We start from the raw sequence: 110,136 nt of genomic DNA on the forward strand, positions 1-110,136 counted from the left end.
TGATGGAGACTTAAAGGTTCTACTGACTCTTGTGTTCCTGAAATACTGATTTTTTTTTGAAAGGGTTTACTTTCTGAGCTAAAGTAAGATGAAATTCAACTTTACACATTTGTTTGTGGACAGAGGCAAAATGCCACTTTCCTACTGATTCAAACAGAACTGAACTGTGAAGTGTTTGCTGAGGTGTGAACTCTGACAAAGAAAACCTTGTTTAGATACTCACAGCACCAGATCGAAGCTTGCAGGTTGGTTCCTATTCATCCCCGCAGCTTTAAAAGTTCCTCGTTTATCATGGGCGGCAGGCTGGACTTTTTTTAAAAAAAAAAAGTTTTAAATCTGCTACATTCTGCTTCTCGCTCTTATCTTCTTGCCTCACTGGTGTCTCACTGACATATATTTTATACTTTTATTTGGTCTTAATCAAATGCTCACTGATTGCTGATGGAGGGCTACATTATTTCCTTCTTTCCTGCATACATTTATCATCCAAGCACTTTCACTTGTTGACAATTCAACCTATTAGCTGCTAACAGCTGTTTGATATTGAAATGACACATTAATGTTGTGTGTGCTCATGCAAGCGAGTTACTCTATGGCTACATTAGTGGCTCCGCGGTGCTTTGAACTAAATAATAGCATGAACCATTAACCATCTCCCAGTGATATTGGTGAAATAATACATGGATTATGTGGTGACCATGCACCAATCGGCGATAACATTAAAACCATTCATTTTGTCATATTACCCATGACGCTCTCATGTCCTTCAGCACTTCTGACCCCTTTCGGAATAGCCTGACATTGGTAGCTGATCCTCTGAGCTGGATGTGACCTCTGTAGATAGGTCTGGTAGTTCTGAGGCAAAGTCAACAACTTGGTCTCTTTTTCTTCTATTGGCTGATTTCTTTAGGGGGGTCATCACAGCAGATCCTCTGCCTTCATCCTATCACCCTATCCGTAGCATCTTCCTTCACTACATCCATGAACCACTGAAGTTTTCAAACTGTTTTTATGTAGTTTTCCCTTCCATGGGTGGTCACATCCATATGAGTGCCAGGATCCAAGGTTTCCCCACAGAACAGGTTATCGAATGACCTGTCAGTTTTAATGTTTTGCTGAAAGGTGCACATTTTCAACAGGTATATTTAAATACCTGATCTTACTTAACACTAAACATTGTTAGTTTTTGTTATGCTTTTTTAGGAAAAATTAAATATTCCTAAAATATGTTGCTCAACTTTGGCTATGTGTAAACTTTAGGACAAGCACGTAGGTGGCTAAGAGCTGTGGAGACATTTTTCCAAACAGCAGAGTTATCATGGTGGGCTGAGATGAAACGTGAAGCAGTCATCAAAGTCAGCAGGAAGGGGGTGGCTTGCCTGTCTAAAATTTCCAGTCACTCTATCCGTGCAGTATTTTCCAAAGTATTTTGGTCTAGTCTCAACAAAGTGGTATCTCGTTAAACACTGTGTTGTAGCCTACTAGCAAAACAAAAGTGGCCTAATAAAATATTTAAACGGCTCTCCATTTCTGTGCATGCCGCATGGTGTTCATTTATCCTCTGTGCTTCTGGAAGGAGTGGAGAAATCTGCCGACATTACCTGTGAAATGATCCACCAAGCAGTTTTCTGCCTTAATGATGAAATATTAAGTAAACAACGCATGTAGCTGTGTGCAGGAAGTCATATACTCATCCTAGAAGGCGATGAGCGTGTCGATCTATTAGAAAACACTGCACAGCCCTGGCTTTATTCCCCCTAAACTGAACAAATATTGGTATTTTAAGACTTAAAAATATTTTTTATACCTGCATTCATTGCTTTAAAAGGTTCAAACACTGTTGGTTTTTGTAAGCTTTGAGTCCAGCCATTCAGCTGGCACAGTCAACACCTCTTTTCATTTCAAACTGGAATTAATTAGAATTAATCTGTTTTTAATTAAGTTATTAGCATTTCTTACGGGTGAGATGTGTAGGCACCTGACATTAAAGAACCCATTTTTCTTGTTTTTTCAATTTTTATCTAACACTCTTGGGAAATTGCTCAGCTTGTTTCATACATCATATAAAATGTGATTCATCATCACATTAAATCTAAATTAAAACCTATGTTTTTGCTAATATTTTATCCTTCTTGGAACAAATAGGCACACGAGTCTCAAAATAGCTCTTGGCTGGAGCAAAGAGGAAATTTAATTACACTTGAAAGAGGGAACCCTATTGTTTCCATAAGAAGTTAAGCTTAAATATTTAGTTGGCTCCCCCCCCCCGCAGCAGCACAATACGGCACAACCACCGAGCGCTCCTTTTTGTATCGAAACATTATTTCCATGTGCTTGAAGTCTTTTTAAATGAACTCTGTTGTGTAATCTCACTGGCTGCAGATCTCTGGCTTTTTGGAATACCTCATCTGTGTACTCCAACGATAACTGCTCCAGCATTCCTCTTTTTCTTCTCTGTCACCTTTTATGTGGAAGCTATTCAGTGGAGCAGTAATTCAGCTTATGACCTGATTATTATTGAATTTATAGGTTCTTCCAATTCACGCCAGGATCAGATAGAGAAAATAATGATTAATCTAAAAGCAAAGAATGAGTCAAGGAAATGATTAACTCGCTGTGCGCTGGTCCAGCCTGGTGGGAGACGGGTCAACAAGCATGCAAGCAGAGAGAATGGGTGGGGAAGAGGCACTGTAGCTCGAAACTGCATTTAACTAATACTTGACCTTCGCCTCTTTTCACTTTTGAGCAGCTATTGGACTGAAGTCGAGCCTCGTGAGAGATTCTCTCTGATAAACATCCAAACCAGCAGAAACCTCTCAAACCCTCATGTTTGTTATATAAGAAAGAGGAGACCGGGACGGTTGTATTACTAATTAAAAATATCGACCATCGCTTCTAAAAACAAAGAGGTTTATCCACCAGAATTATTAACCTCCAGTACATTTGCTCGAAAACTTCACATATCAAATCACCTCTTCCTTTTTTCAGTGTCTTCTTCATCATATCTTTCAGCTTTCATTATTGGCTGTGGACAGTATTGGCTCTTTTTCAGGAAGTCACTGTTCTCATCGATTTTGCACAGTTTTCCTGTTGCGATGCTTGCCTCAAATAAAGCAAATAGCCCATCACAGCATTGCTCCTTAACAGCATATCCTGCTCTCTATAGAAAAAGGGAAGGATTAAGGGGAAAGGAAGATTTTTTTTTTTTTTGGAATCTCTTCATACATTTTTAAGGGAACAGGATTACCATATGCGAGGAGTCATCGTGCTTTTTAAAAGACCCTGGAATTGTAGGACATGAAGTGAGATGAAGCACAGCAGGAGAATTTAGGACTAATGCCTGAGAGGCTGTCAGACATGATTAGCTGAGGAGGTAGGGTGCCTGGAAGAGAGCTGATAACAAGACCCCAATGTTACCTGGGGCTGTTGAGGTGTTTAGTATATGATGCTTATGTCCTAAGTCTAGTCTTTAAGGATTTGTTATCTGGACCATGTGTGCCCCATCATTGTTAATGAATCTTGTTAGCCTTGTTTCCTCTTGTTTAGTAAAGAAATCGAGCTGTCTTGGCTACAAACCCTGACTTTCCAGGATTACAGGATATATGTTTTGTTTTTATCTTTTTATCTTCAGTGAAAACAGAAAACTGTTTCTCTTCCCGTTGCTATTCCAATTGCTTTGTTGACGTGAACCCTACATTTCAAATCAGTGAGAGAAAACAAGATAGGTTTTAAAGCCACGTGCCTTTATCCACATTCATCAAACACCTTGTTCCAGTCAATCCCATATGGAAAAGAGTTGGCAGGAGGCAAAAAAAATTGAGTTTTGTGATACTGGAACCTGATTGGTTTGCTGCACATTGGGGGTGTAAGAAGAGTGTTGTTTGTTTGACAGGTTTGAGTGTGGGTGAAGACAAAGCACATATGCCTCCCCCATACCAGCCCCTTTTCTTAGAGCCCATATTCTCTTGTTCATTGCTCAAATTGCACACAGAACATGCTTGCATTCCTGTGTCTGCAGGCTAAAAATGGCACGCACTGAAAAATGGACAGGATAAAAGAGAAAAATCTCTATTTCAACCCATTGTGGCTTTCCATCAGCGTCTTCTCCCTCATTATGCGCCCATATCTTCAGTCCTCTCACACCAATCTGCTCACTCCAACACCTACCATCTTCTTCCATTTACCTGTAACAGCCAGCCCTGTCACTGCTCAGTGTCAAATGTGACTGTTTCCCTTGAGTAACCAATATCCGGCTGAACCGTGGAACTGTGTGTGCAATAATCAGGCGAGCAAAAATGCCACAGAAATAAATCTGATCTGCTGAGATGTTTTCCACGACTGCGATTACTAGTTAACGCAAACACCCTGCTGTGTTTAAGCGAACATTTTTTGCTATTAATGGAAGACGATATCTGTCTCATGTCCCCTCCGAGTCTGTTTTCAGTGTTTAACTGGAGTTTACGCGAGCAGTCACAAATCAGAAATGTGATGCTTGGCATTTTTCATGGAAAGATAAGCCACAGCCTTTAAAACAAAGGGGGGGGGGGAAGAAGAAATATGCACCAAAAGTGACACATCCAGTTAATTTCGTCTTGCCGTGGTGTCACAATAAAATGTACAGAAACCTGTGTTTCTGCTGCTGTTTGTCAGAGAAATCTGTGTGGGCTACGTTGCCACGTGAAGCCGCTCTGATTAATGTGTGCTACTTCACTTCTGGCAGCTACATCAGGCAAATCCTCAGAGATACTTCCTCCAACACTAATTCAGCACCTCTGTTCAAAGCTCGCAGCGTGTTTTATTAGCACCTGGATGAGTATTGTTGAAGCTGTTACAAAGGCAGAAGATAAAAACAAATAAACCTGCCTTTTTCCTTGTAAGCTGTGAAAATAGCATGAGGAAATAGGAGGTTGCAAAATTGTACATATGTATACATATATATATATATGTATATATATATAGCTTGTAAAGTATGAGTAAAGTATGAGCAGAGAAGTGTTATTACCAAAATGAAAGTGTTCATAGTTCTGCAGAAGCATGCCATCAGTGAGTATGCAGTGTGTTTTTTTGGATTGGGGTGTTTACTTTATTTCCCAGCCTAGGAGAAAAGCTGTGAATCACAACATAAATATGGGGGAAAACTTTGAGGCAAAGGAAGCAACTCGCTTTCTCTCTGATTTCTTTCTTATCATAGACTCTATACAGTACAGCCTATTTATGTTTCTTAGTGTTGATTTTTTTCAGCGACTGGAAAAAAAACATTTATCTAGCATATTCTTTGGGCAGGCTAATCAATGTGAGCCTTTCTTTGAGATGGAAGGTTCTCTGATCAAATAGTTGTGCAAACTGTTTATTCAGACGAGAGTAATAGTTTATCTTCATAAATGCTTTCTCTCACTGCTAGTGCATACTTTATTCTGGAGCATATATTCCTTTTTACTCTGTTTTCTCTATTTGAGTATCTATTTTAGCGATGAGGCAGTTCAGCATAATTTCAGTAAACAGCATGAAAGTGAAGGGCTGCATAGTTAGTTTATAGTGTTTCCTGTTGCTCTGTGACTCTGAAAAACTGTAATATTAAAATGGCAACAGCTCTGACGTGCGTTTAGCTGACACTTTACCCCTTACTGTGAAAGATTTAATGTCTGTAATTACTTTAATTTTATTTCTATACATAATAGGCCTTTTGGGAGATTATTGATTGGTCCGACTTTTATCTAAGATATTACCATTCACCGTGTTCCCGGTGACTCTAGCTGTGTCTTTTCTTTGCATACATCGACAGAGGTGTCTACACCAGGGGCTGGTAACTTTTACTACTGAAAGAGCTACTTTTGAGTATTTTTTTTTCCCTCCATCCCCAAGATCTTTATGGAGCTTCAAAATATATTTGAGCCTTATAATGAAGTTGAAGCAGTCTATTAAGCATGTGTTTGTGTACTCGCCATGGTAGGTCAAGGAGCTTGAACTTTAGAAGTTTCTTTGATGGGAGGTGGAAATGTCTTCAAAAAACTGAAATCCAGCAGCTTCCTTTTCAAGCTCCTTAGTCTTATAAGCACATTTAGTCTTACAGAATTACTTATAGGTGACACTTATAATCTTTAATCACACATGACTACTCTGCAGTGGGTTTTATATGATTTTTTTGTACTTTAACTACGTTAATGCCACATTTCTCTTTTTTTCAAAGTCACAGGGAGCCACTGGTCATCTACTAGACTTAACTTTCCTAAGTTAAAGACTAACTTAGGAAGAAAACACAAACAAATGAAGTAAAACTACTTTCAAGTCTTTTTATGTTTTTACTTACCGCGAATAACAGATCAGCACACTCATTAAACCATTCTTTATTTTGCTTTTAAAATTTGGGGCTGTAGATCACTCTGGCGGGCTTTTGCTACTCTGTGTATTACGGTAGAAGAATGTGGCTGTGCGCACTGGTGTGAGCGGCGGTTATTACGGTAGCGCGGTTGATGATTGTTTGCTGCTCCGGGGTCCGTGAAAGCACCGAGCGCTGCGATGAACCTCCACAAAGCCTGCTCTGCTCTCCCGCTGTAACCGCAGCTAACGTCTCCTTCTCAGGCAAACTTTGGATACCGCTCCGCTCCCAGCTGTAAGTTACACACTCGTCCTCGTGTTTTGAGCACATTTTCCGTTTTTCCTCTTCCCTTTTAACGAACTACAGTTTTACTTTAAGATGCTTCACGCTTTGTTTTCGTCTCGGAGAGTTAATTGTTAACTGCGAGATAAAACAGAAGTCATTACGCGCTGCATGACTCGGAAAGCCTTTTTGTTTTCTTCCTGAAAAAGGTTTTTTAATTTTTCTTCCCACCGCGGTAGCTTTTATCCCTCCTGTTGTATGAGTAGTTTATTTCAGTTTTCTTAAAAGCTTTAATAGTATGTTACCACAGCCGGGGGGCAATGAAGTTGAAAGTGGTGAACAGCTCTGTCAAACCCCACCTCAGTAAGTTTAACGCTATTCCTAGCGTAGCGTTGTAGCTATAGGGATAAAAGGCTGTGTTAGTATTTAATTTTTAGCTATACATTAGCTTCATAACTATCTGTGTGAACGTCTGAGCTGCTGCACCCCACCCAGTACATGTTTGGGAGCAGCTAATAATTGTTTGGTTATTCGGCTTTAAAGCATTTTACTGTCGTTATTCAACACGACACAGTCTATATTGTATTTTCTTTCTTTTTTGGCTTGGTTTTAAATAACAATCTTCCAAGTTTAAGGATTTCGTTATACATTTATTATTATTTTTAAACAAGTTAAGGCATTGGCTCAATGACAGAGGTGGAAACTCATTTTAATCAGAGTGGTTGGGCATTGAAAGCCATAACAAACTAATATCTTCTTATACTGACAGATTATAATGACATCTTAATGTGTTTTCTTGAGAAATGCCTCAGAAGCAGCTGTGTTTATTATAAAGAGAAGAGAGGACACATGCATGCATACCTCAGTGTGCTGCAGTGTTTGTAATATAAAAATGAAAGGAATTTCTGCAAGTGTACACTGTCCACATTTATGCTTTCTCTTGAAATTGTAATTAAGATGAATTAAGATGAAGCATGGCTACTGATTTGATGTGTGTTTAAAGAACTGCCCCTCATTGTAGGAAATTAAAAATCCCTCAGTGTGTGGGAGCCTGCTTAACGCCTGCAGGTCACATTAGTGATTGGTGTGTCAAGACTTGTCCCAAGCGGAGTTCAGCAATCCCTCAGTAGACGCTGAATAAACAGTCATGCTGTGAGTGTTTAGTTGTCTGAGGGGAAAGTCTCGCTTCTTTTTCTCCTGAGAGTTGCTGATTGAAATGTAAACTAAAAGTGCGTTTTCCACTTTCTGCCTGGTAGATGGTGAAGAGTTGTCTGTGGGTTTTTTTTTTTTTTTTTTTCCCCCTCCTTCCTTCCCCTACCTCAGAGTGATACCACTACTCGGTACATGCGTGCTCATTGACACGCCCTTGTTTGCAAGGCAACAAGCGATTGAACACCTAACTCATGATGCTGGTGTGAGTCAGACAAAAAGCAGCATGACGAAAGTGCCTCAGAAGCGTTTGCAAAAAATCTAATATTTCAAAATGTCACACGAGGAGACAAATGAGGGCTTTTCCTCTCAGCTTGAAGCCTTTAAAATTGCATCGCTGGATTGCTGTTCTCATGAATGAAGCTTTTTTTCCCCCTATCCCTTTTTCCATGCATTTGAGTCGCACTGTTTTCCCCCTAATCATCTTGCACTTGGACATCTCATCCAGGCTCTCTGTGTGAGCAGTGGTTTCTTATTGGTCAAGGAAATGGTAAACTGCGCTTCGATCATTATTCTTCGTGCTCATGGCGACAAAGTTCCCAGCTTTGTGAAATATGAAAAAAACAAAACAAAAAACCTGATGTTGAGTGGGCAGCACTGGATGCCTTTTGGTGATACTGTGGCTGTACTGATGTAGACATGTTTTCCAGCTGAGGTACTTGCTCAGAATTAGCCAATCTTTTAAGCTAAGTGAGGATAATCTAACCATCAGGTATTTTTACTGTTAACATAGTAGCACTCTGAATGAAGTAGTGGCTCCAGTAAAGAGGTCAGATGTGGCTCGATGTTGACCTTTTGGGCAATTTGCCTTTCCTGTGAACGCTTCTGCCTGCAGGATACCGTCACCTTAGCTAACCCTCAAAGACTCTTTCAGCTTTTGTTGCAAGCCCTTCTCACTAATGGCTCTCATGTAGAACAATATCACGGTTCACTGTGTCACACAGAAGTGGCACACACTGTCATGCAACTGTGCTTAATATCTGTCTGACCAATGAAATCCTGAGAGGGGTGCCTGCAGTGCAGAACTGCAGGTTTTGAGTGTGTCCCCGTGCACTCCACCAGGCTGGATAGGGAGTTGGGCTGGTCTCAGTGGAGTTGGGCTGCGAGGCCAACATCACCCTGTGAGAGTTCAGCAGAAGCATATGTAGATGTGTTTATGTGTCTCTGAGTAGTCTTATATCAAAGTGCACTGAGACAAGCAGTAGCACAGAGTACAGCTTTGGGCAGTCCCACAGGCACATAAACATTCTTGTTTTGCTGCATGATGGGTAAGGAAAGCAGATGGTAACATTTTTTTGTATTAACCTCTCAGTAATTTTAAAAACATTTCAGTTCACAACACTGTGCACCAGCACGGACCCAAACTAGCTATTCCATTTTTAACACAGAGAACATTTGTTTCTATTGCATTATCCTTTACAAATCAAAATGTAGCACACGTTGTTGCTGTAGGGGAAAAAAATCAGAGTTTTGCCTCAAGCCTTGTTTTTAAATGTTATGTAAATGGTTAGAGTAAGAATTTTGTTCAAACCACATCCCTGAATGAGGGCATCTTCTACTGCGCTCCTTTCATAATCGTCTCTTTAGATGTAGGCTATCCTCAGAATAGCAACAAATATGATTTACTTGAGCGAAACTGTGGTAAGCTATATTTAGTTTAATCTTTTTCTACTGACTTCTGGTCTGTCTCCAGGGCTTACTGTGCACCAGCAATATTGTCATGCCAGTGAAGATGGCTTTCTTCCTGGTGTCTTTGCTTTTAATTTCCTTCTGTCTGCTGTGACTCTGGGTTAGCTATAAGCTTTAATAAGGACCTTTCAGCAGATGAGTCCCGGTTTATTCCTAGTGGACAAGATTAGAGAAGCTAAGACTCCATGTTGCTTTTCAGATTTTGTCGTTTTATGGAGGTTGTAGACTTATTGATCTAGGAAAGGCAGAAAGTGGCTCTGTGGTTGAATGTTGGCAAAAGACTTTGGACAATTTTAGTGAATATTTGGCAAGTCCTTTCATTTCGAGAATTCCAGACAAACTCTACAAAATCTCATCCTGGGTCCATTTCCATGATGAGCACTGTAATTCCTTCTGCAATATTACTGTTATCTTTTGTCAGACTCACTTGCATCCTTATGCTCAAGGTGTGACCACAGCCAATAGTATTTATAATCAGGAAGTAGAGTAAAGCTTCCGACATACAGGCTACTTTTTTTTTTGTTTGTTTGTTTTTTCCCTCAAACGGCGATGCCATTCATTATCAGTTTAATTGTCGACAACTCCTGTCTCATTTTTGCTGCTAACCAGCTCTCCTCTGCCATTTGATTATCCTGTTATCCCTACCGAGTGGCTCACTGGACAGTTTGGGTCAAACACCTCCAGTATCCTTCAGGTGTTTTAAGAGAGGATCTCATCTATTATCTTGGACTGCAGCTGGTGATGGTAGTCCTTGTTCTGCTCGGAGCTCCACAGGGAGCTAGAAGGCCACTCTAATCAGAACTGGCAGCAGGTGGAGAGCTGGTTTGTGTGCTGCTATGCCAAGCTTAGCAAGGCTGCTGAGCAGAACAAAGACCGCCATCGGCAGCTGCAGTCAAAGACGGTGGAGATTGAATTCATCAGCAAGATTAGAGGCTTACAGAAGAGACACTTGATTATATTGCTCTGTTGTTGTTTTTTTAAGCTTTAAACTGTATTAAGCCTGTTTGATTACAGCAAAAAGCATAAACACAACTATTTTGGTCAGTCATCTTGATTATTCATGAACTTAAAAGTTTTGCACTTACTGAAGATTAAAACTTTACTATTTATGGGGGATTTCCTTATACTTTAAATATAATTCGTATGTGGAAAAAACCTCAGGAAAAAAACAAACATATGTGGGCTCCAGGGGACACAGGGTTGTCTGACTGGGACTTCTGACTCTAAAGCCCCTTCGCCCCAACCAGTGGTGCCTGTCGGTCCACAGCCTCCACTGCGGGATCCCTAGGGTACAAATATGGTTATAAAGGGCCCCCTGCAGCAGCAGACTGACTTGCATAGCAGCGCAGGGGTGAGCGACAGAGTACAGAAAGCAGACCATGTGAGAGACCCTGAGCGATCTGGGGACAACGGTTAATAATGGAAACCTTGTGAGTTTTACTTCCTTTAGAAATAGCTTGTTGACTGAGATTTCTCTTTTAGTCATCTTGGTTGAAGCTGTGATAAGCAGTGAGCGAGTGTACATGTGCAAGCATGCACAGCTGTAATAGAACAGTATGCACACATGGGTGTGCATATGCTCATAGAATAAATAACCAATAGAATCTAAATCTGTGTTAAGCACTACAGCTGGTTTGTTGCACTCCTGTACAATAGCACAGGAGTGAAAGAAGTCAGCAGTGAAATGAAATAGAAATGGGTATGTCTGGTAAAAGACCTGCTGTCTTCCAAAATAAGAAATAATTCATGCTGTGCTGGTTAGCTGCTCACAGAGCTATGCTGTGGAGTCGGGTTAATTGAGTCTGTATGTATTCGTGCTCTCAGTGGAACATTGTGATTGTTTTGGCTGCTTGTATGTGCTCCTGCATTGAGAGATTTCCCCCCCCCCCATGGTTTCACCTTTCCCCTTTGCCATTTGAACAAAGTCTCCATTCATTTATCCTCAGGAGCACACAGACATTACGACTGACGTTTTCAACACCCTCGTATGTCTGGTTAGCTGACTTCCTGGCACCCTTTTACTGGGAGGATTCAAACCTACAGTGTGATGAGAGAAAACAAAGGATCTCCTCTGCTAAATGTTGAGAATTGAGGCAGCAGCTTCACCTCCCTGTGGGTTCACAGTGTCACATCCATGCCACCCCTGTGGAGGTTCAATAAGCCCTATGGTATAGTTTGGTTTCTTTATTCACTCACAGATTCTACTTAAGCATAAGGTCCTCATCAGAAGTTCACCACTGAACATTTGGATTCTGCTAAACTCACAACTGTTACTCTTTTACTGCATTATGCATTACGTTCAAGTTCCAGGTCTTTTCACTGAAGCAGGTCTTCTAACAAAGTCACTAGATTTCTATTCCAATAGCAAACTTGGATGATTAATTTAAGTATTGTTGAGCAACATTTAAGATAAAGTTTTCATTAATCAATTGATTCTTTTCTTGTTTACTTGATTTTTCTGGACAATAGCCAAAAAGTAAAACATGTCTTTACACCTTTTTTCAAAGTTGTTATATACAACTAATTAAGCAGTTGTTAATTAAAAGGGACAAAGTAAGCCTAAAAAGTAAGCCTAAAAGGCTGGAATTATTGCTTATAAAAAATGTTTATCATCCAGTTTTCCTAAGCTGCCTATTACATTTAGACAAACACATCTGGTAGCGACTGTGTTTGTCAGCAGAAAAGATGTCCCTGGTCCAAGTTGGCCAACCTCTGTTCAGCAGTGAGTGACTTTTCCTGCTGTGATGGTTCAGATAAGGATGGGAGTCTCATTTCCTATGACGCGATTCACAAACTTTGAGTTTGCAAGTTGGTGTAATCACACAGATTCTTTCAAACGCAAATTGTGTGTTTATATAACTGGCCAGACTATGCACCAGTGCTCTCTTGACCAGTCTAAGTACATTTATTAGTTACTTGATTATTAATTCTGCCTTAAACTTTAAAGCGTGTAATGAGCTAGCATATCATATTTAGATTATTGTTATTTTTTATTAATTACATCAGAGCAGAAGCATAAAGACAAGGATCAAGTGAGCGTTGACCACTTTGTTTTTCAACTGTATAATGGACACGCAGCTCATATCACACTGATCACAGCAGATCACTATATAAATTGGTTAAAGACGAAGGCTCATCTTCTTCTTCTTTAGCCATTTGTGCCTGTGGGATTCGACGCCATCAACAAGAGGCCTCCAGAATCTTCTGTCTTGTGCCTTTGCCTCTAGCTGGCTCCATTTTCTTGGTGTCTGCCAAAGGTGTCTTTACCACGTGCTTCTTGGCTGGCCGGCCCCGCTCATGGCTTGGGGGTGTTCCATGTCAGGGCATGCATGGCTAGTTTTAGTACCATGTTCCTAATTCATCCTTACCACCTTGTTCCAGTTTCTTTTTCTACCGGCACTTGTTGTGTCTTGCTCCTCAGATTGACATTGCTGATTTGGTCTGGCCAATGGCTCTATGGAGAATTCTTCTCAGACGACTGCTGATAAAATGTCTACGTGGCATGCTGAGGGTAGTCTTTGTCATAATGCATATAAATGCTCAGGCTTGTCACCCTGCTTGTTGATGTCATTCCCCTATTTTGTCTAAAACGAGCAAATAACTCCATTCTGTTAGGGTCTGAGTGTGACAGTTCAGACAATGACTGTGCTGTGATTTTGGCTGTATTTACTTGTAAATTGCTTGTGATTGCTCAGAGAGAAAGTTAGAAGACCTTTCATTTCTTTTCCCTCTGAATCCTCATCCAATAAACACAGTAGAGGAAGAAGGAGAGCAAGACACCATTGCAAAGCGGTAGGACACCAGAGATTTACATTTAAACCATCTCAGAGTTGGTCTGTGATGGTCAATCTAATATGTGTTATATTTCTATACAAGAAAACTATCCAAAACTGAATATCGGAATATTCAAAACAGCTGGGTACAGCCCAAAGAACCACACGTGCAGTTTTCTTTTCACTTGTTCTCAAATATTTTTGAGTTCATGTTGATTTTCATTTAGATATCATCCATTGTTTTGATAGCAGCCATTAAAACCCTGATGTGTGCACAAAGTTGCATAAAATCACCCAATTCAAAGTGCTTACTTTGAATAGCATTTCATAAGTTTGTTTAGAGGTGAAATCACCAGGAATAATTCTTCTGTATGTTAAAGTAAAAAGTAGAAACACAGTTGAAAATGAGAATCCAAATTGAGTGAGGAGATACAGCTCTACAGGTTGGTTATTGGTTGATTACATTACAAATTATGTAATCAGTGCAGCGTGACATGATGTGACGGGGAAGAGTCTTTTTTTTTGGTGATTGTATGGGCCATCACATATTTCTTTTGTATTGCCAAAATGTACATTCATCATTATTTAATTCCTTTCACTATTTGACCTGCTGTGATTAAATCTAAAGGGTATCATAAACATTTCTTAATCATGTTGTCCAGCTATAATGGTGTTACACTTCTATCTGCACTACACCCGACGCGGTTTGCTGACATTGGTGAGGCAAAATGACAAGACTCTTCTTTCTATTGAAAGGTTTAATTTTCTTCTAAATGGTTTAAGGCAGTGCAGTCACAACTAGACTTTTGCCAGGGGAATAATTGAAGTAAGGACTAGGAGATAAATGCAACCTTCTTAATGATTAGATGTCTACCTGATTGTGCTTGGACATCAACCATCTTATGCAAGCATTGATTTGCCACTGGCTAAGGTTGATTCCCTCATTTGTTTCTGTGTAAACTCAGCTGAGCCCACATGGTCTTTGTGGTGCTCAGTAAAAACCTGATTAGCGAGCTGCTCAGATGTGCTTACATTTATTAGGAAGTGGCTTTGGTGTGTACAAAGATTACAATGTAGCGATAGGAATGGGGACAAAAAACTCTGGAAAACTGTATAAATGGCTTACTATACAGAAATTAGATCAGAAGTTTTATGTGTAGGAATTTACTGACATAGAGAAGAAAGTTAAAATGTAACATTTTAGGCCTAACGGAATACAGACTGAAATATTAGGACGGTTGCTAGGTAGCCTACTAATGTTACTACAAGTTATAACGTTGCATTACATTAGCTTAAGCATTTATAATACATTAGCATTATATAAATTCTCATGGAGCGTAATTGATATCACACTGAAAAGAAAGGAATAACAACAGAAAGTACTTTTATGTTCTACTTACTGCCTTCTTTATCAGTGAATCGGAGTGGCAGTTGCACTACTTGCTATCTCTGTGTGTAGTATTTCCTCTGGTTGTGGTTGTCCATCTTCAGCATGTAAAGAAACAAACAGTTCTCTGGGAAAGTGGACCTTAAGTTACAGTGTGGGCTATGGCAAGGGGTGTAGAGCCACTTGTTGCTTCCACATGTGCTAAACATTTGGCTGCATAGTTTTGCCATTAAGTGCCAACATCATATACCTGAGGATAGACGGTGACAGCGTTCTTCATTGCCCATTGGTTTTACTGTTTATATCCCCCCCCCCAACCTGAAAGTAAAAATCAATTTAATTAGCTGTTGATCTACACAGATTACTGCTACTGGTGAAGTTTATTGAACACGATTTAAGTAAGTGGCTGTGCTTTTTCTGGCACTTTAATAAGGCTTAAAAGTATCTGAGGTAAAAGGGTGATATCCACACATCAAAGGCCTCACACACACACTGAGTTTGGGGACATTCTGAAGACTTAGAGCAAAGCTTCAGTCAGATGAAACCAGTAGCCTTTGAGAAAAAAGTTAATTCCTGTTAGTGCCATTTGTAAAATGGGCAGTGTATAGTCGTTTTGACTGTAGGCCACTTTAGATTTCTCAAAATTATAATCTCTGGTCTGTCATCTCATAATGATGTCCAATTTATTGCAGTCTGCTAACAAAGTTTATTTATATAGTTGTCTGTGCAATTAAGAAGTTTGAGTAATATTCGCCTTATCACTGCATTTGTAAAGACTGGTTTGTATTTTCTGCATAGAATTGAGAGGAAAGTTAAAGGCCGTTTGTAAAATGCATTGTTCCAAGTATTGATTTTCTGCCACAGAGAACCTTTATCATTTGCACTCAGTCTGCTGTGTGGGAGCAAGACAGGCAAACCAATCGCAGAGTCTGAATATTAACAAGAATGGTGTGTGAGTCTGTTGGCATGGACTGCTTACGTGTATTGCTCTATCATTGGAAGGTGACTTTCTTACTGATAGTGGAAATTGATTCAAGTGTTTCTGACAATGAGTCAGAGCTTGGTTATGTAGAACCATTCAGAATTTGATGAAATGTTTAAATTATTATTATTGTTGTTGTTATTAATGCGGTGAGGTGTGGTTGGTGGCTCGGCTGCAGGGGAGGGGAGGAGCAACGGTCAGGGGAGGCTGGTCATCACAGCTGGAAAACATTACTAATCATGCCTTCCCTGTTTTAGTAGCCGCCAGGGCCGGAGAGGAGCTGTGAGCAGGAACAGTAAGAGAAAGGAGCTGAAAAGCTGCTTGTGAAAGCACAAGAGTACTGAAAAGCACACTGTAAGTAAAGAAAGAAACATCTGTGTAATAGTGAAATTTGGGTTCGGAAAAATTTTCATTATCAGCGTGAAAACAGGCATTTCTGTCAGGTTTATCAAGCAGGTTTATTTAAAACTAATTTATTCATATAGCGTGTATAAAAACAACAGTAATATACATTAGCCATACTCGTGGGACAAGCAGTTTCAGCAGTGAGGAATTTAAGCAAACGTATATAAAATTATCACATAATGAACAGAATTTAGTCTATTTACTTCATCAAAATTGTGCTAAGGGTCATATGTGTTGCTTTATGGGCACTTTTTCCCCCTTTTTCAGAAGAATCACTCCTCCTCTTAGAATAATGGTCAGATTTGAGTGAAAGTTGCACACAGTGATTACCTCAGGGGATTCATCCAAATTGCGTTAATTCAAGGTCATGCTTGTTACTTAATGGGAAGGAACTTGTGACATGTGTTGGATTGTGAGGTGGATGAACCACTGCATCACTGACATTCTGGTTGTTTATATCGGTGTATTTTAATAATCAGGGTGTAGGCCTCTTTCTGTGCTCATTAAAACCTGTTTTAATGAGCATTGTTACGGTCACTGGCCTTACTGTAGATTAAACAGCAGTGTATTTAAAATTAACCTTAAAGATTTTTATCAGCAACATTAATCTTTATAAAACTGCCATGGATCACTTTTCTGCAGGACGTACTTTTACTTTTGACATTTTAGGTTTGCTAATAATACACAGTGGTTTATAGTGTGAAATGATTACTTTTGATGATCACTGTAGAAGTAATAATCATAGCAGTTCTTCAGACTAAAGAAGGCTGCAGAAGATTGTCAGCATACATAAAAGAATAAGACAGGCAGCTCAAAATAATGAAATGGTTTGTTACAGCCGTGACCATTGTTGTCCACATGCGCTTAACTTGATTTAGTTAAGCGCATGTGGGCATGCTGTATAGTCCCTCATCTGTGACAATAGTGCCAGTCACTCTGCTTTCTGGTTGCACTTGCTGAGATTGGCAAGGATCCCAGTCCATCCCACCAATTAGTGGACCTACCTGGTTGATGTGCCCTTTAAGCCCAGTATATGACGTTAGAACCAGGATTAACAAAAGATGTGAACGTGAGAAAGGGAGCAGTGTGTGACGCTGCTCTCCCATATGGAACAAAATGGTAGTCAGCTTTTCAGTTTCAGGGTTGTTTCTCTGTGTTCTGAACCCTTATGTCTCTAAAGACTGCAGACCATTTCACTTGTTTTGTTTGACATTTTCTTCATTGCTTGTTTAGTGTGAGCCCCAGAACATGGCGATTGTCATGCTGCCAGTTAATAATGGTAACGTCAACATCTTGTGCTTAAAAAGACTGCTTCCCAGTTTGTGGCACAACAAGGAAGTTGTGCTTGGTTTCACTCACCTATACATACTTGAATGTGTTGCAGGGTAGTACTTAGAGATGGAACAAAATATTGATATGGCAATATATTTGACTTCCTCTTTCAGTATGACTGTCTATAAACTGAATAGATATTTCGCAGCCACTTGGCTTAGAGCTGCCTCTTTATGGCACCCTGCGTCACTCATGCATGTCAGGTAAATGAGGCTAAACTAGGTATCCACTAGGTATCTGGAAAGGTATCCACCTTGTTGTTGTGAAGAAGAAACTCTTATCAAACTGTTATCAAAATGGAATAACAATGATGCACGAATGTAATGCACATACAATGCAGTGCTTGTTGCCTTTTCTAGGCCTATGTTTCTTTAGTCACTTTACAGATATCGTGAGGTATCACTGATAATTGCCTTGCAGTGTATTAAGTGTGACAGAATCACTATCATCATAACAAAATTATCATGGGAACCTTAATAGCTTGGTAAATCCTGATTTAGCTTTATAGCCGATAAAAGTGGACACATTTCTGTGGAAACCAGCATATGTGTGTTTACAGCCATTACTACAACTACTGCTTTCGCTCAGGACGCTAAATGAGACCACAGAACACACATAAATGCACACCTTTGATGTGCTAAGATACATATTAATAGATGTTGAAATAACACCAACGTGTTGGGTACTTAAAGAATTTCTATTTTTATCTTTATTGAGCCATTAATTCCATGTGGACACGGTTTTAGTGACGCAAGTTGAAGCCTCAAATGAGTACACTTCGTCATCTGGCAGTGCTGCTTAGCAACCAGGTAACGCTTCAGAAAGCAAGACGTGCTGAGAAAGCAAGGATCAAGTCGAAGTCTTGAAATAGTAGTACTGTGCCAGCTGAGGGATCTGTCCTCAGAACAATTGATTAACTGTAAAATACTTTAAAACTAAGACTTTTGACATAGTTTATTTATCAGTGGTCAGTACAAAAGGTAATCGTAAGGTTTTAAATGTTTAGAAGTTTTAATCGGCTTAAACTCTTCGTCTATAGAAATCAACCTCTTAGTTTACTCTGCGTCTGATTGGTTAGTATTTGCTCGTTGTTTGTTGAACTTGAGGATGACGGAGAAAAGGAGAATACCAAAATGTGATAGAGATTTTTGTGCATTGTACTTTAAACCTTGAATATTCATTTTGTTAACATTTACCAGCCAGTGTGGCACATTTACATACCAAATGAAAATTCTACCTACATTTGCCATTTACCAGGTGTTGATTTTGGACCTTGTTCTCATTTAGACAAAGTAAATGTTCTCAACCCTGTGGTTTTTCCTGTGAGGGCGGTAACATCTGCTTCACTTTTAGAAACTGCAGATTATCATACTCCATTTTTGGCTTCTCTGCACAAAAGCAACATCAAAGAAACACAGAAAAATGTCAACAGGAAAGCAGGAATTTTTTTTTTAAGATTACATTTTTAGACAGCCTCTGTGGGTTTTCCTTAGGTTTCCTAAATATGCTGTGCAAGTATAATATTGGAGTATCAATGTAGATCATACATTGTTCCAAATCAAACTACTAAAATATCCACTGTGTCCCCTGGACTTTTGTGGTTTGTTTTCTTTAGTTTCTTTCTCTCAGTGGTGGAGAATAAAATGAAAGAACTTCCAGTTTACTTACTGCTTATATGTTTCACTGGTAACACAAAGTTTCATTAAAGGAGTTCAAGTATCCCAGGATCTTTTTCTCAAGTGATGCAAGATGGAGCTAGAGATTGGCCATCTGATTGGTGCTTCCTTTAACTCTGTGGAGACGAGAGAACTGAGCCAGAAGGCGATGTTTCTGCTTAACCAGTCAACCTACTCTCCACCACTTACCACTTGGAGGTCATGACCTCTGAGTAGTGGCTAAAAGAAGGGGCTGAAATATGCAGTTGTGCCATAGGGACACCAATGTAGGACACAGCATTGAATGCAGCCAGCTGAGCTGGTTCAGGTATTTGACCCTTTGGCAGTTTCCTGCCACACCCAGCTCACAGGAGACCCAGTGGATGACCCAGAACTCACTGTAGAGATTAGATATCTTGTCTGGCCTGGGAGTGTTTTAAAATCCTCCAGGAGGAACTATAACATGTTGTTTGGGGGAAAAGGAAGTCTTTAATACCCTATGTAGCCTGCTCCCTCCCCAAGCTGTCTGCAAACAAATGAAAAAAAGTAAAGGGTACAGGATTGTAGTAAGTAAAGTGTTATCATTATGGATGAAGTGATTTAACTCTTACTTTAATGCTTTAATGCTGAATCATTTGGAGTTTCCCATGAAATAGTCCAAATTCTCCCGTAATGTGGCAGTAGTCTCTTGGGGAAAATTGGGCATGCAGAGTTTTAGCCACTAATAACCATTTGTTGTGCGTCATTAAAGCTTGCCTCATTAGATCATTTAATTATGGTTGGCTAACAGTTACCCTGGACAACAAGCATTTGACATCTGGTATTTCAAGCTACCTGTGGCTCCGCTACACCACCAGGGCCTTCAGTTCTCCTGAGTAAAGTCTCCAGACTTCAGAGTTGCCTGTTTATTTGGTACGCCTGTTTAAAACTAATGTAGTACAGTCCAAAAATCATAGTGTCAGTGTAATAATATGCTGCTGCTGCACAGATGAGCAAATTAAACAGCAAAAATAATAATTATGTGTAAGTAGTAATAATTACTGGTTGGTGTCTTACAGCAGAGATGGCGTCATAGAGCATTGTGTTATTTTTGTCGTGTGTACATTTAAAGGCGGGAGCTCATTCATTTCATCCTTTCTCCATGTGTGCTGAACCCCCCCACTGATCTCCGATGGTTTTGTTACTGGGAGGAGATCATTCATCTCCCAGGTGTGTGTGTACGCCAAGTGTTGGCACTCTATTCTGCAGCTTCTGCGATAGCTTCACAGTTAGCCTGCTGTGTAAAGAATAATTCCAGAGATAGAAAGCCCAACAATGCCGGCAGCCCTCTGTGGCTTCATATTAGAAGAGTCTCTCCCTCTCAATTCCATCCCCCACATTGCCCCAGTGTAATAGATGGTAAAAATAAGCCACCTACCTTACTTGCACACCACTGTGTTGCACATGATTTGATAAATAACAAAGCTTTGTCACTTGTACTTCTGTCCCTCACTGTTCTTTTTTTTGTGGCATGCAACTAGCAAAGTGGGCTGATTAGATGAAAATATCTGGCAGAAATAATTTTGAAAAAAGAGGGGGTGTGTAATATTCAACTGTGATACATTCATATGTTATGCATCTATCTATTTATGCATATGGATGTTGCAAAAGCAAACTACAGCAACTCTGTGCATGAATGTAAACACAGATTCATGTGCGTCATAAGACAGAGAGAAAAGGAAGAATAGCTTCATGGCATTGTTCATGGTAGTGTTACTTTGGTTAACTGTGTTTACCTGTGTCCCTGTCTAAGGGGGGGGGGTAAATAGAATACATAATATGATAAATGTATCTATTTTACTCATAATGCATATGTTACAGATTGATGAGTCTGCTTGGCTCTGAGTGATGTGAATCCTCCGTGATGTCTGCATTTATTGGTCATACATGGAGAGAGAACATTATAGTACACAAGCTATGCATGAACCCTTTAGGTGGACTTCAATCAAACTTCAAAGAAGTATGGACTGAAGGTGTCTCTAAGTATAAGCTCCACTTCATGCTAAGGCTGTAGGCGCTGAGCTGCTTCATCAACCTTAAGTGTAGAATAGTGCATTCTCAGTTGGATTTTATTTGTTAAAAAAGTTTTTAACTATGGAACATTGCAACTTGTTTGAGTAAAAGAGGTAGAGGTTACTCTAAGTCACTACAGAAAATATTAACTGAGCAATGTGTTATTCTAATTAGAGAATCAAATTAGAGAAGAAGTTTAAAAATTAACAGTGCACGCTGACGGTAATGGTTCTTAGAAAATCATGGTGAAAGTTGCAGGTTAGTCTGAATTATAAAAAAAAAACACAAATTGCACTCAGTGCATCTCCTATCTTTTGAGAACAGGCATTAATTTGGTACTGGTTCCAGACTGTTCAGTACTGGAGTATAAATAAGGGCCTTGACAAATGGTGCTGCAATTAGAATTAATGCAAAGTAAATTTATTCTAACATAGCTGATGTTCTTCTCCCAGTAATGAAGCTGCTGGTGTTGAGAGATCACATTTGACATTGCTTTGTGTTTACAGCCTGTGCTCTCAAGTCAGGGCTGATGAGGCAGAATGTTCAAAATTGATTGCTAAATTTAATAAATAATATGCATATCTGCCTTATACATGGGCATGAGCCAGAGGTGGGGAGAGTAGCAGCAAGACCAATTGAATCAAACAGCAAATGTATCAACAGATGTTATTGGTTTAAATCAGGTATTCATTAACGTTATTTAAGTGTAAAACATATTTTTATAGGGGATTTTCTTTAACTTTAAAGATGATCTGAATGAAATGCAAATACATACATTTGGGGGTTTAAAAAAATTAGGCTTTGGCTAAGGGGTGTTTCTTAACATATAACCAACCTATCAAGGCCAAATTCAGTCCCTGCCTTCACTGCGGGATATCCACGGATGCAGATGGGAGCGAAGAGAGCCTCGGGCACCATCAGACCTGTTTACTTCAGGAGACCTGAACAGTAGCCACATAAGAGACAAAGATCACAACCGACTGTTTCGTGCCACCAAAAATGGACTGAGAGATTGAATGCTCCAGAGACAAAGGCAGCTACAGGGAACTCTTAATGAACTTGCTAAAGGTTCATTGTTAAAATGTTTAGTTTTATTTCCTTAAGATGGATCTTCTTGACCAGAGGCTTTTTTTTTTATGACCGGGGGGGTTATATTAGCTCAAACTGAAAACAGAGAGAGAGTTTGAACAATAATTCTTTTTGTCCCAAATATTTTGGTTTCATAACCACTGGAAGCCAAAATTTATTGATGCACTCTTTGATATCTTGATATCTATTAATATGTGAGACCAGGTTTTACAACAGATTTATACAGTTTAAAAAAAGATTTTGTGGTAACATCTTACAGTAACAATGATGGCTGGGACAATAAGCTTCCCTTATGTAATTGGGATGGAGTAGGTCATCCTACAAAAGAATATACTCCCCCTCCGCTAGGTTATGTAATAACTGAATATTGGACAGGGAAACTCCAAATCCCAGAAATCATTAGGGCAAGTTCATTCCACGGTAACTGTCCTCAGATGATCTGACAGTAATCATCTGTTTGAGTCAGCACAATAATCCATTGATAGTAACCGAGGAGCTTTTCTGTTCTCAGACCAACTGTGTACAGATCTTGTCTGTGCTGTAAAGAGTAAAGTATCCAGGGCTTGTGTTGGTGGTCTGTTTTGACTCAAGACAGGAATTTGTGGCCTTCTCGATTGTCCTTTGTGTATCACCAGCTATCAGTTTTGTTGCTTCCTTGCCCATCTTCTTCTCTCTGCCCTTTTGCCACACAACTGAATCTCATTTGCAATTTCATCTACATCAGAGCCAGCATCGGTCAATAAAGGGAAGAATTACTTTGAAGAAGTCTGAGTTTTAATGTACTTGGATGTTGAAAATTTTCTTCATACCTTTGTCATTATAGATTCTGGTTACTGGTTTGTGTGTTTGGGGGGTTTTGGGGAGTAGTCCCTCAAAGGTTTCTGGTTTAACTCAACTGTGCGAACACATTGTAGGGAAAAGAGGAGAAAGGCCCGTGTGTGTGTGTGTGTGTGTGTGTGTCAGGTGTGCAGTGGCTCCACTCCCGTGAGTTTGACGTCATTGTTTAGCAGTGCTTAACTGTCAGGAAAACATGCCAGCACGGATTCAAGGAATTGGGCAATTTGGTGGCGGCTCTTAACTGGAACTGGTCCTTATTTTCCAACCCTTACCACTGGATATTATAGACATAGATAGTTGGGATCCACGCCCTCCACTTATCAACCTAAGAGTTTATTTAGCTCTTTTAAGGTCAAATTCAAGTAAATTTGTGAGGCCATTGGAAAAGTACAGATACAATTTCATGTTCATGTCTCTGTAGTTAACTTGACCATGATTGACATGAAATGTTAGTTTGACCCCTCCTCTCTACCATAATACAAAAATATTAATTTTGACATGATATAAAAGTGTCATATCACATTATTAGTGCTATGGCAATAAAATCCCAGCATGCCCATCAGTGAGGCAAGCCCAGACATGTCTGATAATAAGCCTGTTTGTAGTATTAAAAATTGGAGAAAATTGATTAATACTTATCGGGTAGTGTCATCAGTGATGATAGCTCATTGGAGGGGGGGGTAGAAAATTCCCTTATTTTCTTTGAACTTATAAATGCTTTTGGTTGCAAGCCTCAATGAAACGGTGAGTCTGTAGTTTTTTTCCTCAGTATCAACAGAAATATTGTAATCGCAAATTTTCTTGAAATATCTTGATATAAATTTGAGGCTATATCACTTAGCTCTACCACTGATGATGGACTCATTAGTGTGCTGTAATTAATTGTAGTCAGGTATAGTTTTATTGAGCAGTTAAAAATGCTAATTGAGCTAGCTATAAAACTGAGTACAATACAATACAAACTTTATTTATAGAGCACATTTAAAAACCAGCGGTATACCAAAGTGCTTAACATAAAAGACAAAAAAGTAACATGAGTATTTATAAGGCCTCAGCAAAGTATCAAATATACTCACAGGTCATTGCCACTAATACACAGGGGTAGTATAAAATGCATATCAAGTAAAAAGATAGTAAAAGCACAAGCCATAAAAAATATGTATAAAGAAAAATGGAGTAAGCCTAAAAGTCAGGTACGAGCATTAACAAGCAGGAAAAGTGAGATTAAACAAATAGGTTTTTAACCGTGATTTAAAGATTGGATAGAATCGGACGCCCGGATCGCAATCGGAAGGTTATTCCACAACTCTGGTGCAGCCAGGGCAAACGCCCGATCACCTCTAGACTTCAGCCGAGATCTAGGCTGCACCAAGAGTAACTGAGTAGATGATCTTAATGCTCTGGCAGGAACATACGATTTAAGGAGTTCGCTAAGGTAGCTCGGTGCTGTGTTGTTGGTAATTTTAAACGTAAGCAGCAGTATTTTAAATTGGATGCGGTATTTAATGGGTAGCCAATGCAGGTCAGCTAGAACAGGGGTGATACAGGCAAAGTTTGCAGAGTGACAGCTAACAGGAAGCTACCATCCTAAGAAAATGGATACAGGTAAGAGTATTTATAATGTATAAATAGTAGTAGTAGTACTAGTAAATCCAAGTAGATCCATTTGAGTTCTGAATGTGTCAGGATTGTGTTGATTTATCAACAAAATTAAATGGACTGTTTTTAAAGCAGTTAAAACTCAGAATTACTGAGTTTTTCACCACTTTTTTTTTTTTTTTTTAATCACAGAAAGCCAGCTTAGTACTTAAAAGTCAGCGTATTATATTCCTTAGTGCTTTTTCCCCCCCAAATAAATCTTTACAAGGGAGAAATTGACTAAATAGCTTCTCTGATAGAGATCGCTAAAATGGGAGCAGATCAGAAAACAGTAAGGCTTTTATCTGCTTTATATGAATAGTTGGAACCAAACTGCAGGCGTATACTGAACCCTGGATTAATGTACTCTGAAGGCAGTTTGCAGTTCAGCTATGGGTTATGTCAAAACACAAAAACCAATAGAGCTAGTCTCCCTGGAATAAACCTTGAATATCCAACTCGTAGTCAAACCACAAGTAGATCTGTCCACAGATCTTGTGAATGTTTCTGGGAATTTGCTGGAGTGAATTATCTCATTACCATTAAATAACTATCTGAGAGTGTTTGGGAAATACTGAACACTTAAAGAGGACAGACTGGACTGCCTAGACTGGACTAGTCTGCATGAAGGAAAACATTTTGCCCTTTGTCTTCCCCAGAAATTGGATGTGGTCACACATAATCAGAGATACCATGATGCGGTAATGCAGTTACAAATTGTTGTCAGAATAATTTTCCACTTACTGTGTCCTTCAACAAGCAAATCAGCACAATTTTAATGTGTCTTTTTAGTCAGTAAGAGGTGATAATGCATGTTAATAGTAAGACATGAAATGATGTCATTTTGATGTAAACTATTTGAGCAATGAGTGGGCAAGATGAAGAGTGAGGCTCTGTGAGGTTATAATGCTCATTGTAAAATATAAAAAATGTAAGAAGAAAGGAGCCACTATACTCTGACAGAAATGAGGGTCAGATAGTGGAATAGCTTTGAATCCCTCAGGGCCATCTGTGTGATGTACACAAGTGAGAAGAGAGAGGCTTTCTTTGATTCCTGACATAGTCTATCTCTTCTTATGCAAGTAATATAAATGGATTCTGAATCTGTCTGAAAATATGAGTTAGTCCCATATTCAAGCATATTGTGTGTTGCCTGTGGCTTTTAAGTCGTCCTTTTGAGTCTTTTTTGCAAGGAAGTAGAATAAACAAAACTAGGACTCTGGATCAGTTTCCAAAGTTTAAAAACATTAACGTCTGAACAAATGTCAGTGAATGACAAGTCAGTAGGGCATACCTGATACCTGAATTTGTATAAAGTTTTGTAATGGTGCCGATTACATGACAACTTTGACCTGCCGATGCTACCAGGGAAAGTCAGTGCCGTTATTTTCAGTGTGAGAACCGACTGATAAAATGGTCAGTGCTATAGTAAAAGGTCTAGTGAGCGAGCGGGAGTTATGTCTTCTGCTTCCTAATGTCACTCCTAGCCTAAACTGGAGGATTTCCACCTGTTACAAAGTATGTAAAACAAACTATGCCTTGTTCTGGATCTAATTCTCCATAAATGGTCTGGAGTTCATTTGCAAAAATGTCTCAGAAAAAATTAACACGCTCCAGGTTTGAATATCTCTGACAAATTATCTGCCAGTTCATTCAGGAGTCATCATAATATTTCACTAACAAAAGAAAAATAGCACAATAAAGTTGTGACTGTGACATTATTAGTCTGGAAAAAAATTCTGAATACCTGTTATTCATCTTCTGGTAACTAATAGCAGCCATCCTACAGTGTGAACCATGCTACTGACATACACAGATTAGGGCTGAAGCAGTATCCTACTTTGAAATCTTTGCTTTCCACTGTTACAACCCCCACTTCTGATTGTAGTCACCACTTTGCAGCTCCAAATTCAAAAAAAGACAAGCAACTCTAGGCTTAGAAGATTTGAAGTCCAATAAGGGTCTAGGAAGCTTTATCTTAGTTGGTGAGGAAAAGACTGTCCTTACCTTTGTGGAAGCTGCAGTTTTCATCAGAGCAATGAGAAATCCATGCAGTAATGTTTATGAAGATCAGTAAATGATTATTGGTGGTTATAAGAGATGGACATTTCATTGAGGAAAAACTACTCACTCTTGTTTCTAGAGTCTGTTTAGTGGAGGCTTTAATTTGTGTGCTGTCTGCTGTTGGCACTATATGGTGCTGTCGATATTCAAAATGTGGTGGTGAGGGGATTTGGAGGCTACTGAGCAACTGTGTCTTCTGTTATTTATGGAAAAAGAGAAGAAGAGCAGGCTGTAAGATCTGCTTTCTTATTTTGAGTAGCACATTTGTTCACAGTTGCTCCTTCACACCCACACGTTGCTTTGTTCCTGTGATACAATTATATTTTACAGAGCATCTTTTTAGTTGCTAACCAGAGATTTGTCCGGAGTTCACACCTTTTCTACAATATCTTCCTCCGTGTGTTTAGCAGCTTTTCGTTTCTACGGCACATGTTCTGTCACAAAGCCTGCAAATGAACTGAGAGGGTTTTGTTTGTTTCTCATATTGCTAGTACCAGACTATGGGAGATTGGGTTCATTCTTGACTTCTGGTAGACTAATCTGGTCTTTCTCCTGACACACACCTGTTGTGTATTAGATTCACATGCCTGTAAGTATTGTAAAATATAATATCACAGTTTTATGAGCTCTTCTTGTGTTTGGGTCCATTTCATCTTGATAAATCTGTGAATGTTGAAGTTGTTTCACTGTTAGGTGCCAAAATAATAAACTTTTATCTGTTTTCTTTATTTGTGCTTCCCAGCTTGCTTAATAATTGATTATTTTTACATGACTCATCCTTCGTCTTTACTTTTCATACTTCTCTTATCTTGGTGTCCTGCTGAGTAACTGAGATTACATGTGAACTGTTAGATATTATATTTAATTTTAGCTATTACAAAGTACCTCATTTTTCAGTCTTGTTTCAACTTTTGAGATTTAAAGAGCAAGTTGTTCCACTTTAAGGTTTTTGGTCGTCACAAGAAGCCACTCATCAGGACAACATGCCTCCACTGCAGTTAATGGGATTCGGATCAAAGTCTCTCTAAAAATTCCTAAAATGTCACTTCCTACATCAAGGAGAATGACGGCAGAGACGTTGTCATCAAAGGTGTCTTCAGTCATGAAAGGTGCTTTCAATAATGAAGAAGCAATTGGTCCATTGGCAGTTGCTAAGCAACTGCATCGGCATTAGTCTTGTAAGTCAAGGAGCGCCTGTAGGGAGATCCAAAGGGAGAGACATGCAGGGACATTATTGCATGTGGAAGAAATGTGGGATTTACTAATGTATGCAGTGAAATGCGCTTCATTTACTGCTTTATTACAGATATTGATGGGGTCACGATAGTGGAGCAAATCAACAGTCGAGGGGCTTTAGAGCCATTGCTTGGGTTTTGCATCATTTACAGGGACATGATGCAAGGTCTGCTTTCTCTTTGTGGCTCAGTCGAGTCCGCGTGAAAGTGGAGCAAATGATTCGCCCGGTTACTTTTTCTGTGAGTGAGAAGTACACAATAGAAGTGGTTGCATTTCTGTACTGAATGAGAATAGGGCATAAGGGTAGAATAGACTGAACAATATATTTACTAAACTATAATTTAACAACTTGTGCAGTAATCTGGTAATCATGTTATAGTAGCTGCACTGTAATTTGGCACACTGGGACCACCGTCATACACCAACAGTTTAACTTTGCTGCTTGGAAAGTAGAAAAGTTGTTTTGTTTTGTTTTTTCGGGAGGGGGGGAAAGTAATCTAATTGTGTATTTCCCCAGAAAATATAATTAAGCCTGAGGCAAATGTCTCACTGCAATCATTCTGAGTGGGCACCAGTTCCTTTAAACACCAGTTCCTTTAAGCATAAAAAGCAAATGTGTGAAAGCACTAATGGATTTTTGCATCAGACTTTACAACTGGCAAAAAGGAAAGATGTTACTGAGGGAAAAAATATTCCTCTGTTCTCGTGAAGCGTTGTGATTATCGGTGTGTGGAGCGGCTGGAATTAAAGCCTGCATACTTCTTTTGCTTCAAGTTCCAGCCATTGTATACAGGGTTTGGGGAGGCCCTTTTATCAGAAAGATTACCTCTCTCCATTGTGAAAATAGATTTACCTGCACTGATTACTTTCCATTCCCCGTTCTTTCTTTCTTGTGCCTCCTCCTGTTGATTGTTACAGAAAAAGGGGAAAGTCTTGTACTTCGCTCACTGTGTGGGGGACAAAATGGACAACAGAAGCCTGTAAACGTGCTGTGTAACCTTTACTGACCTTTGCAATCCTATTCTGTGTGTGCATACCAATACAAGGGATTGCTGTCATGCCCTACTACACATATCTGACACAGGAATGCACTTAGACCAACACCTTAGCATATAACTGTTCTGGGTATGCCACACAAAAGTAAACAATATCAGAATTATATGTATTGATAAAATACAAAGGAATGCGAATGGCATGTAATGAATCAAGACATGTTAAAGTGATTACATGTGTGATGTGCTGTGTTGCTTTTTTTTTTTTTTTTTTTAATTTCATTTTTTAGATGATGGAAAGAAAAGTAAAACTAAATAAAAAGTAGTATTTTTAAGATGACAATTTAGGAAGCGGAACAAAAATTTCTCATGGTAGAAATGTGGAAAAATTGATTCTTTTAATACCTTTAGTCACACACTGCAGCTCCTGGTAAATTAAAGTTTTCTCCTTTGCCTAAAATATATATATTAGATACATTTGTTACTATTATGTGTCTGTCTAAGAGATGTGCTTCTATGAGGATGGTGCCATTTTCAGGGAAGGCTTTGCTTCCTTTTTTTTATTAAGACAGCTGCAGACCACTTTCTGCACATTTGCAAAATGATGGCTCTGTAGTTCCAATTTGTGTTTTTAAGTTGATGCATCATAGAAACATGTCCCATTTTCAAAATTAGCATAGATTTCTCATATTTTTATATCATCATGCCATCATGCAGTATTTCTGTTTTATCATTTGATATGTTGTCATAGTGTCATTTTATTTTAAAGAAGTTTAGATCTGCAGAAACATGGTAACTACACACAAAGCTGAAACATGCAAATGCTAAGAAGATATAAAAAGTAAAAATGCAATAATTGGAGTGGAGGAAAAAAATTTTCAGCTTTTTCTCAAATGAAAGTAATAAAGGACTAAAATGTGACTCATAGCTACTTTTGTCAGCAGTAGTATTAAGTATTCAGAGATCTGTCTCTCTCATCTGATAGCATAAAATCAGCAAATAATCAGAGTACCAAATGAGAAAATTTCCACAAGCTCATTGACTACACTGATTTATATGTGGGAGAGTTGTGATTAACCTGTTCAACAAGTTGTTTACAAAACTACAAAGCTTCATAAATTAAAAGGTTGGTATGCTTCCTGATTTGTGTCATACAGTTGCTCCATATTTTATTGCTGAGGTGTGTTGAAGTGCTTTGGCATGTGTGAGTGTTAACAATGTGTTTGTGCATTGTAAGTGGTTCTGTGCAGCTTAGCTTGCCAGTGTGACCTTGGAAAAAACCAACTGTAGTAGTTTTATAACTCAGATTTTACCTTGTCAGCTTAACTGTGATGATATACTTCCCAGTGGGTGGAAAGCTGAATACTTTGAGCTGTCTCCTGTTGGTACAAATTGTTTTCCTTTCCTGTGGACAAGGCTCTCTGTTAAAGATTGTGTCTTTGTAATTGCTCTCGTCGGACTTCTTCGGAGAGCTGCCCTGTAGAGAAGCCATCAATTTTCGGACGGGCTGTTCCATCGTGTACATGTGTGCATGTTTGTGCATATCTCTTTGCTTCCAGTTTAATCACTGTGGAGGTTACATTATTGAGTCTGTGATGATGACTTTTGATTAGAGATGGCATGATACCACTTTTTTATGTCCGATACCGATATCATAAATTTGGATATCTGCCGATACTGATATGAATCCGATATAGTGTGTTTTTTAATCAATAAAACTGTTTTTTTTAATATCTTGCTGCATTTTGTATAAGTTCATACTCAAGTTTAAATAAACAACAACACTAAAGCTATTCTGTTATACCTGTATGTAAAAAATACACTGTGACCAAAATATTTCATAGTTCAGCAACACTGATCAATCTAATAAACTTAAACCTACTCCATCCTCCCTATTCTGGTATTTTAAAGAGTACTTAGCAGAAATATTAAGCAACCTAACTAATAGGGTTGCAAACTCCCAGCAAAAAAAAATTAGGGAACCACCCCCCACCCTCCACCTCATGATGCTTAATCGATGTAATCAACTTTAATTTGATGCAGCGTGGAAAAAAAAAAAAAAAATGCACAGAAATAAATTATTTTTCAAGAATAATTAAATAGATTCAACATCTTTCTTCAACAGAATTGCAGAATTCACAGATGGTACTTTCCCAAAGGAAAAAGTACTAGCTTGCTAGGGTACATTAGACTTAACAGTTACTATATACAGTAATGGACTTCTATACATTTTACATCAGATTAAAACTTTGGGTGTAAGATTCAGATAATTATTTATTAAAAGCTAGACATTTTAAATGAGAATAAGAAAGAAAAGTATGTCTTTGTGCCCCCTTTTCCCTGTTCATGCCCTATCGGCCCCCCTGGCTAAACTTTGCTAGATCCGCCCCTGCACAGTTACCAGCCGTCAGCTACGTAGAAAAAGATCCTGGTGTAGAAAGTAATATTAAATAAATTCTAACAACAGCTTATCAAGCTTAAAGGTGCTGCTGTTGTTCCGCCGCTGGTTTCCTCTTTCTGGTGCAAAGTGGGCCAAAAACAAAGAAGAGAGACTGACTCGACAGAAAAGCCGATCAGCTGATCATTGATCAGTTTCAGGATTGAAGTAGCAGCAGGAAGGTGAGGGAGAGAGAGAGGCAGTCGCTCCATATATCGGTTGTTAAGCTTAACATGGGAACGCTTTACAAACATTCAGAGATTAACTTACACACTTGCTTTACTTCTCTCTGGGATAACTTGGAGATGAAATGCTGGTTTGGTAGCGAGGCTACAAATACACACAGCCGCTCTATCACGTGAGCACACTGCTCCGACGTGCTACGGTTATGAGCCGAGTTACGCCGTTTTGTGAGGTGCTTTTCTGATATTTAATGGATGGGATTACATTTTTTATTTCTCGCCGATATCCGATCCAGTAATTTAGGTCAGTATCGGACCGATACCGATACCTAATATCGGATCGGTCCATCTCTACTTTTGATTTGCGTACTGGTTGCCCATCGAGTCTGCAGCCACTTCTCATTAATGCTGATCAATAGGACTGCTACAGTGTAACCTCCTGTCACAGTCCATAGCCAGCAAGGGCAAGAAGCTCCAAAATGAATTACATGTTTGTTTGTTTTCTGCCACTGGCAGAAACATCCACTCCTGTGGACAGTAAGTGACGTCTTCAAGATTATTAACACATGTATGTGTGCAGGGGCATTGTGGGGCGGGAAGTGGTGACTTAAACTACCAAGGGTTAATTTCAGCTGAAGGGGAACTTGCAATGAAGAGTTTGCTTGTGTTTGATGTTTTGTTGTTGTTGTTATTTCTACATAATTAGTAATAACTAAATTGCCTGAATAAATTGAGTCCAAAAAAGCTTTCATTCCACTTTCACCTGTTACAAATTACAGATTGACCCCTACTCGACTCTCCTTTACGCCATAACTAATTTATTCCATCTAGGTGACTGCTAATGCACACCGTGTCCAAATGGAAGCTAAAGAGAGGAGACGGGAAGAAAGATGTTAACAAATTAGTTAAAAAAAAAAAAAAAAAGAAGAAAAAAAAAAGCACTTGTTAAACATTGCGCCACTGCCCTATGTAACAATATTGCTATCAAAATGGACCAGCACAACTTAATACCATAATTTTATGTAATACTTAATCATCTAGTATCTGCAAGAATATCAGACCGACATATATGACATCTTTTGTGTTTTATGAGCTCAAAGGAACACTAACAAGAGATGTCCATTTTATATCCTATTATAAAACTAATTGAATCCAGTGCTTTTTAAAATACTGTTATTCTGCCTACTCAACCAAGATACCGAAATTTTACTGTTTATAGCTTCATAAACATATATGTTTGAAGATTTAATTGAACTTTGACCTATAATTAATAAATCTCAATCGCCTTGACCTGTGACCTGTGGCCTGTGACACGCTTTAGTGCCAAAAACATTGAAAACGATATTGGGCTATAAAGCAGGTTACTATATTAACCTGTATCAATCCTGTATGCTTTGCTCTGTGATGAAGCATGCATGCAGTGACGATGTGATAAAGACTACAGTATATCCAGATATTAAGGTTGAATTCTAAGGACACATCATAGGTTTTTATTAAATGTGGTATATGAACAGTTCATTGGTGGCTACCCTAATGACCCTACAGATTACTGCATACAGTGGTTGGCTTAATTAATTTTTTTTTTTTTTTTTTTTTTTTTTTTTAAATAAAGGAGAAAGAAAGGGGGTTCACATAAGGGAGGTCTGTGCTACGCCCCTGTGTGCGCGTGTGTGAGTCTATATGTGTGTCACTATTAGATGCTGTGATTCTCTAAGCAGCCACCTGCGTCTGTTGGGCTCTCAGCAGATACAGGGGACAGCTGGCTCCTGCTTCCAGTCTGACTTAAGAGGAAGATTTTATGGCTTGCCTGTATTTGTTACACCCGGATTACGTAATTGTGTTGCATAAGTCACATCCTCAAGGGAATTATTTGTAGATTGGTTGATACCTATTCCTGCCCCATGTGATAGCGATGTCTTCTTCAGACAGAGGCGTAAAATGATGATGGGAGGAGTCCTCCCATCATCATCCACTGATGTTTATTATATAAATGGTCTAGGGAAAAACAAAATTAAATCCATCCTCCTTCATTCCTTTTTCTGTCTTACTTATTAAGTAATAATTCATATTATTTTATCTCCTCTAACAACACCATCCTTGTGTCTCCTATTTTTGTGTCAGGTATGCACCATGGCGTCTAAACCTCCTGCTCCTCTAATGAAGAAGCACAGTCAGACGGACTTGATAAGCCGTCTGAAGAGCCGGAAGATCCTTGGAGTCGGTGGCGAGGACGACGATGGCGAAGTGCACCGCTCAAAGGTCAGATTACTTCATATAAACACATTCCAGCGAGTTTTACTCAATCTAAGCGCTAATGTACAGTCAAATGGCTTGTGCATTAGTGCAACAAGCAGCTTGGTTAGAAATGAGTGCATTTGTTAACTATCACCAGTTAAACTACTGGAAAAGCATAATGACTCTTCACCACAAATGTGTTTACTAGCCCTGAGAAGAGCTATGGATTCTTTTTAAAAGCCACAGTGGGCTGCTAATTGGCTCATCACTCTCTTCGTGTCCCATTGTCTGCATTTGCTCTTTATGGATCAGTAAATCTAGATCACGTAATCCACCAAGCTCTGGCAGCTCCACTGAGATGTGGTTTGGTCCCTTGAGAGACTTCCTGCCTCTTGCATCTCATATGTATTCTCTTTCTGCCTCACATGCATTAGCACATCAGTATGGACGGTGCATACCAAAACACAATAGCACACATGCAGGTATATGTTAGGAGACAGAGTATCATATTTGAATATCAAGTTCCACAGTTGCACACTGACAATAATTTATTCCATTTCACTGAGCTCAGATTTCAAGATTTCAGATAATTATTATACATTTTTTTTGTCATTATCAGACTGCATTACAGTGAGCATAGGCATAGCAGATTGTTCCTCACTGAAATATTCATTAACATGTAAGTGTGAAAAAGGAACAGAACAGAAGGGAGCAGGCATACGGTGGTGGCTGATAGTTCGTGATGTGATGTCAGCCCCCTTTTTCTCAGCTCTCCTGAGTGTTTGTTTTCTCTCTCAATGTTTTAGCACGGAGCCTAACCCTGACATCTGCCACTCAGAAACCTTTCCAGGAGGGTATGATAAAGACAGAAACGAATGTGGCAGTTGCTCTGCTCTCTTGAGTCTTGGGTTGCATATTCACTGTAATGGCTGAACCAACAACAGGGTATACAAACCACAGTAAAACAACAGTTTGGTTAATGGGCTCTACTGTACGTGCTGTTTTGAAAAATGGGTTTCCCTGTTTAACTTCGACATTGAACTAAATTAGAATTTAATTGTTACTGTGACAATATAATTGTTCACTTATTCAACTCCATTGTGCTTACTCTTGTCGTTCCATTTATCCTTGCCATACATAGTTTTGGGGTTTTTTTGTTTTTTTTAATAGAGGAAACAGTTGACTCCATCCCTGTGGTTTCAGTAAACAATGGAAGGAAGTGCTCCTGCACTCTGTTCACCGTGCCTTCCTGCTTCTTCTACTACTTAGAGATAAGAATACTCTTCCTATTTAGGGGACAGAAAGACAGTAGTGCATTACTGCGATGCTTTATCTAGGTGCTACTGTGCAAAAAGATAATGCCTCTCTTGGCTGCACCATTACTGACAGCTTGTTTAATTCAGTGATACCGTATTTAAGTGGTATTTAAGTGGTAATGGGATGTTGCAACTGACAGATACTGATATTCCAGAGTTACTGCTACTGTAGTTGGTGTCAGCTGAATATTTTTCATCCTCTATGGCTGAAAAGCTGCTCATTGTTTACTAAATAGCTGAAGGAGTGATTGATGACAACTCAAGGCCGCAACAGCTGCGCTATAGCTTCTCTCTGCACAAACAACATTGTGTATTTCTTTTCCTGTTTCTCCCTCTTTCCACTCAACCGCCTTCCGCAATATTCTGCCCCAAGCCACCCTGGTGCCATCAATTGATGCTCAGTTTTCAGAGTATGAACATTTCTCATGCCAGTCATGAATATTTATGTGTTCTTGTCAAAAACAGCCCCTAAAACCACAGGCACAGGAAGGGTGATTCACCTGGTCATGTGACCACAGCTGGCACAGATGGATTTGTGTACGGGTGCTTCAGCACTGCAATGAGGGATGTACATGTCTACCCCTAAATTAAAGACTGCAGCGGACATTGTGAATTTAAGAATCTTAAAAAATCCCCCTTCCCCCATCTTACTTCAAGCACATGAAGTCTTTCCATGTTTTCCTTTCTGCTGTTTTTGACCTCATATAATACGGGTTCTCTAAAGTTACTTAACAAGTTCAGGGCCATCAGTCCTTCTGTTTGTGTATACATCAAAGATTGGTGCAAATGCACACATATGAATCACTACCCTTTTATATTTTGTTTAAACATGGTGTCTTTTATCTGCATCTGAAGTCATTGCCATGATGAGGTTAATTTTATATGTCAAATTACTGTGCATTACAATAAATGTCTGGTTGCAAATTACATATTTAACTTAGGAAACTCTTCAAACAAACACAACAGTTGTAGTTTTTTTGACAGAAGTGCTCAAAATGGCGACATTTGAAATTCACGTCATGATGTGAATTTCACAGAAAGTCAGCAGACACGAGTATAGTCGCATCTCGGCCCCGAGGGCAAAAAGGAAAAGTCATGTTTAATGATATCCTGGAAAAAGCTCTCTCCAGCTGCAGTGAAATTAGGTCTTGCTGATATTGTTATATTACATAATGTATGATGTAATGCATCAACTCTTTGAAATACACTTTCTTTTGAAAATGGTCCAGATATTGCACTTATTACCATGCACCTTGTGGGAAATGGAAGGTAAAGAAGGAAGGTAAAAGCCAGTGAAAACCCATGTTTTGATATAACATCGATCATTGTTTCATTCACATTAAGTTTTCACAAGCTTATCAAACAGAAAACTACTTTCTACTTTGTTCCGAGTTCCCTGTAAACACTCGTAGCCAGAAAATGATTCATCCTCTCTTCTTTAGAGCTCTTTTGCTTCTGTGTATTTTTAGTTTTGTGTGATGCTATGTCTGACTCCAGCACTGGAACCCTTTGAGGGAAGAGAATGTTTTATGATGAAGGGAAATCATTCATGTTTAGGATATGATGGAACCTGAAGGGTTTTGGATGAAGGAATTCAACTTCACAGCCAGCCAACAATTGTAATTTCTCTGTGGGTTCCTGTCTGCTCAGGCAGAAAACTTGGTTTATTTATTTATTTTCACTCTCTGTGGTTATCTGGGACAGTTTGTTTTCCTTCCTGCTCATGAGCCTGACCCTGAATCTGTTAACAACATTTCTGGGGTTTTTTTCTCCTGTTTATTCTTACAGGGGAAAAAAAATTACTACGAATGCACATTCTGTAAACACATAAGACTAATGTAGTGCATTGAAAAGCAATTACCTTGTGTTGTACAAGCACAAATTACTTGTTTTTAACCAACAGTCTGAACAATACAGTATAGAATTACAATGAATCCTGAAAGAAATACATGTTTTCACTTTTTCTTTGATTAAATTTGAACTATTATCTTCCTTTCATATTTTTCATATAGTTACTGTTCCAAAGGTGGATGCTAATATTAAATGTGGTCAGACCTTCAGATAATAAGGTCAGCATATGTGCAAGTAATCCCTCTGAGCCATGAGATCAGGCTTCAGCCTGCTGCAAATGCCTTCAGATGTGTTTTTTCTGCTCCAAGATTTTTGTGATCTCTTTATGATAAAATGATCTTGTGAGGCACATATGAGCGGAAGCACATACAACGCCCCATCAGAAGAAGGGGTGAGTGAACTGAGATGTTGCAGGATAAATAGGCCTTCGTAAAACAGCACTACAGGAATAAAAAAAAAAAATGAAGTCGGAAATGAGCATAATGGGTCCCTTTTAAGTGATTAATTGATTGTCAGATGTGTGTAGCATGCTAATGAATTACTTTTAAATTCCAACAACCCTTGGGTCCTTTGAGTTTGAAAATATAGTTGCTGCTTATTAGGATTCCAGGGTCTGCGCTCATCTGTAATAAGAGATGCTTATCCTATCAGATATTGTGTGTCTTCTGAATATTGCTGTGTGATATGATTCATTTTGCATGGCATTTCATGAAATATTTACTGCTATCTGTCCTTGTAGTCAGCTTGAATGAACACTTGGTCATTAAGAAATGGCACGTCACACTTAGTTTTCAGTTTGTCAGACATTTTTCCCACTAACGATTTCAGGCTTCCAGGATTATAAATTGATTATTATGTGCTGCTACTGTTGCCAGCAGTCATTTGTTGCAGATGATGCTTTTCTTGTGGCATTGACATGGTAGTCAGTTATTCATCTAGAATTCTCTAAGAGATATTATGACATACAGTGAGTCTTAAGGAGGCGATTAAAAAGGCGAGAACATTTACAGTCTCTAATTAACATTAAGAGATGCTTCTCTGACACTCAGCTGCTCTGTTCCTTTCTCTTGAACACTCTGTTTTGTGTGCTTGTCTCCATTAGCTGCTTTAAATACACCTCCAGAGTACTCTTTCTTCCTGGTTATGTGGTGTTTTGCTGAAGGTTGTCATAACATGTATTTGTTATGATGACATGATTGTGATTGCATTTACCTTCTCATAACTCATTTCCTGTTTCTTTTGTCTTGCCTCGTTTGCTGATAGATCAGTCAGATGCTCGGAAATGAGATGAAGTTTGCAGTGCGAGAGCCTGTCGGGCTGAGGTGAGATTTCAACTGCTCAGTTACTCAACATCACAACAGTCACAGTTAACACAGCAGACTGTGTAAGGTCATCCGTGCATCATTGGCAGTCTTGCAAAGTGGCAACGCCAGTCTACAATCTGTATTTTTCACAGGATGGGTGTAGCAATTCATATATCTCTCTTTTCAGGGTGTGGATACTCCTCTCTGCAGTGGGTTTCACAGCTATGGCTGTGATGGTAAGATGTTTTACACTGATAAATTTCAAAGTCTTTTCATTTTCAAAATGTAAAGCAGAAAGAAATGTATCTTTTTAGAAGTGTGAAAGCCACGTTATGCAAACGCAGCGCTGAGTTACTGTAAGTTCTGTTCCAAGATATCAGTGAGGGACATCTGGGGAAACAGCTCCGCCTTTGTTAACCTCACCATCTACATTCACATTATCCTCCAGGGCATTCACTGTGATACTAGCTCAAAAATAGGGAGACTTTGGGAAGCGCACAGTGCTGTTTTGCGGATATGACAAAGCTATGTTGTGCTTTTTCCTTTTTTTTACCCTACACAGGCCCTGGTGTTTCCCAACCAACTATATGAGGTTGTTTTTGAGGAGGAGCTCTCCACTACTAACATCTCTGTTCGCCTTTACGGAGGAGCATTACTGAGTAAGTCCAAAGTTTTATGAAAGATGTGCAGCTAATTCATTCATAAAGGTATTTATGATACTGCGCGTGAATATACTTGCATGAACAAGTGCATTCACCGTGCAGCACCGATGCAGACATGATGCTTTAATATTTATTTATTTACATGCTAAAAATATACACTGCCTCACTGCACGTGGCCTCTTGTGTTTACAGCTTCTAATGCATTCATTTTGAGTCAAACATTTCAAGCACTCATTCAGATACTGTAGAAAGGGCTCTTTTCTTGCATTCAGATACTGTATAAAGGGATCTCTTCTTCCTCCAAAATCCTTACTTCAGGCTGCAAATGGTGGCTCAATAATTCAAGTTCTGTTTCTCTATGAGGTAAAAGACCATTTCTCCAGAACGGCCACAGTCACCTCCTTTTTGCAGCTGTATATATAAGATTTGGATCTAGTTGGTACACGGTGGCAGAACAGTAAGTTTGTGTGCGAATGAGGTGCCCTGGAACTAAAAGAGGAGGCAGTGTATTACTCTACATTCATATTTTGCAGTTTTCTCTTTTGCAGTGGCATAAAAATGTTTGTTTTTTTATGTCACTTCATCGACGAGACATAAAGTGCCATTTTTGCTCAGCTCCCACCTCACGCATAGCATACAACGTGTCTGAGATGCAAGCAATTATTTTAATGGGTTTTGACTTGAGACAGAGCCGTCAGTCAGGTGATCGCAGGGTTTGTAATGGCTCTGTGAAGAGAGACATTATGTGACAGAGGGGCTGCTGTCACACAGGTTGCCATTTGATGGGAGAATATGCAAGGGAAAGACAAAGAGCGAGTGAGAAGGCTTAATGTTCAAGTACAATTTGTGAGGTTGTCATTTTAATTTAGTTTACTAAATCGGGTTACAATGTGTCAAAATGCTAGCACCTAAACTTCATATACGCATTCAATAACATGAATACCAAGGGAAAGACTTAATACTGTGTTTTATGCATATCTTGATAAATCAAAAATGTAAAATCTGACCAAATCCAAGCTAAACCACCACAAGAACACATGAGTGAACCAGCTTGACCTTGAAAAAACTGGCTTCTTCATTATAAATGTCATTCACACTGTGGGGATTAGCAAGGAGGGTGATGGCCTATCAGACTAGGTGCAGTAAGGGGGCGGAGGATGGGGTCTCATCTGCTGCACAGATGGAACCAGGCAGGGAGAGGATACAGTCCATCAGCCCTCCCACCTTTCAGCCTACCCCTTCTTGTTTCCATAGCCTCACTGTTCTCTGCGGGTGGGAGTGAAATTCAGGAAAATGAACAGGAAGAAGAGCAGGCAGTGAAATGATTGCACGCAAGCCCGTCATCACAGACAGAGAGTCAGAGCTGAATCAACAGGCCCAGTTAGCAACATGTGCACATGGTGTCAAGATTCTTGTAGTTTTGTTAGTGGAAATTCTCTCGGACATGTAGGAGTCTTCCTTCCCGAGCTTGCTCTTATTTTTTGTTTTCATTCCCATGCCCCTGAACCTATAAATTCCCTATTTTTGCGTTCTTTTCCAGGCCTGTCCCTCATCATGTGGAACGGACTCTACACAGCAGAAAAGGTCATCATCCAGTGGACTCTGCTCAGTGAGGCTTGCTACTTTGCTGTTCAGTTTCTAGGTGAGTTTTCCAACACAGGTTACCAGTTATCTTCATCTTGTTTTGCTTCATCCTTTTCTGCCTCATGTAGAAAAAGGATGGCTACTTTTGTCCATGTGGGAGCGTTTGCAGGAAGAAACATGTGCAGATAGTGCCCTCTTGTGTTCAGTGTGAGGTGTCACATCCTTCTATTTCAAATTTAGACACATTTTCATTTATATCTTAAAACGGTACATTTAAGCTCTTATGTACAATGAAGCATTCTGTATATGGGTATAAATGGTGCTGTTATTTCATAATTGGCATAAGTGTCAGTTTTCATAGCTGCTCAGGTAATTAATACTTTATGAAAAACAAGCAGGGAGTTTGTATATACGCACTGTCTTTATCAAAAATATACTGATAATTGTGCTGATTCATGCTTTTTTCAGAGGCTACTGTTTGTTATTATTTAATATCTAATTTAAAAAATTTTCTATTTGTGGTTTCAGTGACGTCCATCACTTTAGTGGAGATCGGCATCCTTCCCAACGCCGCCATGCTGCTTCTCCTCAGTCGAGTACTCTTCTTGCTGGTCACCATGGCTTACTACTACCACCTGGGCCGTAAGCCAAAGAAGATCTGAGCTGACTGTGTGATAACTTCCAGGGTGGGGACAGTTAAGCACAGATCACAAATGCGGGGCCAGAAGGTTTGGATTATGATTTGATTGGGGCTCGGAGCATTACTTTGCCAGTCAATGCCCCCTGCCCCCTTCCACAGGACCTAGCCTAATGTCACCCCCAGTATTTAACAGATGGGCACAGTCTCATATTCCAGACTCTGCAACAAGAACAAGAAACCTCATAGTGAAAGTGAACTACTTTCACTGGGGCTGTGAGGTCCAACCCTATATTCCTCCTATGTGCAGTTATTATTAAGACAGAGTTATTTGATTTGATTTGTAATATTAATTAACATTACAGAGTAGTTTTAAACACCCGAATCTATTGTTCATGTACAGCTCATGATTTCCCGACTCAGTATTTTTGTGTTTGATAAGAAGTTGCATCGACGCCGTTTCTGAATCACACTCAAGGACCAAAAGTTTGTGCTGTCATTTGTTTGTTGTTTTGATGCTGTTGACGTTAAATCACACTATGTACTCTAATAACTGAGCTTGTGCATGCTTTCTGACAGCTTTCCACCGAACACTCAAAATACACAATCCAAGGTTTAAGGTTCGGAAAAGCCAAATGAGTGACGATGAAATCTGTTCTAAACTGATAGCTTTCACACTGAAATAAACTGTTAAAGTTCAGTGTTTACTCTCAGTCATGGCCATTAATAATATTCAGATCTAAATACTTTTCAGGGACTTAAAAAAAATATTATTATTCCTTGAGTGGACTATTTTGGACCATATTTTCACTACTGACATTAATACATGTAATGTTGATGAACACGTGAAGTTACTCATACGAGAGGAGCAGAGTAGTTCTCTTTGTGCTGTGTGTGCACTACAAGATGGGACTCTTTATCCCAAGTAACATTCAGACTACCGTAAAGCTAGTGTTACAAGATGACCACGTCAGTGTGCAGGTAAACAAATCTGAGCTGGCTGTACTTTAGTGATGTAGCACAGTTTTGTTTTTTTATATACACCATATCGTTAGTCTTGCCTTAAAACTACTTAAAAGAACAGTCATCTACACTGCATCCTGCTTCCTGTACATATGTAAATAAAAGTATTTACTATTCTGTGCTGTTCTTGTGAACCAAACAGGGAACTTGTTTAGTATTGGGTAAAATGATTTTCAATTCTAATCCTCCACCTAATTATTGCGTGTCTTATTTTCCACCTATTTAAGTGACTTTTGTGTTTTGACATCATGCATGCGATGTAATCCACCCAAAGATCTGTAATCCATAAAACTTTGTAGCAAGTTGCCACAAACGGAAGACAGCAAAGCTAACGATTAAAGGTAGTAAATGGCTTAATTAACCAAAAACGGCAAAAAACCCTAAAAATGAAAAGCTGATTGATAAGACAGTTATACTGTATGTGCTTTAAAACAAATATATCATATATTTGACAGTTTTCACCTGTTGCTGAGTACATTTCTACCTCCAAATCCTCAGCATGCCCTCAGGTACACCATATCTCAGCTTGGTTTTAGAGCGGTGCCAGCAATCCAGTTTGTTGACTCATCAGCACCTAACACCTGATAGAGAGAGACACTCCCAAACACAGGCGACTCATTTGTAAGCTCAAATTTAAAAAAAAAAGGAACATACTGTAGGTCTTCAAAGGTGGTCCGTATTGTAACAAAAGACCACACTGAGTCCTGCCCTAGAAGGGAGTGACCCGTGATTGTGGGTTTGCAGTCCGGTGCTGAAGGCAGATGTGCTCGTTGGGGCGAACTTTCAGTTCAGATGGGGAACGTGAAACATGGGTGAGGTCTCCTGTACCCCTGAAAAGTAGTAATTATCCTTTTTGCCAGGGTTTAATTAGATGTAGCCCTCCCGCGTGACGTTCTGTTCCTCAACCTGAACTGCTGTGTCCTGGCTAGCACGATAATTACGGCATGTAAGAGAAATGCCATTCCATTTCCCTCAATACTCCGAGGCCTCAAATCATCAGCCTTACGAAAATGTTCAAAGCTCTACAAAGCAGGTTATTTTTGAAGTGATGGGCAGGCAGGAGGAGGACGGCAAAGACATGGTTCTTTCATCTTCTGGTTCTCTGACATAAATTAGCCAAAACATTCACAAGCAGCCAGTGTTCTTTGAGTTTGAAGACATGGCAAGTTGAGCTATTTATTCCCTCCCTCATCCATCATGCGTTACACTGTTGTGAATAGCCTTCCTTGTCTCTGTTTCAAGTTGTAGCATTGTTTTATATGTATTTATGTGGTATATTGTACCTCAGAAATGCATTGCTATTGATTTTACATTACAAGGTTTGAAATAAAGAACACCATTGTTTATTTTGAAGACTTGACAATGTATCCAGTTTCCTTATTGTCCTTTGCAATAAATGTATAGGGCTGTAAATATACCGTCATGTCTTAAATCACAAAGGTAAAGGATTTTTTTTCTTAACAATGGACTATTGCAGTTATTTAACAAAAAAATATCCTCACATTTCCTCATATTAAATCAATTGGCAGATCAGCTTCAAGTATACCTGCCTACCTAACGCCCAGCAGATAGGGAGCGACTAATGCGCACAGGTAATGCTAGGGTGCAGTCTCTACAGATCCCTTTCACTTGTCTGACACCGCCTTAAACGTTTTAGACCCTTCAGCAAAACATCCCGTTCAACTTGGCCACCAAATCACCCACCAAAAGACGAGCTCCACGCGTTTGTTTTAACGTGTTTAACCAAGAAACTTAAGAGGAGCTGTGCAAGCCCGTGCTTTGTTTGGTGTTTTCTGTTTCTGTTCAGCGTGTCACAACACGATCATCTGCACAAATATAATTCGGTGAATTCCAGCTCGACTACATACTATTCCAGGTCTCACCTCTTCGTACCTCTTTACACACACGCACAGCGTGCAAAGGGTGAAAAGAGGGATTGTGTGGCTGTGGAAATGTGCGTGTAGATACGGTTGTTTATAGGCAAAAGGCTCCCATGTGCCCCGGTGTGTATGCATTTTCCCCACATTTTCCCATTTAATGTATTGAGCCCTGGTTTAGTTCTTGGGGGTGACATACAATGACTCATTTAGAAGCTGTGTGAAATGTTTCGTCAAGTTTAACAATCAGCACGTGTGCCAAATGGTCGTTTGCTGGTACAATCTGCATTACTTTACAGGCAAATACTCTAAACGACAAAATATCTAGACCGATATTTTCTGTTGGGCTTAAGTCTTGTTTTCTCATGAGAGTTTAAAAGAAGTTGTACGATGTCTGCAAAACGCACGGTCTTGACGCGATCAGGGTAATAAGATTGATGATAATCTATCAGAAGACGATGCTTCGTCTAATACTCGGCCCCACATTTGGCATCCGCTGCAAATGAAACTGCAGCTGCAACCGCAGAAAAAGCCACGAAAATCCTTTACTGATTTCTAAGGTGCTACAGGTGCTCGTTTTCAAAGATGCCGTTGCAAACTGCGCAAATGCAATGTCTGCCAGGAAGTTGAATTCTGTTTGTTTTTTGTTTTCTCCTGATGAAGAAAGGGAAACCATGTGCCCGTTGTGTAAATGAGACACCCACAAAAGAAAAAAAAAACTCTCACTAGGTTGAGGTTGTGAAATTGTAATAAAAGAACTAGAAAAAACACCTGTAGCCTGCAGTTGTCGCACCAGGAAGGACAGGGGAGGGTTAAATGTGGGTGTAACGAATTTGCCCCCTCACGCACATAAACCACACACAAACCAGTCAGACAGACACCGTCATTTGTTTCTCTCACACTCTGAGATCAGACTCTGTTTCAACGGTAGACTCCTGTCAGCTCTGAGCACCTCCGGAGACGCAAAGTAAGTGTTTGCGATGTTTTTGTGTATCTAGCTAGTAATAACCGCAGAATTGCCCGCGCTAGCTTGTGAAAACACGCCGTTGGAATGCGCCTTTTTTTCTTTCTTTTTTTTTACTTTGTTTGGAGACCTTTTGTTTAGTTTACAGCGGTCTTTATGGGCTGTTTATTTTCTGTTAAAGTTGCTGGAACGTTGTTAATAGAGTGAGTAGTTAATTTTGTCGGGGAAATTTGAGGAGCTGGTCGGTGGACGGTCAGCTAGCCGTGAAAGACACGAGATGCTGTGTTCAGTGTCAGGCAGAGGCAGAGTTTCAGTCCCAGGAGTCATTCAGATGTAAAAATACTTTTTCAGCCAGATTCAAGTCCTCGCTTTTTGTCGTTTGTGCACGTTCAATGCTGGTGTATTGACTTTAACATGTTGTGTGGGGATGTTTTGTGTGTGTGAGCTGTACGTGTTTGTAGGGCAAACGTTATAACAGATGTTCAAGGTTCGGCTTTCGACATGGTGCAATTACATTATTTCAGCCTTCCTGGCCACTGAAAAAATGGCTGCGTGTGGATAATTATTGTTATTGGTATTTTTAGCCTTTAAACTTGAGTAAGTTTAAAAAATAAATAAATAAAACGACTCCCATTTTTTTTTTTTAATGAGGAAACTTAATGCAAACATAGTTTCAACTGTTTAAGAGCAGTGGCGTACCTATGAAATCTGGGGCCCAACGTATGTAGTTTCACATGCCAGATCGGTATAATAAGTGTAAGCATGTGATTTAAGGCTATAATAGTTCATTCAAATATATTTTCACATCTAGTTTTAGTTAACTGAAATATAACAAAAGCAAAAATTAACTAAAATAAAATTGCAGAGAAAATATTCTTAGTTTTGTTTTGTTTTTTTATTTAAATTTGGCAAAGACATTGATGGATGTGTTTATTGAGGCTCAACTGCATTTAAAAAGTTATGTTTGTGTTGCAAATGATACGTGGTTCTTAGATCGTGCTTTTCTACTCTAGTTTAACATTCGAAGGAGCTTTACGCAACATGGCCACATTTAACCATTTGTTCAAGTACTGTTTTCCCCCCTGTACTTTCTAATATTCACATACTGTCAGATTCCGATGGATGCGTTGGAGATCAGCTTTGGGTTAGTATCTTGCCTAAGGATATTTGGAGTGCAGACTGGAGCAGCCAGAGATCGAACCACCAGCCTTCCAATTAGTAGATGACCTGCTCTACATTCTGAACTACAGCCACCCCTAAATATTAATAGATCAGTAGTGTCTAAATCCTGCCTCTGACATTTTCCATTAATACAGTTTAAAAATTGAGTAAAGGTAATACTGAAACGAAAAGTAAAAAGTTTCCAAAGACAAGAATTAAACTGAAACTAAACTGAATTGAAGGCAAAGTGCACATAAAATAAATACTAATAAGAAAATTATAATAACTGATGTGAAGTGGTTATTAGGGTTATAAAGATTCAGTATCAAAGTCTTTTTAAATATGAAATTTCAGCATAGTTCATCCCCTTAATGCAGTAATTACAGTGTGAAGCTTCAGTGTAAGAGTTCAAAGTTTTCACGTCTTTGTTATACTGTGAGCACAAAACATACAGGTGGAAGCCTTCTACATCTGGCACATACACAGAAAGATTACAGAAAATAAATCCGTAAATAAAATAAATTGTAATTAAAGTAAATTAGTTTCCAACAATTCCTATCAAAATCTTCTCCCATGTTGATCTTAATAAATCCCAATAAACTTGTGGTCTGAATATTCAAAGTAAAAAAAACAAAACAGGTGACGCACAGACACTAAAACGTATTATTTACATAGTAGCCAGTATTCTTGGTGGATGTAAAATAACTTTTAATTACCCGCTTATTGGGTCTGTGTCTGATATTGTTTGTAATCTGAGAAGATGGGGCTGTTTTTCAAACTTTATACATCGCTCTTCATTAATCCTTCGTTAAGTGCTCTGATCCTCATCTATGGAACAAGAAGAACCAGAAGAACCAGAAACAGTTTTGGCCGTTCTCCAGCAGGAGTGGCCTTTTGCACTTTTCACCGTGGAGGCTCTGTGGGAGCACTGGGGGAAAAAAAAAAACCATCCAAAAAATGGTGCTGTAATTCCAGGGTTTGGGTGGTCCTTCCACATGTTAGGGGCCTAGTAACTATTTTATTTCTCTCAGTGCAACAGCCCTAATTGTAAGCTGAGATAGTTTGAGGGGAAGCAATGAGTAAGCTACTGAAATTCTAGGTAACATCCAGTTAATACAGTCTTGCAGCATTTGTGGTAGGCCTTTAAGCAATTTTGTGGTGTACAAGTAGAAGTTCACATCTGAGTAGGCAAATGAATTCTCAGTGACTGCCTGGGCTCAAACGCCTCTCTCTAGAGTTTAATGTGGAGTAGAGAGAGGGACTTTTTGATTGTTCAGTTATTCTGTAAAACTGTATTTCAGGGTTTGGAGAACAGTAGTAGATTGATGTAGTCGAGTTACTTGGTGGTTTGTTGGACCTATAGAGCCTGAGGCCTATACAGAATAAAATCTCATTTTGGAAGCACCATAACAGCTATTGATGACTCACTGTATAGGTCATCAGCAACTAAGAATTTATGCAAACTAAAAATGACGTATTAGAAAACAGAACTTCCTGGCAAAATACCTTCCAGACAAAAGTCTCTCTAAAAAAACAAAGCAAAAAAACCCCTCTCCCACAGCTGTTGCACCACAAATCATTGTTAATAGATTAGTAATTACAGTTTTGTTCTTTTTTACTCTTTCTGGTCTAAGGATGTCAAAAATATTTCTGCTGTCATTAAACTTTGATATTCTGTTAAAATTAGATTCTGTCATTCTTTTTCGTCCTGCTGTTGTTATGTATCATTAAATTTAGAGTTTGGTGGGGGTTTTTTGCTACTCTTTTTAAAAACAACATTTTTTTTATTATACACAAAATGATTGTCTCGTTGCCATAAATGCCTCATCTTTTCTATAGTGGGGGATTTTTGCTGGTTTCTGACAGTTTAAATGTCACATAAGTGGAAATTTGAAAATCTGTCATCTCACAAAATTCCATTCACCCATCCATTTTCTATGACCTGTAAGGGTCCGTGTCATGAGGACAGCAGTGTAAATGTAGCTCTTCCTGTCCATCCTCACTGTCTTCAGCTCTTCTTGGTGTTCCCAAGCCAGCTGAGAGACGACATCTCTGCTGAATGTCCTGTATCTGCCCCAGAAAATCTCTCAAACACCCCACCTAGGATGGGACAAGGAGGCACCCTAGTCAGATGTCCGAACCCCCTCATTTCGTCTTTTCTGATGTAGAGGAACAGTGGTTATACTCTGTCCTCTCCCGAGTGACTGGAGTCCTCACCCTATTTCTAACGGGGAGCTCAGACACTTTTCAAGTCCTTTCTACTGCTTGTATCTATGATTTTGTTCTTTTTCTCATAGCTCACAGCCCGTAGATTGTAGGAATCTTGACCAGTATATCGACATTTATTTGACAATGCCGGACTCCACTGTTTCACCACTTGTTTAAAAAAAAAAAAAAAAAAAAGTCTCTGAAATACTTAAAAGTTGCTGCCTCAAGTAGCGGAGTTTATTTTCAGACTGGAGCAGGGATTTGACCGCTTTTCCGGCCGAAAACCATGACATCACAATTAGAGGTGCACACCTCGCCCACACCACTTCACGCTTAGCTTTGAACAGAAAACCAGAAACGGTAGAAAACCCCCCCCAGAAAACAAAGACGTAATTCTGTGATCACACACTTGATAACCTGAACCCCTTGGCTGTTCTTAGAAACCGAGAAACGGGAACAAATCTGTCTGACTTATTGGCAATGATGTGAATGGATATGGTTGGATGGGTGGATTTAAAAAATTGTCAATTACATGATATAGTGACTGTAGACCAAATCTGTGTTTAGTCTTGTTGCCACAGATGTGTCATCATTTTCATTTACGTGGGTAGGTACCAGGCACCCAACCACAGATGGGGAGTTTACTGATTTTTTTTGCCATACAGCTTGTCATTACATAGATGCAAATTGGGAAATCCCCTCCATCCCTGAAAACCCACTGAGGTTTATCAACTAATAAAGCAACTGAACTGATAAAACATCGTCTATAAAACCGACACCCCATGACCCAGGCGAATTAAAAACTTTCATAGACATAAAAATGACATGTTGACGAAAGCTATCAATACTAGCAGCCCTGATTCTCTCACCAGCAGACCGCAGCAATACTCAAAGGCGGATTTTACTTCAGGGGCTGTTTCTAGGAATCCATGCATTGTGAAGATGATTTCTTTTGTTTGTTTACTGCTGCATTTCAGTGACAACCTACAACCTGCTCATGCATGGTGATCAACAGTTTTTCAAATGTTGAAGCAGGATTTTGGCACGATATTAAGAGCTTTAGTAGTACCAGGATGGTGTCTGGTGCATTCGTTCCAACACCGTGGCCTCGCAGATGTGTAAGTGGGTCATATTAAATATGTTAGGAGGAGGTAGTAGAGGGAGCTTGGCACACTGCCTGACGTTTGTGTTCAACACGACCATAGCTGATCAATGCTGGGTCCATTTCAGACACAGTTGCTGCCATCTGCCATTCGTGCTGTCTCGTCTATGTAACCCATGCTTTTGTGAACTGACCGTTTGTACAAACACTTATTTCAGCGTAATGCTTGTAACCTTTTATTGCACCCAAAATACTGTTAGTAGGTGTTCGCACCTTACGCCAAGCCACAGGGAGGGAGATGGAGGGTGTAAAGGGAGGGAAAAAATGTGTGAGATCGCGGGGCCGGAAAGTTCAGGTGATTCTGTCGTGGTTTTATTCAGGGGAATCTTTTTTTTCTCTTCTGCACATTGTTTTTACACCAAGCTGAGCCTTCACTTATTTTTCATCTCTCCAATTTGAACTAACCTTTCAAGTAAACTGCCTTTTGACTTCAGCAGCAGTATATATATTTTCTACTTGTAATAAATGGTTAAAATGCCACTCTTGGGTGGCTGTTTAGCGCCACTTTAAATTTCCATTCCACTGCCGAGCCTTTATTTTCACAGGCTTCCAGGAAGTTAACTGTGATTGGCTTTGACTTTGTAAGCTAAGCAAAAAGAATTCTCTAAATGCACTTTCAACTTGATCTTGTCAGTGCGAGCTTCTATGAAAGTTGTACTCCCAAAAGAGTATAACCTCAGTTACTGCCTCGTAATAAATTGGGCTAGCACGTTAGCCTATTTATGTTTGTTGGTTCAGAAATATAATAAGTAGCATTGAGGCATTGTTGGGAACGGTTTTCAGATGGACTCGGGGCTCAGTCAGCAAACAATGGTTGTCATAACTAAGCCTTTTTTAATCCCCGCTGCTGCTCACCATCTAGACATAAAGACCAACAATCTCCTTTAAGGATTATCTACTTTGCAAGGGTATCTGCTGTGTGGTTTGGGCTTTGCATTGTGTGTAGCTTTGTAAATATGAAATTGTGTTGGTATTTCTTTTAGTATTTTTATGCTACATTTAATAAGTAATAATACTGAAAGGCTTTTCATAGAGCTGCTCTACAGACTGTGTATCTGACAAACAACTTAAAACCACGAAAGTATGTTGAACCTGAAAGTATTCTTCAGAAAGCAATCTGAAGTATTTGTTTGTCTGTGTTTATGTTTGTGTAGTCTAAGTAACTCACACTCATGTGATAGTTACCAGCAGTTCAATTGATATTTCATGGTAAAACCAGTTTGAAGTAAACTGAACAGCATGGAAGCTTTGGGTTTTTTTGCTGAGTTTTTTTTTTTTGTGTGTGTGTGTCTGTTTTGTAGCTTTTGGCTGTATTTGTACAGTGAAGGAGATAGACAGGAAATGGGGGAGGAGGAGAGAGTGAGGCAGTGACACGTATCATAGATCTGACCCGGCTAAGTTTAACTAACAACAAGTATTGTTGAGCAGAAGCTATTTTTCATATTATCTTTAGGCTGTAATTAATTTTCATGTTCTCTTCTTTGACATACACACTGTCTGAAAAACATGGCAGCTTCCTTTATGCATAATCTGTAGACAGACTTCTTATCAAGTGAAGAGGAAACGAGATGTGATTAAGAGATGTCAGCAAAGTAAATAGACTTTAGTTGCAAGTCATTTGAGTGGATTTCCAAGATACCTATTGTTAATTTGAACTGTTGGTTAACATAGGCAAAAGAAAAAAAGAACTAAATACATAATTACCTGTTACAGATACTGGAAAGAAGGTTTAGATGTAAGTGACGCAGGAAGAGAGAGCTTGTCATGAGATATACAAGTGCCTCCATGTTGTATTTCAGACTCCTCGAATAACCACAATAGCTGGTTATATTTTCAGTTTTTCCTGAGTAGGAGAAAGTTGTGGTGAATATTGTCGTTGGACTGGTTGTGCTCAGGCTGAATCATGTTACCAGGGAGGCTTCATGAAGTGTACTGAGTGTGTGGTGCTGGCCTGGCCTACTTTTTTTCTTTTCTTTCTTTCTTTTTCTTTCTGTTTTTTTTTTTTTTTTTTTTTTAAGGGAAAAGTTACTTGGAGAAAAGTCACCAAGTGCACTCTGTGTATGTATGAAACCCAAACAGACTGTATGTGAGCATGAGGTAAACTACTGTAAAACAGTGCAGCTGATGATGTTCCATTCTAAAAACCAAGAATATCAGACAGTGAAAGTCTTTCCTCAACAGCAGTGTTGTGTCGTGTGTTTATTGGTTGTAGTTTTATACCGTATAGGCTCCTTTCAAGTTGGTTCATAAAATTCACTGCAAAAAACCAGTTGCTAACCAAACTTGTTGTTGCCATGTTGTGTTATATCACTTGGTAGATTGGTCTAGTTTCTCTCAATTTGAGATAGTAGTACATGTAACCACACGAGCCGTCATCCTCTCCACATAGCCGTCGTGACTTCACCACTTATCACTTTGTGGTGGTCCTCCTGCCGCTCTTTCCAACCAGGGTGGTTCTTCTTGTTTGTCAAGAATGCAACTGCATTCATTAACAAGTGTTACTGCAAAAACAGAATATTTTCCAACAACAGGGCAGCAGTTGTCGCACAAAAGAGGGAACTAGTTGGTCGGTCGAGCTATTTAAGCCTGGAGAAATGTGACTGTTTAAAAATGAACTAGGCCAACGCTGCTTTGAAGATTTGAAGCTGTGTTTAATCAGGAATCCAGCTGTGCAGATTTCTCGACGTCCTTGACTCAAAGCTAACTTTCCTTGTTGTGTCTTTTCTTCATCTTGAGTCAGTTTGTGATCTCTCTCTTTTTTTTTTATCTCTTGCCCACGCTGTACTGTGATATAACTCTCTGATGTTAATAACCAATAAATTCTCTTTTGTCTCCCAGAAACACAGCCATGGGGAAAGGATGCGTTGCAGTCACCAAATACTTTCTATTTCTCTTCAACCTCCTCTTCTTTGTAAGTATCTGCACATGCATTGCACAGACTATTAGAGTAACGCAATTTTCACCTTGTCAGCAGTTTTGTTTAGCTAAGCTAGACAGATGAGTATGCTGCATCCTACACTTATGACGCACTGAGAGTTGCCTGATGTCTTTCAGGGTTATATTTGAATAACTGTCAGATGGTGCCAGGGGATGGTAGAGATACACAGGGAAATGTCGCTGTGACTCGCTCTGTGATAGGAGATATGAAGTTTGGTCAGGTCTAAATTAGAACAGATGGTTTCTGTTTGTTTCCTAGTCGCTTGGGCTGGTCACAACATAAAGTCCAGAGGTTCATACAACCCCAGACTCCTAAAACTGACTGTGACGAGGATGTCCAGACCTTTTTTTTAGTGGGTCTGTGGCTGTAAACCTGATGCAGACCTTTTGATGTGAATGCACCACTGGTGTCTAATAGGAAGCTTGTGTGTCTGTGTCAGTGTTTGTCCATGTGGACAGATTAGTCTAGGCGAGGTTAGGGGAAGCCAGGAAGTGGTGGGCTAATGATGGCAGCCGGGAGCACAAGAGTCTCTCTAAATGAACGGCTCTTAACGAAGGCTCTAATTACTGCTGGGAGGTTGGGGAGGGGCAACGATACAAGTGGATAGCTGGGGAATCAACAGGCCTCTTATTTGAGAATTTGCCCCCTCTACAGTGCCCCACAATTTCCAAACAAGGGCCCGCTTAATTACATTGATAGTCTCAGCTTCATAGCCTCATTACAAGGGTATATAAAGTAAATCTGATCATTTTTGGAGGCTTTAAGAAACCAGTTACACTATGTTCCAGTTTCCAGGTCTGTTATGAATACTGGATGTTAATTGTGAGAAAAGCCTGTGAAATGACTGTCTCCATATCCTGATCCTGTTTCTTTCCAAATGTTGTTATGAGAGAGAGAGAAAGAGAAAGGCAGACAGAAACTCAAGGGACAAGATGCAATCAGATTTATCCACATGTGCCAGACCAAGAAACAAAAAAGAAAAAACAGACCAACTACAAACAGTGTGTAAGACATTAGAACACATATTGTACCTGATTTTTCTCTGTCACCTCCATAGGTCTTTGGAGCCCTTATCCTGGGCTTTGGACTGTGGGTTCTGCTTGATAACAAGAGCTTCATTGCTGTTCTACGTAAGTACCTCCTCTACAACTAATGCAGATTTTATCCCATGAGACTCATTCCTAAAGAGTCACGAGGGCCTGTTCACACCTTACTAAAAATGTGACTCGCATATGAAAGTTGATGACTTTCTGTGCGGTGCGAAAGCTCCCCTGTAGAGATAGACACACACTGACAGGCACATCTGTGAGAAGTGGGTTACTCAAGGAAGGTGATGGGCTCTTGATTACTAAGGCATCTTAAGAGTTTTCATCTTAGGGTGGAAAATGGCAGTTGTATCCCCCTCCTCCACTTTCCACACTTTGAACCGTTTTCTTAGTCCTACAGATGGCAGAGGTGGTAGATAAAATTTCCCACTTGTACAGATGTACTCACAGATCTACTTGTAGACATTGCATAGTAAGAAATGCATTATTATTGTTATTATCAGCTTTCTTAAAGATAGAAATGTCTCCAACTACTGTGAAGAAGACTGGAGAAAGCATAATGAAGCCCATGTCCAGATTTGCCTGAAAAAACAGAGAACCACGGATGGAAACTCTTAGTTGCCATAAATCTCTTTTATAAATGCTTTCAGTGTATTCATCCCAAGTGGAGCATTTCCAAGAGCAGCAGTCAAGTTTTTTTCTCAGTTTGTAAAGAGAAATTCCTTCTTTTTATTGTCTGGCAACTTGGTACATGTTGGAAGTCAGATACAGCACTTTCTTCTACGTGACTCTGGTACCTCTTTCGTATAGGAGATCTGCATATGCTGTGTTTGCCAAAGCAGGGTTTTAATGTTCCATTTAACTCAACCTCAGATGAGTGGTTGTGACCTGATTCACTGTGCCAGGCTAGAAGGGCTGTGAGCTTTACTGCTCTAAGACAGACTCAGTTTGAATCAGTCAAATAATAATTACTGTTTTGTTAATTGTTTCGGCGCCTTGCATTGTTTGGTTTTACGGCATCGGTTGAACTTTCCAGTGATTTTTAACAAGTACGATTAATGGACTAAATAGAAGTCTGAATGATCAAAAATAAAAGTTGAGTTCTTTGATAATGAGTTAAGAAAATTGTAGGTCAAGTAGAGCAGAAGTCATCTATATTTTGGTTGGAAGTTTGGGGTTATGTTTCCATTTTTTGCTATCTTGATCGATTGTTTGTGAAAAGACTAGAGTTTGATCAAAACAACCTCTAGAATTGACCTTTATTGTCCTAAAACTTAGTAAGTCCAAGGTTGTTGTTCAGCTGAGTTTGGTTATCTCAAATTAGGCCTTCAGAAAATAAAGGCAGTAGAGTGTGCATCATCCTTTTCAGCCTCAGGCCTATTGTTGTGATAATCCAGCTGTTCCCCAAGAGATGGCATGATTCATTCATACCTTTAGGATATTCGTGCTAGGAGGAGTCTAATGACCTTCCCCCCTACTTGTATTTATGTTCCCTATACAAAGGACTGGTCAAACTCTGCTCAGCCTTGGATGTCTAACCTCACAGAAAATATCTTATCACTCTGCAGAAGAACAAAAGCTCCAGCCAGCTCTATTTATTGACTCTTGTGCATTCCCCTTAGAAGCTTGGCCTGCCTATAAACAGGATCTTTGTGTTTTTAGTTTCCATTCTTTATGAGTTATATTAGCAAAGGCCTTTGCAGCTGTCCCAGTGACTTCAGGCAGGGAAACTATGAGGATGTTGTGGTTTCAGGCGCCCCTACCCCCCCTTTTTTAAGTTAAAAAGGACATCTTCCCCTCACTATATACTCGTCTATATCAGAGCACTGATGTTAATAGTTTACTGTAACATGATGCCTTGAGTTTATCTTGCTGGCGTTTGCTAAAATACAGCTTGCATATTATTTAAACAAGTCAGCCTGGGAGTCAGGGAGAAGAGGTATGTGAGACGAAGAGCGCGCCAAAGCACAGTTTGGAAATGTGCTTCATATTAATTCAGAAACCTTTACAGAGGCACAGGGAGAGAAAAAGAGAACATGCTGGAAAATGATTTTCTTTGGACTCTTTCAACTCAGAATTCAGCAGAGTAAAGGAAAAAAAAAAACTTGATCTTCCTGTTTAATTTTTAAATCTGTACATATAGTCAAGTATGACTTTTCGCCATCTGTATGGAAGCTCAGTGTGTGGCTTCGGTCATGTTTACAGAAGGACCTGCAGCACCAAACAATCCTAACTCCTACTCTCCCTCGCCAGCCGTCTTGAAGGGCACCATGAGTTTTCCTTCTTTAAATGGAAAGTTCCATGGAAACCACCGAAGTAACTATTTTAGAATATCTAACAGAGACCTACATGGAAACTTGCCAGAGTAGACGACAGAATAGCACAGTAACCAGGCTAATACATGCTGAGTGCAGGAGGATGGTATGTTTTTGGTGTTACTCCAGAAGCACACAGATGCAGGAAGCTTGTAAAGAACAGTTTCTGTTCTGCTGCTGCAATCTTTGAGACACCTGCAACTGGTCTTAGGAGTACAAGGAAACTGTTCTTTTGTTTTTTTATTTAAAAAAGCTTCCTTTTTCTGAATGTGTGATGGAAAGATGGAAAGAAGAACTGAGCAGACTCAGTACCCCCGATTGTGTTTTTCTGTTAGGTGCTGCCAAGGTTTTTGTAGTGAGTTATGTTAACAATCTAAAACTAAGTGTGTTGAAACATTTCAGTTAACTGAAATAAAAAAAAACAAACACTTTAAGGGAACAAGAAAACTAGTTGAAATAATATTTTATACTATGCAGGCTAATTCAAATCAAATATACAGCTTTAATTCTGTTTGGTGACATTTTTCATACAGAGGCTGGGATGTCTACATGACTGTATAATTCTGTTTGTGAACTAAAATGTTGCCCCTTACAAATACCCATGGTATTGCATTAGAGCTGCACTGCAGTTCCTCAAATTTCTGGGTGTATGTTTTTAGTTCACGTAAACACCGGGCTGCATGAAAACCACACACAACATCTAATTCAAACTCTGTAGTTAATAATCATAGCACACTGGCTTATCATCTACATGTAAAATACATGTTTGCGGTCCACTGTAGCTGCATACTCTTCAAGCGAACCTCTACTTCAGTGTGTTGAAATACACTAATAAATGTAATGATGACGATATAGGAAGCAAAACGTCGGCACATATCTTGCTGTGTCATGTAACTTTTTCTTTGCTTTTCTCTCTCGTCTGACTATGTAAATGTTGATTTGTTGCACCTCTAACTAGAGCCTTAGAAATCTCTTACATGCATTAATATATTTAGTGTTGCTAAATGTTCTCACTCTGGCTCCTAACTGTACCTACTGTATACTTTTATGCATGTCCCCTAAATCCCTCAGGTTAATTACTGAAACCCGTGGACATCTGTTGCTTTTACAGCTACTAGTAATTTGCGTGTGTGTGAGTGGAGGAGTGGGCGTGCGGTTATGAGAAAGACAGAAATAACATGCCTCAGCTGAGTACCGGATATAGAACATACAACATGGTTGTCTGCCTCCCTTTAAATGTTACCTCATAAACACTCGATACATGGTGACTTCATCACTTTCAGAAATTATTCTTAAACCATCGCAGCATGCGCTGTTGTGGTAGCCCATGTCGAATCAGCAGTGTACATGCATTCAGTCACATCTTGTCCATAGTTTTAGCAAGTTTATATTACGTATTTAAAGGTGTTAAAGGTGTTTCAGTACTAACAAGAAAATACTGTGTGTACTAAATGCAGTAAAGGCTGCCATTTAGTGTCCTGACAAGTTGCGTGAGCTATAAAATAAGAAAATGGTGATAAAATATTATGTATAGTTGAGACAGGATATGAAAATGTGCTGCAGCCATACAGATTTTCTATTTATCTTTGTTTAATGATGCATCCTGTTCCGATAAGTGCAAATGATAAATTGCATCATGGAGGTTTTCAAAGTAACTTGGTGCTAGTTCAAGGAGAGCTAATGTTCCTTCTTTGCAGTCATAAAGTAGAGTAATAAAGTTCAGCTTGATTTTAACACTCTGTAGAGATATTACTATTGACTGCGCATCTGACAGAGCACATATAAAGAAAAGCAACAGAAATATATTCACAGATAGAAGAGGTGAGGTGTCGGAGCCTTTCTGTCTGTCAGCTCTTTAACCAAACTGTTGCGAGTGAGTTATCTGATTTGCTGTTTTGTTTGCTTGGCCCAGGAATCCTTGATAAGATGGAGCCATTTGACAGAGCTCAAAATCTAGCCTCATCCGTGGATTGAGCTTGGACTCTTTGGAGCTCTTCCAAAGCAGATAACACACAGAGTCACATAATGGCTCCAATTTATCTCCAACCTTCCCAGTGCCGGCCCCCTCCTCCTGCAGAATCCCTCCCACTCTACATACCAGAAAGGGAAATCAATTTATCTCGCCACACACTGACTTGTCTCAGTCAACTCTGTTAGAAAAACCTTTTGTGTGAGAAAAGAATGTGTTCTCACACAAAAGCTTGCATGATTTCAACAAAGAAATTTTGCTCGGTGAAGGAGGTTTGGTTAACCGTAACCTGTGTGTCTAAAAATGGGTTTGCAGAAGTAAAAAGGCCCCCACATATGTGGTGCAAAAGTAGGTCTCGTTTGGCCTGCTAGACACAGTTGCATTTGTATTACAGTTAGTGCAGAAAAAGAAGTCAGGGGCCTGTCACCATAAAAATCATGTTTGTGCCACCCTTTTAGATTTCAGTGAATCTATATGTTGATCTCTTTCTGTGTTCCCCTGCCTGTTTTCATCTTCTCCAGAGGAATCATCAGATACTGTGAAAGTGGCCTCATACATCCTCATCGGAGTGGGTTCCCTGACGATGGCCATGGGCTTCTTCGGCTGCATTGGATCCATCTACGAAGTCCGTTGTCTTCTGGGTCTGGTGAGAAGCTACACTGACTTTGAGCTCAAATGCTGCAGCCTGGTTTCCTCTAAGAGGCAGACATAGTGTCGCCCTCATCTGAATGTGTGAAAGCCAAGCCACAGTGAACTCAGACCATAGTTCAGTCATAACGTTCGCTTGTAATCCCTTTTGCCTCTATCTGCAATCCAGTGCATAATTAAAACAGTAAATACTGTTCGAGGTATTGTTTCCTACTTATTTATATTTATTGTCTTATCATTTTAAACACACAGAAGCTTAATTTTATTTAATGAAACATTCACCTAATTTACCTACTTGAGCTCTCAAGGCTAAGAACGTGATATATTCCTGCTGACATTAAAACCCTTCAGCATTTCTGCTAAATGTGTGCTGCCAGGCTATCACAGCATGTGTGGATTTACAGGTGGTGGGGTGGGGGAGATGGGGATAAAGCTAGTAAAATGTAGGGGATACAACAAGAGTGGGGATGGGTGCGTGACCTACAGCGTTAAACCTGCAAGGGGTTAACTGAATAACTGCTGTGACCTACTTCTTCCAGTGACAGTGACCAGCTGGCAGTAGAGCCTCTATCTCTGTCTCTCTCACACACACACACACACACACACACACACACACACACACACACACACACACACACACACACACACTAAGGGAAGACTGGAAAAGCTGGATGTGTCTGCCCAAAAAGTGTTTTTCTCTTATTCTGTTTTGTTTCTATTTGTTACATGTGAATAATTTTCCATTTATTAGAGTTGATAATTTGTTTACTTTCTATCTATTCAGTACATTAACTGCGTGAGGGTGAGATGCAATAAAAAAGTTAAGAGAACAGGTCCACATTAAAGGCTTTACCTTATTTGAATTTGGCTGATCTTACAATCGTCTCCTGTTTTCAGCACGACTGCTATCTTAGTCGAAGTCCTGTTATGACTCATTGCATTTAGGCCTCTGCAATATTCTCCTCCTGTGTCGTAACGGTGGACCTGCAACTTGATTTTCATTTTCGTAAAAAGGATGAAAATGCAGGGAAGCAAAACTGGTGAGCGGTCCAGAAACTCCTGCGTTTTCAGTGTGCTCTGAGCTGACAGGAGATGGCTGGCTGACATGGACCATAATTCACATCACTTCTGCTGAATGTTTTTCTTCAGAAGCCCCAGAAAGTTCGAATAGAGCTCCACGTTGACAGTTTCACCGCAGGGAATGAATTCACTGTGCACCATGTTGGAAACTAAAGTGACTAGTATGCCCCCGGTCTCGCACCTCTCCCCACACACTTGCCTTAGGGCTTGGAAACTGGAGTTTGACACAAACTTCAGGTTGATTTGAAAAGACAAGTTAAAGTTTGACCTCTGTGCAAGTTTGGGGTCTGTGGTTAAATCACAGAGCACAGAATAAGAGTGATCTAAAAACAGCATTTATGCTGGAACTTGTCTGGACCAAAGCAGACATGTCTGAGAAGATAAGCTTTAATGTGAGATTGGCCACTTTAAATTCTTCTGAATCTGTTTTTAGAGGGGTTTTTTTTCATTCAGAAAAAGTGTCAACACTTGTTTTGGTGTTTTGGCTGCCCAAAAATAACCGGACTTAATAATCTATTTTCTCTCTATCAGCTATGTGTGGCCGGATATTTTAGTGTTTGTTGAAAGTCTTCCTGCTGCTACTAAATAAAAAACCTAAAACAAACCAGCAGCCTATAATTACCTGAAACTTGCTGTGAAGCTGTGCAAAGCTGATGGGAACTACAGATATATGTTCACCAATACAAGCTTTCTTACTTCATTCGCTCCTGTTAAAACAATAATTATTTTATCTGCTTTAAGATTTGCTTCAGTGTTTTTCATCTCTATCAGTGGTTATGTAAAACTGACATACGTCTGTGTCCCCTCACAGTACTTCACCTGCCTCCTCCTCATCCTCGTTGCCCAGATCACTGCTGGAGTTCTCATTTACTTCCAGAGAGATCGGGTAAGAAGCTAGTTTAGTTTATCGCCTGCTTTACTCTCTTCCCTTATATTTTTAATTTCACATCTTCTTTCTTTTTTGTGTTATATTTTTTTCCTTTTTTCTTTTTACCATATTTCCTAATTTAACCTGTTGCCCCCGCTTCTCGTGCATTCTACCACCCACCACTGCTCCACCCACTAGTACAGTTTGGACCCACTGGGTACTTGTTTCCCTTTCACAGCTTTCGCTGGCTGTGTGTACCTTAACCTGTAAGGAATCCAAAGTTCAACAAATGGAAAGTTTCAGTATGAGAGTTTGTGTCATGTGATTGGATTGTAAAAAGTGAGATAAAGAAAGAGGACAGGAGATATCTGATAACAGTACCGGAAGTAGTTTGTAGGTTGCTGTAATCGAAGGCTTTCGTCATCATAGTAGTGAGGTGGGGGGGGTTAAAGAGCGAGTGTGCTGGAGAATCACATAAAATGATGTTTTTAAAGCTTTAATCATATGAAATAAGTCTGTCTTCATCTTCTATATTTTAGTACTTTTCACCCCAGAGGCAGAAATTGTCATCTTATTAAGTGTCATGTCACCCATTTCTGCTCCTTTTTTTTTTTTTTTTTTTTTTTTTAAACAACAACAACCAAACTGTGACAAAGTTTAATCCTTTGATAGATGCTATTAGCTCAGCAGGGGGGCTTGAATTAGAAAACAAGCTGGCTAAAATAAAAACCATGACAAACAACACCAAAAAAAAACAGCTTAAGATTTTCAAAAAATGTATTGGATTAAATTTTAAAAAGCTGTTGCGTAGCTGTAAATGTGTTTTTCTGAACTCCTGATGTTTTGATGTTTTTCCCCCCTTAAAACCTTTCTTATACAGGTCAAACCAGTAATAGCACCACCTTTGTGTTGTTCTAAAGGGAGTGTTAAGTTGGAGCACATAAACATCTAAAACAGGTTTTGTTCTCTAAACATGGCCTTTCTTTTCCAAGACATAAAAAGCCTTTCCCTTGATAAACCTCACCACTGCGTTCAGGATAGGTGGTGGCTGTTTCAGCCCTCCAGCATTTATATGCATGTATGTGTACGTACATGTGTATCTGCGTATCTGCAGCCCAAGACACCCTCCCTGTGTTTAAGGCTCACCACAGGGCAGGGTGGTGCCCATTCCCAGAATAGGGTGAGGCTCTCGCTGTAGAGCCTCAGAAGCTGCATCTCTGCCACCGCTCTGTGGTCTTACACACATAAACACGGAGTCGTTCTCTTGCTAAGCTGTATTTGAACAATGTTTGAGCCCAGCAAGAGATGTCACATAGAAGAACCGACTGTGGCGGTGCTCGAAGAAACATAAATTTAAAATTTGAAAAAGAATGATCATCTGTGGGATTTCTGGGGGGGGTTGTTGCTTGTTTATTTGTTTTCTGTCCTCACTACTGTTTCACTTCCTCTCTCTGGCTGGTGTTCAACCTTTGTTTTAATGCCTAAAATGAACACACTTTTATTTATGTACAGCCATGGTGTGTTTCTTATTCTTAGACACTGATAATAATATACTCGTATTCAATTCCAGTTGGCATATGAGATGGACAGCATTATTAAGACTGTGATCATCACCTACCCCAATAACAGGACCACAGAGCACCCTTTGGACTACATTCAGAGGACGGTGAGTTGACGCTTCAGTGTGTTTCCATGCCTTGTCGACCCCTCCCCCCCCCCCCCCCTAAAAAACCCATCTGTTTTTCCACAGTGGAAGTTATTTCTAATCACACAAAGTAAACGTAATCAGCCATTTGTTTAGATTTCAGTTTGGATTGTTTTGGTGGCAGGCGTGATCACTCTAAATAATTCTTCAAGAATCACATTACAATACATTATAAGCAGCTTTTCTATCCCTTTTAATGCGTAACTCAGTCAATCAACAATTATCATGCAAGCAGCTAACAGTGTGATTGCAGCTTTCCATACATCAGGAGACACTAATCATGCTGAATAGTTGTAGGTCTGTAACCTGCAGCCTTCGTCTAACTTAACTTTCATCCAATACGGTGGGCTCCCTAAATACCATCACATCCACCGTTTTCTGTAGACAGGCTTTTCAGAACTATGCAAATAAAAGTGATCTCAGGGATACGTGAAAATATACGTATGCTTTGCACTTTGGATGAACTAACTCATTAAACTAATCAGCCTGTACCCAATTTCTTCCCTCTCTTCTTCCACCTTTCCCTCTTTCTTGCCAAGCCTCTTTCCTCCTGGTCTTTCTGAAAGCAGCAGCCAAGAATACATTGTTCTCAAATATCACAATACAAGTACTCACTCACAGAGCCAAGGGATTTGCTCATTTTGGATCCAGTTTCATTTCCAATTCATTTTTGTCTCTTTTAAAGAAATTAAATTCAGCAAAACTTTGTCAATCCATCCTCTGTGGGGTTTTTTGTGTTTCTAACTTGTCTCACATCCTTGCTTTCTCCCATATTACCAGATGAAATGCTGTGGTTTTACTGGGCCGGGCAACTGGTCTGAGAACCCTGTGATCAAGAACAGCACCAAGGTGCAGTATTCCTGCTCCTGTCGTAATACTTCCTTGCCTGGGGAAGTGGAGCTAGCAGGCCTGTGTACAACCTTGTCCCCAGATCCACCTGTTTATGAAACGGTAAATAACACAATGTAAAGTCTGCAGCCTCCTGTCTGTGCGCTAAGAGTTGAAAATTAGGCAAGACTGAAATTGTGTTTTATTTCCATACCATGATATCGCTGCTTATACAAATTATTATCATTATTATTATTATTATTATTATTATTGTTATTATTATTATTTTTGGTATTTTCTTTAATGTTTTCTCCAGGCAGTGGGACAGCCCCAAAATATTGTAGTAAAATTAATAATATCACAGTATTAAAAAAAAAAAAAAAAAAAAAAAAAAAAGCAACTGATGATCTGCATGTTTGATTTGGCCTTTCTACGTTAGAGAGGCAGGGCTGAGATGGTTTGGACATGTGCAGAGGAGGGTCAGTGGATACACTGGACAAAGGAAAAGAGGAAGGCCACAAAGAAGATTCATAGATGTAGTGAAGGTTGGACGTGTAGACGGTTGCTGTGACATAGGCGAATGTTGGGGATGGGATGAAATGGAGGCAGATGATCTGCTGTCATCTGAGTATTATTACAGTTATTGTCACTGCATTTAAAAAGTATCTTACTTACTGATTGGATGTGTTCTACAAGAAGTATAGACTTATTTGAAGTACTTTGCAGCTGCACTTAAGCATAGGAATGATTTTTAATTTATGATTCTTTGTAAAACTGTTTTAAGGAATTTAACAGTTTTTAACATTTAATGTTTGTTGCTGACAAGGCCCAATCAGCATTAAGGTAAAGCAGATGTCGGAGTTGAATTTTCCAGTAGTCCTAGCAAACAGGTTGCTGAAGCTTTCAAACTAAGACTGGGTGGAGATCTTAAAACACAACTCTGTTTTAAGGGTCCTAAAACTGTGGAGCAGAATGGACAGCAGACATAAACATAACAAAAGTTACACGTTTCAAAATGAAAACCCACCAGTTTGGATTTTTGTTTTGTTTTTAAGTCCAGGCCATGGTTAGGGAGATGACACAGACGTCACACCTTTAATCTTTACATAACTGTTTGACTAAGACTGGCAGCTCAGTGTGCGACTGTGGTTAAACTCAATCAGCGCCGTGATCGGTGGCAGCTGAGGCGAATTGTTCATACTGTTCTGATTTATCCAAACAGCAGTACAGCTCCACCGTTCTGTTGTTTGGTCTGCGTGTTTGAGAAACTTTACACTCCCCAGTCGCTCCCTTCCTCGGCTAAGCTAAACCCTGTTATTCTTCCCCTCACAGGCTCAATCCAGAGCTAACAGTTGTGCTTTCAAAAGGCTCAGTTCATGTCCGGCTGTGATCCTGTAATCATTCATCTCTCTGCATGTCCCCCCCCCTCTCTTGTTCTCTCCTGTAGGGCTGTAAAACCACCATAGAAACATGGCTAAAGGATAACTTGGGAGTTATTCTGGGGATCTGTGCTGCCGTGGCAGTCGTGGAGGTACAGTATCCGCCTCTTCCTGTTCTGATTTTTATCAAGAGTGCCTTAAGGCTGCCAGTATATTTGTTTTTAACTGTACCTTGTCTGCATTTGCTTGGATCGTAGCTGGTATACAGTTTCAAGTTAGGGCAGGCAGACACAAGATAAATACATTTATTAAATTATGTTCGTTCATCACAATGATGGCAGAAAGCAAACATATGTGTTTAGATTATCCTAGTAGATAGACTTTGTAATCCTCCATATATACTGCTATAAGCTACTTTTAACTCATCCCTCATTCACAAAAGGTCACCAAAGTGGGTTTGAGTTGTGCTCGAAGACTTTTGTGGCATAACTCCAAAAAGATCCGTGCTTTCTCCCGGGATCTTTCCTTCATGGATCTTTTGCTTGTTTTGTTAGGTGAATGTGTAACTACACCGACAACAGCAGCTTAATCCTACACCCAGGTGCCACATGTACTGTTCCTTTAAAAGGTTTGGTCTTCATTACCATACCTCTGGCTTCAGCCAGTTAGCTTAGCTGGAAGCAGAGTGAAACAGCTGGCCTGCATCTGTACATAACTCTTGTAGGCAGAATCTAGTTTGGTTAAAAAGAAAAGCTTCTCGTTCCTCTTTAACTGAATGTCAAAGGCACTAAAAAGAAAGTGAAGAAGCCTTTAGAAAACAAAACCTCCAAAGTTTTAGGAAAACCAAGTTAAACAAATGAAGTAAAACCGTATTTATATAGCTTACCTTTTTTGAATAATATATAAATGGAGGTGGAGGAGAGTGTGTGAACCTTTAGAATTTGCAGTAAAGTTGAAGGTGAAATTAGAATCGGGCACTTTGTTAAAAAAACTGGGAGGTATCGAAGTCCAATCCCGACATCTCTGAGATTGTGAATCATGGCTCAAAAGCGAGAAGCCTGAGGTCTTCAGAACAGAAGGCAAGCAGTGGTTATTTATGTAGTATCTTTCACTGCTTTTCTATATAATAACTTTTCCAGTAGTCTCAGTTTCTGTCGTTTTCAAACTAAGACTGGATATGTAGTGTTTCCAAAAAGTCACAGACAGGAATTACAAAGTGTTGACACAATGCACAATTTTAAAATAAAGCGAACAGCAGACTAAAAAGTGTAAAATTAAAAGACAGTGTTAAATATTTCCAAAAAATACCCTTTTTTTGAAGCTAAGTTGAGGGTTAAGGGCACATTACATTAAAGCAGAATTTGGGGAAACACGTTACTCATGCCAGCGTAAATAGACATGTGCGGTTGAAGCTCTGCAGTGGACATAACTAAAGTATGTGAATATTGTTTCAAGACAGACTTCGAGAGAAAACAAAGCCTGTGGTTCAGTAATTGTAGCCTGTTGTAAATACGCAGAAATTCTTTGGTTTTATCACCTGCATGTTTGAGTGCACACTCTGCTCATCAGTTTCAAATGCAATATCTAAGCCGACAACTCCGCTTTCCTCCAGCTCCTCGGGATGATCCTCTCCATGTGTCTCTGCAAGAACGTTGGCCAGGAAGATTACAGCAAAGTGCCGAAGTACTGAGCTGATGCTGGAGCCAGCTTCACATCACACACACAGACGGACGGACTCTCCCTCTCTCTCTCCTCTCAGCCCAGTCTTAAACACACACACACACACACACATGACAGCTGTCTCCACCATTTGAGTTTCTCATGTCTTCACAGCTGTGCAGATTTCTCACGCCCACATGTACACAAACACACACACACACATGCGCGCACACACACACACACACACACACACACACACACACACTTCTCAAGTGTGATATATCTGTGGACTATAAGTTGACAAGTTACTTTATTTTCTCATTTTATTTGTTTTTATTTTTGATGGAAGCTTCTGGCGTTTGATACTATGCAAGTGTTCCTTTATATGTCGTCTTCTTTTTTTTTTAATTCTTTTTTTTGTCCCCTTGGCTGACCTCAGTGATGCGCTTAACCCTGTAAATTCATAAGAAAACTGCCAGAAAATTCTTCATTTATTGTGTCTTAATTGAACCTTCAAACAATTTTAAAAAAAAGAAAAGGAAGTGTTAATTTGCGTATATGCATTTAAATTGGTATCATATTTGCTACAGCCATTTTTATGTTTAAAAATGTTCTATTGCTTTAAAAAAAAGTGCAATTTATTTCAGTTTTTTGGTGGAAAAATCACACTGATGATGTAGAAGTCTCAAATGTACACCTGGCGCTACGGGGTTAACTGGTGAGAGAAAGAGAGCACTTTAGTGATATTGAGTTAGCTGAGAGCCAGTTATTCTGACTTCAAGGCACGGAGATGAGAGGAAAATGGGAGGACGCATGCTACCCTCTCAAGGTATTTTTGGTGCAGTGGGTGGAGGATGGATGCAGGGCATGGCTGCTGCGGTGGAGGTTTTGGCTTCTGTCGTCAACTCCTCGTACCCAGTAGCCCTCTGTTGACACCCACCACCGGCTCCACCTCATGCCTACCCATCCTCTCTAAACCATGTCTGTCTTCCTTTCAGGTACGCATGATTCGTAACAAGCGGCTCTTCGAAATGAACTTTTCTGTTTGAAGTACGTATGCGTATGACGTGTTGAGTGAATATTTTATTTCTTTATGTTCTTTTTTAGTATTTTCATGTTATCTGTTCTTTTTTGTTGTTTTTTTAAACAGCTGTATATATGACTTTAGATAGTGATCGTGGCATGTTAAGTGCTTGGTCAGCGTTTTATATGGGAAAGCTTTCACCCACATGTTCCTGTTTTAAGACGTCCTGTTGTTCTTCGGTTCCCTCTGTTCTTGATGAAGAGCAGAGCACGGCTGCCCGTCAGCACTACTTTGGTCTGAATCGGAGAAATTGGATCCCTTGGTAAATTGTCATCAGTCTTAAAGCTATATTTTCATTTCCTTAACATGGCATGGTTGTTTTTGAACTTGCACACAGCTCTTGGCTTTTATTTTGAAAAGTCATTTTTTTCCGTGTGTCTTATAGCAGCTGTATGACCACAGTGGATTTCTCTGTCATAGCATGACTGTTTTCCAAGAAGTTAGTTTATAGTATCAGTTGTGAGAAAAATGAAAGACAAAAAAAGTTGTAAGTTATTACATATTCATAAAGGTGACCAGAAACTGACTCTTCTCCCGCTTATACTTTCTACTCTAAAAATACTTTTTACAAAATATTTTCTCTTCCTCATTTATGTTTTGTTTTTAGCTGTCGCCTCCATAAAATCCTGTCGTTTCACTTCAATACACTATTATAGCTCAATTTATGGTTAATTTAGTGGGTAGATCGCACTTTCATGAGCCTTCGAAAGCGTGTTCAACACGCTGTAATTACAGAGGATTAAAAACTGTTACAGTCAGCTTCTACTGTACGAGCTGCCAAATTGAAAACATTAATTTAAGTTGAAGAAAAATGAAGGTTTCCTTAATGTTTAGAATATTTTGTACACTTTTACCTTTGTGGAACTTTTAAGCCATGTTAGTAATTAATTGTTTCTTTTTATTACTGAGAATTATTAATAAACATGAACCCACTAGAAACTGTTGACTGCTGATTTCATTTTATTTAAAACTCCAGTTAGAAGTTGGTACGACTTCACGCACAGACTGGAGTCGATCTTTGTCAGGCAGCTTGTTATTTGTGTGGTCAGATGTCAGGTTTGTTTGTTTTGTGTTTTACTCAAAGCAACCAGAAGATGGCAGTGTACACCTAACATTTGCACTTGGCTGAAATGAGTAAATTTCCCTGTTATGGCCTTTTGTGTAAAATGAAAGACTTCTCATCACTGGATTAATTATGCTCTAAAACCCTGATTTATAAAAGCTGCAGGTTTAATTAATGGGATTCATCCAGATTCTTATGAAATTGGTTATTTCACTACCTTTCCAGTTTTGCACCTCTAAGCTAATTAATTTCTTTTTTTTTATTATCGTTTCTTTTCTTAGGTTTTTTTAATGTTAATTTAGTCTGACTGCCCCGTGGCTCAATACAACAAAAAGCTCCACACGCAGAAATTTCGCTGCTTCAACAGGATTTTTCCCCAGCAAGATTGTCTCATGAGATCTAAATGCAGTGACTTATCAAGGAAAGCGAGCCCCATGATGTAATGTCATACCACAAGCTAATACCTCACCACTGCCTTTGCTGCTTTTAAAGGAAACAAGACAATTACAGCACAGACCTTGCCGCTCTAATCCACTATTGTCTAAGGCACTTAACCTCGGTGTAATGAGTACAGCTTAGTGTCCTCTCAGGAGGCTTCTTTTACATCTCATCAGTGAGCTTCAAGAGGCAAACATCAACTTATCATTTAAAGCACAACACTGAACTTAAACAACTGTGGCTGCTGAGAGGGCAGTCCAAAAGGAGCGAGAATTGAAACTTCCAAAACTTGTCTAAGATTTTCACACTGGCACTCACACTCAACCTAGTTTGTTAGGTACGCCTGTTCAGCTGCAAATATCTAATCAGCCAATGCCATGGCAACAACTCCATGCATTTAGACATAAAGACATGCACAAGATGACCTGCTAAAGTGCAAACTGAGCATCAGAACTGAGAAGAAAAGGGACTTCGAATGTGGCATGGTTGGTCTGAGTATTCCAGAAACTGCTGATCACAGCGGGCGCCACTCCTGTCAGCTGATAACAGGAATCTGAGACCACAATTCAAACGGAAGACTAGAAAAATGTTGCCGGTCTGTCGAGTCTCGATTTCTGCCTCAGCATCCCAATGGTAGGATCTGAGATTGAGGTAAGCAAGCATGAAAGCATGGATCCATCCTGCCTTCTATTAATCCTTCATGCTGCTGGTGGTGGTATAATACCATAATTAGGTATAATTAGGCTTGATGAAACCCCACAGCCATGTCCATCCATTTCTGACCATCACTGTACCCATCTTCTGATTGCTGCTTCCAGCAGGATATCACATCATGTTACAAAGCTCAAATAATTTCAAACTGCTTTCTTAAACATGTACTCAACGCTATTCACTGTACTCAAATGGCATCCACAGTCACCAGATCTCAATCCAGTAAAGATCCTTTGTGATGTGGCGGATGTTTCCAGCTCCGTGTTGAAGCTGTGCTATGAAGAATTACAGCAGTTCTGAAGGCAAAAAAGGAGTTTAAGCAAGGTGTAACCGTTGAAGGGGTTAATCGGTGTAGGTGTAAAACTGATTACATCATTTGGGCAACACTATTAAATCAAGGTAAAAAAAACATACATAATATGAGCCCATCAGGTGTGTTCACATATGAATGTAGCTACAAGAAAGGCAGAGAAATCACAAAGGAGCAAAACGATAACCATGCTGACAATTAGTCACACCGACGGAGTCGTTCAGCTCGAAACAAAAGACATTTTTTTTGCTTGAAAGTCATATAATTACATTTGTCCTAACATTAACAGTTTTGCATCACAGAAGATCATAAATCAGAAAGCAATCTATCCAGCACATTTATCAATTATTTAAATGTTTGCAGCTTTCAGAGGCTGAGGAATTTCATCATTTTGCTGTTTTATGTCTGCATAAAATGATAAAAGTTATGAAGAATTGGATTTACCTAGCAGACTGGATCGCTGGTACAATCTGACGAGATGATGATCCCAATCTTCTTAAATCGTTTTTGTGTTGATTATAGGGCTGTGACAAATATTTGGTAACTATTTCGTAATTATTTCAAGAGTCATTTAAACTCTACCATGAAGGTGCTTTTCACCGTTATCTAACATTTCATACACCAAATAACAAACTGATTATTCCAGGCACATCTATTCCCACATGACGCTATAAAGTAAACAACTACTGACAGAGGCCTACATGTTATTTACACGTACAGTTACATACATTTCATTTTCTCTGCATGGAGGCTGTGAAAAACAGGTCTACAGACCTCTGTAAAGCAGGGTGGTGCGCTGCTGCTGCTGCTGTTGCTGCTGGTTCATCAGATCACACACCCACACTCACATTGTTCTGGTCAAACACAACGAGGAAGGAAACGTTCCTGTTTTTTTCCACATAGCTGTCAATCAGCGAGTGGAGGTCAGAGGAAGTAGGAAAGATGATGATCCCGCTGAGACTGCATGAAATGAAAGAATGATTGATGAAGAGACTGATGAAGGACTTTAAATCCATCTCTTTGTTGAGAATGTTTGATTAGGAGGCATTTTAGTGAATACTCACTTTTGTAAAATCTGGAAACTTCATTTATCCCACAGGATGTTAAATATATTTACACATATAAAAAATGATTGAATATGTTTGTCATATCAAATGTGTGTTCTCTGCAGTCAACACACACAAGGTCTGAAAAGGGAACACAGTCAATTGCTGGGGTCTCTCTGCAGCTGCCCCTCTGCCTGTTTCCCCCTCATCCTGTTCTGACTGGGTCAGGGACATGCTCAGGCAAAAATCCCTAATCGCCCCTTAGTCACCCGTCCCCGGACCCCACCTCCACCTGCACACTGACCCCCCTCGCCAACTCCCTTCCTCCTGCACAGGCCGTGACTGTCTTTCCTGTTTTTAATCTCTCCAAGCGATCATACGTAAACAAACTGTGTGCACTCAGTCTGTTGCACACGTCCGCCTGAAAGATATGTTTAATAAAATAACTAGCTGGGTCCATCCCCTGTCTGGTGCAGAGCACTTGAAGCCCGAGGAGCTCTAATCAGAAATGAGGAGCATGAGTCACGGTGCCCCCTGTATGAGATCGAAAGAGGTTCGGCCCGGTTCCATTAGCTGTTTAAATTGTTTCTGTGATAGGCTGATAGGCGGCAAGTGGCGGCAGGTCAGCGGGTGTCCTCTGCCTCATTTCCTGCCCAGCAGCTTGGCAGAAACCAGAAGAATGATACTCTGACTCACACTCTGAGCCACCTTCCTTCCTCTCTCCTCAGCTCTTTATACCTCTGTCTCTCCCCCACCTCTGCGGGCAAATCCAGCACGATAAGGGCAAGCTCTCCTCTTCATGTGGCCTCTTTGGCCTGTGGAGAGTTAAGACTGCTGAAATCACTCTGGCACTCTGCTAACCATCGGGAGCCTGTGAAAACTTATTAAAGTCCAGTGAGATAGAGGAAAGGGAAACTGGCATGGAGGGAAAAATCTTGGCACCAAGTGTGGAGGAAGAGAGAGAAATAAGAAACTACAGCTGGACTCCGTGGTCAGCTGGCCTGTCTAATATTTTCCAGAAAAGCACCACATAAACTTCACTTCCGGTGGTGAAATTTTTGAAAAAGTACATCTCTTAAGCAGTTATTTTTACCTGACACTTTATATTTTAAAGCACTACATTTGAGGGGATTACCAGCTGACACAGGGTGAGATAGAGGGTGTACAGCAGACAGGTTGCCAGCCCATCACAGGGCAAACAACCAGAGACAGATAACAGCACACTCTCACAACCGCTGAGCCTAACAAGCATTTCTTTGGATGCTGGAGGGGGAAAAATCCCCCATGCAGAAACAGACAGATATGAAAACCACAGAGAAAGGCCTCAGCTGACCAGAAGGCTCGAACCCAGAAATGTTTAGCTGTGAAGCAGCAGCCTGTCCATAAGTACTTTAAAAAAATCGTATTTTCTACATTTCATGTTGATGTGAACAAAACAGAGGTTAAAGTTAAATGGAAACCTGAATTAAGCCCAATTATAGCAGATGAAAAATGGGAGGAAACATTTAAAGGTGGATGTAACTTACCAAATAGCCCAAGATGGAAAATCAAAATCAAAATGAAACCTTCAAAATATAATAACTCATCTGAACTTTGTTGGAGAGGTTGTGGCTAGATCAGAAATTTGCAATTAGCTTCATTTACTGATAAGATGTTCAAAAAGAGATTAAACAGATGTTGGGAGTTGATGCTATGTTAGATCTGTTACTTTATATATTGGGCATATGCCTGGATAATATAATAAATGAGTTCATATATATCTATTAGGAATGATGCTACTGTGAATGCATCTTGTTTTTGTCCCCACTTTTTGAAAAATGATCAGTTCACAACAACAAAATCCTGCAAGAAAGTCCTCACAGGCTGGGTTATTCTGCCTCTGACAGTCTAAAAAATGGACTTTAGGTTAAGAGGTGATTCTTAATTGGCAGTAGTCTCTCCATGTTAGCCCTATGATAGACTAGCAACTTGTCCAGGGAGTTTTTTGTGAGAGCTGGAAAAGGCTTCATATCCACCGGGTGCAGCATTTTGTCTTGATGACTTTTGAGATTTTGTCATTTAAATCAAAACTAACTTGCTGGTGAGATCACATGCTGAAGTGACCTCACCCAAAACTTAAATCTTACCTAAAAGTGTGAAACATTAAATAAACCTTGTGATTCAGTAAACTGCAGAACCATGTGTATCAGAAATAACTTGGAGTAATTGTTTTCTGTATGATTTTATCAGTCTTTCACATCACTGTGGAGGAATTTTAGCCCACTCTTCACCACAGCACATCTGTGGGGTTGAGGTCTGGAATTTGGACCATTGCAACACTTTATTTTCACTCTGATGTAGATTTGATGCTGTGCTTGGGATCATTGTTCTTTTGCATGACCTAATTTGGGCCAAGCATTAGCAGTCACTCACATTTGACTCAAGGCTACTTTGGTATACAGAGTCACTGAGTCATCGACTCAATGACCGCAAGGTACCCAGGTCCTGTGGCCCTCAATCATTGTGTTTCACAGCTGGTATGAGGTGTTTTTACTCATATGCTGTGTTTAGTTTTCTCTACATGTGGTTGATGATTGCACGGTCTGATCTTGAGTCAGTTTGCTGGGACGTCCACTCCTGGGAAGATTGGTAACTCTCTTGAAAGTGTTTCACCTGTGAATAATCCTTCTCACCGTAGAAAGATGGTTTTCAAATTGTTTGGAAATGTCTTCAAACCCCTTTCCAGACTGATGGGAAGATCAGTGCTGATGCCTTTCATCTTCATTAACCCACATCTGAATGTTTCAGACCAGAAAACTGCAAAACTACTTTTAAAGTTCTCCCACTCGCCAGTGCTGATGTGTTTGACCAGCAGCTGCTGGTTCCTTGTTATCCTCTTTCTTCCTATAGAAGCAGTAACATTGTACTTAGTTTTTCTGTACACTTCCTCTGCATTTTTTCTTAGTTTTGTTAAAAAAAAAAAAAATAATTACACGGTGTATTCAGTCATGTGTTGTTGTTAATCTGAGGTTGTATTTGCCTGATTTTAAGGCCTTTTAAAGACTGTGTTATATTTATTACACATGATACATGTACAATAAATACAAACTTTGGAACTGATAGAGGGTTCATTTTCTTTTTTACCATGGCCACAGCTTCAGATGGAGGCACTGGATTCATAAATACGGTATTTTATACATTTCTTTTTCAATATGGAGGTTTAAAAAAAAGTCTGCTGTTGAGATCAGTTTGAAAAATCTGTTCTCATCCAACTTGAGTCAGCAATAATTTTGAATCAGACGGTGACTTATTTTCATCTGAGACCACACCAACACAGTCCTTATTAATCAGGTTTCATGCTAAGCTTTGACTGCTTTGAATCACAATTTTGTAGGGTTGTAGAGAAATAATCAAGAATTAAGGATAGCTTGCATCTTCCTATTTGAAAGTTAGTATAAATGTGCTAACCGCGCACATGTGGTTGACAGCAGGCTTTATATAAAAGCTAGATGTAGCCACAGTAACATTGTGAAATCTTGCGTTTGGTTTTGGAAACCAGATGTCACAGAGGAGGTGTTCCCTTGTCTCTCCCCAGGTGGCCATGCCCTGAAACTTACTCAGGATTACTGTTTGTGCAGCCAAAACTTACCGGTCTTCATCGTCAGAAAGAACACAGGTTTAAGACATGTCACTTGTTGGTTTCCCTTTTCAGACCTGGAAGCAACAACCATCTTTTACATACTGTTTATGTATTTTCACTCGGAGTGCCATGTCTCATGCAACATCAGCTCTGGCGCTTAGGATTAGAAAGTATGGTGGTGCAGTGGTTAACACTGTCATCTCCCAGCAGAAGGTACAAATCCTCAGCGAGAGTTTAAATCCTCAGGCCTTTCTGTCCAGTTTCTCTCTGGGCACCTTGGCTTCCTCCGACAGTCCAGAGACAAGCATGTTAGGTTAAATGGTGATTCTAAATAGACTGCATAGTTGTCTGTGCGATACCCTGGAGGGCCAGTGCAAAAACTGAAACAGAATATTACACTACATTAATGCAGTTGCTCTAACTCATAATCAAAATTTGATTGTGCAAGAAAATGTAACTGGAGGATCTGAATATTGACTCTATCATCTACAAAGAAACTGCAGACCGCAGTAGCACCTGTAGGTAACACATCTTCATGATCACACCTGACAGTTGTGCTTGAGGTACTAATTATTGTTCATTGTGTCCATAAATACCTCATAATAACACTGCAATCTTCTGCATCAGATTGCATTCTTCATCACTGTTTCCCTCCAGCTGTAATGAGATAACTCTGAATTGAATGTTTGAGGGTGTTTGTGTACGTGCCTGATGTGTTGGTATACTTTAAACATCTATGTATTTGTGATTGTGTGTCTGTGTGCGTGAGTATTTGGTGCTTGAGCGGGAGTTCACGTCTGATCTGATTGATGGAGGCTGCAGTTGAGGCAGCACTCCCCCTGATTGCAGCTACAGGCAGCACTAGACTTCTCATTAACCTATGATAATGCACCTGTCACCCTGATACGAAAGCCTTGCAGCACATTTGCTGCGGATGACTGTTCTCGCTTCTTCTTCTTCACCTCCCCCTTTTTTTGTTTCTTTGCCCGATTCCCCCCCTGCTTCATCCATCTCCTTCTGCCTCTCCTTTCTTTCTCACTTTCTTCTACACTCATGTTAACACACACACACAAAGTAAGCTCTGCCTTTGGAGAGCCTTGTTGACTCCTTACCAAAATTGACCACAGCAGATGGAGGTTAGCACCCTCCCCTTCTCTACTGAATAGAGCAGCAGCTAGAGTATTTAATAGGATCTGTGCTCACTAACCTATCGGGACAGGGGCTGATACGAGATCAACCGTTCCAGCTTTCGAGACTGCGCTTGTGTATGGACTACAAATGTGGCAGCAAGTATGTGCAGCAGTATGTGCTTTCACACAACATAAGCCATCCGAGTTGACTTATTTTCTGGCTGGTAGAGACGTGATCTCTCCTTCTGGTGAATTTGAACTCTGAACGAGACAACTTTTCTTTCAATTCAAACACATTAGGTTATGCCAGCTACGTACATTTTAATCCAAATTCGTATCTAAAGTCTAAAAATAAGTGGTAAGTTTCGAGTAACAAATAACTACAGTTCTGACTACAAAGGCAAGAAACTAGAAGTCTCCGTACCTAATTTATTGTGTCATGATAGGGTTAGGGTTGAGCTTGAGATATACTTTTTCATTTCAAAAATAAATAATTATAATAATTTATTTAACACAATTCAATGATCTATGTACTGAGCTTGGAGGATAGAATCAAACTATCAGTCCTATAGTGCTATATCAAGCTGATACCAATACCAGGATTGCTATCGATACTATCGATACTATTGATTGATCCACACATCTCTAATTTCTAAAATATTTTTGTTTTCTAGTTTTTATGACAGGTGATTTAATAACTGTGTCAAGCACTGTATATATAACTAACTTATTTACATTTTATTAAGGTTTAAAATCAGGCGTTTTAGAATAGGTAGGTCCCAGCTAGGCTGCTAGCTGCCCTAGCTAGGCTCCTCCTCAGCTAATTCAGGTCACTGAACTGGACCTATCAAGTGCATCTGTGGTGTTGGGATCTATTTAAGCATTTCTGATGCAATTACCTGCCAAATAAAAGTAGCTTAAGGTGCAGTGGTCAACACATTCAGCTTACACACAAAAATACCCTGAGACACAAATCTAGCATAACAGGGTCACAAGCTAATGTACTCATAGTGCTGGCCCTAAATCAAAAGAGTTGGTATTTATAATAAGTCTTTTTCAAAAACATATCAATGTTAAGAATCACTGTATTTGTGATGTTCATGCAAAGTTTTGTTCAGATTGGCCCACCTGTTAAGGAGGAGATAGGGTACACAGAGACATATGGAAACATATGTAGCAATCTACATGAACTCAACACAGGCCTGCAAAAGTTGCTCCTTTAAGGGGTCAGAAAACATCAGAATTCTTGTACAACTTTCTAAAAATTCATAAAAATGCCAAAATGTGTGTGTTTTACAGTTAGCAACGTCAGAGTGCTTTTAGCATAACGTTTTGTAATTTGTGGTGTGAAAGTCTCCCCAGTTTGCCTCAGGGTTAAACATATACAGTTTTATGTTGGGTCAGATCTGCTTACCATGTATTATCACTTTCACGCACAAGTTAGCTATGTGCACCTGACACCTCTACCCACGATGCGGCTTGTGTTAATTTTGTGATGTGTAAATATTGATTTAATTAGCACTTCCATTACATCTGAACTGAAGGCGAGCTGGCACAATCATCTCCAGTAGTCAGTGTCTTATAATAATGTGTCTCTATAAGTCATTTTCTCCTCAGCAGACAGGCTCCAGTTCCTCCTCCAGATGTCTTCTTTATTCCCTGTAGCCCGTTCCACTCGGTTTCTCTGCTCTCCAGAGGGCCTGTGTGTGATTTATTTATCATATCTGCACATTTAGTTAGAGCCAGGAACACGCCCAGAGAGCTCGCAGGGCTGCGTGAACACACTCTCTCGAGCTGCTGGGGAGTGTCGAGAAAGGGAGGACTTCAGAGGACAGGCTGTAAATCAGTAAAGACGTGTGTCAGAACCGTTGCGTGTTGAGTCGCGGCTGTTTCACAAGGACATAAATGGAGATTCTCAGTCTATGAATTTGTTGAGGATGTTTAGGTTTGGGTCTTTTCGGCAAAGAGACGCTTCAGCAGCTCCCATAAGCTAGAGAAACAGAGGAGGCTGCACTGGTGCCTTTTGATGCAGAGCATCCTTTGGAATTCAGATTTCCCAATATTGGCAGGACTTGATCATGATTAAAGAATGAGCATGTGTGGTGCTGGGAATGTCTCTGGCATGACTCTTTGCTTCCAACCTCTAATCTCCTCTGTTTCATCTTATGCCATGCTCATTTCTCCAAGGACAGTCAAACATTGCTTGAACTGTTAATGTCTCTGGACAATAGCCTGAGTTTGTTTGCGTTGGATACCAGCTGCGCTCATTAAGGAAAAGCACAGGGATAATAAAAAAAGAGGAACACCCCTGCTTTGACTCGGACCTTCCTGTCTAACAGCCATTCAGCTTCCTGTTGGGGCCTCTGTCTTGGTTTTTTTTTTTGTTCTTTTTGTCCTTTGACTCCCTGCGGTTAAACTGGCATAAATATCCTGCCGTCCTTTTGCTTTTCATGTATAAGCGGATCATCGAGATGTAACAGAACCCACAATCACTTACAAATGAATTCACACGTTTCAAATTGTCAGCAGTGACGCGAGTACCTTTTTGAAGTCATTTGGCTGTTTTTGCCCAGCAAGCTGTCATTTGGAAAATACACATTTTCAGCACAAGTGCTCATTTATTTCCACTGCTTACCGAGTGGAGCAAAAAGTACTGGAAAGCAAGCCTCTCTCAATGTGACGAGGGCAAAGTGGATATCTTTAACACGGCAGCCCGCTGTGTTTAACATGTAAAAAAGAGGGAGCCCACGCTGGACATAATTGAAGCTGAGAACAGACGCCACTTTCTCGAGGAGTTTAAATTAGAACCCTTTATTTTTTTTTTAAAAAAAGAAGAAAAAGCTAATGGTAAATTTATGCATCAGAGTAATCAAAATGAGAGGAAGGAGGTGGGGAGCAGAGCGGATGGCCTTCAGTGGAATATTCTTGGCTGCTGATTAGAGAAGCCCTGTTAATGAGATTCACTGACAGACTAATACGGAGAACAGCATGCCCCCTGCTGCGGCTGTCTGTGTCGTCCCTTTCTCTCAGTCCCCATCTTCGGCTCGTATTTTGCTCTTTTTCTCAGTTTCTTCCTCTTCGCTTGTCACGTCCTCACAGAGGGAATCGTGTTTTCACTGGACTGGGACAGCAGGGGATCCGTCTGTTTACCACCAAGTTCTTTAATGATCCCAGTTGAGGAGTTCTACCTTTAACAGCACACGATTCTCACAGTCCTGTCTTCTTCAGGAAGGAGAGACAGGAGGACTGTTCTTAGCAGCCCACCACACACACACGGACACTTACGCACAAAGCACCTTGGGATTTGGGTACGGGTGGAGCCATATGAAAGGCAGAAAGAAGGCAGCTGGGGCACATTAGTAGGAGTAATGACAAACGGGCGATTGCTGTTGGCTTTCTCATATATAAGCAGTAAACTGCAGCTCTCAGGTACTGTCACTCAAAGGAGTAACACAGTATGTGTCCTTTAGGTGTGTGTGGTGGTGTGCACTTCATATGCAGCCATATGCTAAGAGGTCCATCTCAGGGCTCAGTGGAAAACTGTGCAGAGGAGGGGGGAGAGCCAGCTGTTTTAGCTCAGTAAGCTGAAAGATGAGTTCATGGGGAGAACATCTGAGGCTTTCAGCTCTGTTGACCCCCGAAGAAAGTCTTAATCCAGACATTTTGTGCGCATATGTGTACAGTGAACACTGAAGATGAAACTATTGTTCAGGTGCTTTGGTTCCAATAAACTGTGATCTAATTGCCATTTTGCCATAACGATACTTCAAAACAAAAATAATAAGCCAGATGTGGAAACAGACACAAACGCGTTGGTAATGCCTGTGGCTGTGTGAGAGAGTCCGATAGAGAGGGTGAAACGGGGTCTAAAGGAAATAGTTGAGAGTGTGATTGTGCCAGACAAAAGTGTTTCCTATTAAGCAGAAGCGTGTCTGTGTGCGTAGGCTAACAGCTTTCACTACAAAAAAAGTCAAGCTGGAGTTAATGGCCTTCCTTGCATCGCACGATTCCCCTTTTCTGTTGGCTCAGCAGCTGCAGCCTCAGTGTTGTGACAAAGAGGGAGAGAATTTAGCAGAGGTCAGATGGAGGGATGGCTCGCAGGGTGCGAGTGCCCTCTGGTCGCATCGCTTGCCTTCCCCCAGCTGAGGAAAAACAAATTCTCTAAACCACAAGCAAACACCCAAAGACCCCACCCCCCCCACCCCCCACCCCCACCACACACACACACACACACACACACACACACACACACACACACACACACACACACACACACACACAGGACTTCTGTCCAGACTGTACTGCTGCAGAGTCTGTGGTCAACCTCAACGCCTGTATATAAAAGATGGACACAGTCACAGTGACTATGGTCTCTGAGTTTTGACCCCTCAGCATCAGCATTTTTGGCCCCTGTTATGTTGTCTTTTTTTTTTTTTTTTAGGAGCCAAAAACGACCATATTTACACAAGAGGCTGTAAGTTTTATTCATCAAATCTGGAGCACAAACCTGACTGAGCTGCACCAAACAACAGGCCATAACAGTTTCTGATATGACAGCAAAATCCATCAACAAGTCTTAGCATGCTTTTTAAATGAAGTTAAGTTAGGCACTCTAACGTGGAACTTCATGGGAACTGACTTGCTTCTTGAGTCTGCCTCACTGGCATGACAGGAACTGCAGTTTTTGAGACACTGTTCAGCTCTGGGGGGTGGGTGGGGGGTTGCTTGGTCATACACAGCTGATTCACTTTGATCTCTCCAGAGTTCTCCTCAATTCACCTTTTCTCAGCAAACCACACATAGACTATCATCAGAATAGTCTATGTGTGTTTTGTAAGTTATGATCGGTTTTATTGTGCCCAGTGACTGATGTCTATTTAGATATGCCTGTTTTGCTGTCCTGTAAGCTAAATATCCCACTTTGGTCAGTTGTGTCTACTTTACAGTTTTTCCTTGACCAAAGTGGGAATGCAAGAGAAAGGGAAAAAACATACAAACACCAAGGAAAATATGCTCCAAATATAAAAACTGCAAGAATACCAAAAACCTAGCAAAAAGGGAAAACTAAACGCTAATGGAAAATGCTACAAAAAGACTTGGCTGCAGTTTGATTGAGTATGACTGGCTCTTTTGCAACTTTCTTGTGGCATTACAATTTTTTGAGACTGTGAACAATATTTTTTTCTTTGATCTCTGATGACCAGGAAGGAGGACAGGATGAGCTCATCTGTGAGGCTTCAAAAACCAACAAATCACACCCCTTGTTTTTAAGGATTCAGCCAATCACTGCACCAGTGGACAGGGGGGTCATGTGAGACCAGTTAACTCTTTTACGAGACCCTACCAGACAGGCGGGGGGAATGGGATGGAGAAACGCTGTCTTTTAAGGGCTACTGGGGGATAGTGCGCTTCCATCTCAAGGTTATTAAAGAGCTCGGCATGCGCACTCTCTCACAACCTGCGGATGAAGCCTGCTGCATCTGGGCTCAGCTAGAGAAAGAAGCTTAACCCCTTGTCTCCTTGCTCTGGTTGTCCTGATCCTTCATGTTTCCATTTCAGCCCTTATAGATTGTTTTCCCAGTTTGCAACTGTATCAGAAGCAGTTCTCCATCTCAGTCATAACTAAGTCTAAACTGAACATAGAGACATAAGAAACAAGTCTTTATACTTATATCTAACACCTTTGTGCGAAGTATTTGCTCAGAAATCAGAGACAAGACTCATAGCTTCACATGCATTTCTCAGAATTATTGTAATTCAGAGATTACATTCACAAGTACACTGCAAATAGAAACTACTAAAGGTATGTTTATATCAATTTAGTAAAGGATATTCAAAAAAGTAAAAACAAAAAAAAAAGATTTATAGGGCATAACTATTGGCTGGACATCATCAATATACTTTCTTTTTGCACTTTCTATTCACACAGTCATGTTCTTAAGAAATAGGAAGCAATCCAGCAAAGGCCTGACACAGGACCTAAGAGATTCATCTGACCCTTCAGTTGGCCCATCGACTGTTCACTGAAGCCTCATCAGAAATGGGCTCATTGGAAGGGTGGCTGTCAAGAAGCCATATTTACAAAGGGAAACGGTAGAAAAGGCTGAGGTATGCCACATTACACAAGAACTGCACTGAAAATCTGTGTCAGTGGGTCTTGTGGAGTGATGAATCCTAATTTGAAATTTTTGGTTCTATATATGGAGTTGGTTAAGAGAGAGATACAATGGTGCGTGTCTGCAGCCATCTCTAAAACATGATGGAGGCTTAGTCCTGACTTGGGGCTGCATTTCAGTCAGTGGTGTTGGGGATCTTTGTAAAACTGATGGAATTATGAATGCAGGAAAGCACCATCTGATTTTCATACATCATGCAACACCATCTGGAAAGCGTCTGATTGGCAACAGCATCTCAATGATCTCAAACACAGTGCCACTGAGGAAATAGCATACCTGGTGGGAAAAAAATACACACAGTGGAAAACAATGTGTTTTAAACTCTGGGATTTCCCCCCTCAGAGCATGAACCTTAACGTATCTGAAGTAACCTGAGAAAACACCAGTAACTATGTGGTGTATCTGAAGCGAGACACAATCAGTTCATCTTGTCAGATGACCTATGGACCACGTGCATAGTTTTATTTTGTTGTTTTTTTCTAGTTGCAGCACAAACAGTAAAATTGAGAAATAGCTCTGCATAGAGCATGCTGTGTACGCTTGAGGTACTCATTAGATTTAACTCTTCAGGCATCTGCAGCGATAAACGAACACACTCGAGTTTTAGAGATCTTCCTCGTCTCTGTTTCTTGGTCTTTACGACACACGTGTGCCCTCACATAAAGTGAAAGGACTGGGAAGAAGACTAGTCTAGTAAACCAGGATTTGATTAACTCCTCCACAGGGAATTGGTGGGGTGGGGGGGTAATATAGACGGTACATCTAACTGAATTTCACTTTTTAAATTTCCCTAGCTTGTACTCCTGTATCCGGTCTTCCAGAGAGCTGAGCAGTTTACAGCCAGCAAGAGAGAATTTGTCGCCAGATTGGCTTTGTCATTTTGATTCATGTGGGGCTCACTGCCGAGTGTGTTATTGTGCAATCCTGAGCCTATTCTCCTGGCTCACCACGCTCTCGTCTGGTTTTATTAACTTAGCATCTTAGATGTGTTCTGTAAGAGACGAGTAGTCACGGGAAGACTTGGAAAATGATAAATTGATAGAGAAATTTTTCTTTTTTCTATTCCCTGAAACTTGCTGCTGATTGAAGCCTTGAAGTCTTTACATATTGTACCCCCTGCTGTGAGCTGAAGGTAGGTGGATGACAAGAGAAACACAAGGGGAAGAAGAAAGAGTGTGGAGGAGAAGGTACAGGAGACAAAACAGTTAGCAGTGCATGATGTAACAGCCTCTTTTTTTTTTTTACCTTTCCCTTTTTCTGCAGGCACAAGATTTCTGTCACCCACATGGGAAACCGACACAAACTGTTCACAAAGATCCGATGAATAATTCTTGATTCTGTTGGATTACCAGTGGTATTTTTTCACTTGACAGAACCACTGGCATCCCATGACAGCCTTCTGAGCCTGTTTCATGTGCAGGTTGCTTTGACATTGTGGTAAAATGAGTTTATTTGCTTTCTTTTTAGGAATTATTAGTGTTGTCCCTGCAACATAAGCACTTTGATCCTGGACCATCATTGCAACTGGCCAGTCATGCTGGTTGTGATTCCATAGTTCTAACTCAAAGAAAAGAGGCTGGAGGTGGCCATAGAAATTCTATAAAAGATGGATGTAGCCACTGTGGCATCACTCACTGGTTTTGATCTTCACAATTTGAAGTTTCAGTGTTCAGCATCTTGGCTTGCCACCATTTTTAGACCTGAGGTTGACGTGTTATCAAGCCTTGATACAAAGCAACATTCATAAAATGTATGGGTGCAGGGCAGAAGCACAAATACTCACTATTCAGTGCTCAGTAAGAGACTGTTAACAACACTAGAATTATACTCACCAAAAGTGAAGCAGTGGGCTCTATTACATTTGACATAATAGTTCAGATAATTCCATGAAAAGGCTCCAACATGGTAAAAAGGTCCAGGTCAGTGTCACCAATTAGCGGAGGTGAAGCCTAGGAGACAGCTACTGGCTACAGCGGCTAGTGTCGAGACATCTGTTAATCAAAGCTGCCAAGTCCCTTCATGTCACAGTATCCAAATGAACTTCTAAAAATTGTCACGCATATTATGTTATAAAAGGAGAACCATCCATCCAAACAAAAGTGTTTATGTACCAAAAGAAACATGTTTTCACGGCTGAAATTGGGTATTTTAATCGAGGTTTTTCATGTGACATCATGTGCACATTGCTCAGTAGTGGTCTGTCATACTGGCTGTGGTACAGTCACCAGTTGGTTGGAAAAAATGTTTATTCACTGGCTGGTTGGCAGTGGTTCCTGGAGGTTGCTGGGCAAAATTGGTTGAAAGAAAGTGCTGCAGCAAAAATCTCCCAGCAGTTGTTTTGGTTGCAAGTAGATTGCCACGGTAGTTTTTACCCCTCGGCCGTAAAAGGGTCATGGCGTATTGTTGTCCAGGTCATCCACCCACTCACCCACCAGGTGGGCAGGTGGGTGGGGTGAACGTCCAAATTTGTGTATGCAATAACTTGAGAACAAGGTGACAAAGACACCATAGAAATAGACACCATAGATCTACTAGGAGTCTTGGGGGCAGCATTGGCAGCCATCAGTTTGTCTTTAAACACTTGCAAACTAGTGGCCAACCAGTGAAAAAATGTGATACAAACTGGAAATGGAGAAGGTTCACCTTTAAGTAAAAGTTGTGTCTCAGCACTGCAGGCAACATGTTTCAAAAGGCGCCACTTTTAATTCAACAGCAAACAGTCTCCATTTCTGGCTTGTTTCACGCTTTCCACAGTTTCACTACAGCTTGGAGAGTGGCTGGACAGTGTTTGTAGACAGCTCTACCACCTTCATTCAGTCTGCAACTACAGCAATATGCTAGCAAGCAAAGCAATCACAAGTCTTTGCCAACAGGTTGGGGAATACAGAATTTTCCCAAGTGACCAGTTGTTACCAGGGGGGCACTGAACCCGTCTGTAGTCTTGCCTGCATGACTGAGGCTTTAGCATCATTTTTCCTGCAACTGCCATCAAGCTCCAGCAACCGTTCACCAACTGGTCGAGGAATACTAATTTTTTCCCTTATGACTAGTTCTCAGAAGGTGATAGATCAGTCTCTATGCCTGTGTGACTGTCTCTATGCCTGTGTGACTGTCGCCTCATTCAATCGATCAGCTCCAAGTAACCATTAGGGAAACTGCAGTTTTTGCCAATTCCAGATTGGCTTATTTTCTTAGCCCCAAGGTTGCCACTTCTCTTTAAGGTTGTGATGGATAAAAGGATCAAAAGCAGGGCTTTGTCTGAAACCAAAAGTAAATGTGGCCCTACTTAAAGCAGTTTTTATGTAATCACTTTTCAGTCGCACATTGGTTAGGTGTAACAGAAAAAAACTCAGTTATCTTGAGGAAAAGATAATGGTTTCAATTAAAATGGATGCTTCACAACATTAACTATCTATTTAAAAAGTCTCAGTGCTTGCTTGTTGAGAGTGCACTGAAGGCCTTCTGGTGTAGTCTTTTTTCCCTGACTTTTGTAATGTTGTCACATTACAAAAATGTGATTGGCCAGTTCCAGACATGGTCTTTGAAGTTTTGGCACTTTTGCTTTTCTATAGTTTAAATAACAACATATAGTGTGTTACTTAAAGAGGCTTATATGTACTGGGTTAATACTGGTTCAGGTCTGTGTGCTGAATCATGCTAATCAGCTGCTGGTGATTCATATTTACCATACGACACAAGAGTAGAATCAGTCTTTCTGACACGCACAGGAAAGTGGAAAAGCAAAACTATTTTTGTAAGTCAGATAAATGCCATATAAAAATTCATGCAAGTTATTCATTCAATTCTCTGTCCCTGTGCCAGGAGTCCAGTTGGTTTCTTCCTTCCTCCTCTGCTTTGCTGCAGTCTGGACTTGTGCGCCATGTGCTTTGTGGTCTGTGGATATAAGAGTGGAAGTGACAGGGTGGGACAGCAATGTCCCCAGAGGGACCTGACGTCCTTCTGCCTCAGCAGTGAGCAAGACTCAGCGAGTCCTAAATGAAATGCTCAGCCCAAACTCATCATGACAGAGAGGACGGAGCCTCAGCTCAACCCTGAAGGTGACTGGACTCTCACTGTGGTCAGAGGCCACACGTTTACATGCAACACTGCACCCATATGATCTGAAAAAAAATACCTTTGGGATCTGAAATATGTTGGAAATCCATCCATAAAAAGAGAGAATCGTGTAAAACGGCTTTGACAGCACAGTCGCCTCAACAGGTGCTACGAGACTGGCTCAAAGCCACAGCCCAATCGTCTGTGATGGCGAGACAGACGATGGCAGCAGCAAAGCCGTCCAAGTGTCATTATAAATCACTTATAGATGAGTTTTACTGGCTCGTCTGGTTTTGTGCATATGTAGTCGTGCTGGTAAACCCCAGAAGTCTGCTTTGTGATTGGAGAGAGAAATGATGGGCCTCTTGGTTAATGGCGAAAGCAACTGGCGGTGGAAGCCTGTGTTTTTCTAGCTCATCTGGCTTAGATTAGAGCACGCCTGCACTCCACTGTCATAGTGAGAGTGGAAAGGAGATAGAGGCATTAAGAGATGAAGAGAGCACAGAGTGAGGAGGGAGGGGACTAAGGGACACGTCTGGGCGGTGGGAGGGAGTGAAAACAATAATATAGAGAGCAGGGAGGAAGGAGGGGTGAAAAAAAAAGCATTTGCAGAGGTTTTTAGGATTTGTGATGAGCAGTGTCACCCAAAGTGCTTAACTCAAGTCAGAGGCATAAACCCTTTAGATAGGCCTTGTGAAACAATGAAGGAGGGGGAAAGCTTTTAAGACGAGGCCGTGAATGAAAACTGAGAGGCAGGGAACACAGCCAAACACGACTGGTTGCCCCTGGCATGTCCTTGCCCGCTAACTAAAGAGCGCACGCCCATTACGGGAGGGCAACTTTCACCCTCTTCACCTTCAGAACATCCTTCTGCCTCCACATCCGCCCCCCGCCTCCTTTGCTAATACTCTCACTTAGCTGACAGTCGCTCCCTGCACTCCAGAAGAAAAAAGAAAAGCACAGGAACAAAAAAAAATAGTAGGCAGGGTATCCATATCACTCAGTGCAGGTTAGAGTCGGCTACATGGTTCACCAGCTTTGTGTTGTTGTTGTTGTGCACCTGCAGAGTCTCTGAAACAAGTTATAGACATGCTGGAACTAATTATTTCTTCTGCTGACAACAGCACAGTTTCACAATGCCTTAATTACGTGGCTAAATCAGCTCCACCCATATCTGTTTCTTGTCTTGCAGTAGGTGCATCTGCAAATCTGCTTTGTGGCTCAAGAGATTTATTTTAAGTTAACTGGCATTTTCTGTCTGTATGGATTTTGTGTCGTAAATGCTTGTACTCTTTTTTCTTTCTTGTTAGTTAATCCAGTCTCCTAGACAGCGAGCTGAGTGGAGGGATTTTGAGTGTTTTGAGCCCGTCAGTCTGTCTCAGCTTGTTGTGCACCCTGCGTGCAGACAGGCTTTCTGGGTCATGCCTAATTGACAACCTGTATTAATAACAGTGAGCAGCATGTGCATGCGTGTGTGTGTGTGTGTGTGTGTGTGTGTGTGTGTGTGTGTGTGTGTGCGTTTATGTGTGCATTACTGTCCTGGTTTTTGCTGTCTCACTGTCCTCAGGCACAGTCTAGAGCTCTACCCATACAAAGATACAGCCCATCACAGAAGACCACCCTCTTATCCTCCACCCTTTCTTGTTCCCTGGGGTTCCTGCTAATTTTTGGGCTACCAGGGATGACACAGAGGGTTGGTGTGTGTGTGTGTGTGTGTGTGTGTGTGTGTGGTGGTGGTGGGGGGGTATCACGCTGTCACTCCAGACTGGCCAGCCTTCGTTCACACTCTTGCTTATTTTGTCTCTACATGGGGTCGGTTTCCCTCCCGAGCTGGCGTGGGGGATGTTGGGAGGGGTTGCAGTCTGAACAAATAGCATCTCCTCTAATGAGCAGACAGTACAAAGCAGTGTTCTAACAAGAACCAGGGAAATGCGAATACACTGGCTGTTGTTGTGTAGGTGCAGTCATTATTTCTACTAGCTGTTAGTTTTACGTTCACCACAAGCCTGTCCTAAAGGTGAGGGAAATATAACAAGGTCACTGCTTTGATGCCAAGACATTTGCAATAAATCTTGATTTCTCCCATCCATGTGAAACAGATGCAGGTGCAAGGATTTTAATCTCAAATGCTTCATTGGCCACCTTATCATACTGCTGTGATCATGTGTAGAGACTGAAGAGTGAATATGAGCAGGACATTGCTACAATACAAACGTCTCCTTGAATAAATTGAGGGAATTTTTAAAAAAAAGGGTGGGTGGGGTTACTCAGTCAGACAGTTTTTAAGCAAGCCAAAAGTTACGCCCAATTATCTAAAACTAAAACAAGAGTTCTCAAACTTTTAACGACTCAAAGCCAACTTAGTAAGTGAGCATATAATTGAGCCCGGCGCTGAAGAAATGCACACATCAAACAGTTTTACTGCCGGTAATGTGTCTGGCGTGTGCTATAATCAAAATGTCAGGGCTCCTTTATGTGTATACATTTTTTTAAACCCCATTGGCAGAAGTATACTTGTCAGTAATAGGAAGGTTTACTCTTTTATGTTGCTGCAGTTGAAACTAAAGAGACAAATGACCATTTCTTTCTCAAATCGCTCGACATTCTTTCTTCACTGTGCTTTCATTTAGCATCAAATGTTACCAATCTGCACCAAAGGGCTGCCAAGTTGAGAACCCTAAACCATTATATCTAAACTATTTTATTTGGAGGTCAGTGTTGGATCTGATATGCTCCACATTAATGTGTAACCAGGGGTTTAAGTGGGCTGGAACAATCTGGAACAGCATTCGGGCACCTTCAATAAATGAGCAATTGAATCTTGTATGAAGGCTAATACATAATAGAGTTAGAGAGTTAATTTTTCCTGGTGTTGTTTCCAGCTGACGGCATGGAGATACTTGCTCAGTAATAAAATAATGACATCCCACCATCCGCTTACACCTTCAGCTCATCACTTTTTCCTTCTCGTCCCTGTGATGGGTTCATGGTGCAGATGTCAAAGTTATGTTTGTGGCGCTTCAGCATCTAGTTAGCACAACCGAAGACGAGTGAGCATAAAAGGGACAGCTTTATGAAGCGGGGGGTTTTCAGCAAATAAAAACACATTAATGTTTGATACTGTCACTCATGGGCAAAAATGAAAACGAAACAAGGGGGAGAGGAAAAGGAATGATCTTTTCAAAGATAGCCCCTCTGCAAGTGACATTTAACAAATCAGAAATTTTGCTCACTCGTAGTTCCTTATTGTAGTTACTCTTAGTTAAAGACTATCAGATTTCGTCTCTGTACATAATGTGTTGCTAAATTTTGTTCTTTTGAATTTCTTGCAAAACAAACTTAAGTGTGCTCTTCTTGTGTTATCCAAATTTTGCACAAGTATACTGTACTAACCACTTTGGTAGTCTGCAGCTCTGTAGTGAAGTTTACAATAATAATTACAACAACACTGGTACAGAATAGGTTGTAGTGTTCATGGTAAATGCTAGGCTACATCAGCTATTTAGAATTAAAATAATGATGTTGGTTAGATTCATTCACCTGATTTTACCTTTTGTACTCGCGTCATATTGTCTAAGGGTGGGAATCCAAGACGATAAAAGCAGAAGCAGGTCACATGATGACAGCCTGTACACAGAATGAAATCTACTTTATAATCTATGTGACTTATATCTAAGTGATTCTTTGCCCCATGCTGCACCTGATCATAGGATTTACCTACCTGCCAAATCTCACATTAAACCCTTTGTGTAACAAGTTGGTAGCAACTGTGTTGTTACTTGCATCATTTCTTTGATTATCTGCAGGATAAGCAAAGAGAGAGAGAGAGAGAGAGAGCCCTTTTCCTGGAATCATCTGACCAATTCCTGTGCAGGAAGAAAAAATAGCAGTTGTCTTTATTTGTTTAGCACAGCACTTTTTTTTTCTTTTTCTTATGTTTTGCACAAGGACAAGAGTGGCAGACTAAAGCACAAAATGTGTCCACTGTTTGCAAATACAGCATGCTAACACAAAGCTACTAGAGTAGAACCTGAGAGTCAGAATGATGTTAAAGCTGTGTGTATGTGGATCTAAGCCGAGCAGCCTGAGCTCGATATTCAGCAGGTAAGAAAAGTAACAATAAGCAGCCAGGCTTGTAGCAGCATTAATGTATACACACCAACATGTATATTTATATTTCTGGTAATTAGGTGGGAATATATGCTGTGGAATTGTACAACAGCAATGTAACATGTAAAAAGGAAGGAAGTAGATAAGCAATTTTCCAGAGTAATGCGGAATGCATTACTTTTTTCAGTAAAAACTAGAACATGAATGAAACCCTTGTGAACAGTTTATATGGGAGCCAACCCATAGCTGTAGCACGATGTCAGTGTATGAGTTGTGACAAAGATTTACAGGGTGTGAGACGATGTTACTGTTCACATTTTTCCATATTTACAAATCATTTCAGACTGCTAACGTTTGTTTTCCAGTCTGACCGTTTTAAGTGAAGTCATCACGTCCCACCATTATGGTAGCTAATCTGTTCGGTGCAATCTTGCTATAATCGATAAAACTAAATCAGTGGTTGTGGTGAACTCCTAGAGGATTATAAAGTTGAGCTGCGATATTTAAAAGTGTACATTAGCAGATAGAGACCATTTATGCCAACAAAACTTACATGATGTGTCCACTGACCCCTTCCATAGTTTTTTTTTGGCAAAGACAAAGATAGCTCATTCTTATTTATTGTCCTTTGAGGTCTTTGGCTGACACACTGAGTTATGACAATAGTGAGATCGCTCTTTTCTTTATATTTTGTTTCCAAGGAGCCAGACTATCTACATTTTTTTTTCAATCCAGTCATTGTACCGGATCATCTTCAGAGGAATGTTTTTCTTCTTTGTTTGTTAAAAAGCGTAACACCTACTTATGAATCACTCTGGTATATAAAGCAAAGAATGAATTTTAATTATGTCTTTTAGCAGCTTGTTGCTGAAACACATCATTTGTTACTTTTTCTTCAGAGCAGTGTATAAAAAATGCCAAAGATAAAACAGTTTAACCGACATAAAAGAGTATTTTTATGTCAACAAGGCGATTCCCAAGGAGCTATTAACAGAAAACCTGGTATATCTCAGCACAGTCTGCAGTGTATCCCTAAAAAATTTGAGGGAACTGCACAAGTGGAGGACAAATGAAGAAGTGGCAGGCCTAAAAAATTATTTACTGCAGATGAACAGTATCTGAAGGTCATGTCTTTAATAAATAGAAAAAGAAATCTAGCACAATCTGAACCTGAAATATGCACCTTTAATTTTAGATGATCCATCTACTGTTGATTGAAGCCTCATCAGAAATAGTCCCTGTGGAAGGGTGGCTGTCGAGAAGCCTTGTTAAAGGAAGGAAAACAGGGTAAAAAAGGCTGAAGTTTGTCAAATTACACAAGAACTGGACTGAAAATCAATGCTAACAGGTCTAATGGATTGATGAACCCTAATGTGAACATTTTGGTGGGGGTCAGGAGTGAGGCGCAACAGTGAGTGTGAGGCTCTGTCATGGTTTGGGACTGAATTTCAACCAATGATGTTGGGAATCTTCTCAAAATTGATGGAAATGAATTCAGAAAAACACAGTGAAAATTCCTAACATACATTAACCCAAATATTAATCTTTTCCTAAACCTGACCCATGTGTCCTTGGTGTATGAATCTATACAAGCATAACAAGCATTTGACTATAAACGACTACTACTAAACACATAGACTACCTTCTGCTGACTTAAAAATGTTGGTACTGGCTCTAAAAAGATTGACAAGCCCTGCTCTAAATTTTTACAGTTATTTATTAAGTGTTGCTACTGATTTATACGTGTCTTTATAAATCTGCTCAATTAGATACTTGACCCCATGTATTTGCATGTCATTTACTGTCTCCTGGAAGTATCCAGCTATTCAACTTCAAGTTTGAAGCCGGAAAAAAAGTGGCTGTTATGCAACATCATCGGTAATGGTGCTAAACAAAGAATAAACTTGATTCAATTGGGCTTCTCTCTCAGGGTCAGATCTTTGAGTACAGCCAGAGCCAGACAGTTAAGAAACACAACTTTTCTTCTGATGAAAGACATGTCTTTTCTTCACACAATGAGCAAACTTTCTTGTTAATCTTGCAAGAGGCACTTTGAGCTGATGCGTGCGTGTTTGCTGAGTCTGGAAGTGAAAGCCGTGTTACCTTGAAAGTCTGTACGCTCTACTCTCTGGGGCAAAGCGCTCCTGCTGCTCGGCCTTCTAATCTCTCGTGGAGTGTGCTGTGTTCAACGCGCACTCTAATAACCCTCTGCTGCTGTTTTTCTCACGCGCGCCTCAGCTTCATTGGTGCTTCCTGTCTTTCATTTGTGTCTCATCCACTGGCTAGACCTGGAAAGAATCCAGCTTTGTTCTCCTTCACCTCACATCCCAGTAATGTTGTTGTTCCCAGGACAGATATCAGTGCAAAGAGAAACGGTGTCCACGTTCACAAAACTTCAACACTGACATGATAAAAGTCCAAGACAACAGCAACAACATGTATATGTGTGTGGGAGAGAGCAAAAGTGAAGCAGTGGGGAAATTATTTGTTTGTTAATGTGACCGAGTGCGTTCATATGTGCAGTCTGATGTGACTACTTTAAATCCCCCCAATCGACCCTTCTGACTGCAGGAGGACAATAAATCTTTGTCTCCTTCCTAAGATAATGCTTTGGACTCGGACTCTGGCGCACTATGGTCTGTGGAATTTAAATGTGAGAGCTTGTAATTTCTCACATCTGCTTTTCTCATGAGTATCCACGTCTTTATATGGTCAAACTATTCTGTGTGGCTCCTGCTATTCAGTAACAACATCTAGAAATGGCCTGAGATCATCTAATCACGTCCATATCCACGTGCTGACAGAGCGGTGCAGCCTATTTAGAGGCAGCACTGAAGCGTGCTGTTCAAACTCTGCTTCTGAGATGAACGTCTTCAGTTTAAATAGCTTCAAGTGAACATTAACATGCATTTTGTCGCCGGAGCACACTTAACGCGCACATTGTTTCACCTCTCCATGACAGTCGTGCTGCTTCTGTGTGAGCAGACTGACGGGGCCACGTCCTGCTCGGCTCGCAACACTGAACTCTGTTGTCATGGCGACGGAGACGTCGTGGCAGTTGGAGTGCATCTCCTCTGAAAATAAGACCAGCACACAGCATTATGCATCTACGCGTACTGCCTCTTTACTATTAATGGACATAAATATTTATACGGTTTGGAAGATATTTTCACGGTGGAGGAGAGCCAGTGGCCTGTGGCGAGCAAAGACATGAGCTGATGAGGTGGTCCGTGTCAAACATTTGTGTCGGTGTGCTCGTGTGTGGAGGCGCAAGTGCATTGCTCAGCACCATACTGTATAAGAATAATGATGCTGGGTTTTATAACATGCAAATTAAGCACTCATTGTGCTTAACATACATTTGAATATCTTCAGTCGTGCTCCGTATTTGAACAGTTCATCTCTGCTGCAGAGACGTGGTAATGAAGCGTTCACAGTATTCTTTGACTGCATTGAGCAAAGAAAAAAAACAGCAGTTAGTTAATTGATTTGGCAATTTATGCAATCAAAATACTGACAAGTTACAGAATCCAGACTCTCGGTTGTTTCTTCTGTTTTATATCAGGCTAAGCGATGGGCTGGGCAGGTGGTGTGATCAGTGTGGGACATAATAAAGATGGTGTTGAACTTTAACTAACTAATAATAATCTCAGGCAGGTGTAGGTTTATCTGTTTGGATTAACCTACACCAGGGGTGTGAAACATAAGGTCCGAGAGACTGAATCAACCCAGCAAAGACTCCAATCCAGCCCACCAGAATATATGAACTCACAAACACACTTTGCCATCTTAATTCATGTTCCACCTGCATCCTTACATGCAGTGAATGGGTCATTTGAGCAGCACCTCCCCAAGAGACCCCTCACAAAATCAAGAAACAGAAGCTGTTTCACTTTGTTATATAAAATGAATTCATACAAGAAAAAAATGTTGCTGATTTATCACCACAGTCTACCTGCACATTAGCCACTGTATTGAGCAAATGCTTAGCTAACCCAGATAGATTCGCAAAGCATGAATTATGCATCCCAAATGTAACAAGTAAGCCTAATTTCTCTACTTCTAAATAGATTCACACAGACGGGCGCTGTCTGCACCAAGCAGTGCTAGGGTTTGGGTCACTTACATTCACAACTTACTTATATCCTTGATGCTCTCTGGAGGAACTGAAAAACATACAGATGACAATGAATAACAGCTGGTTAACCACAATGCACACTGGGTGAGAGTAAACATCCCTAGGGATTAATAAAGTATGCTGATTCTGATAGTCCTCCCTACTGTCTACACGTAAATACAAACCAAGAGTTTTTATTAATATAAACTGAGAAAAACGTGCATGAAAAAATATTAAATATTTTAATAAATACTGAATATCTTTAAGCAGGTTTTTAGGGTTTATTAAAGTAAGATAAATAAAGCATTTGAAAATTTAGTTGTATGCTTCTGTTGTCAGACCTCCACAACTTTCCACGTGCATTGGTTGAAAGCGGCAGTCATGGAGACACACAGCAACACCTCCTGTGCTAAACAGCGGGCATATGTGACAACAGACAGGGCACTGGTTGGAGCTGGGGTTGAGGTGGCTTGCAAATGTGGAGCAATTGATGCTTGTATTTGCCAATCCATCTGGCAGTTGGATGCATGTATGGGTTTCAGATGGGTAGTTAGCCAATGTGGGTTGGCCATGGGATTGGTTAATCTGCTAGGACTGTGACCAAGCTTTCTCTCATATTTTTGAGCAACAATGCAACATGTAAAGAAAAGGTTGGACCCACTCTAATGTCCAGTGAACATGAATCTAGAGCCTCAAGGTGGTTAGCCTAGCTTAGCATTAGGACTGCAGATACAGCTAGCCTGACGTCAAAAGTCTCTGAAGTCTCGTGGTGTAAATCATCATGTTGCTCTTAAACTTCAAATAAACAAAATGTGATGTGTTGTACTTTTAGAGGCATTCATTGGCAGATGTATTTGACAGGACCAGGCAAACTTTTTTTACACTGCTTTGAGAATTTATGCTAAGCTAAGCAAACTGGTTGCTGGAACTTGTTTAAGGTGCAGACTATTGTCAGTCTTCTCATTGACTGACTTTCAGCAAAAATAGGTAAGTCAATAAAAGAACAACAATCCCCAGTTGCTTTTCTTGTTTTTTTTAACACTTAAAACTGATAAATTTTGCTCACACTACTCTTAAATTCAAAATATAGATTTTGTTCTCTGGCCATGTGCCAACAGAGCTGAAAATCAGGAAGAGTAAAAAATAGAATAGAATAGAATAGAATAATCCTTTAATTGTCCCACAAGGGGAAATTTGGTTGTAACAGCAGCCAGAAAGACACATATACAGACAAACAGTACACAGGACACAGAACAGAAACATACACAAACATATACAATTTTTCTTACATATTTTTCTTACATATTTACATTAAGGACAATGGTTACTATAAACAGAGGTTACTATAAAAGACTTACTTTAAATGAATACAGTCCAATCTTACTGTATTTGCCTTTTCATTCTGTGTTGATAAATGGCATTCCCTGGCTACAAGGTCACCCTGTCACTTCAATGTGCATAAGATCTATATTTTATTGGCTTCTGTGCCGCCTGGATTTCACACTCGGCGCCCCGCTTCCCCATTTCTCTCTCTCTCCAGCTTTGTTCTCTAATGCGCCCATCCTCTTTTGTCTTTGCACTTTCTCTTGAAGTTCTCTTGAATCTGTAACATTATTTCTGGTAAAAGTGCAGCATAGAGGCTCCCACAGTGGGCTCAGATTTATAGCAGATTAAATTATAAGTAGAGCCCTTGGAATCTAAAGGGAGGGAAGAAAAATGATCCTTTTTATATTTCATTTGCATGCTTTCCCCATCTTTCCTCCAGGCCTTTTGGTTAACGTGACCAACCTCCCATGGCTGTCTCACAATCCATCCTCTCCATAATGACTAATTTAAAAGGCTTTGATAATCCGTTAGTACAATGAATTAAACAGCCATTAGAAGAGGGTTCACAGGGAATGATGTGAATAGAGGATGGTCCAATCCTCCTCCCTATCTCACCTCTCACTCTGCAGAAAAGTCTTTTTTTTATTATTTAAAACATTCAATTTCTCTTATCATTCAAAGCTGGTCTTTGGATGTCTTTAGTTTTTAAATATCTTAACAAAACTAAGTTTATTACTCTTTAGAGCAGCTGTAGCTATAGGTTTGTCTTTTAAAAGTATTTTTTTAGTATTATAATTGTTTTTCTTAGCAATATGTGGAAATTATATCTCTCTAACATTTTTAGATATTTACCAGTTAAAGAGAATATTGAATGAAACTGATTATTTTGAATATTTTCCATATTTGTTGTAAAAATATAACCTCTGAACATATTTTAATGTTTTGTCAATACACAAACTGACCTGGAAGACTTTTTACATATTGCCTCAAACTCTTATGTTCAGGTTTCAGTCCAAGTCTTTGCATGAACACGTACTAATAGCTTTTCGGTTATATTCCATTTGTACTGTTGTATTGTTTATGAATATAAGACTTCACACAGATCATTAACCCCAATGTCGGTAAACATTTGGAGAATTTTCCTCCTGCAGCTTTTTGTTTCCAAAGCTTTCTCCTCAGCTTTTGTCTCTTAAAATCACTCCTTCTTTGAATCCAGTTATTACTACAAGGAGACATTTTTGGTTTCTGTCTTTTCTCCAGCCTTCCCTCAAGTTAATGTCCCTCAACACTTCCGTTGTGTTTTCAAAGATTTCTTTTTTTTTGTATTTGTGGCGTTTACTTACGTTGTTGTGTGTTTGAACTCTCAGGGCCATTGTAGAAAAGAAGTGAGTGAAGAAGAAACATTCAGTGCGCCATGGGAAGCCCCAGTAACATCTAAGTCTACAACACAATAACTAAGGGAGGGTTCAGAGTCACCTGATTCAGCCCTAAGTCTAAAATTTAATGTGTTACACATCTGTCTGACATCCTTCCTAGTATCTGAGTTTTGAATGTCTCAGGCTAAAAGTAACAATAATAAAGTTGTTGGAACTCAGCATATTCCCAAAAATGTAAACAGTTCCTTTAATAAAAGTCTGTTCAGTATCTGTCGGGCTTCTTGACCTTTGACCACAGCCTGTTTATAAAAGATGTACATCATTAAGACGATGATACTCACTGTTTTCTGCACTCTGCACTGTGAAGTGCCAACATTAGCATTTAAGTTAATGCTACGTCATTGTTTTTCAGCCAGGCGTGGGGATATAGTCAATCCGCTATGTTGCTTTTTTAGCATAATTATAAATACTGTACTGTACCAGGGTGTAAACATACTCATTTATTAACTGACGTAGCACATTTTTAACATGGGAGTCTATGTGTATTGACTCACTTTTTGAGATAGCCTCAAGTGGCCATTAGAGGAACTGCAGTTTGTGCTTGGCTTCAGTTTTCGACTTTAGAGTCTGCTGCTTGCTTTCTGTCTCATGTGGTGAGGCTACCACAATGCACACTGGTTCTGGAGCTTAGAAAAGACATGAAATTACTTCTGTCAAATAGCCGGTCAATTATAATCAAGACTCCTTTTTTAAGCTGATCTCTAAAACCACTCGCCTGCATTATAGGACAGACATTATTACCAGCTACATGTGAAAAAGAGAGCACATGCTCTTTCAATTCTAAGGTTTTATATATGAGGACATAAAAAAACAAAAACCCCTGGTCCTTAATATGTCTTACAATTAGGTAAATACAACCTCATATGAACAAGAACACACGACATATTAGTCATTATTTATTTAATAAAAACGAAGCCAAAATACAGAAGCATTGTGAAAAAACTAAGTATAGCCTAACTGCTTCTATAGGAAATAACAGGGTAAATAATAGAGTTGATAATCAAATGCACGTGGTTAACTGATCATCAGCACATGTGAGGACCTCTGTAAAAGCAGAGGTTTTTCCGGTTTGCCAGTCTGGAGCAGTCAGGTATTTGTTAACACAGTGCCAAGCAGGAAAGACATGAGTAATGATCTCAGAGAAACAGCTGTTGCTGCCCTTCAGTCTGGGAGGGGTTATAAGGCTTTTTGCAAACAATTTAAAGTCCATCATTCTACAGGGAGAAAATTTATTCACAAGACAGTTGCCAATCTTCCCAGGAGTGGATGTCCCAGCAAATTCACCCTCAAGGTCAGACCATGCGAGAACTGCAAAAAAGCCAACAGCTACATCTCAAACTCTACAGGTCTCAGTTAGCATGCTAAATATTAAAGTTCATGACAGGACAATTAGAAGACTGAATATGTAAGGCTTGTTTGGAAAGGCTGCCAAGAGAAAGAAACTCCTCTGCATACCAAAACAATTTTAGAGTCAAATATTAGGCCATCTCTCTGACAGCTAAAGCTTAACACAAACCGGGTAATGCAACAGGACAACGATCCCAAGCACAGCAGCAGATCTGAAACAGAACGGCTGAAAAAGAAGAAAAAAATCAAAGTGTTGCAATGGCACAGTCAAAGTCCAGACCTCAACCAGATTGAAATGTTGTGGCCTGGACCTTAAGAGAGCTGTGCATAAATGAATATCCAAAACCCTCAATGAACTGAAACAACACTGTAAAGAAGAGTGGGCCAAGATTCCCCCACAGTGATGTGAGAGACTAATAAAGTCACACAGAAAACGATTACTACGGTGGTTCTACAAGCTACTGAATCATGGGATGTACTTAGTTTACCCCACTTCTGCATTTGGCTTAGTTGTTGTTAATGATAATAATTAATGACAGGGTGTAATATATCATGTGTTGCTGTTCATTTACCAAATCTTATAACCTGCTAAGGACAAAATGATTTTTTAATTATTATTTATAATTATTATTATATCCTGATACATAAAACCTTAGATCTGACAGAGGGTGTAATTTTTTTCTCACATGACTGTGCCAGCATTGTTCCGCTCAAAGACAATGCAGCTCCTAGTTTGTTTTTTTCTCTTTATGTGCAGTCTAAGCCTCTGTAAATAGCAGACAAAAGGCACAAAGAAAGATACAGTGGAGTCTGCATATTAATGAGGCCAATGACGCACCTAATGCCAAGAGAAGACAACAACAACAACACTCTAAAAGATCAACACACTATACAGCAGACTATACAATGCAAGCACCTAAAACCATGGCCATGTGATGTGACAATCAATAAATACAAGTAAAAGGTTTAAAAAAAAGGAAATCTTTCTTCAGTCTTGAGTTTGACACGTGGACGGTGTATTTTAAGCAGCGGTGTCCTAAAAGAATTCAGTCATTTGTTCCAATTTACCAGTATTGTGCAGTTTATCACACCCCGCTTCCAGGAGAGGAAAATGCATTCATTATTAAACACGTCCCTGCGGCAATCAAACGTCACTATTGTTAGCAGTAATTAACAAGGCAGCTACCTTTAGGACAACAGTTTAATAAAGAAGCAGAAAGCAGTCGAGTTTGAAGCACGCTCTGAGCGCCGGGAAGTCTTCCTGTAAAGCTCCAACAAGATAAACTGATCCAGTATGTATATATATAGATATATATATATATATATATAGTTGCATGTTACTGTCAGTTTCAGAATCGGAGCAAATTGAACATTCATCCCGGGGGGAATATAAATATCACATCAAAGAATCAGATCCTTTTTATTAAGAATATGTACACTGCCAGCTGACAAAGGCATCAATTCTCCCCTGATAGACCCGAGCCGGGGTGGATTTTTGATTCAAAAATGTGATTTTATATGAAACTCAGCAGTCAGGTGTTTCCTCTGAAACCACCTGCTGAGTTTTGACAGGATGAGGAAAATGAGAACTAACCTGTGCTTTGTTGTTTTTCCCTTCTTTTCTTTTTCACCTTCCCTGTTATTTTCCTTTTTCGTTAACCTTTCGGTTTTATACATGTTTTATTCTTGGAGCAGCTGCTACATTGGATCTTGAAGCTGGACTTTGATAAAGCAATAGTTCAGCTTTGCAGTATGTAAGCATAGCCTGAGCTTTGAATCACCGCCATTAATGTTATTTCAAGGTTAAACTTTATATCAGCCCCCACCGCCCCCTCAACCTCGTCCTTTGTACCATGGACTCTCAGTTTGTCACGATAGACTGTTCTAATCAATCACCCGGATTGTCTCTGCGACACCTAAGACATCTTCAAATAATGAGATGGGGATTCATCGGTAAATGAAAGTGTCACATCATTGTGACAAAATGGGTATCATCTTTGTCTTTTATCGGTGAACAAATAAATGTCTATTTCTTGTTCGCCCTTTCACGTTCTTTGACAGACTTGATGGTGTCGTGACTGTCCCAGCAAGAACAAGTGAACAAGCTGTAATTGCTGTCTTCATTGCAGCTACTTAATTACAGTCCATCAATGTTTATAGCTGTCCATAATTTCTAATCTTTTGATCATTATGAGATTCAACAGCTGAGAATGTTTGAGGGTTTTTTAAAAAAATTCACATCAGCACAAAGGTGTTTAAGATGGAAAATTAGATCTATCCATGTGTTTTCTTAACCACTGGGGGTGAGGGCAGGTGTGTCATAGTACAAAAAGGTGGAGTCCAACCTGGACAGTCCTAACAGGGCTAGTCAGGGGCTGTGAAACAAGAGACAGACAAACATTCACTAATTAACCCAACAAGCATATCTTTGGACTGGGGTAGGAAGAGTTCCTCCAACCCCAACCTAGAAGCCATGCAGCCATAGGCACATGCACACTTTACTCCACCAGCCCAGAACCTGCTTGCTGCTGTTACTTACATATCCATCTCTCCCTTGCAGAGAAAGTACAAAAGAGGATGTCCTTATCATGACAGCTGCCACGAGCCAAGTAATTAGATGATCTACAGGTAAACAGTATGTCGTCTAAGTGTGCGTTTTACTCCACCCAGTGCTTGAATTGCAGCAATGTTAGAACAATTCAGCGATGCAGTGGAGCATTAAGACTTTCTTTAACTAACCAGGCAGTGTATCTACCAACCCTTGTTTGTTCCTTTCAAGTCTGAGCAAACTAAGAAATATATTCAGATTTATACTCATCATAGGTCGATGATGAACGAATACCTGGGACTACCAAGGTTTAGTCCTAAACTATTCAGGACTTTATTTAAGAAGCTAAAGATACAATTTTTGATTTTCTGCAAAACAAAAAAATTTGTAGATGCCAATTTTTGTGATAGATGTTTATGATTGCTTGTACCCTTTAATAATTATCACCTGGTCCCTATAATTATACTGATATTGAACAAGGTAGCTTGTGAATCCGACAGCAATTTTTTTTCTGGATCTGAGTGAGGCAATAATGACTAAAAGCACAGATGGGAGGTGTGGAGTACAAATTAATAGCTTTGCTTAAAAGGTTATTCTGCGTCTACATGTTATGTCTAAATAATTATTCCTAACACTACTACTAATAAAAATTAAAATTAAAAAAGAACACGACGTTATTTATAAGTGCAGTGCATTTGTCGAGATAGCTTTTTATCTCCAAATTTCATTAACTCTGACTCATCAACACTGAGCGGTAGCCCTAAACCTTAAATTAAAACTAAAGAAAACTAAAGAATCTTTCTTTTTTTGTATTTATTTATTTATTATTATTACTATTTTTTTATATACACATATATGTCATATACACACGTTGTATATATGACATTTTTGTGAGTAAAAACTGGATTCAACACATATTAATGCAGCCATACTTGAGCTAACTTTTAACATCTAATCAGACGCAAGTTCCTTTTACTTTATATGTATCATTAGTACTGTATGCCCTCATAAAGCCCTGCATAACTGAGTTTTTGGGCTCTTGGAGGAAGCTGAAAACCTAGCAGTCTGGTTGTAAGCACAACACAGACATATTATTATCTTTCAAATCGAGTCATTGTAGTTTAAAGTAACACAACAGGGCTTAACTCGGTTTGCCATGTTGCTGATGAATAAAAAAAGGGGGTTTTAATAGCGTCTGATTTTAGTGAGATCCTCGTGTGAAGCAGCAGACAGTTCAACAACTTAGAAGCAGCTACTTGTCAGTGGTTTTATCTGGACCTCGTGACAGCCGGGAGCATCTGGTCAGCAGACCTCACTGATTTCATGAGAGTGTGCAAAGTAACAAGATCACAGAGTTTAGGAGGTGCTTACTAATTTAATGGGTGAAAAAAACAAATCAATTCAAAATCTTAAGCTTGCTTGGAGCCAAAAAGTGAGCATAGACTAATCGTAATAATAAGCTTTAAACAATAAACTACACAATCTAGACAGTTTTTCAGTTAACTGTATATCTTTGGAGATTCTGCAGATTTCATTTGAAGACTATACGGCTCCACAATATTGAACTCTAATTATAAATGCATTGTTGTGGCAGTGGAAAGCCTGTGCTGTTGACCTTGCACGACCATTAGGAGCTGCCCACGCACAATAAGTTCTGTGGGTGGAAGGAGAGGAATCAATAAAGAGGAATACAGTGTTTATATTGCTTTCTCCTCCAATGACATTATAGGTTTCTGTGACATTTTTCCTTTTGCAGCTACTTGGTTTAACAAGCATCGCAACTTGTCTGGCGATGCCAGCTGTAAAGCATGAAATGTCAAGATGTCTCATTAAAAAAAAATTACATTACGTCTCTCTACCCTGGGGTTTTTTATCTATCATTAGAATTAGGCCCAAAATAGAGGTCCATCCAGTATGGTACATTTTGTTTTGCAGAGTGGATTTAGAGTACCCGCCCACCCTGCAGTTGCAGTGCATGTACAAACAGGGTCACAGGAGAAGCCTGTGATTTGTGTTTTGGGAGCTCAACAAAAATCACGCATGCAAGTTCTGGCACTTTGAACATGTCTGAGCAATTTCTCTTCTGTTGACATCATATCTGATGACATCTGGAGTGTGATGAGGAAGAAATCCTTCATTTGTGTGCTCAGATTTCTGTTCAGGGTATTGAACAGGTGGTTTTTTTTTCCAAGGAGCCGGCCTGTTCTCCTTATTGGCCACACTGTGCACACAAACGCGCAAGTCTCTGATGGTTTCCCTCAGGCCTGCTGAATCTCACATAGAGCAGACAGTAATGAGAAAAAGGATAACTGTGTTCCATCAACAGCTGAGCCCTGCAGCTCCTGTCAGCATTAAATGCACATATATAGCCTCTGGCCATGCAGTTGCTAAGGAAGTGCTGGTATCCAAGCAGAAGTTGGCAGGGAAACATCCCCAAAGTTGATTCAAGAGATTGGATGCCGCTGGAGATGATTTCAAGCTACATCCATATTTCATTTATGTATACGAGTTCTCTGAAGCCAAAGGAGGAAAATTACCTGGACATCTGTAGGAAGGCTGCAATGTAAAGTGTATCAGATCCAAAAGAAACTCTGTGAACGTCATTATTGGCTCACAGGACATTAAAACAACAACCAGAGTGGTTGGATATGACAGTCGTTAGACTTATGGCCCCGGTTTCAAATGTTATAAACAGGTTTTCACATCAAACTTGGTCAACGAGGTCCCAAACTGGCCGAAGAGAGAGAAGATGCAAAGCAAAACAACCAGCGACCACCGTGATGTTGTTTCCACACCTGACTGCCGCTCTCCACTCAAAACCAGACAAGCAGGCTACAGCTGACAAGCCACCAAAGTACACTGTAAAACATCAGAGAGCAATTTAAAGCAGTTCTTCATTGTAAATGTATCACAGCAGATCCACAGATCTTCTACAGCAAGTGATTGTATCCCAGACGTTAAATTACAATTTAATCAAGGAATTGAGAGGCGCAGTAGAAGCAGAAAAGCGACTGATGGGTGCAAAATGCTGCCACGGTAAGAGGGTCATGCATTTTCTCAAAAACTTGCTGCCTATCTTGGCCCAATATGTGACATAAAAGCAGCAAAGACATTCAAATTCACACTCACAGACTTTCTGTTAAGTCCATGAGGGCCAAGGGCTTTCAAATTGTCAAGTGCATGAGGGCTCTCTGGCAGGTATCTTGTATCTCTTTGCACTTTCCGTGGAGTGAATTTGGACTTTTTGAGAAAGGGCAAAAGGAAAATGAAAGCTGAAAGAGCATTATTACAAATCAGAATCCAGCACAATAATAGTTTTTATTTTGTTTAGCTTTTTTTAATTATGGGGATATTAGGTGTAATTAGGTGTAAAGGTGTAATCAGAATTAAAATTGGAGCAATTTTATGGTATAATTGTTTATAGAACTGCCAAAGACTTTAAAATTTCTGCTGGCTCTACCCCAATATGTACGTTTTAAGAAGCTTTTTTCCCCCACATTATATTATTACAGCTTTATTAACAGCTTAACGTTCACCTACATCTTTACTCCAATAGCAAGTGGATATAATTCCCACCAGATATTAGCTGAACTGTTGTATAGCTCTACTGTGCACGCGCATCAGTGCAACAGTTTGATTGGCTCATTTCTCTTTCGGATGATTGGCTCTTTGAGGGCAGGGGTAGCATATCTTTGGAGACTTCTTACAGGATCCTTTTAGTCTCTTACTTGTAATGTCTCTACTTTAATGTTGGTTCAAATGAACTCATTTGAATATGAGCGATGGTACTGATGTAGTGATGCTTGAGTCTGACTGTCTTATGCACAAACTGAATGTGTTTGGGGTGGAGGGGGGTAACATAAGATTGTAAAGGTTAGGGCTAACTGTTCTACTTTTGTACAGGCCACAACGCCTCAGTCCACAAATCATCATTAATTTTTAAAACCATTCTATGTCCCACAGTTCCATTTTCCAAGACTCCCAGACCAGAAAATGTGTCTGGCTCGACCAGTAACCACAGAGCTCCATACTTCTGCAAAGCACGTTGGGGCTCTGACTGGCTTCAGCGGCTTCATTGTAAACCTGTTTGAATTAAGTATGTCAAAACATACGCAGACTGTGTGGCACACGCACAGGACCACAGAGTAGAAAGTGCATGTTGTATCTGAGCTAGAACAAACAGCCCATGTCAAACGAAGAAGGAGAGAAATTCAGTGTGACAGACAAATGGATCTTTCCCTGCCAGTGAATCAGATTTCTGGAGGAGGGGATGCAGCGGTGGCTTGCCTGGCCTACTTTCCTCCATTCATCAGCCAGTTCATCCTCCTGGGAAGACCGGAGGTACGGTATATGAAGGGAGTTCAGCCACGCTTGGCCTGCCACCACAAGACAGCAAAGAAATGGCTGCACTCATCAAGCAAGAGGGGATGGGTGGAGAGTCAGCATGCAAAGGTAAAAAATGGACCACTCGCTCCTCTTTTCCATCTTTACACTCTCCATTTGCACTCACCCCGTGGCCCTATAAGCCTCGTGTGTGGCTTCTTTTTTTTCCCTTTCCGCTTGGTTAAGTTCAGGCCCTCCAGATGTTTCTGCTGTGTGCATTCCTGAATGAAGAGGTGTATAAAGTATCTGGTTAGACTGGCATATAACTCTACGGTATTCCCCCTCACACTCTCTCATATCCTCGGGCTCCTGTCACAGACTGAGATACAGCAGGTAGACATCCATAATTATTAAGGTGGAGGAAGGCATCGCGCTAGATTGCCTACAGGTGTTTGTTAATGTTAAGGAATGCACACGAAGAGGGAGAAACACAATCCAGAGCGGTCTCAATACAGTGAGCCTTAAAGATACTTTCAAAGCTTTCTAATTCCAGATTTAGCCTGCTAATGCTCTGATTTCCTTCTTTATTCCTCTTCCCACGGATTTGTCCAATTACTCCTCTAAACAGCGCTGGGGGCTTGTTGCTAGGTTACCACCAGGTAACACACACACAGTCACCACAGAGTTGTTAAGATGAAGGTGTTTCCAAATAAAGATGATTCCTTAGCTTCTGGCTTAGGAGTGAAACAGACACGTCTACTGTCACCTTCCTCTAACCCTTCTCCATCAGCTTGGTGAACGTGACAGATGCAGACAGGCTCACTAAGCCAGATGGAGCCGCATGAATTCACACATGATTTCATGTGAAAGCACACTGATTTTAAATGGTGTCGCAGACAAAGTCATAGAGGGGAAATTTGTTTGCCACTCTCTTCACAAGTACTGCTTCAGCTTAAATCCCATATATTTCACATATATATCATCATTTTTTCCCCAAAAGTTTCCTCTCTGGACAAATGCATGCTTAAATTCAATCTGGAAAACCAAATTATGACTCAAACAATACAATGGAAAATTAAAGACAGCAAGCTCATTCAGTGCAGTGGCATTGCAAGTTGAATGTGTGTTACACAGCCCTCATCCAAAAGATGAGTCTACTCTCTGCCTCACAGCTTGAGCCCCGTCCTGGAGTCTTAGAGGGGGCAGAAAAGCTGGGACACATGCCACGTCCCCCCTGGGCATTGGCTGATGCCCCCTGACAGATTGAGGCTGCAAAGATGTGTTCACATTTGTGTACTGTGTGCGCTTAAGGGTCTTACATTAATCAGAATTGACAAACTGCGCAGTTTGGGACAAGTAAAGCTCTGTTTGTTCAAGTAAATAACATGTAAAAAAAATTGATCTGTCATAAAAATCTATGGCTGGCCTGCTCTGTTTACAGTAATGTGCAAGAGTCACCCTTGATTTTATTATATTTTGCAAGGGAAATGAAAAATAGGTGCAGTGATTTACTGAAACGTGTGCTATCTAGGTATCCTTTTACTGCATTGGCAGTGTGTTTGGCATCACTGTCATGTTGAAAAATGAAGCTGTTGGCAGTCAGATGCTTTCCAGATGGTATTAGCTGATGGATCAAAATCTCATTATAGTTTTCTGTGTTCATAATTCCATCAATTTTGACAAGATCCCCGACATCACTGTTAGAAATGCAGTCCCGAACCATGACAGAGCCTCGACCGTGTTTTACAGATGGGTCTAGACACTCACTGTTGTACCTCTCTGCTGACCACCTCGATACAATTTCACATTCTACCCATAAGATCTGTTGCCACTGAAAGTCCAGTTCTTGCATAATTTGGTACACCTTTGGCATAGATATTTATACAATCTTAACTGTTTTTGCACCTAGAGGCGTCACCTCTTGCTAGCCAAAAAACAATGCAGGTTTAAAGATTCTTTAGGGTTGCCTTTACTTTTCAGACCTGTGTCCCTCTTTTATACAATTTAATTCTGCTTCATTTAATTTGCACTGCAAGAAAGTCAATCCTGTGTGTTTCAGGGCCCAAAGGAGCACAGATATAAGATATGAGGCAACACTGAAAGAATCGGACAGTTATCAGCATATCTAACTGTGGAGCAAGCATTATGTCACTAATAAGGTAAACATCCAAATATCACTTTTAGCTCACTGAAAAGTGTTACACTGCAATGTAAAATACTCTAAAAGCTATAAGTAACGCTAATTATGTTTGCTAATTCAGGGCTAAATAGTACCTTGCTAACACATAACTGATGTTAGCTTTCTTACAACTAAGTAGACACAGATCTCTAACACTTCAGCTGACAGACGCATATAATGGGGCTAAATGCTTTCTGCTCCAGTGGGTGTGGCCAGGCTCCTCTGTGTGTTAAATATAAACTTACAGTGTTAGCGTGAACGCTCCATGAGCGTTGGTAGTAGTTTTTAGCTAGCTGTTTCCATCTGCTTTCAGTCTTTAAGATAAGTTGGATAGATTTGTTTATTTCAAACATACAGAATATATTAAGCATATATGCATCTGCATATAAGTAACTCCTAAAAGGAGCAGGAAGAAGTACAAACCTGTGTGATCCTACCCCTCCAAGTTATTGGCCCCCTGGCTCTAGCTACATATTTAGCCAACCTCTAGAACACAAACAATTACCCTATTGATTAGCTGATCGATAGAAAACAAATTGTCACTCTCTATGTATTGATTAATGGCTGAAATGATTGTTCAAGCAGAAACATTCACAGATTTTCCAGCTTTAAAATGTGCTGCTGATGTGTAGGAGCATTATTTTCTCCCTCCAGTGGCTACACAATGGTGATATTTCATCCTTTGCTCATAAGGACTTGATATTTGCATGCTGCAAAACATTTAAAGAGAAAACAATACAGCATTGCATTAACACAAAATGCGGTAAATTAAATTACTCCTATGCTGTTGCTGGGGAAATTCCTTCAGACTCCATCCCCTGTGTGTGCTTATGCATGTCTCTGTGTGTACATAACAATGAGCCCCACTTTGTGTGAGCTTGTGAAGCATGGCCATGGCCTGTTTAATGAGATAGCATGTGTTATGATGCTATGTGTGTGAAATTGAAGTGCCGGCAGTGTAAATTGAATTAAATGGGTATGTGTGCGATAAGGATGTGCATGTGAGGAGCTGCCTATAGGCTGAGATAGTTCTGCCTGCGAGTGTCAGCATGTGTATCTTATGTGATTAACATGGACACAAAAGTAAATTTTACTGGCAGCTGCATGGATGGAGGAGAAACAGAGTAATGAAGTCTGCTTTCAATCCAAATTCTAAACAGTTTAACATGCACATGACTTAGCTGGAAACTCTCAGCAGTAATAAACAAATAAATGGTTAATTGCACCAGTTTCCATCTGAAGCACCTTAAATATGGCTTGGAGTTTCGAGAACAAATAACTTTCTGGATTTTCTTTTGTATTGGGGGATAAAATGTCACTCTAAGCCACTACAATACGACTTAGGCTATCAAATAAAGGTCAAAACCCAAGACTGTAATCCAATTTTGTGGCTGTGTATTGACTGTGACTGACACGCTGCATCATGTGGACAACAGATCAGTACATTTGTTGATCAATCACTGATTAGCTAAGAAAAGAACAAATAATCACTCAACTGAACCGTGTCAGAGCTTAAAGAGTGCACATCTCCCATCGCCAGTGAACCATGTGAGCGCTCAGATGGGAGTGGGGCTGTTTAGTCAGTGATTCACTTCAGCTTTTCTTTACTCAGAGCCCTCTGAAAATACCCAAGGAGCCAAAAGGAAAATACCTCACAGCTGTTCTCTCTGCAGCCAAATCATTCCAGATATGTATAACGGTGTATGTATAACTTGTACATATCTTTCTTGTGTAAATGTAAATTTGTCATTGTGTAAATACTTACGCTATTGTGTACTTCACACACATGGAGAGATGCCAAACTGCCTTTCACTGTTCTTGTAACAGTGACAATAAAAAGCTATTCTATTCTATTCTATTCTATTCTATATACCTCTCTTTACTCGCCCTACGCCTGAACCCCGACGAGCTTTTGAGTCCAGCCTTTCCATAAGCTAATCTTTGCCCTCCTCCAAACTTCCCATTAAGTCACTGGATGTCTTTTCTTTTCTTTTTTGTTGCTGTTGTTGTTTTTAACATTAGAAATACACTTAAAATAATAGACGTGCCCTGAGAGCCAATGAGCAAAGAGTCAGGAGACTGGGGGTTGGAGGTATCACATATGCCAGTGGGAATGTCAGTGTCATGACCTTAGAGGAGTGGGCAAAAAAGATCAGTCTCCGGAGCGCTTATCTTGCTCTCCATCTGTAGTAGATTTGGTGACACGAGGAGCACAGAGGGGTAGAAAACACTTCAAGCTCACCCCCCACGCCCCCAAACCTGGAACAAAAGCACTCGTCTTGTTTTCTGGCTGGTGAGAGAGTCACACAGCATGAATAATTAACAAGGGACAAACAATAACTATCAGCTGCCTATCTGTAAGTTGTTGCTTATCTGTGACTGTCATCAACAGTGCTTTCCAAGAAACCCATACTCAGTCTCATAAAGATAATATTTCTGTATGCCTCGGGGTACTCACTAGAAGCAGTACATTGTTCTGTGCTGTGGAATTTTGTTAGTTTCCCCAAAAGTGTTGACGGCATTCAATTCAGTTTTATTTATATAGCACAAGATCACAACAGCGGCAATCTCAAGACGCTATATAGTGTAAGATAAAAACCCTGTAATGTTAGTTAGGGAACCACAGAGTCCCTCATCTGTGCAAACAAGACACTGAGCGGATGGTTTTCCTTTACAAGAGATGATCGCAAACATTATGATCATTTTATCCAGCAACCCGGCAACTTTATAAGCCATGCCTAGTGCTGCAACTTATTTTCATTACAGATAAGTGTGTAAATTATCTTTCCCACACCCAGTTTGCATTTATATTTTATTTATTTTTAAACTATAAAACACAGAGAAGATTCCTTGCATGTTTCCCCTCCTATTTAAAGACTTAAACAATTAATTACCCATTAAAAATTATGATTTTCTTTAGATTGACTAGGCCTAATCACTTAATTAATCACAGCAGCTCCAATTCTGAGTTCCATAAAGGCTGAATACAAATGAACAACACCTAAGAATTTTGCTCAAATGTAGGTTTCTGTTCAATAATTACTTTAAAAGAGATCCAGAGTTCCCCAAAGTTTGGAAACCAGTTAGAAACAACAAAATCTAATCAGGTGGTCGGGGTCTGGGGGCGTTATTGCAGTTGAT

General features: G+C 40.0%; 2 protein-coding genes across 3 annotated transcripts; both read left to right on the top strand.

Moving 5' to 3' along the window:
• Positions 1-6,462: 6,462 nt before the first annotated feature.
• On the top strand, positions 6,463-41,273 carry tp53i11b (tumor protein p53 inducible protein 11b). 2 transcript variants are annotated; one of them, XM_005450898.4, is made up of 8 exons: positions 6,468-6,610; positions 15,896-15,992; positions 33,679-33,816; positions 38,223-38,281; positions 38,451-38,499; positions 38,826-38,922; positions 40,466-40,567; positions 41,038-41,273. In XM_005450898.4, the coding sequence occupies exons 3-8, from the start codon at positions 33,688-33,690 to the stop codon at positions 41,169-41,171; spliced, it is 570 nt and encodes a 189-aa protein (XP_005450955.1). In that variant the 5' UTR covers positions 6,468-6,610; positions 15,896-15,992; positions 33,679-33,687; the 3' UTR covers positions 41,172-41,273. The 2 variants fall into 2 exon arrangements, with proteins under 2 accessions (XP_003443925.1, XP_005450955.1); XM_003443877.5 differs by lacking the exon at positions 15,896-15,992 and having other exon boundaries at positions 6,463-6,610.
• A 3,547-nt stretch (positions 41,274-44,820) lies between these two features.
• Positions 44,821-67,999, top strand: cd82b (CD82 molecule b). The gene is made up of 9 exons (XM_003443875.5): positions 44,821-45,013; positions 52,380-52,452; positions 53,537-53,609; positions 58,331-58,455; positions 60,349-60,423; positions 61,976-62,071; positions 62,891-63,061; positions 64,386-64,469; positions 65,930-67,999. Exons 2-9 carry the CDS (start codon positions 52,390-52,392, stop codon positions 66,005-66,007), a joined length of 765 nt encoding a protein of 254 aa, XP_003443923.1. The 5' UTR covers positions 44,821-45,013; positions 52,380-52,389; the 3' UTR covers positions 66,008-67,999.
• Positions 68,000-110,136: the final 42,137 nt, after the last annotated feature.

Source organism: Oreochromis niloticus, linkage group LG7 (genome assembly GCF_001858045.2).
Source record: "Oreochromis niloticus isolate F11D_XX linkage group LG7, O_niloticus_UMD_NMBU, whole genome shotgun sequence".
Taxonomy (NCBI): domain Eukaryota; kingdom Metazoa; phylum Chordata; class Actinopteri; order Cichliformes; family Cichlidae; genus Oreochromis; species Oreochromis niloticus.

Bases quoted from the DNA above. Each gene is read 5' to 3' on its own strand.
- tp53i11b (XM_003443877.5), top strand. From the start codon at position 33,688: ATGGCGTCTAAACCTCCTGCTCCTCTAATGAAGAAGCACAGTCAGACG. The intron at 38,500-38,825 runs GTAAGATGTTTT...TACCCTACACAG, and splicing joins TCACAGCTATGGCTGTGATG to GCCCTGGTGTTTCCCAACCA. The intron at 40,568-41,037 runs GTGAGTTTTCCA...TTGTGGTTTCAG, and splicing joins CTTTGCTGTTCAGTTTCTAG to TGACGTCCATCACTTTAGTG.
- cd82b (XM_003443875.5), top strand. From the start codon at position 52,390: ATGGGGAAAGGATGCGTTGCAGTCACCAAATACTTTCTATTTCTCTTC. The intron at 60,424-61,975 runs GTAAGAAGCTAG...ATTCAATTCCAG, and splicing joins TTTACTTCCAGAGAGATCGG to TTGGCATATGAGATGGACAG. The intron at 62,072-62,890 runs GTGAGTTGACGC...CCATATTACCAG, and splicing joins TGGACTACATTCAGAGGACG to ATGAAATGCTGTGGTTTTAC.